The sequence below is a fragment of the Borostomias antarcticus genome, assembly GCF_949987555.1.
Source record: "Borostomias antarcticus genome assembly, chromosome: 16".
Lineage (NCBI taxonomy): Eukaryota > Metazoa > Chordata > Actinopteri > Stomiiformes > Stomiidae > Borostomias > Borostomias antarcticus.
In genome coordinates, this window is record NC_140249.1 from 8,648,401 (window position 1) to 8,792,579 (window position 144,179).

Sequence of the window (144,179 nt, forward strand, 5' to 3'; positions counted from 1 at the left end):
TATAGTCAGCCATGACAATTTTTGATAGTCTCTTTGGAGACTAGTTACTCTGTAGAAAATAAATTAATCCTGTGATTTGCACGGCTTTTATACAACTCTTTAGTCTGAAATCTTAACTATTGAGTAAATGGGTATTTTTAGCCCTTCCTAGGTGGATTTGACTTTCTAGTTCAGTCTGTGGGTCGGGAAACCTCAATAGTTTACAGTGGGCCCACAATGCCTTGTTCGCAGATTTGCATACGTCAGAATTCAACATGTCAAAAGTAAACCAAACCGTATCAGTTCTTTCAATTACAGTGTAGTGCAACCTTTATTTTTTCTAAATGTCATGTAGTTTCACTCACACAAAATCTAACATTATGACAATAATCACAACAGTCTAAAACCGTAGTCTCTGGTGGGTGGTGATGGGCTAGTAGAACTTTGGGGTGGACAGAATGGGGCGTGTCTCAGTGTAGGATGGGCCAGGCTGTGCATGGGGGGTTGCTAGTTGGGCTGAGTCCCTGCACTCGCCGTGGCAAGTTTCGCTGTCCCAAATGATCCCATCAAATTCATCATTTTTATTCGCCATTCTTTCGCAGAGGCAATATCATAGTCTGTGAAGTCCAACTGAGACGTGATTATTGCTGGTTGAAAACTTAACCCAATACCCCGTCGGGATGACTTGAAATATAGTCAGCCATGACAATTTTTGATAGTCTCTTTGGAGACTAGTTACTCTGTAGAAAATAAATTAATCCTGTGATTTGCACGGCTTTTATACAACTCTTTAGTCTGAAATCTTAACTATTGAGTAAATGGGTATTTTTAGCCCTTCCTAGGTGGATTTGACTTTCTAGTTCAGTCTGTGGGTCGGGAAACCTCAATAGTTTACAGTGGGCCCACAATGCCTTGTTCGCAGATTTGCATACGTCAGAATTCAACATGTCAAAAGTAAACCAAACCGTATCAGTTCTTTCAATTACAGTGTAGTGCAACCTTTATTTTTTCTAAATGTCATGTAGTTTCACTCACACAAAATCTAACATTATGACAATAATCACAACAGTCTAAAACCGTAGTCTCTGGTGGGTGGTGATGGGCTAGTAGAACTTTGGGGTGGACAGAATGGGGCGTGTCTCAGTGTAGGATGGGCCAGGCTGTGCATGGGGGGTTGCTAGTTGGGCTGAGTCCCTGCACTCGCCGTGGCAAGTTTCGCTGTCCCAAATGATCCCATCAAATTCATCATTTTTCTTCGCCATTCTTTCGCAGAGGCAATATCATAGTCTGTGAAGTCCAACTGAGACGTGATTATTGCTGGTTGAAAACTTAACCCAATACCCCGTCGGGATGACTTGAAATATAGTCAGCCATGACAATTTTTGATAGTCTCTTTGGAGACTAGTTACTCTGTAGAAAATAAATTAATCCTGTGATTTGCACGGCTTTTATACAACTCTTTAGTCTGAAATCTTAACTATTGAGTAAATGGGTATTTTTAGCCCTTCCTAGGTGGATTTGACTTTCTAGTTCAGTCTGTGGGTCGGGAAACCTCAATAGTTTACAGTGGGCCCACAATGCCTTGTTCGCAGATTTGCATACGTCAGAATTCAACATGTCAAAAGTAAACCAAACCGTATCAGTTCTTTCAATTACAGTGTAGTGCAACCTTTATTTTTTCTAAATGTCATGTAGTTTCACTCACACAAAATCTAACATTATGACAATAATCACAACAGTCTAAAACCGTAGTCTCTGGTGGGTGGTGATGGGCTAGTAGAACTTTGGGGTGGACAGAATGGGGCGTGTCTCAGTGTAGGATGGGCCAGGCTGTGCATGGGGGGTTGCTAGTTGGGCTGAGTCCCTGCACTCGCCGTGGCAAGTTTCGCTGTCCCAAATGATCCCATCAAATTCATCATTTTTATTGGCCATTCTTTCGCAGAGGCAATATCATAGTCTGTGAAGTCCAACTGAGACGTGATTATTGCTGGTTGAAAACTTAACCCAATACCCCGTCGGGATGACTTGAAATATAGTCAGCCATGACAATTTTTGATAGTCTCTTTGGAGACTAGTTACTCTGTAGAAAATAAATTAATCCTGTGATTTGCACGGCTTTTATACAACTCTTTAGTCTGAAATCTTAACTATTGAGTAAATGGGTATTTTTAGCCCTTCCTAGGTGGATTTGACTTTCTAGTTCAGTCTGTGGGTCGGGAAACCTCAATAGTTTACAGTGGGCCCACAATGCCTTGTTCGCAGATTTGCATACGTCAGAATTCAACATGTCAAAAGTAAACCAAACCGTATCAGTTCTTTCAATTACAGTGTAGTGCAACCTTTATTTTTTCTAAATGTCATGTAGTTTCACTCACACAAAATCTAACATTATGACAATAATCACAACAGTCTAAAACCGTAGTCTCTGGTGGGTGGTGATGGGCTAGTAGAACTTTGGGGTGGACAGAATGGGGCGTGTCTCAGTGTAGGATGGGCCAGGCTGTGCATGGGGGGTTGCTAGTTGGGCTGAGTCCCTGCACTCGCCGTGGCAAGTTTCGCTGTCCCAAATGATCCCATCAAATTCATCATTTTTATTTGCCATTCTTTCGCAGAGGCAATATCCTAGTCTGTGAAGTCCAACTGAGACGTGATTATTGCTGGTTGAAAACTTAACCCAATACCCCGTCGGGATGACTTGAAATATAGTCAGCCATGACAATTTTTGATAGTCTCTTTGGAGACTAGTTACTCTGTAGAAAATAAATTAATCCTGTGATTTGCACGGCTTTTATACAACTCTTTAGTCTGAAATCTTAACTATTGAGTAAATGGGTATTTTTAGCCCTTCCTAGGTGGATTTGACTTTCTAGTTCAGTCTGTGGGTCGGGAAACCTCAATAGTTTACAGTGGGCCCACAATGCCTTGTTCGCAGATTTGCATACGTCAGAATTCAACATGTCAAAAGTAAACCAAACCGTATCAGTTCTTTCAATTACAGTGTAGTGCAACCTTTATTTTTTCTAAATGTCATGTAGTTTCACTCACACAAAATCTAACATTATGACAATAATCCCAACAGTCTAAAACCGTAGTCTCTGGTGGGTGGTGATGGGCTAGTAGAACTTTGGGGTGGACAGAATGGGGCGTGTCTCAGTGTAGGATGGGCCAGGCTGTGCATGGGGGGTTGCTAGTTGGGCTGAGTCCCTGCACTCGCCGTGGCAAGTTTCGCTGTCCCAAATGATCACATCAAATTCATCATTTTTATTCGCCATTCTTTCGCAGAGGCAATATCATAGTCTGTGAAGTCCAACTGAGACGTGATTATTGCTGGTTGAAAACTTAACCCAATACCCCGTCGGGATGACTTGAAATATAGTCAGCCATGACAATTTTTGATAGTCTCTTTGGAGACTAGTTACTCTGTAGAAAATAAATTAATCCTGTGATTTGCACGGCTTTTATACAACTCTTTAGTCTGAAATCTTAACTATTGAGTAAATGGGTATTTTTAGCCCTTCCTAGGTGGATTTGACTTTCTAGTTCAGTCTGTGGGTCGGGAAACCTCAATAGTTTACAGTGGGCCCACAATGCCTTGTTCGCAGATTTGCATACGTCAGAATTCAACATGTCAAAAGTAAACCAAACCGTATCAGTTCTTTCAATTACAGTGTAGTGCAACCTTTATTTTTTCTAAATGTCATGTAGTTTCACTCACACAAAATCTAACATTATGACAATAATCACAACAGTCTAAAACCGTAGTCTCTGGTGGGTGGTGATGGGCTAGTAGAACTTTGGGGTGGACAGAATGGGGCGTGTCTCAGTGTAGGATGGGCCAGGCTGTGCATGGGGGGTTGCTAGTTGGGCTGAGTCCCTGCACTCGCCGTGGCAAGTTTCGCTGTCCCAAATGATCCCATCAAATTCATCATTTTTATTCGCCATTCTTTCGCAGAGGCAATATCATAGTCTGTGAAGTCCAACTGAGACGTGATTATTGCTGGTTGAAAACTTAACCCAATACCCCGTCGGGATGACTTGAAATATAGTCAGCCATGACAATTTTTGATAGTCTCTTTGGAGACTAGTTACTCTGTAGAAAATAAATTAATCCTGTGATTTGCACGGCTTTTATACAACTCTTTAGTCTGAAATCTTAACTATTGAGTAAATGGGTATTTTTAGCCCTTCCTAGGTGGATTTGACTTTCTAGTTCAGTCTGTGGGTCGGGAAACCTCAATAGTTTACAGTGGGCCCACAATGCCTTGTTCGCAGATTTGCATACGTCAGAATTCAACATGTCAAAAGTAAACCAAACCGTATCAGTTCTTTCAATTACAGTGTAGTGCAACCTTTATTTTTTCTAAATGTCATGTAGTTTCACTCACACAAAATCTAACATTATGACAATAATCACAACAGTCTAAAACCGTAGTCTCTGGTGGGTGGTGATGGGCTAGTAGAACTTTGGGGTGGACAGAATGGGGCGTGTCTCAGTGTAGGATGGGCCAGGCTGTGCATGGGGGGTTGCTAGTTGGGCTGAGTCCCTGCACTCGCCGTGGCAAGTTTCGCTGTCCCAAATGATCCCATCAAATTCATCATTTTTATTCGCCATTCTTTCGCAGAGGCAATATCATAGTCTGTGAAGTCCAACTGAGACGTGATTATTGCTGGTTGAAAACTTAACCCAATACCCTGTCGGGATGACTTGAAATATAGTCAGCCATGACAATTTTTGATAGTCTCTTTGGAGACTAGTTACTCTGTAGAAAATAAATTAATCCTGTGATTTGCACGGCTTTTATACAACTCTTTAGTCTGAAATCTTAACTATTGAGTAAATGGGTATTTTTAGCCCTTCCTAGGTGGATTTGACTTTCTAGTTCAGTCTGTGGGTCGGGAAACCTCAATAGTTTACAGTGGGCCCACAATGCCTTGTTCGCAGATTTGCATACGTCAGAATTCAACATGTCAAAAGTAAACCAAACCGTATCAGTTCTTTCAATTACAGTGTAGTGCAACCTTTATTTTTTCTAAATGTCATATAGTTTCACTCACACAAAATCTAACATTATGACAATAATCACAACAGTCTAAAACCGTAGTCTCTGGTGGGTGGTGATGGGCTAGTAGAACTTTGGGGTGGACAGAATGGGGCGTGTCTCAGTGTAGGATGGGCCAGGCTGTGCATGGGGGGTTGCTAGTTGGGCTGAGTCCCTGCACTCGCCGTGGCAAGTTTCGCTGTCCCAAATGATCCCATCAAATTCATCATTTTTATTCGCCATTCTTTCGCAGAGGCAATATCATAGTCTGTGAAGTCCAACTGAGACGTGATTATTGCTGGTTGAAAACTTAACCCAATACCCCGTCGGGATGACTTGAAATATAGTCAGCCATGACAATTTTTGATAGTCTCTTTGGAGACTAGTTACTCTGTAGAAAATAAACTAATCCTGTGATTTGCACGGCTTTTATACAACTCTTTAGTCTGAAATCTTAACTATTGAGTAAATGGGTATTTTTAGCCCTTCCTAGGTGGATTTGACTTTCTAGTTCAGTCTGTGGGTCGGGAAACCTCAATAGTTTACAGTGGGCCCACAATGCCTTGTTCGCAGATTTGCATACGTCAGAATTCAACATGTCAAAAGTAAACCAAACCGTATCAGTTCTTTCAATTACAGTGTAGTGCAACCTTTATTTTTTCTAAATGTCATGTAGTTTCACTCACACAAAATCTAACATTATGACAATAATCACAACAGTCTAAAACCGTAGTCTCTGGTGGGTGGTGATGGGCTAGTAGAACTTTGGGGTGGACAGAATGGGGCGTGTCTCAGTGTAGGATGGGCCAGGCTGTGCATGGGGGGTTGCTAGTTGGGCTGAGTCCCTGCACTCGCCGTGGCAAGTTTCGCTGTCCCAAATGATCCCATCAAATTCATCATTTTTATTCGCCATTCTTTCGCAGAGGCAATATCATAGTCTGTGAAGTCCAACTGAGACGTGATTATTGCTGGTTGAAAACTTAACCCAATACCCCGTCGGGATGACTTGAAATATAGTCAGCCATGACAATTTTTGATAGTCTCTTTGGAGACTAGTTACTCTGTAGAAAATAAATTAATCCTGTGATTTGCACGGCTTTTATACAACTCTTTAGTCTGAAATCTTAACTATTGAGTAAATGGGTATTTTTAGCCCTTCCTAGGTGGATTTGACTTTCTAGTTCAGTCTGTGGGTCGGGAAACCTCAATAGTTTACAGTGGGCCCACAATGCCTTGTTCGCAGATTTGCATACGTCAGAATTCAACATGTCAAAAGTAAACCAAACCGTATCAGTTCTTTCAATTACAGTGTAGTGCAACCTTTATTTTTTCTAAATGTCATGTAGTTTCACTCACACAAAATCTAACATTATGACAATAATCACAACAGTCTAAAACCGTAGTCTCTGGTGGGTGGTGATGGGCTAGTAGAACTTTGGGGTGGACAGAATGGGGCGTGTCTCAGTGTAGGATGGGCCAGGCTGTGCATGGGGGGTTGCTAGTTGGGCTGAGTCCCTGCACTCGCCGTGGCAAGTTTCGCTGTCCCAAATGATCCCATCAAATTCATCATTTTTATTCGCCATTCTTTCGCAGAGGCAATATCATAGTCTGTGAAGTCCAACTGAGACGTGATTATTGCTGGTTGAAAACTTAACCCAATACCCCGTCGGGATGACTTGAAATATAGTCAGCCATGACAATTTTTGATAGTCTCTTTGGAGACTAGTTACTCTGTAGAAAATAAATTAATCCTGTGATTTGCACGGCTTTTATACAACTCTTTAGTCTGAAATCTTAACTATTGAGTAAATGGGTATTTTTAGCCCTTCCTAGGTGGATTTGACTTTCTAGTTCAGTCTGTGGGTCGGGAAACCTCAATAGTTTACAGTGGGCCCACAATGCCTTGTTCGCAGATTTGCATACGTCAGAATTCAACATGTCAAAAGTAAACCAAACCGTATCAGTTCTTTCAATTACAGTGTAGTGCAACCTTTATTTTTTCTAAATGTCATGTAGTTTCACTCACACAAAATCTAACATTATGACAATAATCACAACAGTCTAAAACCGTAGTCTCTGGTGGGTGGTGATGGGCTAGTAGAACTTTGGGGTGGACAGAATGGGGCGTGTCTCAGTGTAGGATGGGCCAGGCTGTGCATGGGGGGTTGCTAGTTGGGCTGAGTCCCTGCACTCGCCGTGGCAAGTTTCGCTGTCCCAAATGATCCCATCAAATTCATCATTTTTATTCGCCATTCTTTCGCAGAGGCAATATCATAGTCTGTGAAGTCCAACTGAGACGTGATTATTGCTGGTTGAAAACTTAACCCAATACCCCGTCGGGATGACTTGAAATATAGTCAGCCATGACAATTTTTGATAGTCTCTTTGGAGACTAGTTACTCTGTAGAAAATAAATTAATCCTGTGATTTGCACGGCTTTTATACAACTCTTTAGTCTGAAATCTTAACTATTGAGTAAATGGGTATTTTTAGCCCTTCCTAGGTGGATTTGACTTTCTAGTTCAGTCTGTGGGTCGGGAAACCTCAATAGTTTACAGTGGGCCCACAATGCCTTGTTCGCAGATTTGCATACGTCAGAATTCAACATGTCAAAAGTAAACCAAACCGTATCAGTTCTTTCAATTACAGTGTAGTGCAACCTTTATTTTTTCTAAATGTCATGTAGTTTCACTCACACAAAATCTAACATTATGACAATAATCACAACAGTCTAAAACCGTAGTCTCTGGTGGGTGGTGATGGGTGTTGGGCAAGTAAAGATGCGGAGAGAAATCTCCATCTGTTCAATCAATAAAATTATTCGGATCTGTATCCTTATTGGGATAGAATGTGGAAGTGGGTGTGGTTTATACCGGAAGTTGTGTCAAATCGTATTTTCTAACTTAACATTTCTTGGCAATGCAATTTTTAAGCATTCAAAGCATCAAATGTATTTAATATTGGCATATAATTTGTTATGAAATATAGTTCCACATCCTCATACTTTACTTTAAGTGTGACTCCAGAGACGAGACATGATGAGTTCTCATCTGTCTGTCGTTCTGTCTCTCTCCCTCTCTCTCGTCTCTCATCAGCCTCCTCTAAATATTGATTCTGTAGTCCTGTAGGGGTGTTATCAGTTAACCATTTAACCGATAACCAAATAATAATCCTAGAATTCACGTGCATAGCCCCTAAACTGTAGCCTGGGCCCAGACCTTTGAATCCGCCCACTAAAAGTTTGCTGATTCTAAATTGAAGTTCTCAATGGAGTGTAACGAGTTGACAATTCTGTCTCATTCTAAGGCATTATCTGTGCCTTTACGAATAACATCTGTACTCGGACACTCTTATGGGCTAGCAGAGCGTTTGGGGTGGACAGAATGGGGCGTCTCAGTGTAGGATGGGCGGGGCTGTGCATGGGGGGTTGCTAGTTGGGCTGAGTCCCAGCACTCGCCGTGGCAGTGGGATTTACAACTAAGAAGTGTAAAACGGCGGGCTAATAATGTTGTGAACGCCATTAGATCTGAATGATGCCTAGAAAACTCAGTGTTGTTAGGGACAACCCGAAATATTGCGATGGCAGGGTCAGGGTCCACCTCTTTTTCACAAATGTAGGAAAATGTGTTAAAAATCTCTGACCAGAATGTGTGCAATTTCGGGCACAACCAAAACATGTGTCCTAAGGTACCAGGGGCCTGAAGGCATCTGGGACAGTGTGGGTCTGAGCCCGGGAATATACGCGCCAATTTGGCTCTACAGTAATGTAAGCGATTGACCCCTTTAAACTGGATCAATCCATGTCTCACACATATTGAAGACTTATGTATCCTTTCCATAGCCCATTGCCAGGTTGTCTCAGAGAGCTCCGTGCCCAAGTCCCACTGTGCTTTTAGGTGTTCTTAAGAGCAGCCTTCCATTTCCTGAATCCTACTATATAAATTGGACACACAGCCTGGTTGGTACGGCTTCATATTAAAACATTCATCAAATGGGCTGGTTGGTGGTGTGGATGGGAAGGATGAGAATTGTGCACGAGTAAAATCACGGATCTGTAAATACCTGAAAAAATGGGACCTTGGTAAGTTGTACTTTATTACCAGTTGTTCAAAGGAGCCAAACACCCCGTCTATGAAGAGGTCTCCCACACAATGTAATCCCTTTCTGAACCAAATTTGAAAGGTTGTATCCAACAGGGAAGGTCTAAACAAAGGGTTAGAGCTAAGAGGCATAGACACCAACGACTGATTATAGCCAAAGTGTTTGCAGAATTGGGTCCATATGCGTAGGGTGCCTCTTACGAGCGGATTATCTGTATGGGCCCCCACATCCACCGGTAGAGGAGCGCACATCATGGACACTGGGGAGGCAGGTGAACATGACTGCTGTTCCATAAGGGACCAGTGTGGGCCTTCTCCCTTCATAAAGGTATCATACCAAATATTTAGTTTGTGTATGTTTGCTGCCCAGTAATAATATAAAAAATTTGGCAATGCCAGACCACCATTCGCCTTACGCCTCTCCAGTATAGCCTTGCGTACACGGGGTATAGTTTTGTTCCAAATAAAAGTGCTAATACATTTATCTAGGTCCTTAAAAAATGATTTGGGCAAGAAAATTGGGACCGTCTGAAATGGGTATAGAAACTTAAGGAGAACCATCTTGACCGAATGAATGCGACCTGCCAGGGATAATGGGAGAGCGGACCAGCGTGTAAGGTCCTTCTTAGTTTTGTCCATGATTGGTTTAAAGTTATGTTTAAACAACTTTGTAACCCCTCCTTACCTCGACTCCCAGATATGTCAGAGCCCCAGTTGTTACTCGGAAAGGGTACGAATCAAAGCACATTGCCAGTGCCTTCCTGTTAATTGGGAGTATCACACTCTGTCAGGTTGATTTTGTAACCTGAGGCTGCACCAAACTGTGAGATGGTCTCCAGGCACTCCGGAATTGTAACCTCAGGGTCAGACAGAAACAGCAAGAGATCATCAGCGTATAGCGTCACCTTGCGGACCTCAGCCCCCCTGGTAATACCCCTTATCCCACCGTGTTGTCGTAAAGCTATAGCCAGTGGTTCGATAGCTAGATCAAAAAGGAGAGGGGACAGGGAACAGCCCTGTCTCGTGCCCCTTTGCAGAGTAAAATAAGCAGAGTCGGTATTGTTAGTCCTCACTGATAGACATAATTTATAACGCTTACAATTAGCTGGTAATCATATTAAAATCATACTAAGTGTTGTTTTCCATGGTGTGACATAAGTGAAAAAATTGACAATTGTGTGAATCAGGGTAATATACATTTTCTGCAAATAATAGCTTGCTTTTTGATCAATATACCATGGCACACATATCTTTGCTTTGTCTAGTTGAACATCCTGAGGAAGAGCCATTCATCATTACAAACTTTCCTAATATGTTAAATAATACATAATATATCAATTGGTTACAGGAACCCGCATAATTAATATAGGAAATGCAAATAACCATTATCTTTTTAATGTAATCTATAAAACACTACTTGATCATTATGTTTTATTCAAAACAATAACAGGCAAACATATTAACTTAGTTGGTTTAGAGTTGAGCGGTTGAGGGGTTACCAGTGTATAATTTGTTTCCAGCCTGCTTCCCCATCTACTGTAATACAGAAGGGTGCATCTTAATTCATTTTAATCTTATTTTCAGAATTGTGTTTGTCAAATTGAGAACTGTGCATTTTATTCTGACAGCGTACAGTAGAGATACACATTGCCACATAACAATGCCCTGTTATCTGGAAGGGACAGAAGGAGAATCGATGGACTTCACAAGGCACTGCCCTCCAATGAGCAGAATGCATAAGCTTCCTGTAGCATGAGCATTCATGAGGCATTTCCTCAGCAACTCCATGAAGCAGGAGGAGCAGTCTGGAAGGGCTTTTACAAAGCTGCACAGGAGTTCAGGCCCTCAATGAAGCTACTCTAAATTGAAGAAGGATACTCTCAATTCACTTGTTGAATTGACTGAACTAGGGCTGCAATTGATGCCAATCTAACACGAGGAAGAAGTCATGGGCGACTCGAAATCAAGGGGTTGCGGTAGAAGTCCCTTTTCCCGCCTGTCTTGCTCACCAGTTTGATGTCAGTGATGGTGATGTCATGGCTGACTGCTTTGCACATGTCATAGAGGGTCAGCGCTGCCACGGAAACAGCCGTAAGCGCCTCCATCTCTACACCTGTGCGGCCCGTGGTGCAGCAGGTTGCTGTGACCAAGGCCGCACACTGGCCGTGGTCGAGGTCAAAGGTGACAGAGGCATGGTCTAAGGGGAGCGGGTGACAGAGCGGAATGAGTCCGGCGGTCTGCTTGGCCCCCATGATGCCGGCTAGCTGTGCCACGGCTAGCGCGTCGCCCTTGGCTAGCTGATTGTCGCAAAGCAAGCGGAAAGCCGTGGGCCCCAGATTAACGGTGGCGGAGGCAGTGGCGATGCGCCGTGTGGGGGCTTTCCTGCCCGTGTCCACCATGGAGGCTCGGCCCTGGGCGTCTGTGTGCGTCAGCTGGGCTGTGGACATATGGTCCATCTTGGGGGCGTCCTGGACGTTGGTGTCCGCCTCCGGGAGCTCCTGCGTCAGCTGTTGGACTTTGTCTTTGGGGTGGTCTTTGAAGGCCTTCCCGTGGCACTGCCTGATACTAGCGACCAGGGAGGGGACCAGGGTTGTGCAAAGAGCGTGAATCCCAGGGGTCCTTGTTAAGTGATTCTTTCTTAAGTGAGGACACCTGGCTTGTGTGTATCTGAGGCAGTCATTGTCTTTGTGACTCAAGACATTTGTGCATGTGATGAGGTCAGCGGTCTTAGTTTGAGAAGAGGGGATGGAGAGTTTGTCGTCACTCGCATATTCCCAGAGGGGGGCTGTTCTATAGACACTGCCACCCTCGAAAACACGACTTCTTTTTACAATATGGGACCTCTGAGGGGATCCTGGGCGGCTGGGATCAGGGGCTCCTGCTGAAACAAGGCAGTGTGAAAGGCACGGTGGGTCCTTGCTGTGCTGGACACCCTTACCACCAGAGTGGTACAGTCCAGTGGCCATCAGTGTAGTGAGGACTGCAGTATCTGGGTGATAGGAGGAGGGGGGGGATAGGACGTGGCTGTCACGGGCAGTGGGGAGGAACAGCGGCATCTGACATGTGGTGCCTGCAAGATGGGAAGAATGAGAGCTAAGACAACCAAGGAGGTGGGCAAAGCTTTTTTAAAATTTTAACTCAAAACAGCCCCAAGCATGCACTGTATGATCAAGCCTTAGTTCAAGGGGACTCGAGGCGATTTCATGAAATATAATTTTTAAAAACGCATTTTGTCATTTACAAACGTATCAGCATCAAAGGAGGAGCTGAGAGTGCACAACACCGAGAGGGGGTGAGACGAGGAGGAGAAAGGGTGAGAGGAGGAGAGGGGTGAGAGGAGGTGGAGAGGGGGTGAGAGGAGATGGAGAAAGGGTGAGAGGAGATGGAGGAGAGAGGGTGAGAGGAGGAGAGGGGGTGAAAGGAGGAGGAGAGAGGGTGAGAGGAGGAGGAGAGAGGGTGAGAGGAGGAGGAGAGAGGGTGAAAGGAGGAGGAGAGGGGGTGAGAGGAGGAGAGGGGGTGAGAGGAGGAGGAGGGAGGGTGAGAGGAGGAGGAGGAGGAGAGAGGGTGAGAGGAGGAGGAGAGAGGGTGAGAGGAGGTGGAGAGGGGGTGAGGAGGAGGAGAGAGGGTGAGAGGAGGAGGAGAGAGGGTGAGAGGAGGAGGAGGAGAGAGGGTGAGGAGGAGAGAGGGTGAGAGGAGGAGGAGAGAGGGTGAGGAGGAGAGAGGGTGAGAGGAGAAGAGAGGGTGAGAGGAGGAGGAGAGAGGGTGAGAGGAGGAGAGGGGGTGAGAGGAGGAGAGAGGGGAGGGTGAGAGGAGGTGGAGAGAGGGTGAGAGGTGGAGAGAGGGTGAGAGGAGGTTGAGAGAGGGTGAGAGGAGATGGAGAGAGGGTGAGAGGAGGAGAGGGGGGGAGAGGAGGAGAGAGGGTGAGAGGAGGTGGAGAGAGGGTGAGAGGAGGTGGAGAGAGGGTGAGAGGAGGAGGAGAGAGGGTGAGAGGAGGAGGAGAGAGGGTGAGAGGAGGAGGAGGACAGAGGGTGATAGGAGGAGGAGGAGAGAGGGTGAGAGGAGGTGGAGAGGGGGTGAGAGGAGGAGAGAGGGTGAGAGGAGGAGGTGGAAAGAGGGTGAGAGGAGGAGGAGAGAGGGCGATGGGAGGAGAGAGGGTGAGAGGAGGAGGAGGGAGGTGAGAGGAGGAGGAGGGAGGTGAGAGGAGGAGGGGAGAGGGTGAGAGGAGGAGGAGAGGGGGTGAGAGGAGGAGGAGGAGAGAGGGTGATAGGAGGAGGAGGAGAGAGGGTGATAGGAGGAGGAGAGAGGGTAAGAGGAGGAGAGGGTGAGAGGAGGAGGAGAGGGGGTGAGAGGAGGAGGAGAGAGGGTGATAGGAGGAGGAGGAGTGGGGGTGAGAGGAGGAGGATAGAGGGTGAGAGGAGGAGGAGAGGGGGTGAGAGGAGGAGGAGAGGGGGTGAGAGGAGGAGGAGAGAGGGTGAGAGGAGGAGGATGAGAGGGGGTGAGAGGAGGAGGATAGAGGGTGAGAGGAGGAGGAGAGGGGGTGAGAGGAGGAGGAGAGGGGGTGAGAGGAGGAGGAGAGGGGGTGAGAAGAGGAGGATGAGAGGGGGTGAGAGGAGAAGGAGAGAGGGTGAGAGGAGGAGGAGAGGGGGTGAGAGGAGGAGGAGAGGGGGTGAGAGGAGGAGGAGAGAGGGTGAGAGGAGGATGATGAGAGGGGGTGAGAGGAGGAGGAGGAGAGAGGGTGAGAGGAGGAGGATGAGAGGAGGAGGAGGGGGTGAGAGGAGGAGGAGGAGGGGGTGAGAGGAGGAGGATGAGAGGGGGTGAGAGGAGGAGGAGGGGGTGAGTGAGTGTTACGTACAGCCGTGTCACCCACCGATGAGGATCATGGGTCTGTTCTTCATCTGGGAGATGCTGAACATGCCTGTGGAGAGAGGGAGAGAGAGGAGGTGGAGAGAGGGAGAGGGAGAGAGAGGAGGTGGAGAGAGGGAGAGAGATTACTTTTGAAACAGGGGGCACAATCTTATGTGTTGTGTTCTGTGTAATTGTATGCTGCATGTTATGTTATATTTGCGTTGTGATGCTTCAATGTGTGCTGTCTTAACTGTTTTTTTTAACTGTCCTGCGTGTTTGCTGAAGAGTTTGTGGTGGTGATGCTTAGTTGTATGCTGTATGCTCCATAGGTATTGTGATGCTTCCATGTATGCTGTCTTTAACTGTCTTTTAACTGTCTTGCATGTTTGCTAACGAGGTCAGCCCTGCGCCCCCCTCCAGAGCTGGCCCAGGTAACGAGGTCAGCCCTGCGCCCCCCTCCAGAGCCGGCCCAGGTAACGAGATCAGGCGCTCCACCTGCGTGTTGCTTCTTCTTCCGGCCCACCGCGGCCCCAATGACTTCCAGCAGCTCCTGGTCAGAAGCCCCTGAGCGTAGACAGTCCCTCAGAGACACCTCCGAGCTCCCGAACAAACACGCCTGCGGAGGAGAGGAGGAATGAGAACAGATACGCTCTGAAAACACTTCATGATCTAATGAGAGTATGTGAGAGAAAGCTTTTTAAAGGACAGGTTCGGAATTTAGCGTTATAAGCCATGTTCTCAGGTTATTTACTATCATATACATCGGCCGATATCAAAGTTTCAGCAAACGGTGCACTCTCGAGATATAGCCCATCGCCGCTAACACACTCAATGGATCCATAGGTGCATGGACAAAATCCCTCAAAAACACCATGAACTCTCGTTTTCAAAGACAGGAAACTCCCAGAGTGGTCACTGGTGTCCGTTGATGCTCTGGCAAAAAAAATGCAGCTGCAAAGCAATCCTAGGCTTCTCAACTTGTTGTTGTTGTTGTTGTTGTTTTGTAAACCTGTGACACGGATGCAGCTCTTCTTCTTCTATTGCAGCTTCCAAACTCAGTCAAAACCTCTCAAAGCTCAAGTGGAAGTTAACAAATGTATGTACTGCAAGTTAAAATAGTTCCATGCTAAATGATCAATAAAACCCGATCGGAAGCATACTTTGTGGCGATTTTGTTTGGCAGAACATCAACGGACACCAGTGACCACTCAGTGAGTTTCCTGTCTTTGAAAACGAGAGTTTATAGTGTTTGTGAGGGATTCTGTCTATGCACCTATGGATCCATTGACTGTGTTCGCGGTGACGGGCTAGATCTCCAGAGTGCACCGTTTGATGAAACTTTGATATCAGCCGTTGTATATGATTGTAAATAACCTTTAAACATGGCTTATAACGCTAAATTCCGAACCTGTCCTTTAAGGCGCCACCATTTCGCTTGCTCATTACTAGTTAGCTACTGCCTGGTCAGACCCTCACTGACCTATTGAGCTCTGTACTTTATCATAGTGTGAAAAGAGGTTTTATATGTGCACAGAAATACACATGCATGCGCACAAACACACACACACACACACTCCTTGGACACAGCTGCAGTGTTCACCTTGAGGTTGCCGTCAGCGGTGATGCGTAGTCGGTTGCAGGAGCCACAGAAGTGGTCTGACATGGAGGTGATGAAGCCTATGTGGCCCTGGAAGCCTGGCACTTTGAATGTCTAGAGGAGGTCAAAGACAGAGAGGAGAATCAGAGTCACATTCCGTTCATTGCCAGGGAGTTTACCACATAGTAGGAGTTAGCTTCAGTCAATGGTGCATAACATGGAGACAACATTGGACAGGGTGCAAGGACAAGACGGGACAGTGCAAAACGCAAGAGCAAAATATAAATACAAACAATAATAAAGTCGGAGTCGGATAAGAGAGAGAGAGAGAGAGAGAGAGAGAGAGAGAGAGAGAGAGAGAGAGAAAAAGGTATATGGACCAGACTCACATGTAAGACCATGGTATAAAGACCGTCATGTTAGCACCCCACCAAAACCTGGCCAGGGTTTCATGATATGCGCCTCTATACATTTAAAATTCCCACCTACTGCAATCAATTCTTGCAGCTATGAGAATCTCATTACTTATGCACAGCCAAGTGATTGTCTCACTGATAGATGAACAGAGGCAACCAATCACACAGCAGGGCACAATTGACTAAATTAAATACACACCTTATTATCTGCAGAAGTGGATGACTTATCATAACATAATTGATTCTTAGTATGGATTAATACGATATTAAGATGGACAGATGGGAGGGGCCTGACCTTGGTATTAAGATGGGGAAGGACAGGTGGGAGGGGCCTTTACCTTGGTATTAATGGTGCGTTCCAGGCAACCCGTAACTCGTGTTTTTCCAACCTCCTACACGTGAAAATGCTCTGGAATGGCAGTCAAACCCGTAACTTCCCACCCGGCAACTGGGAGTACATCGATCTGTACGAGTTCACAGGTGGGAAGTTACGGGTTTGACTGCCATTCCAGAGCATTTTCACGTGTAGGAGGTCGGAAAAACACGAGTTACGGGTTGCCTGGAACGCGCCATAAGATGGGGAAGGACAGTTGGGAGGGGCCTGGCCTTGGTATTAAGATGGGGAAGGACAGGTGGGAGGGGCCTGACCTTGGTATTAAGATGGGGAAGGACAGGTGGGAGGGGCCTGACCTTGGTATTAAGATGGGGTAGGACAGGTGGGAGGGGCCTGACCTTGGCTGTTTCCGTGTGGCCGATGGGAAGCTGTTCCAGGGAGGGCCACTGCTGCCTGATGCGGTCCAGCATCTCCTGATAGCTCACCATCTTCTTGAAGTTCCACTTGTTACCTGCAGGGGGCAAATACAGTCGATCTAATGTCAGGTGCATTCATGGTGGGTTGGGCTTCACAAAGAACAGATGCGATAATGATATTTCAAACAAAAAACAGTTTGAGAACGTTCTTTTGTAGAACTTAATACGTTTTATTAGAAGATCAAGCGAAGGCCAAACTGTTAGCTTCTCACTTGGCTCAACAAGAACATGACCTTCCCTTGATGTCCATGGTTGTGAGTTCAAGCCCCGGGTAATGCAGAATAAACATGCTAATGCCTACTCAGGCATTGTACTGTTTGGATTTCAGATACATGGTCTTAAAGATATTTTTTAATTTAAGAATGTTTAAATAATTAGGGTCTGGGCAGAGACCCTCATGTATGTTTGTCATTTGTCTCCTTCTTCCTCCGCAAAACGCAATAATCATTTTTGCATAATATCAGCTGCTTTAAAAGTTGCCCGAGTTAACGTTTTTTCTTGACTAAAACCATATTATGAAAAATACTGTGTTACCTTAATAACCTTAAGATCCACGATCATGTATCAATAAACTGTATGGTTCATAAGAGTCATAAAAGATGGATTAATTTATGAGCATTGTATTTTCTGCTTAGTGATTGGACAACAGAACCAGAATGACACCAATCAAAGATCCTATTTTATTGGTCAATCATTAGATAGCATTCTATATGGAATAATAGTTAGATGTGGTCTATGTAAAGGATATATTTCAGTTTCTTATTCTTAGTCTTAGAAAGGAATTTGCCTATGTCCAGTGGATATAATTTCTACTGTGTGATTAGCCTACATATTTTCAGTTTTTAGACCTTTGTGGAATCACTTCCTGTATTTGAGTTAACGGGACCTTTATTTTGAAATGCGTGTGTAGTTGCAATCGTGCGCTGAGTTCAGCTAGAGAGAAGTATGAGAAAAAAGGATGAATGATTGCGCTCGTGTGTGAACGAGAAATCCTCTTCATATATAGTTTAGCACCCCCCGAAGAAGCATAAAGGTCAGTATTTATGGTGATATTGTGTGAATGTAGGCTACCGTGATGTTGTATATCATTTCAGTGATTGATTGTTTAGCTAGTTAGCTCTGTGTGTATGCAAGCCTGTTTTAGCTTATGTTTCGGTCGCTAGCTCACGTGTGTATGCGAATGTGTAGTATGCAAGCTAATACTTTCTTTTCTGTAATCATTACAGTTCTTACGGTGGTTTTCGTTGATTACTACGCAAAATAAATCCGTGATCATCAGTCAAGACTATTAATTCATTCGAGGGACTGCTACAGTAAGAACTTTAGTAAGAACTTTAGTAAGACCTTTAGCAAGAACTTTGCCTTCACCTGCCACAACTTGCTGCCTAAAGATGACGGCACGGATCAAAGCAGTGAGTCGCAGCATTCAACGGTGATGGTCAACAGAGCTGGTAAGACGCAGCAACACTCAAAATGGAGGGCGACAAGGAAAGGAAAGATAGCCAACAAAAGGAAATGAAAGAAAGTACAGACTTACCAAATCAAACTGAATGTGAGGAAAAATATCTTGCTGAATCTCAACAAAAAATGGATCACCCTGGATTATCATTACCACGTCATTCTGAACGTACTAGTGTGCCCACGGAGAAAATGCTAGCCTACCAAAGTGAAGAACTAAAGAAAAAGGAAAAAGGACTGCTTAGACTGTATGCTCATTGGAAAGTTGTAATCAGAACAACCAAGGACAACTTAAAGAATGACATACCAGAAAGTGAGTTGGTTAAATTAGCAGATATCATTGAAAAGGAAAGGGAAGATGTCATGAGTGTACAGTGAAATAAGGGAACGTACAGCACCAACTACTGAAATGAGGCGCAGAATCGATGCATGTGAGGCAGTATCTAAAGACATTCTGAAAATAGTCTATGATCGCATGGCAGAAGTAGATGGTGACTTTGATGCAGAGCGTGAAAGGAAACGCCTCCGTCAGCTACAAGCCCATGACTATGCCCACTCCATATACGGCACTGCCTCTCAATCTAATGCAAGCCATCATTCTGAAACACTGAGCATATCAGCAAAGAGGGCTGATGCAGCTGCAGAGCTCGCCGCTAGGAAAGCTCAATACAAACTAATGGAAGAAGAAATAGAGCAAAAAGAGAAAATAAGACAAATGGAAGGTAAGCTAGACATGCAGAGGTCTGAACTAGAGCGACTAAAGGTAAAAAGGGACCTGGAGACTGCTCGTGTCAAACTAGAGACCTATGACAGAGAAATCACAGATCAGCGATGAGCAGTTCACGGAACAAAATGACATTCAGAACACACGTGCTGTCTTTTCAGCTCGCATTCATAATTCCACCAGTCCAACTCAACAGAACATATGCGCTGTCACATCAGCGCCATCGCCATCTAGTGACATGTCCTGTTTGGCCCAAGCGATCCAAGACAGTATAGCCATAAATAGACTACCAACGCCTAACCCAGCAGTGTTTAGTGGAGACCCACTGCTTTACATAGAATGGAAGGCCGCATTCATGTCACTTGTAGACCGTAAGGGCATCCCTTCAGCAGATAAACTGTTTTACCTAAAACAATATGTCAGTGGCCCTGCTCAAAAATGCCTTGAAGGCACATTCTATCGAAGTGATGATGAGGCATACAGAGATGCGTGGGAAAAGCTCAACAAGCGCTACGGTCAGCCATTCATTGTCCAGATAGCTTTTAGGGACAAACTATCAAAATGGCCAAAAATACAGCCCAAGGATGCTGAGGGTTTAAGAGCATACTCTGACTTCCTCAATGCCTGTCTCCAAGCCATGCCTCACGTGAAAGGACTAGAAATCCTGAGTGACTGTGAAGAAAACCAGAAACTCATACAGAAAGTTCCTGATTGGCTTGCATCCCGTTGGAACCGACAGGTGACAAAGGCCCTCTTGGAAGGTAAGGACTTTCCCACTTTCAAAGAGTTTTCTGACTTTGTGTCAATAGAAGCAGAGATATCATGCAACCCAGTCACCTCCCTATATGCTCTCCACTCAAATACCGCAACTCATGAAAAAGGAAATTCAAAGGAAAGAAAGGGAAATAAAGCTAACGTCCTCAGTACTCAAACTGCTGTAAACAACGGTGCACAAGAACAGGGGAAGGGAAAGACCCCGTGCATGTGGTGTAAAGAGGAAAGCCATAGACTCCCAAAGTGCTCAGGCTTCAAGGAAAGGTCTCTGGAGGAACGGCGAGCGTATGTAAAGGACAATAAGCTGTGTTACGGATGTCTGAAACCGGGTCACAGCGCCAAGGATTGCCGCCACCGCCACGCCTGTGACACATGCAAAGGAAGGCACCCCACCTGTCTCCATAATGAGAATTACAGGAGACGTGAAGATAGAGAACGGCCTGCAGCTACTGAGGACACGGCTGCGGCTGTGAATACAGCCAATGAAACTACAACAGCCATCACACACAACGTCACCATAGGAGGCCAGTCAGGCAGCACTTCCATGATCGTACCTGTCTGGGTGTCCTCGGCCAGAAATCCATCGAAGGAACATCTTGTCAACGCATTACTAGACACTCAAAGAGACAGCACCTTCATTGACAGCGAAGTAAGCAGCAAATTACAAGTCAAAGCCTGTCCTGTCAAACTGAAACTTACCACCATGCTCGGAGAGAGTGTGATCACGAAAAGTGAAAGAGTAACTGGACTCCGTGTGAGAGGCTATCATTCCAGCGCTCACATTGATCTTCCTCCTTCGTACACAAAGAACTGTATTCCTGTGAACCGTGACCACATACCTACTCATGGGACAGCAAAACGATGGCCTCACCTGGAACCAATCGCCGACGAAATGCCGCCTCTTCTCAGCTGCGAGGTAGGACTCCTGATTGGATACAACTGTCCCAGAGCGCTAACACCAAGAAAGGTGCTAGCAGGAAAAGACAATGAGTCCTACGCCATCCTCACAGACTTAGGATGGAGCGTTGTTGGCTGCTCATCACCCTACCACGATGAAACAGAACGCAGCCTGTGTCACAGAGTCACGGTCAAGGAACTCCCTCCTGCAACGCCGAGGGATGTGATAAGCGCCTTGGAGTCAGATTTCAAGGACACCAAAGGAGATGACAAGACGGTCTCACAAGAGGATCTCATGTTCCTGAGCAAACTCAAAGAAGGAATAAGGAAAAATGACCAAGGACACTATGAGATGCCCCTCCCCTTTAAGCAACGGCCACTCCTGCCTGATAACAGGAAACTCGCTGAAATCAGGCTCAGTCATCTACAACGGAAGCTCAGCAGAGATGAAAGGTATAAGAAGGACTACACAGCATACATGGCAGAAGTCATAGAGAGAGGTGATGTCGAAGAAGTACACGACAATGGTACTTACGGTGAACGATGGTACATTCCCCATCATGGCATCTACCACTCCAAAAAGCCTGGAAAACTGCGTGTAGTGTTCGACTGCTCCGCAAGGTACAGCGGCACTAGCCTTAACGAACATCTCTCAGGACCAGACATGATGAACAACCTGACAGGCATCCTAATACGGTTCAGACAACATCCTATCGCTCTTATGTGTGACATAGAGAAAATGTTCCACCAGTTCCACGTCCAAGAGGATGACCGCAACTACCTTCGGTTCCTTTGGTGGAAGGATGGAAATACAAGCACACCACCACAGGACTATCGGATGAAGGTACATCTTTTCGGTGCGGCGTCATCCCCAGGCTGCGGGAACTATGGACTGAAATACCTGGCAAAGGAAAGCAGTCAGTCATATACAGCAGGATCCCAGTTCATTGCCAGAGATTTCTATGTGGACGATGGAGTCACAAGCACGGACACAGTGGAAAGGGCCATTCAGCTGGCACACGAGGCAAAGGATATATGCGCCAAAGGAGGTCTCCGCCTTCACAAGTTTGTATCAAACAGTCCTGCTGTCCTACAGAGTATACCCTCATCAGAGTGTGCGATAGACACAAAGACGAAGAATCTGACCTTCCAGGACACGCCACTGGAACGAGCGCTAGGGATACACTGGAACATAGTGGAAGACAGCTTCAGATTCAACAACACCTTGAAAGACCAGCCAGCGACACGTAGAGGCATACTATCCACAGTGGCCTCCATATTTGACCCTCTCGGCTTCCTTGTGCCCTACGTGCTCAATGGAAAAAGGATACTACAAGAAATGTGTCACCAAGGTACTGGGTGGGATGAACCCCTGCCAGAGGTACTGAAACCACGGTGGGAGAGCTGGCGACGTGACTTGACCAACCTAGAGAAAATCAACATCGCTCGAGTTTACGTCCCTTCCAACTTTGGAGAGGTCGTAGAAACGGAACTGCATCACTTCTCTGATGCGAGCACCAGTGGCTACGGTCAATGCTCGTACCTGAGAGTCAAGAACCAAGGAGGAGAGATTCACTGCTCTCTAGTGATAGGGAAGGCCCGTGTTTCTCCAACAAAGTTGACTACGATCCCAAGGCTTGAACTAACGGCAGCGGTGGTCTCGGTGACCATCAGCAACATGCTTAGAGAGGAGCTTGGCTATGGTGTGAGCAACGAATACTTCTGGACAGACTCTAAGGTGGTCTTGGGCTACATAAATAACGATGCATGGCACTTTCACACCTTTGTCGCCAACCGCATCCAGAAGATCCGCCAAAGCACAAACCCCCAGCAATGGCACTATGTCCCCACGGATGATAATCCAGCGGATGGAGCATCTCGTGGAAAAACAGTGAACGAACTTCTTGGATCAGACTGGTTCACGGGACCCCGCTTCCTCTGGGAAAAGGATATACCTACTCCACAAAACACAACACCAAACCTGTCCATAGGAGATCCGGAAGTCAAAAAGGCACAGACCCTACAAACGGAGACCACGGAACCGATAAGTCTCGCCGACCGTCTGTCCAAGTTCTCATCATGGTCGCGAGCCGTCAAGGCTGTGGCCCGCCTTCTGCGACGGGCTAAGAAAATCAAATCATCTGCTCTATCATCTGCTCTTTCTACAGTGTGTGAGCAGGAAAGTGCAGAATGTGTCATAATCCAAGATCTGCAAAGACAAGCATACGAGAAGGAAATCAAGATGGGGGGCAAGGGAAGTCAGCTACAACATAACAACAAACTGTACCACCTTGATGTCTTCCTAGACACAGGCGGCATCCTGAAGGTGGGAGGAAGACTCCAGCACTCGTCCCTCGCTGACTCATTCAAGCGTCCAATCGTCATCCCCAAGGAGCACCATGTGACGAGACTCATAATAGCTCACAACCACGAAAAGACAAACCATCAGGGAAAAGGCTTCACCACGAACGAAATCAGATCCAGTGGCTATTGGATACCTGGTATGAGTAGAGCAGTTGCCTCATACATCCGTCAGTGTGTGACCTGTCGTAGGCACAGAAGACCTACAGAGAACCAAAGGATGAGTGACTTACCTACAGAACGTGTAGAGCCCTCTCCGCCATTCACGTACTGTGGCATGGACTGTTTTGGTCCTTTTGTCACTACAGAGGGAAGGAAACAGCACAAACGATATGGTCTGCTCTTTACCTGTTTCAGCTCACGGGCCATTCACATCGAGATGTTAGAGGATATGTCCACCGACGCCTTCATCAACGGCCTGCGTTGCTTCATTGCTGTCCGAGGCGCAGTCCGTCAGATCCAGTGTGACCAGTGCACTAACTTTGTTGGTGCGAGGAACGAGTTCAAAGCTGCTCTACAAGAGCTCGACACACGGAGACTCAGTACGTTCCTGTCACAAAAACAGTGTGACTTTGTCATGAACGCACCTCACTCCAGTCATGCAGGAGGCGTGTGGGAACGTCAAATAAGAACCGTCCGAAGTGTCCTAAACTCCACCTTGTCACTCGCCCCTGGCCGACTCAACGATGCCTCACTAAGGACTCTACTCTATGAAGCCATGGCCATAGTAAACAGTCGACCCCTCACTGCTGAAACAGTCCTGACAGCATGGAACCTCTGACCCCCAATCATCTGATCCACATGAAGTCCAGAACTGCACTGCCTCCGCCTGGCACATTCCTAAGGGAGGACTTGTATGCAGCCAAGAGATGGCACCGTGTGCAGTATCTGGCAGAGCAGTTCTGGAGTCGCTGGAAACGAGAGTATCTCCTCAACATCATCGCAAGGCAGCGTTGGCACTCGCCAATGAGAAATCTACAAGTAGGTGATGTTGTGATGGACTCAGATGGACTGTCACCTAGAGGTGAATGGAGACTTGCAAGAGTCATAGAGACACACAGTGGTAAAGATGGACTTGTGAGGAGAGTCAAGATCTCAGTAGGAGATAAGTGTTTGAGTAAGAAAGGTGAACGGTTCAGTAAACCTTCCATATTAGAGCGTCCTGTGCAGAAGTTAGTTCTGCTATTAGAGGCTTCTTAGGCCTATAGTTGTAAAGGGGCATTGTTATTACTAATGTGAAAATTATTCTGTTATTCATTGATTGAAACTCATAATTTTGGTGGGAGTGTAAAGGATATATTTCAGTTTCTTATTCTTAGTCTTAGAAAGGAATTTGCCTATGTCCAGTGGATATAATTTCTACTGTGTGATTAGCCTACATATTTTCCGTTTTTAGACCTTTGTGGAATCACTTCCTGTATTTGAGTTAACGGGACCTTTATTTTGAAATGCGTGTGTAGTTGCAATCGCGCGCTGAGTTCAGCTAGAGAGAAGTATGAGAAAAAAGGATGAATGATTGCGCTCGTGTGTGAACGAGAAATCCTCTTCATATATAGTTTAGCACCCCCCGAAGAAGCATAAAGGTCAGTATTTATGGTGATATTGTGTGAATGTAGGCTACCGTGATGTTGTATATCATTTCAGTGATTGATTGTTTAGCTAGTTAGCTCTGTGTGTATGCAAGCCTGTTTTAGCTTATGTTTCGGTCGCTAGCTCACGTGTGTGTATGCGAATGTGTAGTATGCAAGCTAATACTTTCTTTTCTGTAATCATTACAGTTCTTACGGTGGTTTTCGTTGATTACTACGCAAAATAAATCCGTGATCATCAGTCAAGACTATTAATTCATTCGAGGGACTGCTACAGTCTACTTACCGTCAAAGGGCATGTACTCAATGAAGCGTACTTCTAGAGGTTTCTTTTCTGTGAGGGCCACAAAGTCCAGTAGTTCCTCCTCATTGAGACCCCGCATCACCACACAGTTCACCTGCAGGGGGCAGTAAGGAGCAGGCTCAAGGCTCAAGAGAGATTCTGCTATAAGTGCACTAATTCTGTGTTTTAGCACTACATGGGTCACCACAGCATAGATTTATGGGTGTCTTGGGTGAAAAATTGTTTTTAATATGTCTCGACATGAAGGTAGCATAGATTTATGGGTGTCTTAAGGTGAAAAAAAGTCCAAGATTGCACGTAATGCGCATGGAACCATGAGGTAGGCCAGCTAAGCCATCCATGCAGAACATGTGCAACAGCGCCCCCTACTGTCACACAATTTTCAGACCGCTGCTGTGGAGTTTCAAGTCCACCGTTTTTTCAAAACCCTGCGGAAGAACGCTGCCAAATGACATGACATGACCTTGTTAGTGTGTGGTCAAATCTCTGAAAAAGTGACTTTGTATGGTTGAAAAAGCAGTTGCAGCTGTGAAAAAGGAAAACTCAAATACAAAACAAAGTTTTCAGAGATTCTAATTTTATTTTCAACCTATCAAAACATTGTGCAAGCCTTCAAAACTTATTTTCAGTCTTGCAAAACCGTGTTCAAGCATTCAAACACTGACTTACAACCTTTCACATCGTTTTTTTATCAGTTTCGAATTATGGCATGATTCTAATCCCATATAAAGGCACAAGCAATTTTGAGTGTGGTGAAATGGATGTCGTTACCTTGACAGGGTTGTAGCCCATTTCGATGGCTTTGTCAATGCCCTCCATGACCTTGTGGAACCCTGATAAGAGGAAGGCAATTCATCTCACTCATTTCCCTCCAGGCTCCTCTGAGCTCCTCCATCCACCTGCACCTCCCTCCCTCCCAGGCTCCTCTGAGCTCCTCCATCCATCTGCACCTCCCTCCCTCTCAGGCTCTTGCCCCTCTGAGCTCCTCCATCCACCTGCACCTCCCTCCCTCCCTCCCTCCCAGGCTCCTCTGAGCTCCTCCATCCATCTGCACCTCCCTCCCTCCCTCCCTCCCTCCCTCCCTCCCTCCCTCCCTCCCTCCCTCCCTCCCTCCCAGGCTCCTCTGAGCTGCTCCATCCATCTGCACCTCCCTCCCTCCCAGGCTCTTGCCCCTCTGAGCTCCTCCATCCACCTGCACAAGAGGAACTTGAGGAACTACTTTTGAGTAATAGTGTTTTGTCATCATCTTTATCCCTAAATTATTCCATTTGGGGCTGTAACCCAACCTGATTATTATAAGTAATACAATTAAAATATAACAAATTAATACACTAATGGTCCATTTTCTGTATAGCTTAAGCCAGTCTTTATTGCACCTATACTGTGTACCTACCTTTCCGTCTGACGATGAACTCAAACTTAGCTGGCACCAGAGAGTCCAGACTGATGTTGAGCAGGTCCAGGCCAGCGTCTCTCAGTCTGGGCAGCTGCCTGGCCAGGTTCAGCCCATTGGTGGTCACAGCTATGGTCTTCAGACCCTGCAACTTCCTCAGCTCAGCTGGACAGTCACACACACACACACACACACACACACACACAGATACGACAGACGTTAAGGGAGACAAGCACAGGGAGCGAGAGAGAGAGAGAGGAGAGAGAGAGAAGAGAGAGAGAGGGAGAGAGAAGAGAGAGGGAGGAAGAAATAATCAGACAGTTTGCCATGGTACAATAAACAGCAGTAGGTGTTCTTCACACCTTCACTGACTGACATCAAGTAGACTTTTGTGATTTGTTTTAATCACAGATTAGTAATGAAGGTCTTTGAGCGCCTTCTTCTGCTGCACCTCAAATCCATCACGGACCCTCTCCTGGACCCCCTGCAGTTCACCTACAGAGCAAACAGGTCAGACAGTAAACATGGCCCTCCACTACATTCTACAGCATCTGGATCACGCAGGCACCTACGCCAGGATCCTGTTTGTGGATTTCAGCTCTGCTTGCAACACCATCCTCGGGTGTTGGACGGACCGCACTCACATCACGCCAAACACATGTACACATACACACACTCACACATTACACTCTGCAGACTCACTGTATAAACAGACTGCACTACCTTTTGAACATTGCTCTTCTCTTTAGCTTAACCTTTATTTGCACTAGCGTTTTGTTTTGTACTTGCCCTTTGCACTGTCCTGTCTCGTGCTGCACCCTGTCCAATGCTGTCTCGGCCGAAAGCAAATTCCTACGTTGCAAAACTGCATGGCAATAAACCGATTCTGATTCTGATTATCCCATGTCCACAAACAAGAAAAGAGAGCATTCCAAGCTTGACCTTGTTTAGTTCCACTCTACACCCATTAAGACCGCTACTTTAATGGCCTGCTTTAACATGAATGATTAGTGCCCACAGGGAAGTCAGGTGATTGCAAAGCAGGAGTGGTGGTCATTGGTATTGGTCACATGACCAGTGGTGATGCTGTGGCCATATGGATATCTTCTTCCTGCCAGAACATTGGCTTTAGACACACTGGACTGGGCAACATAGGCCCATTTCCACTGATTCTGTAAAAGTAGAAACATACTCAACCATTTCCGTTTATGAAACACTTGACAGACATAGTTCAATATATTAAATTCCATTGCCCTGTGTGGCCAGGCCCTACACACCATCTCAGCACATTAAAAATAAATCAATAATTATATTAACTGTATATTGTTAGATTTCTGATTGCATTTAATGCTCAAGCACGCTGAATTGAAGTGAACTGAATTTAGAGAAGGACAAAGAGATGGTTGGATCACAGGATCCGACATGCAGTTGAGGCGTTAAGAATTCATTCCCCCTGAAGGCATGCATGGAGACGGAGACTGCTGCACGCTTTGTTCCTCCTGAGCCACCGTAGCTCACTGGGCCTCTCAGGATATTTGTCGTCATCCGTGTCTTGCTAGTGAAATGATATTGAGAAAGTCGTCTTAAACTACTAATTCTGTCAGCATTGATGTGTGGCAATAGCTAACAAGCTTCACACCCTTTGGGCAACCATGTCATATCATTCATTTCAAAATCAAGCTGGGCTTACATGACATGTTGGGAGCCAGTGTGTGTCATCAAGGAGCAGAGAGGGAACTAGAACTCCCCAGAGCTGTTTCCCCAGCTAAAGGGGAAGAATAACAAGGCAGCACCAAGAGACGGGTTTGCCTGTCAGAACTCATCACAAGCACCAGAACAAGACTCCAACACATCCACACAAACCAATATGTTCACACACTCACATAAGCTTTGCATCAAATATTCATTGAAAAGATAAGTGGAAGAGGTGTCCTTAAGTAGTGCTTGAATACAATGCAATAAAATAGGACAGTCACAGTAGATCTCTCTCTCACACACACACCAGAACCCCCCACCCACACCCACACCCACACCCACCCACCCACACACACACACACCCACCCACACACCCACACACACACACACACACACCCACACACCAGAACCCCCCCCCCCCCCCAGGAAATAAATATGCCTGTAGAATTTCAGGAAGTAGTGGAGCTTGTGCAAAGAGCCTATTGGCTAGGTTTTCATTCACATCTCATTAAAGTCATTGGCCTATCTTAAAAGAATCATATTGCTGAAAACATATTTTAAAAAAAAATAACAATATTAAGGGTAGTGTTTCAATATCAAAGAATACATTTATTAATCAAACTGCCAATTACTTCACACTGGAGGTGGAACATTAACTTTGTTGTATATTTGCCTTGCACAATCTTACCAGGTAACAGTTATCTTAGTGGTCAGAACAGAGTCTTTAGCCTTCTTAAATGACTCAATCACACAGCACAATATACTCTGCTGACTTGCACTGAATGGATCAGCTAGGGTTGCATAATCCTGACTTTTTGATTGATTGATCATTGATTGATTTTTGATTGATTGAGGAGTTTTTGATTGATTTTGCTAGGTTACTAATCAGCCCTCTAGTTTACCATTATACACAATACACTGTATAAAACTGAATTGGAAGTGGTTAATTTATTGATGTAGAACGCTTATTTGAAAGTGAAAGTAAATTCGGGACTTAAACAGCACATACAAGCCTCTGATGATCAGCCCACACATGATTCAATCATGAAAACTGTCACACGTGTAAATCTACAAACTATCAAGAGGCAAACGTTGCTCATTTGGTCAAGGGAGGTGACACTGACTGCAATTTGCGTCATCAAGTCGCTTTTTTTAATGGCTGGAGATCTACCAGCATTGCCTCTGTGATCTACTGCTCGATCACGGTCGAGGTATTGGGCACCCCGGCAATAGATGCTACAAGCATCATGCAGAAGCACTATTGGCCTACATTTTAACATTTTATTAATTCTTACCATCCTGCAAACATGACCTGGAAGAGTGTGGGTTTGGATACAGCTGTCACAGCGTGTGCTTAGAGCCTGTGACCTTTTACAATACTCCACACGCACAGACAGTCAGATAATATTCGAGTGGCTGTCCTGATCAGACCACAACATGAGGGGCAAGGGATGGATGGATGGATGGATGGATGGATGAGAGAACCATTATTGTACAGCACCTTAGTGCAGCCTCCTTCATTCTCTCCATTCTCCACCTGCTTCACACTGTCCTTCACATCTCCTCCTCCTCCTCCAACTCCTCACCCTCTACTCACCTCCTCCTCCTCCTCCTGACCCCCTACTCACCTCCTCCTCCTCCTGACCCTCTACTCACCTCCTCCTCCTGACCCCCTACTCACCTCCTCCTCCTCCTGACCCCCTACTCACCTCCTCCTCCTCCTGACCCTCTACTCACCTCCTCCTCCTGACCCCCTACTCACCTCCTCCTCCTCCTGACCCCCTACTCACCTCCTCCTGACCCTCTCCTCACCTCCTCCTCCTGACCCCCTACTCACCACCTCCTCCTACGACCCCACCACTACGCTCCCCTCCCTGCTCCTCCTCCTCCTACTACGACCCCACCACTATGCTCCCTCCCTGCTCCTCCTCCTCCTACTACGACCCCACCTCTATGCTCCCTCCCTACTCCTCCTCCTCCTACTACGACCTCACCACTATGCTCCCTCCCTACTCCTCCTCCTACTACGACCCCACCACTATGCTCCCTCCCTACTCCTCCTCCTGACCCCCTACTCACCTCCTCCTCCCCCAACTCCTTGACCCCCTACTCACCTCCTCCTCCTACGACCCCACCACTATGCTCCCTCCCTACTCCTCCTCCTCCTGACCCCATACTCACCATTTCCTCCTCCTCCTGACCCCCTACTCACCTCCTCATCCTGACCCCCTACTCCTCCTCCTCCTCCTGACCCCCTACTCACCTCCTCCTCCTCCTGACCCCCTACTCACCTCCTCCTCCTCCTGACCCTCTACTCACCTCCTCCTCCTCCTGACCCCCTACTCACCTCCTCATCCTGACCCACAACTCACCATTTCCTCCTCCTCCTGACCCTCTACTCACCTCCTCCTCCTCCTGACCCCCTACTCACCTCCTCCTCCTCCCCCAACTCCTGACCCCCTACTTACCTCCTCCTCCTCTCCCAACTCTTGACCCCCTACTTACCTCCTCCTCCTACGACCCCACCTCTATGCTCCCTCCCTGCTCCTCCTCCTACGACCCCACCACTATGCTCCCTCCCTGCTCTTCCTCCTCCTCCTACGACCCCACCTCTATGCTCCCTCCCTGCTCTTCCTCCTCCTCCTACGACCCCACCTCTATGCTCCCTCCCTGCTCTTCCTCCTCCTCCTACGACCCCACCTCTATGCTCCCTCCCTGCTCCTCCTCCTCCTACGACCCCACCTCTATGCTCCCTCCCTGCTCCTCCCCCCTCTCACCGATGATGTCCACGACGTCGGGGCGGATGAGGGGCTCTCCCCCGGTGAGGCGGATCTTGTTCACCCCCTCCTGGACGAACAGGCGGGCCAGGGTCAGCACCTCCGGGGTGGACAGCAGCTGCCCCCGCGGGCTGAGCTTCACCCCCTCCTCGGGCATGCAGTACTGGCCTGGGGGGACAGGGACACATGGACACTCAACAAACAAGCAAACCACTCTCCTTTACTATTTAGTTATTTAGCGGACACTTTTATCCAAAGTGACTCACAACGTTTTGAGCTATTGAATGTTTTGAGTTAAGATTAAGATAAGACTTTATTGATCCCCCCAGGGGGAAATTTGTTGTTTTAGCAGCTGAAAATTCTAGAAAGGTTGGAAAGAAGAGAAACAGAGTAAAAAAAAAAAAAAAAAAAGAAGCATTGGGTACCATTTTCATAGTCACAATTTTCAATTTTCTTTGGTGTGACTCGGCCGGGGATCGAACCCCCAACCTCCCAATCTCAGGGCGGACACTCTAACCACAAGGCCACTGAGCTGGTCTAACAATATAAATGAATGAAAAAAAGCTCTCAAGCCTTGCCTGGACGCAGGACATCACAACCATTTGCTTCTTCTGAAGCAGCTGGCTTGTCATGAAATTCCGGATCCTGACCGACTGCGTAGCTCATACTGGCATCCCCTTCGTCTCGCAAGGATGTAGAAAAGCTTTGTGGACGTGCATTTAAGCTAGTTAATGTAGCTTGGCTACTAGTGACCGGTTGCCTCAGAAAATGTAACTTACGCTAGTAAATCAATATTAGTCTGTTTTGCAACCCTGTTTTAAATGTTGTCAGGTATACCACATGTTTAAAATCATATTACAGGGGATATTAATAGGGTTGAATAGCCAGTTGTAGTAAGTGTTGTGCTGTGGTAATGCAGTGAGCTCGTTTATACACCTCCCTTTCCCTCACGTGAGCGGAACTTACAGCGCAGGTTGCATTTCTCAGTGAGGGAGATGCGCAGGTAGCTGTGCCATCGACCGAAGCCATCCGTCAGGAAGGCAGAGAAGGGCAAGACGTCATCGTTCAACCTTTGCCTTCCACCTCCTTGGACAGGAAGCTCCTGGATGTGAACAATACAGAGGGAAAGACATGAGGAAGTCTGCTCAAAAAGACTGATCTACTGTAGGTCAATCAGAATCAGTTCTCTTGCCAGCTAGTTTTTCACAGACTAGGAGTTTGTTCTGGTCAGTTGGTGCATAACATTGATGGGTAAACAACTGTGCACGCGCCACTATGGCGGTCCCGGTGTTTTGGTCCAAGTTTTGTTCGTTTTTTGTGTAATTTTGTGTTTTGTGATAAAACTGTCAGTTCCTTCGCCAGAGAGGAACTTATGAACATAAGGGAATCAACCCCTGCAGATTTAATAGCCAATTTTCCTACCCTACCGCGGAAATATTGAATTGATAGGATATTGATCCTATGATGTTTTTAGTCCTTCTTACTCTGAAAATGTAATTTAATGTAATGTATTGCTTTATAAATGTTCTTAGCCGGTAGACAAACATACTCCAGGAGCTTGCTCGATCGCCTCGTTGAGAGGGGTCAGGGAAGAATTTTTACAGCTCACTTTTCTGGCCCGTGTTTTTTTTCGCGTCCCTCTGGAATATGTAGGGGTGGGACCTATGCCCACCTCCCTTGTTCTCTTTAAAGCGCATTGTGTTGCCTCTGTGTATGAAATGCGCTATACAAATAAAGCTTTGATTGATTTTATTGATTGATTGAAGGTCAGGGGTTCAAGCCCTGGTGGGGAAGATTTTTTTTGTCACTGGATGTTATAGAAGCTATGTAAAAATGTGGTTACCTGGTGGTGCTATGTCAGTTATTGAATTCATGTGCAGTAATTGGAACATTTGAAATACTCCTGTTTTGAAATTATACCTACAGTATAGGTGAGTCTCTCAACACCATTTAAGATGTAATGCATCATCCCCAACATGGGCGGCAGCAGTGAGTAGGCTAAACAAAGCGAAGAGTGCCGAATCGCCGTAGAAGAAGGCAGTCGATGCACTGTGGATATTAGCCATTTAAGTGTACAAATTTGCCTTTTAGTTGAAAGGTGGGGGGACTGCAAACTGTAGCCACCTTGGAGAAAAGGCTTTCATCTTTCTAACGATGTTTTTACTTTGGTGAGTAACGAAACGGTTTTGTCTGTAGACTTGGACGAGCGGGCCGAGGAAGCGCATTCATAGGTAAATTGCATTGATTGTAACAGGGAGTTATCTGTAGGATATCGCCCAGGACCAGGTCTAGAAGCTGCTGCTAGTTGTTGTGAGCTCATGAGCTAACTGGCTATACCGCTCTTATTGTGCTGGATTAGCATTGGAAGCATTGGAACTGATGTGTCCAGGTGACAAGACCCATCTTAATTTATCAGACATTATTTCATGTCATTTCAATTCACAGCTATTTCAGTGGCATGACTAGTTTCCGTCCTACCAGTCCTGAACAGAAACAAGCCAGCCACTCACAGAAGCCAGGCTTGACCTGGCCTGGTTAGCATAAGTCACTTGCTGTAGCTAGCTACATAAGTAATACAGCCACATTTTAGTCCATGTCTTCTGATGTTAGTAGTTACTGTTAACTGTTGTTAACCCAGCCCTTAACCCCAGTTACTACCCCCCTTCCAAAGACACATTATCAGACACCCTCATACCTGCTTGGCATGCAGTGGATCACATCACAAGAAACATCATAGCTGCCAATGTGTCAAAAGTATCCATAACCAGCGATGGTTGGACAAGTATCACACAGGATCACTATATTACAGTGAGTCAACTATGTAAATGAGGGCCAACTGTAGAGTAACGATACCGTCATTTGCGTGTCATTTTGACTGCTTATTCTTTCCTTTCTGAAAAAGACAACTTTGAATGTGTCAAAAGGCACGTGTCCTCGCATGTTAAATGGTAGCTGTAAGAGACGGACCACAGCAATGAATCTTGAACATTGGTAACCGCACTTTGTCATAGAAATGCCATACAAAATTAGCCTACCTGTAAGACGTTAGCTTCTGTTTTCGTTGTTGCGACGTTGAAGTTAGCTGCACTTGGATCTGCATGTGATAAGACTTCAAGTTCATTCTCCTTCTGCGTAGCACTGGAATAACATCGCCGCATCCTCGCTGCTGCTGTGTTTCGTGCGATTAGTTTACCAAGCTGAATTGACAAGGCCATGCAATCTCTATGTCTCTCAATAAGGTGACGGCCGCACCTGCTGCTGTGAAAAGCCATGGCGTAAATACTTCTACAAAGTCTTATCTGTGTTTACAGTAAGACACTTGGCAGCGAATAACAACTCTGGATAGATAGCATTAGCCTACGCTTTTATGCTACAGGATGCACACTGAAGGGGAGTGGGCCTATTCAGCCAATCATCTGCGACTGCGATTTAGCCTCGCGTCACCAGTCTCTCCTCGGGGCAATAGTGATCAGCTTGGTGCATTGAAGCCACCATGGGCTTTCAGGCCAGGCTCGGTATTGCAAGTCACGTGACGGCATTTGAGTGCGAGGGGCCCCTCTATTAATACATCCATGGAGGGGCCGCAAGGGTGGTTTGCGCACTCAGATTGGGATTTAGCTAATGAGTGAGCTGAACTTGCTTACTTGTCAACACAATAATTCCCCAAATGACCAGAAAAAGTAGCTAGATTTGTCGCTATTCATGAAATAAGTCGCCAGGGGGGTCTAGAAAGTTGCTAAATCTATAAGTTGGTATCACACACATTGCATTGCATTGCATGTGGTTGTCTAGAATCTTGACTGGGGATCCTGCCGTCATCAGTTATTACACAACGCAAGAGAAGTCTGTTACACGGACACATTTTAAATGAGCAGTAGATGGTCATACCATTGTCCTTTTCTTTCTTTCTTTCTTTCTCTTAAACATTGTCATTTTCATTAGCCTACATATTTTTGTCCTTGAGATATTGACGCCGAGATCGACAGGTCTTTAGACATTTTGGCAAGTTGTATGTATGCTGATGTAAGTATTATGATTGGATGAGCACAATAAAAGGATCAGGGTTAGGCGAAACAGGGAGGAATTTCATGTTAAAGTCATCGTTGAATAGGTGAACACTATGACCAATTATGTGAACCAAAATGGGACAGAATGCTTTTTTCATTTCATTGCGACTTTAAGTCAGTTTTCATCAGAAAGAGACTGCGTTTCGCCGATTGCCACAATACATCTTCGCTGTCCCAACCAACTATAGCCATTCTGTCCCAACCAACTATAGCCATTCTGTCCCAACCAACTATAGCCATTCTGTCCCAACCAATGGCAGAGATCGGTTATGCGGTGTCTCCTGCGTTGGAGCACGAGGGCCGCGCGACATAATCTTTATTGTATAATTTCCTGAGGGGTGACTAAACTGAATAGCCCTCGCCCCTTATCCGACACACACAGAACCAAGTCATTTAGCTAACTTATCTAACTGTACCTCAAACCTATTGATCTCTGTCGCAACAGCCCCGCACGAAGGTAGCCCAGACACCACCTGCGATCTGCTGAGGGAACTTTCCCGACAAGGGCTAACGTTATCCAGTGCTAAGTGCTAACGGTAACTCCATGAACTACATGCTAACGTTAGACATAGCAATTAAAAATTAAAGGTAAGTATTACATATATTTGCCAGCTTAGCTATTCTTAAACTGCTAGCTATCAATTTAATTTAGTTGAAATTGTATGACATTTTTCATTTTAAGCGGCATTTTAAACGAAGCTATCTAAGTTAGCTAGCTAGCTACTAGCACCGAATCTTGTCACCCAATCCCATAGTTCATGTACATGTAACGTAATTTAGCTATCTGGCTAATTTGTTAGCTACCTAGTTCCCAGTCTGCCAGCTAACGGTCAAACAGTATTGATGTATTGTTGTTTATTTATTGTATGCAAGATGAATAACATTTATTTTGTCACGACAGCATGATGAAACACACACACAGATGGTGCCAGACTCCCCCGTCCGTCACAGTACGAATCAAAGCCAGCACTGTGCACACCCTTCAGATCAAGAGAGGTCTGCGACTGAAGAGACCCAACGTTCATGAAGCCCAGGGGCCGTCAGGTAAGAGTCAATCCAACCTGCGACAAGATGAGGTCTGTCCCGGGAAGTTGTCTTGGGGCCCGACACTTGTGATTCAGCGGGAGGAGATGTCAGCCTTCTTTAGAATTTTTGGTGAGTCAAAATAATCAGACATCAACAACAGTGATTGTGGTTTAGTTTTCAATCTTCAGACACATAAAGTAAAACATGGTGTGATCCAAGTTTCTACCCGCTCTGTTGACAGATGACGATTTGATACAAGACTTTCTGTGGATGGATTGCTGTTGTAAAATCACAGACAAGGTAAATCTGTAGTGGAGTGGACATGGATACGTTATAATTTATGATGCACCACATTCTAACAATGCGTCATTCACACATACATCTCTCACTCTCTAGTACCTGCTAGCTATGACTTTTATCTACTTCAAACGGGCTGGCTTCAGCATCAGTGAACACAACCGAACAAACTTTTTCATCGCACTGTAAGTCATTGGGAGAAATTGAAGTCTTAATGTTGCACTGTTTTCTGTGCTCATCCTTGCTATCATAAAACATAAATTGTCCTGAACTGAGCTAGTTTCCAATCAGTGATATCCACATCTTTGTAATGTATATAAATTATAAACAAAAATCTCCTAACATAGATCTGTTCTCCTCCCTAGTTACCTTGCAAACACGATGGAGGAGGACGAGGAGGAGAGCAAGTACGAGATCTTCCCTTGGGCCCTGGGGAAGAGCTGGAGGAAGCACTTCACTCGCTTCCTCAGGCAGAGGGATAAGCTGTGGGCACGGATCGAGTACAGGGCAGCTGTCAGCCGCCGCTGCTGTGAGGAGGTGGGCTGAACAGAGGCTCTGCTAGTGGGAGGAGGGTCTGCTAGTGTGAGGGGGGTCTGCTAGTGTGAGGAGGGTCTGCTAGTGTGAGGAGGGTCTGCTAGTGTGAGGAGGGTCTGCTAGTGTGAGGAGGTGGGCTAGTGTGAGGAGGGTCTGCTAGTGTGAGGAGGGTCTGCTAGTGTGAGGAGGTGGGCTAGTGTGAGGAGGGTCTGCTAGTGTGAGGAGGGTCTGCTAGTGAGGAGGGTCTGCTAGTGTGAGGAGGTGGGGTCGTGTGAGGGGGGTCTGCTAGTGTGAGGAGGGTCTGCTAGTGTGAGGAGGGTCTGCTAGTGTGAGGAGGTGGGCTCGTGTGAGGGGGGTCTGCTAGTGTGAGGAGGTGGGCTAGTGTGAGGAGGGTCTGCTAGTGTGAGGAGGGTCTGCTAGTGTGAGGAGGGTCTGCTAGTGTGAGGAGGTGGGCTAGTGTGAGGAGGGTCTGCTAGTGTGAGGGGGGTCTGCTAGTGTGAGGAAGGTCTGCTAGTGTGAGGGGGGTCTGCTAGTGTGAGGGGGGTCTGCTAGTGTGAGGGGGGTCTGCTAGTGTGAGGAGGGTCTGCTAGTGTGAGGAGCCGGGCTAGTGTGAGGAGGGTCTGCTAGTGTGAGGAGGGTCTGCTAGTGTGAGGAGGGTATGCTAGTGAGGAGGTGGGCTAGTGTGAGGAGGTGGGCTAGTGTGAGGAGGGTCTGCTAGTGTGAGGAGGTGGGCTGGTGTGAGGAGGTGGGCTGGTCTGCTAGTGTGAGTAGGTGGGAGGTGGGCTAGTGTGAGGAGGTGGGCTGGTCTGCTAGTGTGAGGAGGTGGGCTGATCTGCTAGTGTGAGGAGGTGGGCTGGTGTGAGGAGGTGGGCTGGTGTGAGGAGGTGGGCTGGTCTGCTAGTGTGAGGAGGTGGGCTGGTCTGCTAGTGTGAGGAGCTGGCTGAACTGTGGCTCTGTGAGCAGAATTTCCTGGGAACTGTACCTCACAGGTCTGTGCTGACTTGTTAGTCGGGACATAACGCTACTTATTCATTTACTGATAAGCCTCATCATTAGGCTGTATTCCTGCTATTGATGTGCAGAGAATGCACTATGGACTCGAGCATTTGATTAAGTATGGGAATGCACCGATGCATCGGCCGATGTTGGCCTTGGTGACTGCCATCGGCAAATAAAATTATATTCACCGATGGTAGTGGCCTATGTTATGTCGCAACAATTGCGGCTTTTTTTGTTGCAAAACGTAGCCTACCCAGCTGCAGATTCGGAGAAGATCCGTGACGTAACGCCGCAAACGCACGTGTAGTTTGCTTTCAAATTAAAGTGAAATAAAAATCGGCGTTTTGGAACCAAACACTTAATTTCTTTGTTTCCCTGGCACAAAAGGTGGAATAAAAATAAAATAAAATAAGCATCGGCCATCGGCATCGGCCGGATTGTTATTTTAAACATCGGCATTGGCCCAGAATTTCTCAATCGGTGTATCCCTAATTAAATACTCAGGAATGTGTTTTTGTGTGTGTGTTACTCAAGGTCATGGCCATCGTTCCCACCCATTTCCTCTGGCAGCGCGAGCGGGCCGAGCATCACAGCGGCGCCCAGCGGCAGTACTGCGAGCAGGAGGAGGTGCACGTGCCCCGGGGCCCTGCGGCCCCCCCTGCCCCCTGCGCCCTCTGTGCCCCCGCCTCCAGCCTGGGCCCCTCCTCTTCCTCCTCTGCTCCAGGGACCACCTCCCCACTGCCCTTCACACTCGCTCTGGCCCTGGAGACCACCCCGCCCAGGGCCCAGGCTGCTGGTCGCAGGGCCCTGGAGACCATCCCGCCCAGGGCCCAGGCTGCTGGTCGCAGGGCCCTGGAGACCATCCCGCCCAGGGCCCAGGCTGCTGGTCGCAGGGCCCTGGAGACCACCCCGCCCAGGGCCCAGGCTGCTGGTCGCAGGGCGGGCCGGAAGACCAGGGCCCCGCGGCCCTGCTGCTCTGCTGATAAAGGCCCAGGTAAGTGTTGCGGTGGTCACAGGCCTGCTGTTGTAGAGGCTGCAGTCCCATAGTTCTCATGGTCTTCTGGGCATAGGTTTGTTAGCAGCCGTTCAAACAACTATCTTCAATACAGAAATCTCCAGAAATATTGGTAGATCGAGATCTCCGATTGTCTGGTGTCGCAATACTATTGCCTGCCTACCATACTTACTAGCTGGCTGGAATGCCACCCTGGGATGGCATAGTTCCAGACACCAAACTGTCCACCTGTAAAGGCTTGTTGGAATGTTGATGCCCCTTCGACGCATCCATTGGCCACCCAGAGTGAAAAGCAAGGATGGTTCGACTTAGTCTCAGCGCCAGACCCATGAGAGTTCTTTCACTGATGCGCTACGTAAGCTATGCTAACTACATTACTGCATGCTGCAGATCTCTCTATGGGTCTGGGACACTCCATGCAAAAATCTGGTGCTCAAATCCTGGTAATTAATTGGTTTCGTAGGAATCTGTGACACCAATCAGTAGCTACTTTCGCAATCAGGCATTGCCACCCATAGATATGCCCCACCCATCTAACCTGGGCTTGCTGCTACAACCTGTCACTCTTTCAACTCAATAACCTTTATTTAAACTTGAAGGACATTGTATCATAAGGGGAGTTTTGTGACATGACAAGAAGGTTTTGGCCAAGCTACTTTTAAAATCCTATACATACTTGTTCGTGTGTATGGGGTGGAGGGGTGTATGTGATAAACAATTCACTATATTTTTCATTGTCCTGTATTCAATTATTAGTGATATCCAAATATTCTTAATTTAAAATTGATATATATTTTAATTGATTGCTATCAAATTGTTCACAGCTTTATTTACGCAGGAATTTTACTTCTCCAGGATGAGTTTGGACATAATGCAGTTTGTATTGTTTCTGAATTCTTTATTGTGAAGCTCCTGTCTTTTAGTCATTTACCCCATGAAATAACAATGCCAATACAATAAATATAATAAAATACAGGAAAGAAGCATCATTATATTGAACAGAATGCTTCGCTATCTGCTCTCTCAACAATATATTAGATTATGTTCTTTGGTCAATATTTTCTTGAGCCTAATTATTTTGCAGGCATTTCATGTAAGCTCTATTTTAAATAGTGTCCATGCAAAGCAGGTGAATTATAGTGAGGCATATAGTTTAACAGAAGAAACAGTATCACATTCAGAAAGTGAGACATTGCCCCCTGAATGAATCAACATTTATGTTAATGAAACACCTCTGATCTTGAACAGCTGTCACGGCCCCTGGCGCAGCCTGGATGTGTTGTTGCAGCAAGAGGCTACTCCTCATTTGTATAGGCTACTCCTGATTGGTCTAAATCTCATGCCTCGAATGGACACAGACAGACACAAGTGTCACATATTTTAGTGGCTGCACCATTTAAAAACCAGTAGGCTATACATGTTCGCTATTCCAACCCAGAGACATGGCTAGCACTCTGATTTAACTGCACATGGTCGGACCTTCCACAAATACAGGAACAGCAGAACTGCATCTGATTGGCGTTTCCACGGCAAGCAAAAAATGCACATTGCATCTTTGCCAGGCTAATGAGGACAGTCATTTGTGCATTTTTCTGGAATTGAAAGACGTGTTCAAGGGCCTTCTACTTCTCACACAGTTTAGAGCTCCAGGAGTTAAATACTATGCATGTTAAATGAATAACTTTCATATATTCATAGTTGTGAATAAAATATCACGTTTCCACTCCATAACCACAAAGGAACATTCATCCTGGGTGGGGGACATGTTTACTGCTGCATCAGGCTTGTTTTACTTGAGGCAGCAGGGGAGGGTTGGGCAACACTGACACCTACTGTCAACCAGATTTAACTTCTAATTCTGAATTTGAACAGAGAAAACTCAAAAAGGTTGAACAGGTTTTGAGGGGACAGGGGAGAACCATTTTCTGGACAGAGAGTTAATGAGCATGCGGGCACTCAAGCTTGCTTTCATAACTCGTCTGTATTGCCCTTAGCACAAGTAACTCATTTCCTCTGCCCACCAGAGTCTGATGATGGGTCCCGCCATGATGCATCCATGGACTGGATCAATCAGGAGGAGTAGAAATCAGCCACCACAAATACCCAGCCTTGGAACTACATTCCCCACTTCTGCTCAAGTGATATGCTGACATTTCTGGCATCCTTTTCAGCACCGTGTTAATTTAGCTTTGATGTGTGTAAAAAGTACACTTGTATTTCTCAAGTTTGTATTTTTCACTGCAAAGAAAATGACTCTCAACTCATCCTCTGCTCACACCGAGTACACAAGCTATTTCTGGACATGTACTCTTTCTTTTACAACAGCCAGTATGATTTTGGAATGAAATCTGGTAGCTGTATGAAATGTTTTGTCTGTGAATAGTGTAGCACAGTAATGATTAAGTATTGTTATCGGAGAAAGGGCACATTTCTAATGTATTATTTAGGTGCACATCATTGGATTTGTACACCTTGAGTTAACACTTTGTATTTATCTATTTATTCATTTACTGAGCCACTTCCGTCTTGCACAGTTTGTATTGGCCATATTTTATTTAACAAAAAACACAAGATTATTTCCATGTCTGAATGATCTGTGTACCACTTCCTAAGCCGACAGGAAATGAGCCAAGGATGGACAGGAAGTACAAGAGTAACAACACAGACTGGCTAATGGGTTCCATGTGGTGTGTTCTATGAGAGCGTTGAGCAGTGCCTGTAAGAAGAGTTATAGAAGAGTTATAATAAAGGCTAAATATGACCACCCTATTTATTGCTGCTGACTCCATGGATTTATTGCTAATAGAACCTGTGTATAAGTGTTTTTTTTTATTGTTTGTACAATATGTCCATATCTGTGGATATAGAAGATACAGTGCAACAAAACCATTAAATATAGGTCTTACCACAAAGCATAGTTGACATACAAGTACAAGATTTATTGATCAATATACAAAACCATTTTGTCTGCAAGTTCTCCACTGAGGCAGTCCTAAAATGCAGAATTGCTACCTCACACACTTCCTGAGTTTCACCAGGAATGCTGAAAGCACAAAAGATAATGGTTAACACAGAAACCCATGAGTCATACGGACCACTAAAGAGGTGATGTTAATGCCACATTCACTGACCTGTGTGGCCAAGTTGCTCTGGGTGAGGTCGGGCAATGTAAGGGATACTCCCAAATGGTGGATGTTGCACACCAACCATCTCTGAAAGATGGTCAAACAAGTTAGTTCACTGACAATTTAACATACATATCAGTATATGAGAAGCAGTTAAAATATAAGACACTTTTATAATTAAAGTCGCAATGAAATGAAAAAAGCATTCTGTCCCATTTTGGTTCACATAATTGGTCATAGTGTTCACCTATTCAACGATGTATGCATCACATCGAATCTGTCCAAAGTTCTTAAAACCCGTCCACTTGTCAATGTTCCAATCAAATTCCTCTAAACATATGTCCCACCCTCATAGCTTGTTTGCGTCGGAAATACGTCAAACTACGGAAGTTAGATGATCTCAAACGTCCGTTTCAGTGCGACTTTAAAAAGTATATTTTACTTTTTAAATTCACTTTGCATGAATGAAATGACCTTGTTTCCCCTCCTGGTCTGATTTCTCCCCTTCCTCCTCATGGCCTCCTTCAAAGGGAGGCGCGCTCCTTGTGCAGAACATCCCATCTTTCTGCAAAGCCGGTGCCAACAGCCAATCCCTGAGCTGCACCTCGATGATGCGTTCACACAGGAGAGGGAGGGCGGAGCATCTTAATCCCTCCAGCAGGTCAATGACCTGTGTTATACTAAGTTAAACATCAAAATGGTAGAGGAAGAGACAATATCAAAAGAGTCGCTATGAAATATTTGGACACAAACAAATTACTTCCAAGTATGACTGACTTAATTTAAGTGCTCGTGTCCTATAAGTGTCATTGACGAATGTCCTCCATCTTGTTGGGTTTGGGGAAATGCTGATCGTATACCTTGTGTCTGGACTTACTTAGCCAGGTAGACCGCGCACACCGCCCCTGGATGGAGGTGGGGAGTCACCGTGGGTAGAACCATGTGGGGACTAATCATATCCAGAGCAATCTGCAAGACACAAACTCAACTTTTAAATCACGTTTTAAAGAAAGTATGTTTTGTCCATTACACCTAATTGAGTGCCTTCTAGACTTACAGAATGGAAGCCCCGCCCAGTCAGAAGGGAGGCGGCTGTCTGGAGGTCGGTGTGGTGGAACTGGACGTTATCTGGCCACTCCTCCCCTCTCCTGAGGCCCCAGGCTGAGCGCCAGCGTTGGAAGTTGAGCACGGCTCTCCTGTGGTGGTCCTCCCTGACCTCCACACTCACCACACGGCCCTGGGAGCCCACTGAGGGGAGACACACAGAGAGACCACACTGAGAGACACACAGGGAGACCACACTGAGGAGAGAGCACAGACACACCACACTGAGGAGAGACAGAGAGACACCACACTGAGGAGAGACACACAGAGACACCACACTGAGGAGAGACACAGAGACACCACACTGAGCCCACTGAGGAGAGACAGAGAGACACCACACTGAGGAGAGACACAGAGACACCACACTGAGCCCACTGAGGAGAGACAGAGAGACACCACACTGAGCCCACTGAGGAGAGACAGAGAGACACCACACTGAGGAAAGACACACAGAGACACCACACTGAGGAGAGACACTAGAGATACTACACTTAGGAGAGACACACAGAGACCCCACAATGAGGAGAGACACACATACATCACACAGCCCTCTGAGCCCACTGAGGAGAGACACAGAGAGACCAGGACATACTATAGGAGAAAGGACACACCCGAGGACGGACTTCTGTCTAGGTGTTCTATTGGTCAGGACCGGTCACATGGGCGACTGAGGTATGCAGATGCAGAACTCATAACTGAGGTTTTGCTTGCGAGACGATGCCTAGATCAATCAATCAATCACCAACGCTACAAATCCACGTTCATAAATGCATTCTCCATTCCAAGGGGCAACGCTACAAACCTGCTCTGGACAGGAAGAGAGACATGGCCCCAGATCCGGAGCCTGACTCCAGCACACAGTCTCCCTCTGTGATGTCCATCATCATCAGCATGGTGCTGGCATCCTGGAGAGGGGAGAAGGAGAGAGAGAGAGAGAAGGGTAGGGCGAGAGAGGCCATTGAGGCACTAATCATTTGCCCTGTCAAGTCGCCCTACATGTAAAATCAAAGGACATCGGATGACTCGTGGTCAGTACAAACTAAACGAAAATGGACAAAGGCACGCACATCCAGCATGTTTAAAACTGGGTCAGGGACTCATCAGGGAAAGTAGAGTATGCACACCAGAAATATGCTCCCAGTATTTTTTATTGACACCGAGGTGACGTTTCGGGCTATAAGCCCTTCAGACACTGTGTCTGAAGAAGGGCTCAGTGTCAATAAAAAATCCTGGGAGCATATTTCTGGTGTGCAGACTACTTTCCCTGATCAGTATAAACCATGGGTTCCCAAACTCCATCAATGTGGGCCTCCCTTCTGAAAACAGTGACACACCCGCGCCCCCCCCCCAACCCCCCAAATTTGTCCATTTTGCAAGGCAGCATTAGCTAGCCCATAACGTTACACAGCTACGTTAGCTCGGTGGCACCTGCTGCTAGTTAACGTTATGACGTTTTCACACAATACATTCATGCCTGCGGGGGAGGCTCTCTCTGCACTATCCACAAATTTAGGATACATCTCTCCCATTATTTATTTTGATCTTCTGACCTTTAAAATCACATTTCATTCATAAAAACCATAGACATTTTAAAAATAAAAAAACATGTTTTTCCTTCTTTTTTTCTAACCATCCCTCCGCATCTCCCCTGAATTTCTTTGGGGCCCCCCAGGGGAGGCCCGCCTCACAGTTTGGGAACCCATGGTATAAACTAAACCCCTAAGGCGTCCTCTCTGAGGGGACTTGACTGGTCTACGTGATGTACTGTATTAATAAAGTGTCTATCACCTTTGGGTAGGCAATAGCAGGCCCTCTCTTCATATACAGCACATACTCCTCCAGACTCGGCCGGCGTACGAAGATAGGCATCCCCCGGGTGGTGCGCATGTACACCCCAGAGGGACGCCCCATGATGTCACTGTGCCCGATGGTGCCCCAGCTGCTCTGAAGACGCTCGCCTTCCTGTAGCTGGAACATCTTCCTGTACTCCACACGCCTTTTCCTGCGACACTCTGCCAGGATCAGCTCCCCGAAAGCCAGCAAGCGTTCCCCGGGAAGAGTTGGGGTCACGCACCCCAGCTCCTGCGCAAGCAGCCCAACGCCTTGAGCGTCAGAGCTTGGTTCTGCTACAGTGTCTGGTTCCTCCTCTCTCGTTGCTACCGGGCTGTGCTCAACATGAGTCTTCATACTCTGGGCAGCTGTGACTGAGACATCTAAGGTGTTGTGATCTTTCAGAGGATGCTTTCCAACGTGCTCTTCCTCATCCTGGCTCTGGTCTCTCAGCTGCACAACCTCAGGGCTCAGGGAATCCTGGGGCAACAGCTGGCTTATCCTCTCCAGGGGTGACAGAGGCCTCCTACCTAACTGTGACCCTTGCCTACGGGTCAGCCAATGATTGGGGGGAGAGGGGTCATGCATATCTGTGTTGCCCCCATTCTCATTTTCCCCCTTGGGACCAGTTCCGAATAATCTTATATTCAATTTAAAGAGGGGATGTAGTTGATTGATTGTGCATGTCCGCAACAGTCTTTGCATTAGGAGAGATCCTCCCATTGGCAGTTGTATGGGTGGTGTACCGTTAGCTTAGCTAACACAGAGTACACAACAATAAATGGCGGTGAGATGTAGCAAAGAATGCTCAGCCGGTTTTCCGCTACTTATTAGGCTATGCTAGCACGTTTGTCAATAAGGAATGCTGCCGCACAGCAAGTGTGGCTGTGAAGATCCAAGCGTGTTGTCATTCCGGAAGGTCAACATCACATCTCGATATTGTTGAAATTGCAGCCAATGGAATAGATGACAACACCGTATAAAATGTCACCTACTTATCTCAAACAGTGAACTCTTCAAGTCCTCGGTTTATGCGCCTGGTAATGACAAAGAGTATGGAATACTCTCTTGTAATGATCCGTCCACCTCACCTGTACGCCGCCATGCTGGAAACACGTTTTACAACGTCATAAATGAGCGACAGCTGCAGGAAAAACAGTGTTTACAAATGGCCAGTCTCGGATATTTTCTCGATACTTCGGGCTTTAAACATTATTTTGGGTTTAAACATTTCCCCAAACTCGGACCAATATGAAGATACATATGTTTAATCTCGCTCTTGTGCTACTATGAAAAAGTCACGACCAAGTGAAGTGTCCGTCTCATGGATGTATTGGGTCCGTCTACATCTTCATCTCACCATTATAACCAATAAAGATGCAAATTGACTCTCAAAATCCATCAGTCCATACTGGGTTGCATTAGCTGTTTTTTAACACTATCAGCAAAGATCGAGAACATTTTCAGAACTTTCTGTCTTATATGTTATGACTGTTCCGTGTTTAACGTATAGCCCCGCCCATTTGTCTTAACATTAGCCAATAAAAAAGTATATGAAACCGACATGCCAGTCGACTCGTGTGCTCCGTAGATGACAACACGTGGTTCTTCTCCACGCACGCAGACGCAAGTCCTGCTTCAATCATGGCGGCCGATGGTGGTAGCTCTTCGTCGGGGCTACCCTGCGTTTTCTCACCAAAATCACGACAGTTTCTGGCTTTGTGTGCCCAGGATGGCAGACTTCGTATTTGGAACACAGATAGTAAAACACTTCACCAAGAATACGTGCCTTCAGCCCATCTGAGTGCCACTTGTACGTGCATAGCTTGGGGACCATGCCGAACGGCCAAGGTATGTCGTAGGAGCAATGGAGTTAGCTAGCTAGCTACGTAGGCCTGACCAAGCCTGCTGCGAATCAACTTTATGAGAACTCTGTAAAGCGGTTTTTAACCTAGACGTTTGTAACAAATAATGGATATAATAAGTATGATTATTATCTCCCGAGTGTTAAGCCATGGTGGTTGTTTCGTTCTAACTAGCCAGCGCAACTAGATAGTATCATGGACGCACATGTTTGTCGCACATGGTCCTAGAAGAAAAACCACGAGTCTCTTTTGCATGGTAACGTTAGCGAAGCTGCACGTGTCTTGGGAATTAATGTTATAAGTGATCAGTCGTATTCTAGCTAGTACTTAAACTGCATATCAAACACTTGTTTTTTTCTGAAAATTTGAAAAACTTGAATAGCTAAACTATGCTATGCTAATTTAGCTGACAACGTTATTCCAGAACGGAATGACGCACGTTCTCCTGTTATAAACTTCCACTGATTTGTAGACTTTAGATTGAGATTGTTAGGTTCCATAACGACGCATATGACTAAGTTACCCACTCACTCATGAGTTTGAATTGCATATTGCAGATATCTGAGTTAACATTAGTTACCGTTCAACGGTATAACGTTAGCTAGCTAAATTGGCTAGTGCTATTTGCTACTTTCGTTGGCTGATGATGGTGCATTAAAAAAACATGTGGGAGTCTGATACAACAGGACAGCAATTAAGCCCAAAGTCGGCACAGCGTTGCAACTTAACGTGAACCCTTTCTTCCCTTTAAGAATTCCCCTTCTCGTGTAACCTTAGCTTACTAGGGTAACGTTAGTCAGTTCTGCATAAAATGTCAGATTCAGCTTTGTCAGGTACAAGTATTAGAAGTTAAACCCACATAAAGGTTAACTGTGTGTACCCTAATTTTGAAACTTGTTCTTATGACAATTCAGAACTGCCATGATTTAAAGTATAGGAAATATATCATCCAAGATGGTCCTTCTGTGTGTTTTGAATCAAGGAACATCTGTGTCAGACTGTCAGATCGTTGCTACAGTTTTGCCAAGTGATGTTGATCGGTGTTTGTGATGTCACAGGAGGGGCCTCTGAGGAAGAAGAGGAAATCTGAGGTAGGGCAGGTGGACGAGAAGGCGGACCTGTTGGCATTGGGTACAGCAGCGGGCAGTGTTATCATTTACAGCACAGTGAAAGGTGCCCTGCATTGCACACTGGTAAGTGTTAACCACTCTACACACACTACACACAAAATATTCATTATATTATAGATAAGTTGTACACTAATATAATTCCTATAAACAAGAGTACAATTTCCCCCTAGGGATCAATACAGTACACTACTTCAATTTTATTAGAAACACTGACCTTGTTATAGCATGTGAATTATCAGTTGTAATTACACAGCTCTCTGAAAATACTTGATTCTGATTGGACAATCACACGTTCTACCGTGAATTATTTCTCGATAATTCCCGGCTACGAGCAATTTTCACCGCTGCTAAGGGCAACACATGATGTCTATGAGCGACAGATGAAAGTTGTCTGAAAGTTTGAACATTCTAAACAATAACAGTTTGGCTGTTGTAGCCTAATGTTCAATCTCCGAAAACATCCGTTACCCAGGACCACAGAACCATGTCCCTGGTGAAATAAAACGAGTAGTCTTACTAGTATTAATGTGGTTGGTAAGGAGCCGTGTAATAAGCAGGCTAACACCGTGTCCTAACTGCTTGCGATGCGAGCAACAGAACGCGACATCGCATGCTTGCTGTCCTAACTGAAACCGTTAAATTTCCTGTTCTGTTACGTCATTTGTCTTTATTCCCAACTGAAGACAGTTAAAGAACGAACGCCTGTCAACGCGAGCGACAGGAAGAAAATGGGAACAGGGAGAGCGTCAAAAGGGCAGTTAAAACGTCGCGCTGCATCGCTCGCGTCCAGTTAGGACATAACAATAGAAAACAAAGCAATGAAACGCATTTTGTCGCTGATGCTCGCTCGCGTCGCGTGTAGTTAGGACACAGTGTAACGTACGGCCACCCGGTCACTGTTATCCCTTACTTAGGACCCTAGAGATTTAGCATCTACTTGCTCATTGTTGTTAATGGAGTGTGTGGGGTTCCTAGCTGTCAGGGGATGGTGTTATGATAAACCCAACAAACCTTGAGTTTCACCACCGTGGTTTTCCAGTCATGTATCGTGGTGTTCTTGTCCAGGCCAGTTACTGCAGCGCTGCTCTTCCCCTGCACTTGTTTACCTCTGTGTTGTGTCTCAGGATGGAGGTCACAGTGGAGGGGTGAACTGTGTGCAGTGGCACCCCACAGACGGCCTGCTGTACAGCGGCTCAGATGACACGCACATCGTGGAATGGGAGCTCCAGACTGGAAAGACGCGCTGGTGGGTCTAGAGCTGTGCTTATGTACTTGTGAGGGCGCAACACTCACCAATGATTTTAAAACGAATATATGCATACCTGCAAACTAGTCGCCTTTTGGCTACAATCGCTGTTTATTTTTGTCAATTGGGTCATTCGCATGCATCGTGCAGATCCGGGGTGGGGGGGGGGGGGGAATGACTGCGTTTGATGTTCAGGCTAGAAGAAACCTTATTGGATAATAGTCTACTAACTGGTTAGCTTGGCATATATATAAGTACAAACTTAGATGCTACAAGCTTAATGTTATAGAGTAGTGGGTCAATTCAATTCAGAACATGAAATAGTGACTCTAACCACAGCAGACGAGGGTATAAATACAGATCCTGTTGGATGTAACATTGCTTGTTCTCCAGTTGAATAACGTCATGTCAACAGCGTCCAGCATACATTCCAACTGCGAGTTTTCTCCCAGGATCTCCTCATACAGCGTTTTTTCATACAGCCCAGATATCTCCAAAGCTGCTGCTACTAATCACTTGTTAACGAAATCTCTGATCAGCTGTAGTTTGGATATTTTTGCGGTTTAAAAATAGGATGGAGGACACTACTAGTTGGCACTCAAGCAGAAACAAAACTTATGTCTGGTAGCTTTCTTTCAAGGAATTCCAAAATAAAAGTCACGGAAAAAAATTACACAACAAAAAACACTACTTTTTTTTTTACTCACTTGGCATTGGTCCGAATGGTATACTGTATACTGAAGTATGAAGTCTACTGAATCTGATATATACAGAATAATATTTTGAGGGCCTATTCATCAGTTAATAAGTGATAATAATGGGCAACCTTAATCTAAAAATATGCAAGCAAAGACAGTGTCATTATATCAATACAATAATATGGGTAAGATTCTAAGAGAAGTCGTTTTTTGTGTGTATTATTTTTTATAAATTGGTATCTGTATCGGCCGATCCTGAGGAAAGTGATCGGTATCGGCCCACAAAATTCTGACGGGGCATCCCTAAAAGCTATCATGTCTCCCTGTCTCATTCTTTCCTGCATTTCAGGCAATGGAGGTTGGTTGTCTTTTTTTGAGAGGCAACAGGGAGAATAAAATGTAAAAAAAAAGTAATTGTTTGGTTGCTTAAGTAAATAACCAACTTTTTATGAGATTTGTTCTCACTTTTTAGGGAAAAAGAAACATTGAAATTCGTATTAAACGCTACGGGAAGTCTTTGTATATATGGTGTATAGAAGGAGATCCACTGTAACAAATTAACAAATAAACCACATGTACTCTTCTGGCTGAGACTCTGCTGCCAGTAATTGCTTCAGCGATCACGAACCATGGCTACAGTGGAGTGATGTTTTTATGAAGTTCCAGAGTCTTCAGTGACGCATCAGGCGAGGCCGTGTCCATGTTGGAGGGCTACTGGGTGACCCCAGGGGGCTGTTAGTTCTGTATGAGGCCCATAATGACCCATGTGTCTGTGTGCCCAGTAAGTGGAAGGCGGACCGCATGTCAGTGACCAGTCTGTGTGTGAGTCCCGACGGCAAGCTGCTGCTCTCCGCCGGACAGACCATCAAGATGTGGGACCTCGAGACCAAGGAGCTGTACCGGGTGAGTGAGGGCCTCTGGACTGAATGCAGGGTCTGATAAGGGAGATCAGTTATTTTGTCCCCAAATTCTGTTTAATGTATTCAGGACTCAGGTTTTCAGGTGGGTGAGGACTTAAAGGAGTAGTAAAGGGAAAATGCATGTTTAGCCCTGTTTTAAGGTTACTTATGATCATATACAATGGTTCAGATCAAAACGTTGACAAAACTAGCACTTTTGAGAAAGTCTGAATTGTTCTACCACTGTTTTGGTCATACAATGGATGTGGGTGGGCACCGTGAAAAATCATTAAAAAAAATGTTAAACTCAATTTCAAAGACAAGAAACTCACCGAGGTGTTAGTTGGCGTTCTGACAATTCGCCATAAAGTAAGATTGTAGTTCATCTGGAAAGCCTACTTTAGCATAGAACTATTTAATCGCAGCACATACGTGTGTAAACGTCCGCAAACTAGGTAGCCTAGCAACATAAACAATAACAATAGCTACCGTAAGTAGTTCCGCTTCCTGAATCCCCTCTGCGGATTGATCTACATATCTACAACGGTCGCGTCGCTAAGGTGGAAAAGCGCTATGCAAGTGTAGTCCATTTTACCATAATGGTGAGTAAATGGTAGGGGAAAAAATGTGGATAAGCCTACATTGGACTCAATTTGATGGATGAAATGTATGTAAATGGAAAATGTTAGACCTATAATACTATAGCAGCTGCTATACCAAAACAAAAAAAACGATCGCTATCGGCAGTGTATCGGCAGAGATGGCTCATATCGGGGCATCCCTAGTTGTGTGGGTATATTATCATTTGAAATTTACCTCAAAGTTTGAATCTCCTATTTAGTGTCCAAGATGGCCTCTTACCTGTTGACCTCTCTCCACTCTTCAGAAATTCACTGGTCACTCCACAGCCGTGACAACTCTGTGTTTTGCCACCACGAGGCCCCCCAATAGCAATGGCCTGTACTTCCTGTCGGGGGCGTCCCACGACAGACTTCTTAGTGTCTGGTGAGTGAGAATATATATAAAAATACATTTAAATATGCATGGTAGTGTGTTTATACTGTTAAAATTGTTTATTCTTTTTTTAAAGAGTGTATAAGTGTTTACAGATGCACTGACCTCATTACCTGCTGATTTGGCATTTGTCTGAGAGGATTTGGTATCTGGACTATGAACTGCCTCTTTGTCATCCCCTGATGAAGGCCATGAGAAGCCGAACGTTGTTGGTTGCTTTAATCGTTCTAACATGAACTAGCTGCTTTTTAAAGCTTTTTAATCTATAGAGTGCTTTGGATGTTTTTGTGGATTTGTATATTTCCCATTGACCAAACAGGGTTTTTCCTGCATAGAGGATTTTTTGGCGGCCCCCCAAAGAGATTTTAACCAGAGCCAAAGGAAAATCACCAGTACCAAAATGCAAAAAATTTAGAACAAAAATAGCAATTCAAATTCTCTCCAAATGTGTTTGATAGCTTGTTTCAAGTGCAGCCCATCCCTCTTTCTTACATTGTCCATGGTTTGTACCACTAGTAATCGTGAAAATTAATAGACAGGTTATTGGTATCTTAAACATTTTGGCTTCATATCCATTGTCATATTGGGAGATTTCCCACGACTGAAAAGTGAGCTCAGTCAGAGTGCAAAGAATATAAAACATTGCATGCACATCACCCCCCAAAGACCCCCCTCAGCCAGGAAACCTCTGCCAGAGAGCACCTTCCCACAGCCCCCTCACCCACCTGGCTTCACCTGCCTTTGGAACGCCGTAGTCCTCCTTGTCATTTTTATTTGAGGTCCTGTTTGACCAAGGTCAGGTCAGGGACGTAGTGTTGCATGACCAACTAATAGGCAAATGAACGTTAATGGACAAGATTCATTAGTATGGTAAATTGAGGTAAAACACAAGTTAATAATGCTACTGCACATGTTAATGGCTATTTATGTCCCTGTTTATTCCTCTGAACCCCACCAGGCAAGTCAGAGAGGATGGAAAGGACAAGAACTCAGTGGTGTCCTTCACCTTGACGGACGAGCCCCAGCACATCGACCTCTTCTCCTCCAACAACAAGGAAGAGGTAGAGGCCATTATATCTGGCTCATTATGAGCAGACCGGTGGCTCTTCTGCTATTTGGGCATGATATTAGAAAAATGGAAAGAGAAGACATTTTAGAATTTAAGGGTTGACGATGCATATTAATCTCATTTATTGATGACATGCAAACATGGATATTGGAGGAGAACATGGGTACCTCCTGTCTTCTGATTGGTTGTTTTTTCCCAGGCGGTGAGGCTAGCAGTGGTGTGTAAGGATGGGCAGCTGCATCTGTTTGACCACTTTCTGAATGGGTGAGTCCCCTCCATAATATCCACCCATCACCACCAGAAACCTCACTGCGATCACGTCACGTTTTAGGTGACACATTTCCAATAGTTATCTTCTGCAATTGTTTTAGTTAATATATTTTCTATGTGAAAACAACTGCACAGTGAACATGATTAATGTTTCTGGCTGCATAGCAGTGAATGTGTTTTATTAGCTTTGACTGGCTGCTCTATAGCTCACTTGGTCCACAGAAATTGGATCTGCTTACGTAGTCCCTCCCTGCGAATTTGCGCTTGTTTTTATGAATGAATTAAGACTAATATTAATGATTTGTGTAACGATTACACATTTTACTAGAAGATTAATTGTCTTAGAAATGATCATGATTAACAGTATAATTGTCTGATTTTTTATTTATTTACATTGAGTGGCAGACCTTATTATATATATATATATATATATACCCTAAGTTATATTTTTTGGGTGGGTACAGGGCTGAAATTTAACACCGACCAAATGCAGGTAAATGCAGGTAAAATTTCCAATTGGCGACTAGATTTCGGAAGGCTATCTGAAAAAAATAGCCAAAAAGTTAATTTTCACCCCTCGGTGGGTACACTTGCAAAGCATTCCCCGGCACGAGGTTTCTAGGTACCAGAAGGGCTCTTGAGCAGTGGTGTTTTTATATATATTTAAAACATACAGGGAAACTACAGTAGGCCTATTCTTGCTACTGATGTGTTTTTTTTAACACTTCAACAAAGGCCAATAATTAGTGTATTTTTTTTTTTACACTTCAAAGGCCAATAATTAGAGAGAGAGAGAGAGCTATAACCTGATCAGAGAGGAGGGTTGAGTCCCAGTTCCCAGACCAGAGCCTCTGGGTTGGTTTAGTTACTTGCAGGCTTCGTTAGTTAACTAGCTTGCTTCTTGAATTTATCATACACAACAGACACTGTCTGGAACTGCAACATTATGAAATACTACACTGCTCCGTCTAAACGTAAAAAAGGTTTAACAAACATGATTGCATGAGAAAATCGCAGTTTGACGATTATGTAATAATTGTTACAGGCCTACTACTGGGTACACTCACTACAATGTAGCTGACGTTAGTGCTGGCTCCCCAGATAGATTTACCCCCCTACGCCATGTTCACTGGGTTCCACTCACCCATCTGTGATCTCTTCCCTTAGACCCTGTAAGAAGCCGCTGTCCCCCGTCTGTACGGTGCAGATGTCCGGGGTGGAGGAGTCCCCAGCGCCGGTCCCCCTGCTGGCAGCCGCCCTGGGCACAGACCGGCGGAGTCTGCTTCTGGCCTACGGGAACCACCTGCAGCCTGTTATGGAGAAAGTGGTGAGTAGTGACATGGAATGTGCTACATGTGGCCTTGTGTTGTAGACAGAAAAGAGTGTATGGTGAGAAAAAAAACTTTTTTGCTGTCGTGTTGAAATTAGGGATGAACGGACTGCTCCACTGACCTTCTCCATGCTCATTTTTTTGTAAAAATGTTAAGGTCCAAAATAATTAGCAGCACAAATAACTGTTCTTTCTAAATTGTGCATGAGAATTGGAATGTAGGCAATAGTCCTCAAGGCCTCTTCACAGTCCAGACGTATCGGACACAGACAGGACTCCGCTTCATATGGAATCTTGCTCTGACAATTTCCACCAAGCAATCACATTGAATCCTACAATCACATTCTGGGCTTTAAAATTGTGTTATAATTGAACTGTACAATAGCTGAACGTGTGTCAGCGTTATCAAAATGAGAAAAAGAATGAGAAGGAAAACACCCCTTGCAGCTTTCTAGAAACTTCCTGGGTTTTCATGAGGCGAACGGTGTGCTGGTGTCACTGCCAGTTGCAAACGGGAACTGAAAGTCCGTAAATGGGGAGAATCGAGCTGGTGTAACCCAGGCCTGAGAGACCAGATGAAGGGTCATGGAGGGGTCAAGCTGGTGTAATGCAGGCCTGAGAGACCAGATGAAGGGTCGTGGAGGGGTCAAGCTGGTGTAATGCAGGCCTGAGAGACCAGACGAAGGGTCATGGAGGGGTCAAGCTGGTGTAACCCAGGCCTGAGGGACCAGATGAAGGGTCGTGGAGGGGTCAAGCTGGTGTAATGCAGGCCTGAGAGACCAGATGAAGGGTCGTGGAGGGGTCAAGCTGGTGTAACCCAGGCCTGAGAGACCAGATGAAGGGTCATGGAGGGGTCAAGCTGGTGTAACCCAGGCCTGAGGGACCAGATGAAGGGTCGTGGAGGGGTCAAGCTGGTGTAACCCAGGCCTGAGAGACCATATGAAGGGTCGTGGAGGGGTCAAGCTGGTGTAACCCAGGCCTGAGAGACCATATGAAGGGTCGTGGGGGGGTCAAGCTGGTGTAAACCAGGCCTGAGAGACCATATGAAGGGTCGTGGGGGGGTCAAGCTGGTGTAACCCAGGCCTGAGAGACCATATGAAGGGTCGTGGAGGGGTCAAGCTGGTGTAACCCAGGCCTGAGAGACCATATGAAGGGTCGTGGGGGGGTCAAGCTGGTGTAACCCAGGCCTGAGAGACCATATGAAGGGTCGTGGGGGGGTCAAGCTGGTGTAACCCAGGCCTGAGAGACCAGATGAAGGGTCGGGGAGGGGTCAAGCTGGTGTAACCCAGGCCTGAGACCAGATGAAGGGTCGGGGGGGGGGGGGGGGGGGGGGATCTTATCTGATCAGGGGGTGTCTTTATTGTCAGTCTACTGCAGCTGTTGAGTTTGCTCAGTCAGGAAAGAAGCTGTTGTGGAACCTCTCCTTCGCGGTCCTGATGCTCAGCCATCCTCCGTCTCTCCGGTGAGATGGTGCCTACAGGTGGTAGCTGTTTTTTTATGATGGAGATGGCCTTCCTGTGGCAGCGTTGGTTGTAGAGATCCTCAATGGCTGGAAGCTCCACACCCATAATCTCCTGCTCTGTCCACCACCCTCCGGATGACGTGTCTGTCGTGGGCGGTGGTGTTGCTGTACCAGGCTGTAATGCCTCCAGTCAGGATTCTCTCAATGATGCTGTGGTAGAAGTTCACAAGTGTCTGTGTGCTCATGCCCCACCTCCGCAGGCCCCTCAGAAAGTAGAGGTGTTGTTGTGCCTTCTTAAGGATGGCCTCTGTGTTGTGTGTCCAGGTCAGGTCATCAAAAATCTGCATCCCTAGGAATTTGAAGTGGCTCACCCTCTCCACTTCCTCCCTGTTGATGATGATGGGGGCCGGGGGCGTGGCTTCTTCCTCCTCTCCTGAAGTCCACAATCATCTCCTTTGTCTTGCTAGTGTTCAGGGTCAGCTCGTCTTGACTAGGTCAAAACTAGGTCACTACTAGGTCAAAACGATGGAAATGTTAAAGGAGTAGTAAAGGGAAAATGCATGTTTAGCCCTGTTTTAAGGTTACTTATGATCATATACAATGGTTCAGATAAAACCGATGACAAAACTAGCACTTTTGAGAAAGTCTGATAATTGCTCTACCACTGTTTTGGTCATACAATGGATGTGGCTGGGCACCTTGAAAAATCATTCAAAAACATGTTAAACTCTATTTCTAAGACAAGAAGCTCACCGAGGGGGTAATTGGTGTCCGTTGGTGTTCTGACATCAAATTCGCCGCAAAGTATGAATCCTGTAGGGTTTTATTGATCATTTTATGAAATCCATTGACTTGTATTGAAGCGACCGTTGTAGATGTGTAGATCAATCTGCAGAGGGGATTCAGGAAGCGGAACTACTTACGGTAGTTATTGTTTATGTTGTTAGGCTAGTTTGCGGACGTTTACACATGTGCTGTGACTAAATAGTTCTATGCTAAATATTTAAAAAAGCCTTTCCAGATGAACTAGAATCTTACTATTTGGCGAAATGTTTTTTGAATGATTTTTCACGGTGCCCATCCACATCCATTGTATGACCTAAACGGTGATAGAGCAATTATCAGACTTTCTCAAAAGTGCTAGTTTTGTCAACGTTTTGATCTGAACCATTGTATATGATCATACGTAACTTTAAAGCAGGGCTAAACATGCATTTTCCCTTTACTACTCCTTTAATAGGTCTGACACCTGGAGGAAGGCTGATTCAGATGAGTCATTGGGGGAGATCAGGCCTAGCACAGTGGTGTCGTCCGCAAACTTGATTGGATTACTGCCGTGCTTGTCTGAGCGGTCGTGGGTGTTCAGTAAGAACAGCCTGGGGCTCAGGCAGCAGCCCTGTGGGACACCCGTGCTGGTGTTCAGTGTGGATGAGGTGTTGCTGCCTGTTCTCACCACCTGTGGTCCGTCTGTCGGTTATATGGGTTTGTAGGTTATATGGGTTTTGCAAAGTCTAATTTGCATAATCCTGCAGCAGAATTTTAAATGGATGATTTTGAATATCTGGATACCTGGAAAAATCCTGATATTTGAATAATATTATCTCCCATATCTAGTTTTAAGTTTAAATATTCATCCATAGTGTGGGGTTTGCTAGTGAAGTGTTTGTGTATGACGCATATCTGCATATGTTCAGTCACCTCTGATCATGTCTTTACTCCTGTAGGAGATCAACTCAGCAGAGAGACACATCTGCCTGACTAGGGATATCAAGACCACCCTATCCCTCTCCATGGAAACCATAGTCTCCAAGGTAACACCATTTTAGCATTCTATCCCACTCTTAAACAAAAATAATCAGAGGCACAAATAATCAGAGGTACAAAATGATGTGCGGAATGTCATGGGCTACATAATGAGGCCATTTAACAGCAACATGTCCACACTTCATTCCTTCAAAATCCCTACCTTTCATACCTCCACAGTGACTCTCCCACCCTGCCAAATTAACTTTGGTCATCAGAGATCAGCACTTGTCCTCTGCAAGTGTTATTTTAGACGAGATCATATATGACCAGGTAGCCAAACTACTTCTCTTTCAGGTGAAAACTCCTATTGTTAACGCCAAGAGCAAAGTGCTTGTCCCTGGACTTCCTGGCCACCAAGCACCCCTGAAAGTGGAGGCATCAGAGAAGAGGAAAAAAGGCACAGACACCAAAGAGGTAATGGCATTTACAATGAAGTGTAAATATATTGTTACAATTCCAAAGAGACAGTGTTTATGCAAGTGATTCATTGCAGTTAAAGTCCTAAACCGACCCATAAGCCCCTGCCCTTTATCCAGTTTCATCAACCTGAAGGGATATGACTAGTGTAAGAAATGTGGTTATGTCCTGTGGCTGGCTGGCAAGGCAACCATATCGACTACACCCGTCTGCACATCTGCACAACCATGCACTGTGCGTAGTTACATGTTTGTTGGTTGAATGAAAGAATGTATTGATGGATTAAGACACAACAAGAATCCAAAGGATATGAGAAAGTGTAAACACTTATTTCTGTCATGGTCCTGGAGCTGTTAAGACGCATCAACACGTACATTACATTACATTGACCCAAACACATCAATTTAAAAAGTAGAAAACTACATTTCAGACTAAAACGCTATTCTATTCAATCCTCTACCCTGTAGATGTCCATAGAGGAGCGACTAGGAGAGATCGACCTGACTCACGTGTCTGGTGACAAAGGAGGCACCAAAGGGACACCTTCTCTACGGACGGACAACTTTGCAGTGCTGCTGGTGCAGGGCCTAGAAAGCAAGGATAGCCAAATCCTCAATGTGAGTTTGGTTGACTCTACTTTCTGAAGGACATTGGCCTAACTGCCATTGGTATTGCTGACGTTTTGAAACATTTTCTCCTTCACTTGTCACTTGTGAAGATTTTAATTATTATTTTTCGTCAACCCCTACAGAAAGTTTTCCAGACCCGGAAAGAGGTGTTAATAAAAACAACTGTTGCTCGGTTACCTCTACCTGCTGTCTTGCCATTGGTGGAAGAGGTGAGTGTCTTGGGGATTCTGCAGAAACTACGAAAATAAGTTACTGCTAGGGCTAGCTTGAGTAATTTGAGTATTCCACTATTCCCTCGGTATGTTGGTATTTGGAGATCAGTTTAGTATTCTGAGAAGTCATTTTTTGTCGACTTAAAACTGATACCAACATTGTTACTCTGACCGCATCATTGAAAACACAGGTTAAAAACTGTATTTTATCGTGTAGAAAATAGACCTTTATAAAACCGAATTGGAAGTGGATTTCCAGAGTTTATGGATGTAGCTAGAAGGTGAAAATGAAACCTACTTGTCAGAACAAGAACTGAAACCTAAACTTGGGCAAACTGACAGTCACAAGCCATGATAAAATAAACCCACACATGATTAGATAAGGAACAAATATAATCTAGCAATTTTACAATCTACTAGTAGCAGGAGGTAAAAGTTGGACAACGAGGGAATGACTGTCTGCGTGACTGCGTATTGCTCAGCTTGTCACCGGTAGATATGGACTATGCAATTCTGCCACCTAGGAGTTGAGCACAAATAGTATTCGGTATTCGTTCGTTCACATCAGAGTATTCAAAGCGGTAAAATGGTCTTCGGGACAGCCGTAGTTGCCACTTAACTCAGTATTTTGTCCTTTCTTTCCTAGCTCACCAAGAGACTGCAAGGACATCCTTTTACGTAAGTTCACAACTCTGGTAACTCTTGGATTTCAACTATATTTATGTAACTTGAATCATGGATGAGGGAAATGGTTATGGAATTGTAGAGGAATTGTTTTCCACTGTACCCTCAAGTGACTTGTTCCACTCATACTTGTATACAATCTGTTGTTCTACAGGGCAGTGCTCATGGTGCAGTGGCTGAAGGCTGTCCTCATGCACCACACCTCCTACCTGTCTTCGGTGAGTACTGGGAATTGCTGGCCGTCTATTGGATCCTGAATGTTTGTTTTCTAGATGATAACTAATAACTATAGATAAATACATCAGATTTTACTGATGCAAAGATGTTAGAAAGGATGCATCGCAAGTTCATCTCGTATGTGGTGCTCACTTTTTTTAACGCATCGGCTTGTACTTTTATGCCGGTGCACCTTTGCAAATCGGTGAATCTTACCTGCCCTAATGAATACTGGTTTGTTCCAACAGCTTCCAGATATAGTCTCCCAGTTGGGGATGCTGTACCATATGATTGAAAGCAGGGTGAAGATGTTCCATAAGCTGACCAAGCTGCATGGCAAGCTGTATTTGCTAACGACACAGGTAGGTCTCATCTTACGACATGTCAAGCTGTATTTAACGGCACATCATCTTAGGAGGACATGTCTGTCTTTTCTGTGGTCAGTACAGTATATTAGCTGACATCCTTTTAATTTTCTTCTTTATTCAGCATTAATTTGCTTCAGATCAGACCAAATAAAGGAAATTAAACTAGTTCTAATGTGGGTGCACCGCAATAATATGCAGCCCTGTACTTAATGTGACAATGAAGTCATCAGACAATTTAAAGTGTGGATTCAGCACAGTTTCACACTTGCTCGTGACCACTGAGATTAACAAGCGTCTCCATTTGTTCTCCACCAGGTGGCGACAAGTGACAAGAGCAATGCACTCTCAGAGGTGGACCACACAGCCAAGCTGGTGTATGAAGAGGGTAAATGCAGTTCTCTCTCCCGTTCCTTCCCTTTCTCACAATCTACCGTTTCTCTCCTTGGGTGTCTCTAAAGTTGAGTGCTTCCTGAGTCTTTGATGTTTTAACTGAACCAATTAAAAATCCCAGAATATGTGAGGGCGGGGGGAAAAAAGTTACCAACCAAAGTTACCAAGCTTGGTCTGTCGCCTTGTGCATATTTACTGTTCCTGTTATGGTAACATTTTATCATTATTGTCGTGATTCAACTATTTTAGTAACATTTGTTTCCTGGACATATTTTTGAGTAGGATCAGAAGTCTATGCTGGTAACTTGACTGGTCTTACTACATGCTCAGAATGCCTTGACTGGTCTTATTACATGCTCAGAATGACTTGACTGGTCTTATTACATGTTCAGAATGCCTTGACTGGTCTTATTACATGCTCAGAATGCCTTGACTGGTCTTATTACATGCTCAGAATGACTTGACTGGTCTTTTACATGTTCAGAATCGTTGTAGTGTAGACAAGACTCATGCTGGAGAAACTGCTCCATCATTGAATCTTATTCATTCCAACACTATCAAAAACCGTTTTCTGGGTCACAGCTGCTAGTTAGTTTTTTTTTTTTTCTGTGGTGAAGAATGAAACTGTCCAAAAGAATCCTAAAACTATCCAGCATGATTTATTTTTCGCAAATGTTTGAAGTTAATTGACATCTATAGGCATTGCAGGAATATGAGTTGATGGTTAACTTTCTTTTAATTTTGACACTTAAAAACAACTGCGTATCTTCTTTTCCAAATGTCTGTTCCCTGAGTCGTCCAGATTAACTTTGGCAAATGTTCAGTCTTTTCAGACTTGCTGATACACTGCATGCAAACACCAACACTTGTTGCCTGGCAACAGAAGCAGCAGCGTTTCATCCATCCCATAGCCTCCCTTTTGAGCGAAGCACCAGGCAGGGCACTGTTCTCCCCCATCACCGCCCCCATCACCTCCCTGTACACATGGCTTCAGAGCTCTGTTCTCCCTCATCACCGCCCTGTACACATGGCTTCAGAGCTCTGTTCTCCCTCATCACGGCCCTGTACACATGGCTTCAGAGCGCTGCGTAGAAAATGGGCTTTTATGGTGCGTTCGTTTATAACTGGGAGGTGACAAATTGCGACTTGCTACTAGGAATGATTAAATAAAACGCTGCATGAACTCGCACTTCCTCGTCGCAAATTCAGATGTTTCTCAGCCCCCAGTTGCCGGCTGACGTCAATATCATATCATCATCATATCATTCGCTATAGCTCGAATGCACACAGGTCGGAGGTAGGTATTTTGCCACTTGCGACTTGCCACCTCCGACCAAAAACGAATGCACCATTATTAAATAATTAGGCTTTGATGCGTTCCAATAACCCTGCCAAAGGCTCTAGTAGTGCAGGCTCATGAACAGGTAGTTCATAAAAGACTGCTGTATAATCAATTGAATTTCATTTTATCTATATTTCCTTCGGAAATTGACCCACCCTTTCCACAGATTTGGGGATGTGTGGCGCAGTCCCTTAGACCAGCGCCCCCCTACCTTTTTTGCACCAAGGACCAGTTTCATATTGAGTGTATTTTGGCGGACCTGCTGGAGGGGGGTGGGTCGGGTGTCCATGAGTCACAACACAACCGGAACAGCTTCTTCATAGTTAACATATCAATTAGGCCTCGCCTTATATAGCGTTTAGTATAACCATTCCCACTTCATCAGAACACTTTAATTTAAAGGAGAATGCTCGTTTTTGACAACCTGGTCCTTATTTACGGCATATTATAAGACGTTTCACTCACCGATATAACTTTGGTGTAATTCGGAGGCCTGTAGAATAAATTTAAAATCCAGCGCAAGCCAAGTATATCCATGTAATGGTGACGGACGGGGCACTGAGAATGCAGCTTCTAAAAGTCTGTGTTTCAATTTTACTGCCTTTTCTTTTCAATTAAATTCTCTTGTTCAAACAGAGGCATCATGTCAAGGGAGTCAACTTCAGAACATTAAATAATGGAAATTATATACTGTAGGAACTACACAATCAAGTTCAGATGCGTGCCTCCACACATTGCGTATCAATCAATCAATCAATGATCCACAAAAAGTGTCGCTCTGGAATGAGCTCTTAGGCATATAAGAAAAACAATATCCTAACATTAGAAACGCATCAAACGATTCAATTCCATCAAAACAAACATAACTACAGGCCATTCATACAAAATATAGGCTATAATAATATAATCCAGTGTAGGCTATAATAACCTAATGTAAATGTTTTGTTGCCGTCATTGCAGAAAAAAAACCACTTCGCAGAAATAGATGTTGGAAATGGAAGCAATGTTTTCAGTGCTTTTGTGGCTATCTCACGATACTCGGCCTTGATTTTAATCCAGAAGGTCAGCAGAGGTCAAGTTGTCTCAAACATGCTTTTAATGCCAACGTCATTGCAATGTCAAGGAGTTTCTATTCTTGGGCCTGGATCTGATGTGCCGAAACAGTTTTGAGGGCTTCATTCCCTCACTAGACATTTTACCGTCGCAATGAAGCCATATTTGAGGTAGGACTCATGGTATTTCCTATTGAAAGAGGCTTTCTTTTTGTTCTGGGGCTCAGCTGTCTGCGTCGTCAACATCTGAGGGCCTTTTCTCTCCCCTGGCCTTTCTGAAGAAGCTCTCCAGCGACGTTTGTTTTCAGCCATGCAGCTAGCTACTCGTACAAGACCGAAGTAAACAAACAACAAGCACTACACGCGAAATGTAATCTCCACCTGTTGTGGGTGTGACAGATTAGCCTACCAGGCCAGGTACGCCGAAGTGGGCGGAGTCGTCGTCAGTGTGACGACAGACTGCACTATTTTATCTGAATCCCTCTGGGGCCCGGTGATTGAAGACCACTGCCTCAGACCCTACCTGAGGAGTTGGAACCTACCTGAGGAGTTGGAACCTACCTGAGGAGTTGGAACCTACCTGAGGAGTTGGAACCTACCTGAGGAGTTGGAACCTACCTGAGGAGTTGGAACCTACCTGAGGAGTTGGAACCTACCTGAGGAGTGAGACCCTACCTGGGGAGTGAGACCCTACCTGGGGAGTGGGACCCTACCTGATGGGTTTGTCCTCCTAAGTTGGAGTCAAACCCCTGTTCTATTTTTTCCTACCACTCGAACCCTCCTCCCCTCATCAATTTGATGGAGTAGAAATGGTCCTCACATGACTGTTCCCCCTCAGACCTGGGAGCGTCTGCTGGGACTCGCCAACTGATGGCTGGTTTCTCTCTCTCTCTTTCAGAGTCATCAGATGAGGACGAGGCCTCTGGAGATGAAGGTCTTCCTGATGAAGACTCTGACGTAAGTGCTCATATGAGACTGATGTACTTTCCAAACTGATATGTCCAACATTAATTGCTTTTCTTCATGGAAAGTCCTACCAAGTCTTGATTCAACTTTGTGAAATATGGGAGATTTGTGTTATGTTCAACAATACCATTCTTATACTATACAGAACTGGGAGGAGGAAGACGGCATGGATGAGACGATGGACGAGGACAAGGAAGGAGGAGAGGGGGCGGACGACGCAGGGACAGAATCTAAAGTGAATGGAGATTCGGACATGGAACCAGAGAATGAGAGTGAAGAGGAATGAGAGATGGGAAACAAAGCAAAATACAAATGACAAAAAAAAATAGTGAAACGGACCTGAAAGATTTATATATACTTTCATTTTATTTTCCAGCTTATGATTTTATTGTATCAGAATAAAAATGGTTTCACCAAAACACAAGTCACAGCAGATCGTGGGGCCTCGGACATGCAACGACCTGACCCAGCCCCTACGGCAGCAGTGTCCCAACTCGCACCAAGCTGACAAAACCCACCATTTGGAAGCGTTTTTCCACAGACTCATCCAGGCAGTCTGCTCTTGTTTTCCATCCCAGTCTCGACCCCCTTGGCCCAAGTTGTACACTTGTGCACTTCTCCTTTGTGAAATGGAAATGCCAGGTCTGAGACATTAAAAACCTTATATATTCCAATGCTTTTAATAGGAGTGGGGGAGACGTGTACAAGTGCACTGTTTTGGGGAAAAGGAAGTGAAATCTGGTCAGACGATTGGTCTCAGTGCCCTTTGCTCTAGTGAACAAAATACCCCCCACCCCACTCACTGCTTGTTGTTGAGGTGAGCTTGCCAGACATGGCCATAGAGCATGTCCCCTCGCAATGTAAATCTGTATGTATAGTGCAGTGTTTGTATGATCCTCTACCCCCAGAATCCTCTGGATTAAATGAATTCCTGTAAAGGCTCCCACCTGAACCCTTTGTTGTTGTTTTTTTTCCCCCTTAAATTTACCATTTCATCTTTCCGGTCGTCTTGGCGTCCTTTCACCCTTGTCCGGTCGTGTTGAGCAGTGCGTCGTTTTGTCTGGAACCTTGAACCGACCCATAACTGAGTGAGCCACAATAAAAATTATAACTTTGCTCTATTAGGTGAATAAATGGGTTTTCAAAATGGTTTGTGTCTGATGCACAGGATATGAGTTTTAATTAGAACATCTATTATTTGGCCCTTCTCAACATGGTCTGTGGTGTGTTGCTGCTGTGGCTGGGTGTATTGGCTGGGTGTATTGCATGCATGAAACGTGCAGACCTTGTCCTGTGTACAGATTTTCTAAAATCCCATCTTAGAATTTGTATTTAATATTGGGTAGTAGGAAAGTTGACTATCACACTCATGGGGTAACTGAAGAGCTTGCCAGTTTTGTTGATCCCATGATCACCAGTGTTGGTGCTGCTTGGAGTTATAGCTTTACCATTAGGCTACTTAACAGACAAATGCATTATTTCAGGAAATGGTTCAACTTTGCGATCATTATCGACTCAGTTTTTACTTGATGCCAGGCTCGAAATAAAATGCTTTTTGTTGGCAGAGGTAAAATTGAAATTGATGGCAGCTCTTAAATCTTGCTTGGCAAAAAAATGTATACGAAACCTTTTAACTGCCACGTCTGAACAAAGATGAACTCTTGACATCTTGGCTGCACTGTGAAGCACTGACATGGCTTCTCTTTGTGGTCAGGACAAGTAAAGTAGCTGAAGTGGATGTTCAGTGTGTAAGTTTTGGGATGGAAGCATTTTTTTTTGTCTATAGTCTAGTACTTTGGATTTACAATAATTGAGGTTGAATTGCACAAATGTTTTACTGAATATTTTGTATATGTTCCCCCAAATTTAAGGGTAATGAAAGTATTGGGACAGATTAACATTATGTACAATATGTGACCAAATATAATTTGCATGCAATGACCTTAAGTCTGACTCACTAACATGAGATTGTTGGTATATTGTTAGCCGTTACTCTTCCAAGCTGATATTGCTCAGGAAAGGAAGCCCTTGCAACTATGTATTGCACCTTTGATCGTAGGGTTGGAGTTTTGAATCCCGGTTCCTGTCCACATGTCAGTGTCCTTGGGCAGGACGCTGATCCCCAAATTGCTCCCAATGAGCAGGCTAGCGCCTTGCATGGCAGCTGCCACCATTGGAGTGTGAATGAGAGGCCATTATGAAGTTTTTTTGATTAAAAACAGTATGTAAGTGCAGTCCATTTACCAATGACCTTTGTCAAACTTCTAAATGGGATGCAGTGAGTCTAAAAGGCTATTCAAGCAGACACATTCTTATGGTATGGGTGTACAGAAAATTATTGTATGAGGCTGTTGGCATATCCCCCAAATGAGAAACATTTTGAAAAAAAACGAGGTTGGACAACTTTTGAAAGAATACGTTTGCTGTTGTAAGCACAAACCAACTGTAGAGCAACCTTTCCACGGCGCTTCTAAAGTAATTGGTGCCTTTGCACTTACTATTTTTGAGATGTTCAAGTAACATTCCGAGGTCTCGGGTGAGAATTCTTCTCCATCCATACATCATCACACCTGTCAAAGAAGCTGAGATGAGGCATCATCCTGTCTCAGCTGGGCAAACCGCTGGAGATGGAGGGGCAACTCTGAAAATGTCAACTGTCGTCAAATAATGGCCGGGTCTCCCGATTAAGAACCTTAAGGAACCTTTGTTCCCCGGGTCCTATGTTCCCCCCAAAAAAGGGTTCTATGGTCCCCGGGTCCTATGATCCCCGGGTCCTATGTTACCCATGGAGGTATAATATAACTGGAGACGGCATTGAAAATGGCTGCCTATTCATTTCAATGAAAGTTGCTCACCGGCGCATGAAGCCATTTGACGTAGTGGCCAAAGCCCGGTATTGCAAGTAAAATCAAGGCATGCGGCCCAAGAACCCTTATTTCCCATGTTAGTGGATGATGATAGATAGGGCTAGAAAAGGAAAACAAAATTTTTCTGGGTATCATTCAGCATCAGAGACCAATCTTATCAATATAAACTTTTAGTTTTAGGGGTTTGGGGGTTTTTGAAGCCACCAATACCTGTATTGAGCCATTTAAACATGTGCTGTGCACGAGCCTCGGGGACGCGCTGGTCGCGCGTTCGTGAGTCCTGCGAGCTCGGGAAAGCACGTGACCATAGGAAGACCCGCCCTACTCTGCCTCTGATTGGATAGGAAGTCATGTAATGACGTCGGTTAACATTTGCTATGCTTATGAAGCTTATGATCATGCTAATCATAGATATGAACGTATGTCTATGATGCAAATGATCATGACATGTGGTTACTTTAGGACATCGTTGGAAAAGATCTAGAGGGTAAGTGGGTCAATGTTGAATAACTTAGCTAACATTACCTAATGTTACATTTCTTTATATTAACATCAACTATATTGATAGGCTAGGGAGCTATGCTAACGGTAGCTAATGCTAACGGCTTAGGGTTAACGTTAGTTAGTTAATGCTAACGTTACGTTCGGAGGTCTCAGATGTATTTCAATTTTAACAATGTTGAGCATGATCAATGTGACATTGTTCATACATTGATTACAGTCTGTAATCTTGTCTGGCATTATTTAGCTATAGTGGGCTGATGCTTGCTGCTGCTACTATAGCATTTGCCACATTATACATCAAATTAATCAAGCATAGTGTTATTACCTGAAGGCATTATTACCATTGCAAGTAAGCATGCCATGTATATGCCATGCCTGGAAATCAAATTAATAGTGTAATTATTCCCCATCATAGCTCATTGTACACTGATATAATCATTCTCCTTGCCTTTGCTAATACTCATCTCTTTTATCAAACTTTGTGCTAGGAAAGAAATCTGGCTGTGATTCGTCGCTAGTGCTCATCCAGGCTGTTGTCATCTCCCGCCTGGACTCCTGCAACTCCCTACTTGCTGCCATCCTGCAGCGTTGGCCATCAGACTCCTGGAGAAAGCTGCTGCTGACCTGGTGTTCAACAGCCCCATGCTCTTCCACAAAACTTCCCTACTCTGTTCTCTGCACTGGCTCCCTGCGCTGTCCCATCCAGTTTAGGACTGTGGTTTCGAGCCTACAGGGCAAATGAACAGCTCCCTCCGACCTCCAGGCTGTGGTCAAGCTCTGCTGCCTTGAGGTGATTGGTTCCCCAGTTGCTCCAAGCCCCCCTACGGCAGATTGGCGTGGCCATGGCTTTTTTCTGTCCTGGCCTCACAGTGGTGGAATGAACTGTGCACTGATGTCAGAACAGAGCCAATAATACACACTGTTCATAGTGAGCCTAGTTATTATTGATTAACTTGGACTGTTTCCTCTCTCCTTGTCAGTCATTAAAATATGTTCAGTGTTTCACAATACTGATGTATAACATTTCATTATTTTGTCTCAGACCATTTCTGAAACAATCATCAGTGTCAGTATACATTTCCCTCCAATGTTATTGCTTGCCCATTTTTAACCATTTAACTACTAGACTGTACAAACGAATTGCACAACTATAGTATTTTCTAGGTATAGCCTACTTCTCCACTTTCTCTTAATGTTGGTATGAAATGGCAGTCAAACTATGCAATGATGTTCCACACTGTTTCCACCCAAATTCCCAACAAATGTGGCCACCACACTGTTCAGGACATTCACAGGTCTTGCTCTCAGGGATCGGTAAAAGAAAGGGACATGGTTCCTCCATAATGTGCTAAGGCTCTGCTTAGATCAAAGGCTTGGTCATCAGAAAATATCACAAAGACAGTGATCACAAAACAATTAAAAACATGTCACCAGTGTATGCCTTAACCCTAGTCAAATTTCTAGTATGTGTGAACCATATACATGGCAGTAAACAGATCTTGAGTCATACAAACTGGAGGATGCTTGACCCATACAAACTACTTTAACTCAATTTCAATAAACAACTTCAAAATATGGCAGACAGAAGAGCTGAGCAGACTTGGTAGATGACTGGATGATCTTACAGAGAACCAAGGGAAATTGACTGGTATTAATGCTAAGAGTAATGAGGGATGAGGTGCAGCTGGGCAGAGTGGAGACAGGTGGCAGGTGATGCAGGAGATGGGAAGGTGAGTAGGCAACAACCAAGCATGAACAGGAACTGGACCACTGGCTCCCCTTGACTGTCCAACCCATCCATCAGCGCCAGCAGAGTGGACACGATAGAGCCAGAGAGAGAGAGACAAATGCAACGCAAGGTTAGTTTAGTTCCAATCGCCCATGTGCAACATCAATCAAGTACGCAGCCAAGCTAAAGAACCGAGTTACACCAGAGGCGGAGCTAGGCGGTGGCTCCGTGACAGACAGGCCTCACCTGTGTATCTGGTCCTGTCTGCTGGAGCATACTGGGGACAGCCGGTCTATCTTGTTGAAGAAGATGAAGGAGGGTCTCATTAGGTTGACCTGGGGAGAGACCAACAAACAGCCATCACAAGCTCTCAGTCAACACTGAGGATGATGGTCAGGTGTCCTGTCCAATAATTATACCCCCCTCCCCCAACCGCCACAGTTGCCCCATTGGCTAACCTGGTCAAAGAGAAGGCAGAGCTGATTATGTGTTCTGATTCACCAACCCACTTGCTAAGGCAGTCAGCTCCTTTCCTTATAGACACCTTTGTGTTTCCCTGCCTACACTCGTTAGTCTGCACCCGCGCCACTGGGGTCTTGCCTGTACTTGGGGGACTGTAGATCAGAGCACTACACATCTGTAGGTGGGGGGGGGGTTGGGGGGAGTATGTGAAAAACAGGGACTTCACAAGACAGCTCAAATTAGACAAGACAGCTTAAATACGTCTGGGTCTTCATATGTTTACTGGAGCAACGTACTGTAGTGTGGTCTCACCTAGGAGGTTCTTCTATCAGGTGATCGAACACAGAGGGGTTGCTCTGCTTCCTGTTCAGACTGAAAAAGCAATCACAGTGGGATTTAGTGACATCATTATGCACATCAGGAATTCATTATCTCATCTAGTCAGTCAAAAAATGATTTTGTCCTCACCAATAGGTGGCGCCTCATATCACTGCATTTATCTTTTAAAACAGCAAACACTATGTGTAAATAAGGTTTTAAACTTCACCAACATCATTATAAATAATCAGCCCCTATGGCTGGATACAGGCGCAGCAGAAGTCGAGGGTGACAGTACTAGGTTTTTTAGCTGGCAGGTGCCCATCAGGCTCAGTGAATATCTGGTTGAACTGGTTTAAACTCTGTCCTCAGTATTAGTACTGCCCATGTGCACAATTGATTCGCTAGCTTTTCATTGGGATAGCTGGTGGCAGTGTTCTAGAAAGGTGGGTGCGTTCCTAAGTCAGAGGACCCGGGTTTGAACCCAGTGTGGGCAAGTGTGGTGGAATCAATACACCTGTTACAATCGCAGGAATTTTATGGGAAGGAAGGGGCTTCTTTTTTCTTTTCTTTTTTAAAGGTTTTGTACCTTCAATATTAGACACTTAAGCAAACAGAAAAACACAAAACACAACTATAAAAGGCCTGGCTTGGTTTAAAGCCCACTCACCACGTCAAGGTGCAGGCCAAGAGTGGGGACACGACAATCACTAACAGACAAACCCTGACAAATACACATGTAAAGACATGTAAAGAAACACGTAAAAACATATAGACTATACATATAGAAATAGATATACATATAGAAATAGAACTTTGGGGCAATAACAAACCACAAGCATTTTTTTTATTTTTTAGGAGTATTTTGTTAAACATATATATAATTAAAGAATATTTTTTTGGGGGTTTTATGTTTTTAATTGTTGGCATTTCATTAAACATATACATAAACAATTTTAAACAGCAACATAAGGGCACTCTATTAAAGGGACGGTTCTTGCAGAGGTCACGGGTCGGATACGCTGTTTGGATATTCCTAAGGAGATTCATGTTCAACTAAGCCTTGTGCTCCGTTATGCGAGCTCCAAGACTACAAATGAACAGTCTCTTGTTGAGATTTTTTGCAGTTGCAGTTGCTGTGTAAAAACTTGTGCTCCGTAATGCGAGCTCCAAGTATTACAATGAACACTGTTTTTCTGTTCTTCCAAAAAAGTTGGGTTCCGTTATGCAAACTCCAACAACTTCATTCAGGTACAGATACTGAGTATATTGGCTGGAAGGTGGTTTGGGATGTTGCTCTCCATGTTCATTAACAGTTTTCCACAGTTGAAGATTATGGTTGCTCAAGTGTAAACTACAGTCATGGCATCACACAAATAAAAGACACATTTAAATAAAGACACACAAATATATATCGACAAAAGAAACATAAACAATACAAGACGCACAAGGAAATACACACAAACACACACTTAAAATGGGACGCATGACTAGAAACAACCCTCTCAGTGATGTACACTACTGGTGATGAAAATGGACCAGCTTTGTTAATTTATTCCTCACAATGTCCTTTGTCATCCTCTCCGTTTCTCGTCTCGCCAAATGGTGCATCCTTATTGTGCAGTATATGGAGGATGCCATTTTCACCAGGAGATGTACATGATTGTCTTCAACCGTGGTTTCAAACATGTGGTTGTGCAGCTCTGGGAACAATGTCTTCTCAGCACTGTAATCCAGGACTTGAGCGACGATGGCTGATGCTAAGCCACGTCCCTGGGGAAGCTTGCCGGAGGTTGTTCTCAAAATCCTTTGAAAGCAACGCTCTGACTCTGTGCACACGGCAACTATCCCTGGAGATGGTTTTTGCAAACCTCCACGATTCTTCAAGAGGATGAAGGGATGCTCAATGGACTCACAAGTGAGAGCTTCAGCGCAAGGCATGCAGTTGTGTTTTTCTTTGATCTTCTTCACCACGAAGCCAGCGATGTAGTTGATAGCAGCATCCTTGTATTCGGACACTGCATCAACATCTGGGCAGAGCTGGTAATCATGGTCGACCTCTGCATGCTCCACAGGCTTCAGGTCAAACCTACGCGCGGTGTTTGCTGACGCAGGTGTGGCCTCCATGATGCTGGTATCGTCACGGAGTATGCAATTGCCTGTTCCTGTCTTAACTTGCAACTTCACCAGAAGACGCTTGTAGGCAGCTGTGAACTGTCTTGCTGTGGGATTGTTGTTGAATCCACCACGAGCTCTGATAGAGGAGAAGAACAGTTCCAGGTGATCTTGGCTCAGCTTGTAAGTGAGGAGGTAACGGCATTGGGCATCTGGCTGACAGACTACCTCTTGGAAAATATTCCACACACTTGCACAACTGGCAATGAAGCCAACTATACATGTTTTTCTTCTGCCAGAATGCATTGGGATGCCTTTGTCATTCTTCAGTTCCAAGAGAGACCTTTGGGCCTTCTGCAGGATTTGTTGGACCCGGTCTTTGTTAGATGTCCTCATGGGTGCTTTGTATCCTTTTCCTAAAGGGTTCCTGCTGTTGAGGACATCGAAGGCAGCATCAATGGTTCTCAGGAACTCCACTGTCTCCTCACACCCTCTGAACTGTGGCAGATGCAGCTGTGTATTGCAATATTCCAGAGCATCTGCCACACTGCTGCTGAAAACCTGAGCTGCAAGCTTGACCTTCATCTTCTGTTTCTCCCACCGTATATGAGCCATTTTTAACTTGTTTCCAAGTCGCAGTCCCTCTTTCTCTTGAAGTTTGTTTAGCTCCTGTATGTACTGCCAGCTAATTTTTCCTCTTGGAGTTTGCAGTGTACCTCCTTCAGCCAACGCGTTTCTCAGTAGCTTCAGCATGTGGCACACATCCAGTACCACATGAACCACTTGTGATGGATCTGCAGGATGTGGGAAAGATGATCTCATGTTATGGACATCCAAGTCGGCTCCGAGGGCTCTCAACATGGCGAAGTGGCATGATGGTCCATCGCACGTCAAGGAGACTGTACGAACTCCGATGCCATGGAGTCGCTGAAGGCATTCGTTGATGATATTTGAACGCTCTACTCCAGTCAGTCCATCAATAAGGAAATAGGCTACTGGGATTTTCCAGGATTCGTCGATTGCAACAACCATGAGGACCAGGGCATCTTTGGCTGGTGGTAGGCTATCATCAACAGTGCCACAGCCAAGGTCCACATATCCATGGAATTTTCCAGCAGCATATTCCACGTGCTTCCGTATGGCAACTTCATCCATCATGAGGGCACACAGGGTCTCTTTTCCATCCTTCTTCCTGTCCTTCACATGTGTCTCAATAGCAGAAAAGGCAGGTTTTGTGAATCCAGGGTCTGCTGAGATGTTGCTGTACCAGGTCCGGATGGTGTCGGGATGGGGCAAAAAAAGGTCAAAACTTTCACGCACAAAAGCATAAGCCTTGGCGGAATAGAAGTGCAGAGTCATCGCAAATGAACGCAATTCCTCTGACACTTTTGACTTTTTTCCTTCCGCCACTCTGGTGAGTAGCTCCTTTGACACTCCACTGAAGGAGTTCTCCAGCATCTCTGCACAGCCTGTAGAAATCAGCATTTTCTGCTTGAGCTCATTGATGACCTCAGATAAACTGGACACTCTTTTCTGCAGTCTTCTAGTCTTCTGCTGCTCCAATTTCAGTTTTTTTCTAGAGGTTTCCAGTATGTCCTCGGCTTGACGCTTCAAGGATCTGGGAGATTCCATCACTGCATAGTTGTGGTCATCACTGTTTGATTTTGTGGCTTCAGACACGTGATCATGTACCGCACAGTCCTGTACCTGTAATTCCTCAACTTCAAATTCCACAGCTGTATCATTGTGCTGTGGGACTACAATTGACACTGTGTCATCATGCAGTTCCTCCATCACAAGGATGTCACTACAATCCAATTTTTCAGTGACATTTGCGTCCTCGTTAGCACTAACAAACACAGTGCAGTAACTGTGGTCATTTTGTACAGTGACACTTACCTCTGCACTTACCTTAGGTTCCGGGGATGCTGTGGTGTCTACAGAGAAGTTGAAAATTGTGGGGACAGCTGTTGAAATTAGTTTTTTTCTCCCACTGCTGTTGTCGAAGCACTCCTCTGCAAAATGTTGGGCACATATCCGGGAATTTCTGTTTGGCATCCAATTCTTGCGTCTTACATTATGGACCCACTGACACAGCCGTGCCCGGTCATTGGATGGAAAGCTGTGGAGAAGTTGTGTTGAGTTATAATGGCACACTATCATGCAGAGAACAAACAGTGTGTGGCATGTGTTAATGTAGGCTACTCTTTCTTCCCAACCAAAAGTATTGTTTCCCTTCCTTTCTTAAACCTAAGCCACCCCCCCCCAATATCTGCCCTTACCAAACCACATACATAAAGTATTTACTTAATTGTCATAGAACTTTTTGATGGAATGCCACATTGCATATTATTCCTTATCAACTCGAGCTACATTTTGCTCACCACAGACTGATGTTAATTAGGCCTATGACTTTTCTGAATTACACCAGTTAGTTATTCATTTGTTTGGATGACTTCTACACAAATTAGATAGATATGGACTGTAGACTACAATAATAGATTGGTTAAGATAAATGTAACTTACCTAAGAACAGCATAATTGTGTTACAGTTAGCTATCCTTAAGTTTAAATGGTAGCTAACTAGCTAGGTAACTAGCTAACCAGCTAGGTAACATCATTTAAAATTGACAGACTTTATTCAACTTTGGCTATAATCGTTCACATACCAGTACATAGGTACATCTGATCCTGATCGCTTCACGCAGTTGTAGGCAACACAAGAAGGCATTTTCTCAATGTTTTCTATCACATAAGACTTGCAAAACTATCGGTGTTCTTGTTGCTGAGACGGGCGACTGGGATCAATCTTGAATTTATATAACGGTGTTTCGCCCATCCCCCACCACGCGCGTTTTCCACGTTCACATCTGGCCATCACCTGCTGCTCGACCAATCTACAGTTTGGGCGCTTAAAAGGTAAAGTTCAAAGTAATCACTCTATAACATAGTTTACTTTCCTTTATTAATAGACATGCACACGTAAAAGCTTTTGATTGAGAGCTAAATTATGGTACTATTGATTTAATGTCATGCCGGTGTCGTGGATGCTGACCATGCTAATGTTAGCTAGCTAGCTAGTTTACTTGATTTTTACTTTTTAATGTTCTATGATTATAGATAACCGTGCTACTCAAAATGTCTCAAAGACACTTTTACTTATTACACGTGCTGCCTATGTGGAATAATTATCTGCGAACAATACATATAGTCAATAGAATATTTGACTAATTCTAGACTGCAAAGAAGTATTGCTGTAGCTAGCATTGTTGATTAGAATATGGTAGAAAGGAAAACAGTATTGTCCACTCCCATTGTCTTCATTTCTTTTTAATCATATTTTACAGTGAGATTGCAGCGAGGACTATGGCCGGGCTGGCAGCAGTACCTGGACAGAGTGAGTGTAGTGTACAGTATATAATACCTCCATGGTCGAACTGAATTAATCACAATATGTCCAAAGTAAATAATTGTATTGTATTGTTTATGTGCCCCTTCATATCAAAGAGAATAGGCCTACACATACTATTCATGAAGTAGCAATGTGATATGTATCTTTAGTTTTCTAATTATTGCCATCAAAACTAGCAGAAATGAATGTCAATATCACTTCTATAGAATGTTGTCTTTAGGATAGTGACTGTGGTGAGTTGAAGTGGTGATAAGAACCTGTATAAGTCAATATGTCTGTAGAACAACACAAATAAAGTTCTACTCACACTGTGTATTACATAGAATGTATTTTATTTATTTGAACCCTTAGGCAAAACAGTGTGGATCATTGGGGACAGCTACGTCCGACGTGCTGAGGAGAGAGCCAGGCACGAACGGAGAGGGAACCTCGGACTCGATGCGCGGGTCTGGTGGTTTGGCTGGGGTGGCCTGAGATGGAGGAACCTTGTCCCTTTCTTCCACCAGTCCCTGAGAGGAAGAACAGCCCCGGATGTCCTGCTCATCAACTGTGGCGGCAATGACCTCGGCAACATCACGGGAGTGGACCTTGTCGCCGCGATGAAGCAGGACCTGCAGCACCTCCACCGCCGCTTCCCCAGGATGAAGATAATCTTCTCCTGCATCACTGAGAGACGCCAGTGGAGGGCTGCAAATCCGGGGGGCATTAACAGAGCCAGAAAATGGGTGAACAGTGTGATGACCACATTTGTTCGGCGTTTGGGTGGCAACAGTGTTGGGCATCCTCGCATACGTTTTAACTGCCCTGGTTTATTTCTGACGGATGGAGTTCATTTCACCACTTTGGGAAATGACATTTTTTTAAATAGCATCTCGCAGTCCCTTGAAGCTACAATCCAGAGTGGGTGAAGCTGCCAACTTGTGATGGTGATTGCAGTGTTCAGTCCAAGTATGGCCTTCTCCAACTCTGGATTGTAACTTCAAATATATTTTTCCTGCAGAAAACTGTCATTAACAAACCAGAGCGTTATTCTTTATGTGATGATACACTTCCTGTTGTCATTTTCAAATGTATATGGTCATCACACTGTTCACTCATTTTACTGTTCTTCCTCTTTCCTTTCCCTCATTAACTTCTCCTCCCTTGGCCCCCTTCCCTCCTCCCCTTCCACTCTTCCTCCCGTCCCTCCTCCCCCTCCACTCTTCCTCCCCAGCCTTACCACCCCGTGGTGTTCTGGTCTCTCTCCTCTCCATGTTGGACGTAGCTGTCCCAATCAATGTCAAATCATTGGGGGGAAGTCACCCCCCCCCCCCCCCCCAAAAAGCTAATTCAAGCGGGACTTGTTTTGTTTGAATGTTGTTGTTTTTTTTTTCAAATCCTTTATATATTTATCCGTAAATAAAATCCCCAAAGTGAAAACCATCTCCTGGTCTCTATGTGCTGCTGCCAAGCTAAGGTCCTAGCTGGACTACACTCCCACTAGGGATGTCACAACTATTAGAAATGTTTAATTTTACTTTAATGCAAACAATGTTAGAGTGGGTAGCCTATCATTTTTAATTTCACTGTACAGTGTTGTATATACACTGTATGGACAAAAGAATTGGGACATTACACCTACAGGAGGTTTTATGACATCCCATTCTAAATTCATAGGCATTAATATGGAGTTGGTCCCCGTTTGCAGCTATAACAGCTCCCACTCTTCTAGGAGGCCTTTCTATAAGATGTTGGAGTGTGTCTGTGGGAATTTTTGCCCATTCATCCAGAAGAGCATTTGTAAGGTCACACTGCTGTTGGACTAGAGGGCCTAGCTGACAATCTCCGTTCTTCATGTAGTTCATCCCAAAAGTGTTCGCTTCGCTGGGGTTGAGGTCAGGGCTCTGTGCGGGCCAGTCAAGTTCTTCCACACCAACCTCACCCAACCATGCCTTTATGGACCATTGTAGGTTCAGTAATATGTAGGTGTCCCAATACTTTTGTCCATTTAGTGTAAATGAAAGTCACTTCTTTAGACCAACTGTAGGCCCAGCCGATATGAATGTTTTGTACATTAATACTCCATCACTTAAAACAGGTATCAAATCTTAAACACTTGACATGTTTTATGACTGAAGGAGAGGAAACAGTCCAAGTTAATTGAAAATAAACTAAAGTTAATGTGAGCTCGTAGTTTTCCAAGAGTACATCCTTAGAACAGACTAATGAATTCCACGGTGGACAGGAGATCTCCAGAAAACAGCATTACATTAGTCATTTATCAGACAATTATAAAAAGCAACTTTCATTAAGTGCATTTAACATACTGTAGGTATGCAAGAGTACTGTAATGAACCTTGGTCTAGGTGTGGGTATTAACTGTAGGCAAAGGGGCTGCCACCACCTTTAGTCCCTGGTATAGTCCGGTGTTAAGAGAGCTGAGAACAACAACAGCACACTAGACAACAACCTAAGAAAACATGTCATTTATTGCACCAACTCATGAAACAGCAGGTTCTTTGTGGGCCTGATGGGAGTCTGGCCAATCGGTGACACCTCTCCCTCAGACAGGTCTGTCCATCCAGTATCAGAATAGCCACACCCAGCATCACAGCAATTCACCCCACGTAGGTGGGCACTCGGTATGGCACTCAACGTTTACACAAACACACACACACGCGCACACAAACAGTAAATTCCACACTGGATCACCCTGTATAGGCAGGCACACTCAATTGCAAACAAACTAGATATCACCCTGAGTCGGCACACTGGTACATGGGCGCATAGTTTAAGCTGGGCTAGACAGGCATGTTATCCTCTCCCGTGAGTGCAAGTTAACAATTGCTTCGTCAGACTAGTTGCCCTGAGGGAGATGAAGCTCCGCTCCCCAGACTGCCCGACTGGCTCTGCTTTCTTAGTCCACCCCTCAGCAATCAAGTCCAGCTGAGGGTGATCAGAGCCTCTGTCAGCGTCCGCAGTTCAGGTGCACCCCATTAGTCTTTCATTAGTGACACTGCAGCTTCACTACAGTACCACTGCTCGCTAGAACTCATAAGTGCATCTCCTTTCTAAACAAGCGTCTAAGAGCTTAACCTGTTGCTAAAGACAAAGTACAAGAACAAATAAAATAGGTGTTAAAAGGAAGGGTCCAGGGCACATCTTGAACAGGTGAATTTTCAGCATGCGGCGAAAGATGGGCAGCGACTCTGCTGTACTGACATCAGTGGACAGTTCCCACCATTGTGAGGCCAGGACAGAAAAAAGCCATGGCCACGCCAATCTGCCGTAGGGGGGCTTGGAGCAACTGGGGAACCAATCACCTCAAGGCAGCAGAGCTTGACCACAGCCTGGAGGTCGGAGGGAGCTGTTCATTTGCCCTGTAGGCTCGAAACCACAGTCCTAAACTGGATGGGACAGCGCAGGGAGCCAGTGCAGAGAACAGAGTAGGGAAGTTTTGTGGAAGAGCATGGGGCTGTTGAACACCAGGTCAGCAGCAGCTTTCTCCAGGAGTCTGATGGCCAACGCTGCAGGATGGCAGCAAGTAGGGAGTTGCAGGAGTCCAGGCGGGAGATGACAACAGCCTGGATGAGCACTAGCGACGAATCACAGCCAGATTTCTTTCCTAGCACAAAGTTTGATAAAAGAGATGAGTATTAGCAAAGGCAAGGAGAATGATTATATCAGTGTACAATGAGCTATGATGGGGAATAATTACACTATTAATTTGATTTCCAGGCATGGCATATACATGGCATGCTTACTTGCAATGGTAATAATGCCTTCAGGTAATAACACTATGCTTGATTAATTTGATGTATAATGTGGCAAATGCTATAGTAGCAGCAGCAAGCATCAGCCCACTATAGCTAAATAATGCCAGACAAGATTACAGACTGTAATCAATGTATGAACAATGTCACATTGATCATGCTCAACATTGTTAAAATTGAAATACATCTGAGACCTCCGAACGTAACGTTAGCATTAACTAACTAACGTTAACCCTAAGCCGTTAGCATTAGCTACCGTTAGCATAGCTCCCTAGCCTATCAATATAGTTGATGTTAATATAAAGAAATGTAACATTAGGTAATGTTAGCTAAGTTATTCAACATTGACCCACTTACCCTCTAGATCTTTTCCAACGATGTCCTAAAGTAACCACATGTCATGATCATTTGCATCATAGACATACGTTCATATCTATGATTAGCATGATCATAAGCTTCATAAGCATAGCAAATGTTAACCGACGTCATTACATGACTTCCTATCCAATCAGAGGCAGAGTAGGGCGGGTCTTCCTATGGTCACGTGCTTTCCCGAGCTCGCAGGACTCACGAACGCGCGACCAGCGCGTCCCCGAGGCTCGTGCACAGCACATGTTTAAATGGCTCAATACAGGTATTGGTGGCTTCAAAAACCCCCAAACCCCTAAAACTAAAAGTTTATATTGATAAGATTGGTCTCTGATGCTGAATGATACCCAGAAAAATTTTGTTTTCCTTTTCTAGCCCTATCTATCATCATCCACTAACATGGGAAATAAGGGTTCTTGGGCCGCATGCCTTGATTTTACTTGCAATACCGGGCTTGGCCTGAAAGCCCATGGTGGCTTCAATGCGCCAAGCTGATCCTGGGGGCTTGGGATGTTACCCCCGAAACGCTAAAGAAATACGTGATTATGCCATCGCATGTAATGCCAAAAGGGGCAGATTATGCACCTATTTTAGAAAGGTTGCATTTTCAGCACAATAATCGCAGAATTCCATGAAAAATATGCGAGGCTTGCATGATTTCATGCCCACATTATTTTACATCAAATGTAAGCCTCAGTAGGCTACCCAAAGCAGCTCTGACTATAATGTAGGCTATTCTAGATTGTAAGGCTAGCCTACTATTGGTTTTATGTCAATGAATGGAGAAGCTGCTTGATGCCTTGGTGAAGTTGACAGTGTCCCAGTCCTAACCCATCCTGCTGTGAGTTGGGATATGGCTCATGAGAGGCGCAAATCCGTTGGGGGAAAAATCTCCGTGGAGAGAGGATCCACTCGCAGTATAAAGGATAGTCACTCACCCACTATGCGCTTGAAATAACTGGAGTTTAATAAATAGGCCACCACACACATAGGCCTATGAAAACATATAGACAACAGTTATCTTATTTGGTGATAGGCTCACTTCAGAAAATAAAAAAGAACTAAAACATTCAACCCCGCATATTCCATTGCATAATCATTGCATTTTTAGTGTGTAAGAAAACAAGAAACGGCACACTCGGCCTCCAGTAGAGTAGCCTACTGAGGCGATACGCGTTGCGCATCATAGGCTAGGCTACGTCTGATCCATTTCAAGTTTATGCACCATTTTTGAAACTTGATGTGAAAACATTTGCACAAAATATTTTTCCCTTTTGGCATTAAATCATGCGATGGCATAATCACATTTATCTTTCGCGTTTCGCGTGGAACATAGGACCCGGGGAACATAGAACCCTTTTTTTGGGGAAACATAGGACCCGGGGAACATAGGACCCTTCTTTGGGGGGAACATAGGACCCGGGGAACATAGGACCCGGGGAATATAGGGATGACCCCTTCATGAGCAACCCTTTGCATGGGAGTTAAGAAGTACTTTGGAGTTAAGTGCTTCTTAACTCGTTCGGGAAACCCGGCCAATGTCATTCTTCACATTACTTCTCAAAATACCCTAAAAGTAAAGGGATGGCACGCTTTAAAATAAAAAGAAGAGGCTTTTGTGTTGTAGAAGTATCCTGTTTTGAAAGAATAGTACAACTAGATGAAGATGAGCTTTGATCTTGGAAGCTGCCGTCGTTCCCTCGGGCTAGAAGAAGCGAGGGAGGGAGGGAGCGAGCGTCTGGCAGCAGGCTTCAACTCTTGGGCCATGGAGCTGATGAGGGTGGGCAGTGAGGGACCAGACCCATGCCCGGCCTGCCCCCTTACCCTCCCTGCTCCTCCCTCCGGACCAAGGCCCTGGTGGGGAAGCTGGTGTTTGAATCAGGGGAGAGGTTCAAGGTGAGGAAGACCGGGGGAGCTGAGGCCTCGTCACCGGGGTCTCGCAGGCCCACAGGGGAGCCCCCCCAACTCCCCGCCTGACCCCCTCCATGCCCCTCGGGGTCCCCAGGCCACCCTGGCCAGCCCCACCGCATCTGTACACGAGTTGGTGGTCACCGCAGACCAGACCTCTCAGCAGCCCGCCTCCCCTCCCCCAGGACCAGACTCTCTGACCCGGACGCGAGATTACTTTTCGCAACCCAGTTTAGCAAGAACACCATAGAGTTTAGGGTTAAGGTTAGGGTGAGGGTCAGGTTTAGGTTTAGGGTTAAGGTTAGGGGTTAGGATCTTCCTTAACCCTAAACTCAATGGTGTTATCGCTAAACTGGGTTGCGAAACGCGCAGACGCGACCCGGACCCCCAGGACCAGACTCTCTGAGCGGACCCCCCTCCCCCAGGACCAGACTCTGACCCGGACCCCCCTCCCCCAGGACCAGACTCTGACCGGACCCCCCTCCCCCAGGATCAGACTCTCTGACCGGACCCCCAGGACCAGACTCTCTGACCCGGACCCCCCTCCCCCAGGACCAGACTCTCTCTGACCGGACTCCCAGGACCAGACTCACTCTGACCGGACCCCCCTCCCCCAGGAACAGACACTGACCCCCCTCCCCCAGGAACAGACACTGACCCGGACCCCCCTCCCCCAGGACCAGACTCTCTGACCCGGACCCCCCTCCCCCAGGACCAGACACTGACCCGGACCCCCCTCCCCCAGGACCAGACTCTCTGACCCTCACCCTAACCTTAACCCTAAACTCAATGGTGTTATCACTAAACTGGGGTGCGAAACGCGTAGACGCGACCCGGACCCCCAGGACCAGACTCTCTGACCGGACCCCCCTCCCCCAGGACCAGACTCTGACCCGGACCCCCCTCCCCCAGGACCAGACTCTGACCGGACCCCCCTCCCCCAGGATCAGACTCTCTGACCGGACCCCCAGGACCAGACTCTCTGACCCGGACCCCCCTCCCCCAGGACCAGACTCTCTCTGACCGGACTCCCAGGACCAGACTCTCTCTGACACTGACCCGGACCCCCCTCCCCCAGGACCAGACACTGACCCGGACCCCCCTCCCCCAGGACCAGACTCTCTGACCCTCACCCTAACCTTAACCCTAAACTCAATGGTGTTATCACTAAACTGGGGTGCGAAACACGTAGACGCGACCCGGACCCCCAGGACCAGACTCTCTGACCGGACCCCCCTCCCCCACGACCAGACTCTGACCCGGACCCCCCTCCCCCAGGACCAGACACTGACCCGGACCCCCCTCCCCCAGGACCAGACTCTCTCTGACCGGACTCCCAGGACCAGACTCTCTCTGACACTGACCCGGACCCCCCTCCCCCAGGACCAGACACTGACCCGGACCCCCCTCCCCCAGGAACAGACACTGACCCGGACCCCCCTCCCCCAGGAACAGACACTGACCCGGACCCCCCTCCCCCAGGACCAGACACTGACCCGGACCCCCCTCCCCCAGGACCAGACTCTCTGACCCGGACCCCCCTCCCCCAGGACCAGACTCTCTCTGACCGGACTCCCAGGACCAGACTCTCTCTGACCGGACCCCCCTCCCCCAGGAACAGACACTGACACGGACCCCCCTCCCCCAGGACCAGACACTGACCCGGACCCCCCTCCCCCAGGACCAGACTCTCTGACCGGACCCCCCTCCCCCAGGACCAGACACTGACCCGGACCCCCAGGACCAGACACTGACCCGGATCAACCAGGCCATGGCAGGGAGAAAGGAGGGAGCAAAGAAGGAGAGGACCGTTTCTGTCTTTTGTCCCTCCAAGTTTTAGTCATATATGAACCCTTTTAGTCGTATATGAACCCTACAATACAGTTTACCTTAAATCCTTAGTTGGCTTTTCCCATGTTAGGTTTAGTAGTGTAGATATGACACATGATACGATATACAATTGCGTCCAGGATTCACCAAAGTCATTCTTGGTCTCATTGCCAAATCCAGCCAAACCCATTCCTCGCCCTTTTGAAAACCATAAGAGCTGAGGTGAGGCCATTGATGTTTGTTTCCTAAACGTCCACACGGTGTCACTGTTGTTAAGGTTGGTTTTACATGAGGATAATAACAGACCAACAAGTTTTAACATCTGAAATGTGAACTGACTTAAAACAGGTCCTTGTATTTCAGGCAACTGTAGAATAAGACAATGTCCTAACATAACCCACCACGTCAAGTCACCTGATATTTGCCTCGGAATGATGTTCTCATCTATGTAGCCTGACCTGATTATGACGGCTTCATTAAAATGTTGTAGCCTAGGCCTACTGATTAGTTAATGTTTGAACTAAACAGCATTTGCCAATCCCAATAAAAACTAATTGAGATTGCAGACTGCGTGTTTATATCCTTCACATTCTATTATGGCCTAAGTGGCATGGAGAAAATGTGAGCGTAATCACTGATTAAAACTGTCTTTCCACGTGGTAGCCGAGTAGAATTCGGTTGCGGTTTTCTAATCACTCAGTGCCCCATCGCATAGGATTACGGGGATGAACTATTTGCTCCGGATCAAAATTGAGGTAAATCAATTTTCTATTTCCTTTAGGACTCACTTCTATCTGGTGTCGAGCTAATGACAACGCGAGCCACGGGGACAGGAGTAATTCATCAAAGCCGTTTAAAACCAAATGTGGAACGGCATCCCTCACTGCTCATTAGTTCGAGCAAAATTACTTCTGAGAAGAGCTGGCATCACCCGCCACTCGTGGAGAAATAAAATGAAAAAGAAAAATTGCAGAGCCTTCATTTGAAAACAATTATGAGACTTGTGAGCGTTAGTATTGACGGCCCGCTCCAAAGATAAGGGTATAGGCCATGGATGTATTATATAAACTGGATACAGCCACTCCATTCACTGGCCGCTATCAACAATGAAGCCCTATTGAACCGCGCCATCTTGGCAAAATTTGTAGTCATTTGACTATTTCCGGTTACTTTTGACTTGCGCAGTTGTGCTTTTCTGGCCTTCCGGTTACTTTTGACTTGCGCAGTTGAGCTTCTCTGGCCGACGCGCGTCCACGAAAAAGTTCACATTTCTCTGAAATGTAGACGCGCGTTCCCGGCTCTCCCCGCTTTGATTTAGCAATGAAAACCGGCTTGCATATTAACCTGTTTTTGTCAAATATATCAATTGGAGAAATTATTTTTTGATCCTGGCATCTTAGTTTTAACAGGTTAAATATAATTTAACATGTTTTGTTTGCTAGTAGATGGTATTCATTCCGTTCGCGATAACGTTCTTGCAGCCAGGCTAAATTCCTCCAGGGAGCCAGTGACCGGCGAGTTGAAGAGCTTCACTCCCCGCCAGCAGGAGCTCTGGCCGCGGCTACCGCATCTCGGATAACCCGCTGAGTTCGTGGCTGCTATTTCACATTCGCCCTTGATCAATCCCAATACCGATCCATGGTAATAATGAATCAATCGTTCAGATCAGATCGGCAGTGCTGCATGCATGTTACAACATCATTGTTAGCTTTATTAACATAACCATAGCCTACATTTATCTCTCTAACGTTAGGCTATCCATCACACCAGTCGGCCATTCGATAGCTGGAAGCGGTGAACGCCAACGTTGACTGAAAACACCCAAACTCAGTGTATCGTTTCATCTTCATGCTACACATCAACTCCTTTACATTGTATGTGAATAAATTCCTGTTATTCTAAAAATATCCCATTTCTGTCCATTCTTGGAAAAGGCTAATAATTGCTGTCAAAAGATCACTCCAGTTTATCACCGTATCCCACTACCATTTCAACTATGCACAGGAGGTTGTCTTGTGGTCATTTTCATTAAAAAATGATTAGCCTGATCAGTTTGTTGTATGTATTAAGCCCTTTTTGAGCGTTTTGTGTGTGTGCATTGTTAAGTGTAAGCTTATGCAGCCTACTCCAAACTTTAATGGTTACAGCAGTCTGAAACTGTGAAAGTCTTCATGTAGGCCTAGTTGTTATTTCCAAGTCTCCAATAGTTTAAGAAAATTTGGTCTTATATTTAGATGTTGTGTATATTCCTCGATTATTTGTATGCTGTGTTGTCCCGTCTGAGTTTGTCCTGTTCGTGATTGGTCTCGTGTTCCCACTCGATAGGCTTGCACCTTGACGTTGGTGAGTGGGCTTTAAACCAAGACGGGCCTTTGGATGTGTATGTGTGTATGTATGTGGTTTGTGTTTTGTGTGTCATATTCTATTATTGAAATGTAATAACAGAAACAGTGTGCCTCCTCTTATCCTCACAGCTCAAGCCATTTTTAGGAGACCAGTTCACACCTCAACCAGACCTGCTGCTGTTTAGGACCTGCTTTAAGCCCTTTTTTGTGGTGTCCGTTTTCTGTGTTCTGTGTCAAGTAAGCCAACCCACCTTCAATGCAGTGTAGCCTCCACATTTGAATGGTTACAGCAGTCTTGTCGTCTACAAGCAACAGTCTCTGGCTTTGCATGGCAATTTATGTAGTATCATCCGAGTTCTACAAATGCTGTACTTTTTTGTACTGTAAGTAACCCCTCAATTATTCAATTTTACTGGGGAGCAGTGACCATAGCCTACTTGCCAACCCTCCTGACTTCCGCGGGAGATTCATAAATTTGAACTAGGTTGTGTAGTAGATAGGCTACAATAAATTAGGACAGATGCACATTTACTGAACAGCACAGACAAAAGTCGGACATTAAAAACAATTGCTCCATACACACATATATATATATATATAATGTTTCACATTTCGTTTTAATGCTTTTAATGTCTAATTTGTAATGCTTTTAATGCCCCCCCCCCCTAAGCTATTAATACAAGCATACCGCTCAAAAGGGCTTAATACATACAACAAACTGATCAGGCTAATCATTTTTTAATGAAAATGACCACAAGACAACCTCCTGTGCATAGTTGAAATGGTAGTGGGATACGGTGATAAACTGGAGTGATCATTTGACAGCAATTATTAGCCTTTTCCAGGAATGGACAGAAATGGGATATTTTTAGAATAACAGGAATTTATTCACATACAATGTAAAGGAGTTGATGTGTAGCATGAAGATGAAACGATACACTGAGTTTGGGTGTTTTCAGTCAACGTTGGCGTTCACCGCTTCCAGCTATCGAATGGCCGACTGGTGTGATGGATAGCCTAACGTTAGAGAGATAAATGTAGGCTATGGTTATGTTAATAAAGCTAACAATGATGTTGTAACATGCATGCAGCACTGCCGATCTGATCTGAACGATTGATTCATTATTACCATGGATCGGTATTGGGATTGATCAAGGGCGAATGTGAAATAGCAGCCACGAACTCAGCGGGTTTTCCGAGATGCGGTAGCCGCGGCCAGAGCTCCTGCTGGCGGGGAGTGAAGCTCTTCAACTCGCCTGTCACTTGCTCCCTGGAGGAATTTAGCCTGGCTGCAATAACGTTATCGCGAACGGAATGAATACCATCTACCAGCAAACAAAACATGTTCAATTATATTTAACTTGTTAAAACTAAGATGCCAGGATCAAAAAATAATTTCTCCAATTGATATATTTGACAAAAACAGGTCAATATGCAAGCCGGTTTTCATTGCTAAATCAAAGCGGGGAGAGCCGGGAACGCGCGTCTACATTTCAGAGAAATGTGAACTTTTTCGTGGACGCGCGTCGGCCAGAGAAGCTCAACTGCGCAAGTCAAAAGTAACCGGAAATAGCCAAGTGACTACAAATCTAGCCAAGATGGCGCGGTTCAATAGGCCTTCACTTTAGATTTCGATTCCTGGGGGCTTGGTATAGGCCCACTCTTAGCATACGCTTGGTCATGCGCTGTGACTGAGGCACATTTTTGAAGAGAATAGGCCTACTCAGTTTGGCCACACTTTGTTGACATTTTAGTGGGGTGTATACCAGCTACGACATACTAGCGTACTTGTACATCAAGCTGCCTCACGCTACTGAAACAGGAGATAGGCTCCTGCCCTATGGCTCCTGCCCTATGGCCCTATGGCTAGGCCCGAGAAACCAAAGACCTTGCACAAACCCTGTTCATTCATAAATAATAAAGACAGGCCTATTTTAGGAGCACAATGTTGTAAAACAGACTGGATTATCAACCCTATTGAGAGCTGACGCGCGCGCAGTAGAATGCCCGGAGACACGCTGGTATAAAACCAGGCCAGGCCCAGCCTGGCTTATGTGCATGGCCTTGTCCGAATGTCCATACTATGTATGCAGTACATACTACAGTATATAGCAGGCTAGCCCTTCTCAGTCCTGTTGTCGCATGGTCGCTCATGCCAGACAACAGTCCTTTCCCGCTCCATTCACTTCCCCGTGAAAATAAATAGGCGTCGGCCTATTTAGGAGAGGCGCTCATATTTACAATTGTCAGATAAACATGAAACTTCACTAACCTAAGCAAAAGGGTCTATTTAAACAAATGCTGGGTTTTGAAGCCTCGGCGCTAACATTAAATTACTTATTTTGACGCGCTCTGTCCGAGTGAATTTATTTTTCCGAGGTAGTCTTCTTTTGTGGTGGTGGCGGTGCTTTGAAGCCTCAAAGAGACCGCCACCACCACAGAAGAAAACTACCTCGGATAAATAAATTCACTCGGACAGAACGCGTCTAAATAAGTTATTTAAAGGAGAATGCTCATTTTTGACATCCTGGACCTTATTTACGGCATATTATAAGACGTTTGACTCACAAGATAACTTTGGTGTAATTCGGAGGCCTGTAGAAGAAATCTAAAATCCAGCGCAAGCCAAGTATATCCATGTAATGGCGGTGGACGGAGCACTGAGAATGCAGCTTCTAAAAAATCTATTTTCTGCCGCGAAACGGTTGGAGTCAGGTAGGTGGCCCGGAGAGGGGTACACTGTCCCCGACTGACTCTGACATTTTCTCCAGGAAATGTACTTTCTAGTTATTATTACTATTCTTTGGTTGCAATAAACCCCATTCCTGGTTGTTGCCTTTTACCCGGTTGTCAGTCGTCCCTGGGTTAGTTATATTGTATTGTTTGTGCAGCTACCTCCACACCGGCTCTTGGTAGCCTACACACGGGCACTGCTTGTTGCGTGGTCCCCTCCTCTCTATCCCTAGACCTACCATCTGGGAGGGGTCCGTAACATGAATGGGGGCTCGTCCGGGAGAATTAGTGCCAATAGACCTCAGTCCTTTTCCAAAAGATCCAGATCTTTTGACAATGCACATGTACAGTATAATTCTCACATTCTTCTCTCCTCCAATGGATGCAGCTATTTGTTTTAGATGAAGATGTATCTAGTTGTTAGATATCACTCTTACATTTGGGGGACAGGCTGACTAGCCTCGTGAGACCATCCTGATCTCGCAAGCTCACATCCTGTTTCACTCGTGTCAGGTTAGCTGATGTGTGCTCACTGGACATTGTGCTTTGATGAATGAAAGCTTGATGAAAACTTTGAACATTTGCATGCAAATGTGGCAAATTTTCCAAGGATGCTGAGGATTCAATGGCTCAAACAATCTGTATTTCATGCTCTTTAATAATGGATTAATTTACTAACTTGCTGTCCACCTCTGCTCCACTTACTGAGACACATAAGTTTACCAAGAGAGGATAAGAAGATACGAATATGGAAAATAGACAGTTCATTGAGATTGGATACATGTATCCAAGTATGATCTACACAAATAAATATGTTATAAAAGGTATAATTCAGAACTGCATAGCCAACAGTTTAATTCTCATTCTGTCATTGTTGTCTTCTATGAGTTGTAAATGAGAGAATATTCTGTCTACCAAGTTAAATTCATTCTGCTTCAATCTCCCGGTTTGTGGGTTTGGGTAGCTATAAGGCCATAGAAGAATGGCACGTACTGCTGATTGGATCTCCGCTCGCTCACACGCTCTGTACCAGGTGTGGCCATGCTGGTCTTAAGCAACACCAAATTATAATAATAATAATAATTTATGTAGTGGAGTCAAACAGCAGTCTACGAAAGTGTGCTTTTCACAGAGGAGGTCAATCATCCACCCCTCTAGATTTATCATAGCGATTAGGGCTGGGCTGATTCCGATTCACAAGGTTCAGAATCGATTATCACGATTCAATTTGATTCGATTTGATTCAATATCGATTCAGTTAGTGTTACTAAAACCTCCAAACATGAATGAATGAATGAATCATTGAATAAATTAATTAACTATTCATTCTTTCATTTATTCATTCATTCATTAAATAAAAGATCGATTTTGGGATTCATGATTCGATTCTGAATCATCAATTAATTGATTTTTTTAAACCCAGCCCTAATAGCGATATAGCAATATTTTTCATGTAAAATCTTACTAACATCGTCCTTATTACAGCTTTAAAGCCCAGTATCCAAAAGGAAGAAGTTGGCTAACAGAGAAACAACCAGCAATATTGCATGTGTGGGCAAGTGCTTCCTGCAATGCAAGCTCTCCACACCCCTGTGTCATTGATCAAGCATGACAGGCAGAGATGTGGCCAAATGGCTAGGTGTCAGTTTCTGAAGTACCATGTAAATCTAATTACAGGATGATATAACTAAATTAAGTTATGTAACAGTGGCTAATGGACTCACAAATTTCTTTTAATTCTGTGTGAGGAGATTTTTATGACAGCTTTGAGGAAAAACTGGCCCAGAAAGTGTATGCGGCAAGGCCAAGAATATAAGTGGATGGACTTCCTCAGGGCGTGACCTCGGTGACTTGGTTATTAGCATTTTTTGCAGATTTGCTATAAGCATGTAACTTAAATAAATCATAAAGATTTGATCCACAATGTGAGACAAACATCAGTACCAGAGGGAGGAATATACATTTTACAAAGCGTTTTTTATAAGTGAGTGTCATGGGGGTAGGAGCATTAGTGAGAAATTGTGTGTGTGTGTGTGTGTGTGTGTGTGTGTGTGTGTGTGTGTGTGTGTGTGTGTGTGTGTGTGTGTGAGTGTGAGAGAGAGAGAAAGAGGGAGAGAAAGAGAGAGAGAAAGAGGGAGAGAGAGCAATAAAATCATATGCTTCACATTAGGGGGAGTAAGATGAGGTGCTGGAAAAAAGGAAATAGGATTATGAAACTGGCCCTCCAGGTAAATGAACATCTTTAAGAGGCAATGTCTGCTCAAGAAATCTACTCCACCCCACCTAAAACTGAACATATTACATTTCTCGTAGCGAAAGCATCAACAATGAGCTTTTTTTCCTTCTCATCCAATCGCTATTCTTTTTTTTGTAATTCTGCCATTTAGAACCTCTTGCCCACTCCTACTTTTTTGAATTTCTAAGACTCTTTGAAATGCACAACCACAGCACACAGGGAGAGAGAGAGAGAGAGAGAGAGGGGAGGAAGAGAGAGAGAGAGAGAGGGGAGGGAGGGAGGGTGGAGACATAAAAAGAGTGAGAGCTTGGGGAAGATACAGGGAGGGCTGCCTCCACGTCTGCTCTCTCTTGATGTCTGACTGCTGTTGCGCATGCTAACAAGGACCTCTGGCTTAAACCACCAAGGCTGCCTTAGGAGGATGTTCAAAAGCCTGCTAGAGAAAACGGGGAAAGGGGAGTGAGGCGGAGAGCAATCAACATTGGACCAGGGTCATCTGTTTAGACTGGCAATTTGGAGCTGCATGAATCCAGATACAAGAAGGTCCCATTGCAAACCCATTTCCCCTATTGGCTGCCTGCAGATCCCCTAAGCATTATTCACCATAGTAGACGCGGCGGGTGTTTCTACTCACGTGTGTAGCACGCTGAGCGTCTGTGCAGTAGCATGCTGAGCGTCTGTGCAGTAGCATGCTGAGCGTCTGTGCAGTAGCATGCTGAGCGTCTGTGCAGTAGCATACTGAACGTCTGTGCAGTAGCATGCTGAGTGCCTGCAGTAGCATGCTGACCTGAACTGTAGCGACCTCGGAGAAAAGGCTTTCATCTTTCTAACAATGTTTTTACTTTGGTAACGAAACGGTTTTATTCTGTAGACTCAGACGAGCGGGCCGAGGAAGCGCATTCATAGGTAAATTGCATTGAGAGTAACAGGGCGTTATCTGTAGGATATCGCCCTGGACCAGGTCTAGCACACCCCCACACCATTGAAAACGTGACCTCTGGTCCTGAGCTGTGGATGTGGCTGAGGTAATAAACTGCTGTGCTGTATCTATTCCCCAGCAGCCAATACATGTCCCACAACCTCACTCCCAGGGAGAGGGAGAGAGAGATACTACATGTGATAAGCACTCTGGGACGGTGATCACAAGCAGATAAGGATTGTAAAGATTTGCCAATGAGGTGCTGTACCATCATTTTACATGATAAGTGTTCCATGCAACAAAATCTTACTGATAGACCAGCAGTGAATATTATGATGATGCCTGTATGTGCTAACACATGGCTGAAATGCCCAACTGTGCCAGCTTGTGCTGTGGCTGTGTGCTTTCAGTTGTCCCCACAAACTAATCTGATATTTTGTTACCATTCCAGGATGCCCCCTAGTATAGTAATGTTTCAATTGCATCTGATGCATTTACGTTAGACTGGTAGTAGTTTCTGTTGTCTCTGTCTGCATGCTGCCGAATACTGTGTCTGGCTTTGCTTACTGTGCACCAAACTGCAAAATTAGTTAGGGGAGAATGTCACAATATCACAAATCTTTACCTAGAAGTCTGTAAAATAACTAGCTACAGTAACCGTCATTCACAGCAAGCAAGCTAGTTGAGTTACTCCAGACTCGGTGACTTAAGTCTCTTAGCTCTCTGCTCTCCTTGGGGTAACAGAGTCTGATTTCCATTCACTAGCAGTCAGATACTGTCCAGAGCCCGCATACTCCAAAGCTGGATCCAGTTCTTTGCAACCAGTTTTGTATTAGGCTGCATCCTGTTTTGTATTAAAGGTGTCCTATTATGCTAATTTTCAACCATTTAAAAGTCTTTCGGGTCCCCAAAACATGTTTTTGAGTATTATTGCTGATAATACTACTCAGATTAAGCGTTCTAGCATGCCTCTATACCCCTCCGTTGAGCGCTTTTTCCAAATATGCAAATGAGCTCAGCTAAGAGCAAGTGGGCAGGCTAGAGAACGAGGGCTGTTGACGGCGCTATGCGACCTCAAATAGCCTTAGACCTGCCTTAGAGCGGATCTAAAGAGCACTGTGAATGATCCTGTGCTCTGGTGCCCACGACCGCAGCACAGACGTTCCAATATTCAAGACATAGCACGGCTTTTAGTGTGCTCTTGCTTAATTGACGTTCACAAGCATGAACTATAATGCTTCAGATAGACACACAGACAGAGAGGCAGAGAGGGAAAGAGGTAGAGAGACAGGGAGGGAGAGAAACAGACAGAAGACCCTACTAAATCCAAACCTAGCAGTCATGGTGATTTACCCCTTCCTTGTCAGAGAGCTCATATGAGGCTTGCTCTGCATCACTTTCCTGTCTCCGCCTTGTGTCATTTACAACTCTGCCTCCTGCTGGGAGATGGGCTCTTATTGACAACAGAGCTGTGAAAAATAACTCCCCTAACGGAGTCCTCTCCCTCTCCCCTCCCTTCCTCCTCTCCCCTAACTGAATTCTCTCCCTCCCCCATCCCTTTCTCCTCTCCCCTAACGGAGTTCTCTTCCTCTCCCATCCCTTTCTCCTCTCCTCTTCTCCCCTAGGAGTTCTCTCCCTCCCCCATCCCTTTCTCCTCTCCCCTAACGGAGTTCTCTCCCTCCCCCATCCCTTTCTCCTCTCCCCTAACGGAGTTCTCTCCCTCCCCCATCCCTTTCTCCTCTCCCCTAACGGAGTTCTCTCCCTCTCCCATCCCTTTCTCCTCTCCTTCGGAGAAGCCTGATCCACTCAGGAGATGTAATTGCCGTGCGAGCCTGCCGTACAGCTCCGGCTCTGATCCTAGAGTGTGAATCCATCAATGGTTGCGTTAAATGTCGCGTGGGAACGGCATATTACGTGCTGGCAGGTCGATGTATAACTAATCGAGGGGCCATTTGGTGATGTCTATCTGCCCCCTGCATCCAATTGGAGAAAGCATGATCGCAAGAGTGTGCTCAGGCAACATCCCTAACTGCTTTTATTGGTGATCACCATGCGATGTTCAAGTCACTAGAAGATTAATAATAATTAATAATGATTAATAAATTTGATCTGACATCAATGCTATTAATATCTTTCAATCAATCAGTCATTTGCCCCCCTGTACTAGTAGAGGCTCTCCCTATGCATGACATGGGGATATTTAAACAACGCGCTGGTATCTCTACAGTTGAGCTCAAGTCATATCAGGTAAACCTGTGCTTTCACCGAGGCTAAAGGGTCTTGATCCACCATGCGTCCATAGTTGGGTCTTTTCAACAAGCTCAATACACAGCTAGTGACTAGTACTGTAGTGAACTTATCGGCAGTTAGAATAGTAGTTGTCAGCAAGTGTTCAAAGGCCATATTTTATCGACAGCAGGATAAGTGAGGATTTTGATTTTTGATTTTACTAGGATCTCTTTTAGCCATCGGCTAGTCTTCCAAGAGTCCTTAATTAAAACATAATTAAAGGAGATAACTGCATTCACAAACTTTAAACATATTAACGATAATCCATTTGATGGGCTGCGGGCGTCTCATCATCAACAGTGTGGGGAAATGCGTGTGAGTGTGTGTTCTTGTTCAGGAACCGGGTTCCAACCAGCAGCTGTGGAAGTCCTTCTCTTCAGGCTGTGGGGGGTGCCGCGGTTGTAGAAATTCATTTTCAGAACTAGATGGATTTCTTTGGAAGTAGTCAGCTTGTCAATTTTTAAACATTTTCAATAATGCTGGAGATGAGGGGGAACAAGAGCTGGGAATGAATTCCTCATGGTGTCCAGCCGAGAGGAGGAGTGTGGTCATCACCCATGCTTTCACATCTCTACATGGAGCAGGAAGAAGGGATCTGGATCGGGTTAAAGGAGCCATATTACTACAGTTATTGACTAATGACTATAGTAACTTTCATAATTTTAACTTCACATGACAATGAGAACCAGTAGTATCCCTGCATAAATACTGTAAACATATTTTAAAGCTTTCAACTTTCAATGATTGTATGATATTTTAGTAGGCCTGAATATGACAAATGGGATTTGATCCCACAGCCTTTGTGTCTGAGAAAGCTAGCGCTAGCCCACATCATCTTACAACTGCTCACATCATCGGCAAAGGATATGACATTTGGCAGGGAAAAATGCATTCTGAGCCAAGACTTTTCCCACACATACTGAGAAACTCTGAAAACTGTATAAGCATTCCCCGTTAGCATGATTCCCTGTGGTTGTCATAATAGCCTGCTGCCTGCCATCAGCAATTCTGCTGCCTTCTGTTAGCACACTCCTAGCCTGAGTTATTGCCATGTTTCTGCTGGCCAGACACATTCCGGCAGAGGGACAGCAGATCCACCTTGGACCTAGACCCTCATCAGACTGGTAAAATGCAAAGCGATTGGCCCCAGACTAGAAACAGGAAATGACATTGGGTTCTGTCTAATCACAAACAAGTGTTTTTCCCCTGTAATGCCCCCGTTTTGCGAAATGTCGTGTTTTGTGGAAATGTCATGTTTTGTGAAATGTTGTTGTGTTTCGTGAAGTCGTGTTTTGCGAAATGTCGCGTTTTGCGAAATGTTGTTTTGTTTTCTGAAATGTCATCACGTTTGGCTTTTCAGAGCCACCGTAATGTAGGAACATGGTGGGCTCCGTGGAAGAGGACCCTCTCTCTACGTAGATCTACAGGGCTCATTCTAAGGTAACCAAAACAGGATTCTTATTGAAACACACTTATGAATATTATATTCCATTTCTGCCAAGTCCATTCCGTTAGACGCCACTACATTCTACACAGTGCACCTTTAAAGACAGAATATGTAATTTACACACTACCTGCTGGCTGCAGAAGTAAATTCAGTCAGCTTGAGGGTTACGGTTTGAGGGTTTGGGTACAGTATGTCACACTCCAAATAAGGCTAGAGTAGAGCTCCCTGTGTTGCAGATTGAATCTCAGCACACGCTCAGGTTAAGCCAGGTGTGGCCAAGTGCCTGTAAGAGAGGAGGCGCTCTCACATTGTTTTTCTCTTCAAGCTCCGGTCAACAAAGACACTGTTTTCACAGAGGTCCTAATTGACTGATCCCTCTTGATTTATCATGCAATATAGAAATATTTAAATGCTTAAAATCCTACATAATATATAATAATATGATTATAGGTTTAATGTACCTGACAGCAGTCCTTTTAGAAGTAATATCTCAGGACGAAGAGACGCATCGGGAGTATGATGCTAATGTGCTCATGTGTGACGTTGTGTCACTAAGACACTGAGGACGTCAGATTCCCATCCAGGTGCACGGTGATTAACACTAATACAGGCGGCGCGGCTACGCAGAGGACTCAGCGGGGCCAAGATAAAGGCTGTCATTTATCAAGTGCACTACCCGGGGAACCGTCACTTACCAAAGTTCACAGCAGCGCCTGCGAGTGCAGGGTACCAGATGACCACTGTGGCCACTTATTACAGCCGCTGATGGGGGAAACTCTCCCGTGCCTCAGCGCCTCAGCCCAGCAGATGGATTCCCTTCCTCTGTCTGTCTCTTTCTCTCTCCTGGGTTCGCTGGAATATGATTCATGAAACGAAGAGAAAGAAAGCATGGAGGAGGAGTGCTGAGACCAGGAGCCGGGTCAGCCCTGGCAGATGGATGCATGGCGCGAGCGCGCAGGGCTCCTCAATCACACCCTACAGGTGCCGCAAGTAAAAGAGGTTGGAGGAGGAGGAGGAGGGGAACAGAGGGAGGGAGCGAGGAGGAGAAGGGGGGGCTGTGCTCTCCAGGGAGAACACGAGGCTCCTCTGGAATCAAACATCCATCTCTTGCCCCCGTGGTTTAGAGAACAGCAGCGGCTAAACCCACTGAAGACAAAACACAAGACAGACTGGGAAGGGAAATGGGGGCTGGGGTTAGTGTGTGTATGTGTGTGTGTGTGTGTGTGTATGTGTGTGCGCGTGTGCGTGTATGTGTGTGTGTGTGTGTGCGTGTATGTGCGTGTGTGTGTGTGTGTGTGTGTATGTGTGCGTGCGTGTGTGCGTGTGTATGTGTATGTGTGTGTGTTTGCATGTGTGTGTATGTGTGCGTGTGTGTGTGTGCGTGTGTGTGCATGTGTGTGTATGTGTGCGTGTGTGCGTGGGTGCGTGTGTGTGTGTGTGTGTGTGGAGGGCTGTAAAGTACTGATTTATGGTCTGTATCACATGTCATGAAGGTTTTTTTCCCGGTTATAACACATCTAACTGCAATTTATCAACCCTATCTCACCTCCTCATCTGCTCTCTCTGTCTCTGTCTGAGGGGCCGAGTACAGTACCAGGGCACTCCTGACGGGTCACAGATAAAAATGCCCCCACAACGACATCTGGAAGAGCACAGAGGTTTCCAGAAACAGAAGGATTCATGGGTAATGGATGACAGGGGCTTTTTTTCTGCTTTCACACTATTGGAAAAGAAAAGGAGTGAAATGCAATCAATCAAAATGTGTAGTTAATTTCCCTACAACAGTCCTGCAAATGGGGCTCAAAGCACATAGCGTACAGTAGTTTCAGTTAAAACTTTCCCACTGTAGATTAAAACAACAACAATCAGAGATGCATTCGCACACATTCATTCGCATGAAAACATGCATAGAAGTATGTGCTGCTCATTAAAAATCTATGTAATGTAAAGAAGGGAACTTTGTGGGTTTTGTATGCCTGACCTGTTATTTTGCGCCACTTAAAAATCCATTCGACTGAACTTCAAGCTAATCTCTTTTTAATACCCCTGACTCCTCACACGTCCTGACAGCGATGAATGATGATACTGTTTAAGCATACACTGCAGCTGATTGGCCTGCACGGCCAACTCTGAATAAACAGTCCAATGCAAAGGCAATTACCCATTGGATACCCAAGTATTGATGCACAATTGATCATGTATGATGGGGTTCCAGGGAAGAGACTCAATTCTGAAGTGCTGTGTGTGAATACAGCATGGACAATTGGATATTGAATGCCCCCCCCCCCCCACACACACACAGTACCTGTCTCCTCATCTTTGTGATTCTTCAGCATTTGAATGTGAATGAAATAGCTTGTCTCCAGTATTATTCATTGAGCCCAGACACTGGAAAAATACACTGTACAGAGAAAAGAGAGAAACTCAGAAGGGGATGTGCTGATTTTGATTTCTTGACCCTGCTACAAAGGTACAAGCACCACAGGCAGAACAAGCACATGTTTTTTGATAAAAGTGAACAGGTGCTGTGTGTGTGTGTCTGTGTGTGTGTTTCTGTGTGTGTGTGTGTGTGTATATCTGTGTGTGTGTGTGTGTGTGTGTGTGTGTGTGTGTATGTGTGCTGCAAACACAGGCCTGGCTTGCGGACCACATTATGGAGAGCTCTCTCATAATCTGTTTCTGGGTTTGATATGGTGAAAACAGCTTTCAAACACACGTGCACGCAGGCTCACACACACACACACGCACACACACACAAACAATCAAATCAGCATTGCCCTTTTAAGCTGTTTTGTGTGGCATTGTGCTTTGCACTCTCGCCTCACAGCAAGAAGGTTGTGGGTTCGATTCCCGCAACACTGTTGGCACTGGGGGGCATGTTCTCTCCAGGGTTGTCAGGCACTCAGGTGGGGTATCTCCCAGGGTTATCAGGTACTCAGGGGGGGTATCTCCCAGGGTTATCAGGTACTCAGGGGGGGTATCTCCCCAGGGTGGTCAGGTACTCAGGTGGGGTAACTCCCAGGGTGGTCAGGTACTCAGGTGGGGTATCTCTCAGGGTAGTCAGGTACTCAGGGGGGGTATCTCCCAGGGTGGTCAGGTACTCAGGTGGGGTATCTCTCAGGGTGGTCAGGTACTCAGGGGGGGTATCTCCTAGGGTGGTCAGGTACTCAGGGGGGGTATCTCCCAGGGTGGTCAGGTACTCAGGGGGGGTATCTCCCAGGGTAGTCAGGTACTCAGGTGGGGTAACTCCCAGGGTAGTCAGGTACTCAGGTGGGATATCTCCCCAGGGTGGTCAGTTACTCAGGGGGGGTATCTCCTAGGGTGGTCAGGTACTCAGGTGGGGTAACTCCCAGGGTGGTCAGGTACTCAGGTGGGGTATCTCCCAGGGTAGTCAGGTACTCAGGTGGGGTATCTCCCCAGGGTAGTCAGGTACCCAGGTGAGATATCTCCCGCTTGTTTGTGTATAGAGTTTGCATGTTCTCCGTCTGTTCACAAGGGTTTCCTCACAATAACCCCAATATAAAACCATGCTGAAGAAGCAATCGCTCTCCTGTGTGTCCCTGAGCAGGACTGGACAGAGACTTGGACTGGTCCCCTGCAGATGACCACTGCTCCTGGCTGCTCTTGGAGGGACAGTACAGATGGGTTAAAAGCAGGGATGCATTTCACCTGTGACCCTAATGTGTGAGTGAGTGTGTGTGTGTTTGTGTGTGCGTGCGTTTGTGTGCGTGTGTGTGTGCGTGTGTGTTTGTGTGTGCGCATGCATGTGTGTGTGTGTGTGTGTGTGTGTGTTTGTGTGTGCGTGCGTGTGTGTGTGCGTGTGTGTGTGTTCCCATGTATCGCCCATTGCGAGCGTGTGGTGAATGTATAGTGCTGTATGACCAATAAAGACTTGTTCTTCTTCCTCATTGGATGGATTGAAGAGCAAAGTCCGATAAAGAGAAAGGTGGAATATATGAAGTCCTTCAACCTGCCAAGCAACGACACTCCCTACAATCCCACCTCAACCCTCCCTACAATCCCACCTCAACACTCCCTACAAACCCACCTCAACCCTCCCTACAATCCCACCTCAACCCTCCCTACAATCCCACCTCAACCCTCCCTACAATCCCACCTCAACCCTCCCTACAATCCCACCTCAACCCTCCCTACAATCCCACCTCAACCCTCCCTACAATCCCACCTCAACACTCCCTACAATCCCACCTCAACCCTCCCTACAATCCCACCTCAACACTCCCTACAATCCCACCTCAACCCTCCCTATAATCCCATCTCAACACTCCCTACAATCCCACCTCAACCCTCCCTATAATCCCACCTCAACCCTCCCTACAATCCGCCCTCAACACTCCCTATAATCCCACCTCAACCCTCCCTACAACCCCACCTCAACACTCCCTACAAACCCACCTCAACCCCCGAAGGAAAATACCGGTCCCTGAGGGTTCCGATCCAATGCCCTGCAGAAGCAGCTCTCACTCTAGAACCCATAGGGGGGAGGAGAAATGGATCAGATACCGAGAGTAAGAGACAGTTCTGCACATCAGAGTCACTCTTTGAAGTTCACCTGTGAATGATAAAGCCTTTCTAGCCCCTTTAAATACGTCAGTGACGTACAGTAACGTCACACAAAGGTGCACATGCATTATAAGTGAAGTAGAGGAAAGGATAAAAAGACAGTTTCATAACTGAAGGTACGGTTTTCCAGATCCACATCCATGTACAATCCATTTCTCCAATGCATATCAGCATCCAATATTATTAACATTCATTTCTAAAAAACATGCAAGATAAAATCACAAACATAATCCAAACCACAAAGGGGGCACAGGAAGTGAGGGAGCCCAGGAGACAGGTACCAGGAGACAGGTACCAGACAGGTACCAGGAGACAGGTACCAATGTTCTGGTCTCCAAACAAACCATTCAGGGTTCCACTCAGCACATTTGGACCTGAAATGGATTATATCTGGAACCTTTTAAGTAGATCTTTTAATCTACTGTTGCTAATGGTTCTACATACAGGTAGCACTCTTTTTGTGTACATTGTTGAAGCAATGTTATCAGTTGTTTTCAAAAAGTATGCAGCTGGTTTCTGCTCCCCCAAACCTCCAGTTCAATGATCTGTTTTGCTCTCCATCTGCTCTGTTATACTCTATGATTCCCTGCTGTTGGAATACAGCAAGCATTAACATATTGATGGAACTGAAACTTGACAATCACCCAAAAAGATTTGGCTTCCGATAAACAAATCTGATTTGGGTGAAGTCAAGGTTTCAGGAGATCAAGTTTCAAGACAGCTGCCATATTGCAAAGCATCACATCCATTTATTTTACAGTTAGCTGGGCTGTCACTTGTCAACTGAATACAAAAGGCTATATACAATGAACAATTAATATCTTCATTTACAGGAGTGATGACACTTTAATTGTGCATTAATGGATATGTCATAGTCAAAGATGATAAAATTACATTTTAATGTATAACAGCGCCATCTAGTGTCTATTAATGTGAATCAGTAATTTTATTTCTCCGTACTTATCATTACTGTGGATGCATGTTAAACACGTTCAAATTGAGGATAGACCGAAAGGAGATACATAATACGCCTCAGTGTCAATAGGCCTACATGGCACTGTGGAAAGAGAGAGAGAAAGAGGGAGAGAGCGGGAGAGAGAGAGAAGTGAGGGAGCTCGTTTCATTAGAGCTCCCTTCGGAGACCCCCCTCTCTCTCTCTCTTCCCACAGTGCCATGTAGGTCTGAGAGTATGCTATTTTGGCTATTTCCCCTATATTTTTCCGTTTCAGAAAGGCGGCAGCCTAAAGTAGCCTAATGTTTGAGCAACCTCTTAAAGCCAAAGGCCTCAGCTTGCTACAAGAATCACCAATGACAAATGAGTTCCCTGATTTTGAGATCATACCATATCTGTTCTACATAATGCGGCGAGGCAGCCTATGGATCAAAAACAACGTGTGGTTATATTTTGAGAGGCAACTAAACAAATTCCCATGCATGATTCACTGAAATGCATTAAGGACGGAGGGGGCATTGTCGCTGTGCCTCAATATTGGTATGCCTCATTTCAATGAGATGCAGGTGTCGTAACGAGCGCTGACAGTGGGCCGAAGATGTGCCGTTGCTCCACGTCATGGAGGGTAGCCTACACACGGGCACTGGACGGGCGAAGACGCATTCAGTGACCATTCAGGCTAGACTCGCGCGTCAGGCAACCATACATGTGGCTCGGTCGTATTCCGTTACTGGCGTCAAAAGCATGTAAGTAAGTTGGGCACGTGCATGCATGGAGCGGAGAGGTGACGCACACACGCGCGGTAAAAACCCATCGAACACCACATCTCTTGCATTAATTAGTTGAATTGTGAGAGGCCATAGTTGACTAAGCTACCAAAGCCATCAACTCGGAAGAGAGACGACGACTAATACTTCTTTAACTCTGAGGTAATCTATTTTTGTTGCATTTTAAAGTTCCACTTTTACGCTTGACATCTCCAAACACATGAAATGAAATTGATCGAGCGACGACGGTAAATAACAAGGCTGGCTACATTGGTCTATGATCGGTTGACTATCTACTGCCATTTGTCAGATAGCCTACACTTGCGGAATACAGACATGGTTAGTGAAGAGTTATGAAGAAAGGGAGCGACACTGCATATCTTTGCTGACAAAACGGCTACTTGTACCTCCGCAACTGAGAAACACAAGGAGGCTTTGAAAGCCACGGATCAGACCCGAGTGGCATATCAATCAGCGCCTCAGAGAGCGAGTCGTTAGGACATACCCGTGCCAAAGGACATTATCTAGGGGGAAAGGATGACACTTTTCCACGTAAAGAAAGGAGGATAGCAACAGTCACCACTACCACCAATGTGAGGTAAATCCCCCTCATTTTGCCGCGGGTGCGCACAAGCGAGCCTCAGAACCCGCATGATCATCGATTCACTGTTTGATTCTGTGCGTTGTCCGTGAAAAAGGGGAACAGCGGCAAAGGAAGAAGTAGCCTCAACAAGGAAAAATACGATTTCTAAGCATGACGACCGGAATATGGTACTTGTTCGTTTGGTCTGCGGCATTCCTCGCGGAGCTGCAGTGCGCCTCGCAAAGAACCACCACGGGGCTTGCGCTTCCTACCGCGGGTCACGGCAACAGCAGCGGGGATGCCATGGGCAAAAAAGACACGAACCAAACATATAATTCCAGACTGAAAAGGAAAAATCTCGCGGTGGATTTCGCTGTCCCTTCTCTTTTGAGGTATTACCTGGCGGAGTTTATAAAACGGCCACTCAACGGCGATTGTCAGACTTTTAATGGTTGCTACACGGTGCGCGCCAACTTGAGGATGCACTGCATACCATTACAAAAAATCATATCTACTTTTCTCGACCCAAAGTTGGCAGCAACCGATAGCACTATGGCGTACAAAGGCAATTCGTCTACTGCTGGACAGCTCCCCTCGCTTTTTACGCGGCCGCTGTCCAAAGTTCTGAATTTAGGCTTGACGAAAGCCAGTAGAAAATCGAATCAAGTCGTTGTAGAAATTGGGGAGGATATGGTCAGAACGGGATGCGGGGGCCTGGCTGTCTACGAAGAAGCACCTGTATTTTTCCTGGAAATGGACCTAACACGTATTTTGGAGTGGTGGTTAGGTGCTGAAGGGGGGCGTCTCAGAGTCCGCCTCATGCCCGAAAGGAAAGCTCAGGTACCCGGGACAGAGGACAAGTACACCGCTGCAATACGAGCGGCAGATCCCCGCCTCGTCCTTCAGATAGCATCCCGAGGTAAGATTTCAGCACCATCTCCTCTTCCTCCTACTCCTACTCCTCCTCTTCCTCCTACTCTCTCTCTCTCTCTCTCTCTCTCTCTCTCTCTCTCTCTCTCTCTCTCACGCACATACACGCACGCCCATACAAACAGAGATCCATCAATGGGTAACTGTAATTTCTTCAATTACTTGGGAAGTTGGTTTGTTAGCTGTTCTGTTTGGTGAAGTTTGTTTGATGTGCTGGATTTGGGCTTCATGGCTTCTTGCAAATGAATCTGATTGTACAGGTAAATTGTTTACGCATTGGTGGCACTGTAGTATAGATTTGAAATTGATGAATGCTTAGCCTACAACAGATTTGAGCCCTGAATCATTAAAATAAATTTGCTCTTTGAAAGATAGAAACGTGAATAAAAGCTACAATGGTTTGGTAGGGCTAGTACCCTCAGCAATGGCTGCTCTGCTGTATCTGTCCATTTAAAGAAATACAATCCACAGTATAAGGTCTCACATTATTTATTCTGCATGTGCAATGTACAGCAATCTCTCCATGTATACTGTATCTTTTCAGCAAGGAGGGTGTGTTATGGTTAAATAGTCAAGTTAGAAAAGCCCCAATCCAAATAATTGTCTCAGCGAATAGACACACTTACAGTACCAATAAAGTCATGGATTAGAGAAAACCAGCCTTTATTTTGATCACGCACAACTGAAGCCTTTATCTCCCTGGATGCTTGGTGTTCCATACTCAGGGGTGCTTCCCTGTTTCTTCAGTGCTGCATAATCAGCGTAATTGCTTAATCGCTTTGATGAGAGAGGCTGGCTTCGAAAATGCAATGGAACCTGTCAGATAAGCAAGACGAGCTGGCTTGGGCAAAGCCTGGCAGCACCCCACTCTTCCCATGGCATGGTTGGGTCTATTCCATACAGCCTTAGCTATCTTGCTTGAATATATTTTGTCTCTTGTGTTTATTAGAAAGCCAACCAAGCCAAACCAAACCACAGTCTTCCAGCCCCCCCTTACTTTGGTGTCTTGCCCCCTGAATTGATTGGAAGTCTCCTGATTGGCCTCATTTCTGTGACGTGCACATCTTACTATACCCCTAAGGGAGGTGCTGGTTATACGGTTGCAATATGATGAATGTAAGATTGTGGATGATGACTGATTATTTCAGTATTTCAGGACTCAAGGCTTAATCAAAGTGCATCGGAGGGAAGGCCCGTGGCAGTTCTGCCTCTAACAACACCTCCAGCAAGATTAACCAACTATTTCATCCAAAATCTATGCTCTAATTTGAAAGCCAATTTGATTTCTTTTTTCTTTGAAAGCCAATTCAATTTCTTTCTTTCTGTCCTGTCACATGTGATATGGTGATCATAGGACTATGCCTGCAGAGTTATATCTCAGTTAAAGGACAATGCTCGTTTTTGACAACCTGGACCTTATTTACGACATATTATAAGACGTTTGACTCACCGAGATCACTTTGGTGTAGTTCGGAGGCATGTAGAAGAAATTTAAAATCCAGCGCGAGCCAGTATATCCATGTAATGGCGGTGGTCGGGGCACTTAGAATGCAGTTTCTAAAAATCTATTTTCTGCCTCGAAACGGTTGTTTTCATCAATCTGTCTTGATGATCGCTAGTTGTGCTTACATAGAGCATAGGCCTGTTGTGGTTTTCACATGCCATGATCTTAAGAAACGTCTTTCGAAACGAAATAGCTTCCTCACTTGCTCCAGCACAGCGCACAATCGTTGCTCCAGCAAGCTGTGCGCATGGTTTATTTGCATCAAAGTTTAGTCTGAGGTCGCTGATTATTTTAGTAAGAGCAGTTTCAGTGCTGTGGTGTGTCCTAAAGCCTGATTGAAGTTCCTCCAGGATGTTATTGTCTTTGAGAAAGGAGTTTATTTGTACTGAGACTATCTTTTCAAGTATCTTACTAATGAATGGGAGGTTGGATATCAGCCTGTAGTTGTTCAGTGCATTAACATCTAGGCTGGGTTTCTTTAGTAGCTGTTTTGAAGGCATCTGGGAAGATGCCTGTTTGAAGAGACATGTTTATGATCTTCAGGGCATGATTTGAAACAATGTTGAACAGCAGCATAAAGAATTCTGTAGGTACAGGCTCACAACATGAGGTAGAGGAGTTACACTCAGGTACAATCTTACAAAGCTCTGGTAATGTGATACATGTTAATTTGCCCATGATTACATCTTTTTTCACAGGGTTTGCTGAGGTCGTCTGTGTTTATATCAGAGGTAATAGTGGCTCTAATTGATGTCTAATTGATGAACAGTGTGAGTTTTTCACATGTTGGTGCTGAGAGCTGTGGAGGAGGGGGGCAGTGGTGATTAACTGGTCTATAGTGGAGAATAATACTCTAGAGTTTCCAGCTCTGTAATAATCTTGGAAAAGTAATCCCTTCTTGCAAGGCGTGTTGCTTTGTCTTAGGCAGCCATGGTTTCTTTGTATATATTACAGTGAACTGTAGTTTTCCTCCATTTTCTTTCAGCTGCCCGACATTGCCTCTTAATTTCATTAACACTGCTATTATTCAACCATGGGGAGATTCTGCCAGCTGACCTCTTTTTATGCGTGGCTGTAAGCCAGCACATCTAGTATAGCGTTTGTCTGGTTATCACTCCCTCCATCCCTCCGTTGAATGTTGACCTGCATTTCTATGTTGGCACCACAAGAGGCAGTAGTCCCAGCACACCAAAATAAAGAAGGACACCAAAATCAACTTGTTGATCTCCACTGCACAAGTAGAGTAGCGGTGAAAGCAATTGACTCCCACATGGGAGATTGGGGTTCAAGGCCTCGGTGGGGATGACTTTATGGGGCTATACCCCAAACCTCCACACGTTCATCCTTTCACTCCAATCTTTTTATCCCTTACCGTTGTCCAGAAACAGAAGTTGAACCAATTTCAGCAAAATAGCTAACGTTACAGGAATCATCAGTGTAACTGCTTTAGCCAGTTATGGAAGCTGCTGCTAGTTGTTGTGAGCTCATGAGCTAACTGGCTATCCCGCTCTTATTGTGCTGGATTAGCATTGGAAGCATTGGAACTGATGTGTCCAGGCGACAACACCTATCTTAATATATCAGACATGAATGTCATTTCAATTCACAGTTATTTCAGTGGCATGACTAGCGTCCGTTCTACCAGTCCTGAACAGAAACAAGCCAGCCACGCACATAAGCCAGGCTGAACCTGGCCTGGTTAACATTTAGTGGAGCAATGGTATCTGAAGCAGTTGACAAGGTGCTGTGGAAGTTTTGGACCATCTCATTTAAAGAGCATCATAGCTGCATGGCTCAAATGATCTCATAATATTAGAGAACTGTGCTTCAGCCTTGCCTTGTCTAGGAATCCCTTTTGAACCAAGGTTTCTCTTTGGGTCTTTGTTAAGATTAGGTTGGTATCAAAAAATACACAGTGATGGTCAGAAAATTCTGAGCATTGATACATTATCAATGTTTAGCCCTGTTGTTATTACTAGGTCCAGAGTACTACCATGCTGATGAGTGGTTTCGTTTACATGTTGGGTAAGTTCAAAGCTGTCCAGTAGATTCAGAAGCTCCATGGTTTTGGGGTCATTCTTCTCATTAATATGAATGTTCAGGTCTCCATTCAATATTAATCTATCATATCTAGTGATACCAGTTGAAATCAGCTCTGAGAATTCCTGTAGAAATACTGATGAATATCTTGGTGGCCGATATAATGTTATGAGGAGCACTGATAATTCTGCTTTAAGCTTATGAGCAAGATATTCAAACGATGTAGTTTCACCTAGGTCAATGTCCTTACAAACAAACTGAGTAGAGAAAATGGCTGCAACCCCTCGTCCTTCCTGGTTTTGTCTGAATGACGGCCGAGCTACACCAAACCTTTTCACGCGCGTCTCGTGTGTGGAACTCGCGCGTGCGTACTTCGCGTTTGGAAAGATTCAATTGATGTCAACGATACCGGCTACACCGTGTGTTATAGTGATTTTATAACAGCTAGGGGGGTTTTATGTTTTCTAACAACGCCCCCTAGTTGTTATAAAATCACTATAACACACAGCCTCTCGTGGTTTATTGCTTAAATAATTAGCCTAACTCAGAGTACAAATGGAACCTAATAAGAACCACACTGGTCTAATATCTGTTAGACCCTCAAACTATCAACACACTACAACTCTGATAGACCCTCAAACTATCAACACACCACTCTGATAGACCCTCAAACTATCAACACACCACTCTGATAGACCCTCAAACTATCAACACACCACTCTGATAGACCCTCAAACTATCAACACACTACAACTCTGATAGACCCTCAAACTATCAACACACCACTCTGATAGACCCTCAAACTATCAACACACTACAACTCTGATAGACCCTCAAACTATCAACACACCACTCTGATAGACCCTCAAACTATCAACACACTACAACTCTGATAGACCCTCAAACTATCAACACACCACTCTGATAGACCCTCAAACTATCAACACACTACAACTCTGATAGACCCTCAAACTATCAACACACCACTCTGATAGACCCTCAAACTATCAACACACCACTCTGATAGACCCTCAAACTATCAACACACCACTCTGATAGACCCTCAAACTATCAACACACCACTCTGATAGACCCTCAAACTATCAACACACCACTCTGATAGACCCTCAAACTATCAACACACCACTCTGATAGACCCTCAAACTATCAACACACCACTCTGATAGACCCTCAAACTATCAACACACCACTCTGATAGACCCTCAAACTATCAACACACTACAACTCTGATAGACCCTCAAACTATCAACACACTACAACTCTGATAGACCCTCAAACTATCAACACACTACAACTCTGTTGATATGATGCTGCTGGTTGGGTTGCAGTTAGGATAGTCTGGTTTAACATCAAATTCTACTGGTGACTTCATACTGTAGATGCTGTACATACTGCTTATTTGAAAATGGACCTACCTAGGTGGAAAGCTGCAAACCCACATGGAAGTGAAGTGATACATCCCACGGGACTCTTGGTCTAATCAATAACCACTTGACATTTGGAGCTCGCATCAATCAGACTAATGAGGAAATCAATGATGGGTCAAAATGACATCAGTTCATTTATGTATTTCTATGATCAATGGACCCAGCATCACTCCCAGTCTGTCCCCAGAAAAGTTCACAGTCACTAATCAATGTTTTACATTGAGAAAGACACCTTTCTCTGTTAATTTGGCTTTTAGTCATTGAGTGTTAAAAAGAAGGCAACTCTTTAGAATAACTACCCATTATAAATAGTTGATTGTAGATTGTCCATTATTAGTTACAGTAACTGTTAGATCCATCCAAACTGTTAGTTAACAAGTTAGTAATGACATGTTAAACATTTGTTAATAGTCAATTAATTATCTACAACTATCCCTTAAGTATTAATAGATCATCAACAAACTGTTAGTTATTAATAGTTATTACATGTTTGTTAATAATTGGTTAATGATTTAAAACTATGACTTAAATAGTTAATAGATCATGAATAAGTGATTAGTAAACTACTAACCACTAAGTATTTGTTAATAGTTGATCTACCTACAGTTGGCCCCATCAGGCCTTCCATCAGTGAACCTAAATCTGAATCTAAACAAAAATTAATAAATGTTTAGAAGTAAGTAACAAATCATTATGTAAAGGTCAGTAAATATATTTGTTAAGATGTTGTCAATAGCTTATAGATTGGGACCTTATTCTAATGAGGAATAGTTGCAACTCATGAACATGGCATTATCAAATATATTAACTGAGCTTTAACAAATGAGCTGATAATAATTACTTACCAATTTAATAATATAAAATAACATTTGTAAACATTAGCAAATGAGGAATACTTGCAACGTCCCTATAAGGTCTATAAACTATTGACATGGTCTTAACAAATATATTTATGAACCTTTACATAGCCTAATGATAATTAACCAATTTTCAACAAACATTTAACACATCATTAATAACTCATTAACAGTTTGTGAATGATCTATTAACTATTAGTGTTACTGAAGTAATTGTAATCTATTTCTGAAATGTTTGGAATTTGACAATGGGACATCGCTTACAAATGTATGGCTCTGTTTATGGGCACCAGTATTGCTGTACGCTACTGTACCTGGCTTCAACAAGTAAGCACCTTGAGAGCTTTTGACATTTTGTGTGCTTGGAAAAGCAGTGTTGCTTGACGGACTTCAAATGAACCATAACAAAATAGTCAGTTGATGTAATTATAGTCATTCACAGTCAATATTGGTTTTTCAAAGCTGTATTGTGCCCATATAGGCTGGAATTTAAAATGATGCAGATTCAACATTCATCTATTCAGAGTTACAAATCAAGAAATAGGTGATTTACATTCTGTTGACTCGGAAGGATGGAAATAATTACATGTAAATGAGATGCCCCTTGAACCACGGTCAGTTTTTCTGTGATTCTCACATTAAGCCATGCTGACATTGCAATTGAATGGTCCATTCCTCTCAACAAAAAAACGAGAAATAACTAAATCATGTTGCTCCCTGGTGTTCCAAAAAAAAGAATAAAACATAACCTTTCATCCATTGATCATATTCATTGGCTGTGGCTCAGCACGGGAACTATTGGGAATTCTGGCCTAGGAACGATGCAAATGCATGTTGTTCCGCTCTTATAACCAGCCTTGCAGGGAAATACTGTGTTGTGAAGCAGAATGGAGAGATATGGACAGATGAACATCTAATGCATCTAATGATGTTTAATCACCCAGGCGGGCGCTTTCTACTTCTTGCTGTTTGTTGTTCAAAGAAAATTCAAGGTGACTTTGTTGTAGTTGGAGCACTTGGTGTGGCCAGTGTCTGCTTCCTCTCACTTCCCTGATGCTTTAGCTATTTATGTCACTGTTTGTTTTTTCAAAAACTCAATGGCTTTTTGTGATTAATGGCGATGTGGATGTGAGGCAGGGGCGGCAGGGTTTAGCTCAAAGCTAGTTTACGGAGAGGCATGGATGGGCTCCTCTTTTCATAGATGCTCCACTTCTGCCCTGCTTAGGGAATAGGGAATGTGCATGGTGGAATGTGAGGGAGTTGTGTGTGCGTCTGTGAGTGTGAGACAGAGACTGTGCAGGTTTGTCTATGCGGGCAGAAAGAGCCTGTGTGTGTGTTTGTGTGTGTGTGTGTGTGTGTGGGGGGGGGGGTTGTAGTTGGATGCCATGACACAAGCACAGACCTAGTTTTCCTATGTTCTGCCAAAGTGTGAGTAATGTGACATTTGCTGCATATCTTCTGGAGAGAGGAGTGTGCTTGTGCTTGGAAAGGAATCAGCATATATTCAAGATGAGGCTATATTGCATATTGCTACATTGCATCTTGTGTGAAAAGTTTTTCATTACTGCAATGATGAAGTTGCAGTACATCAAGCACTCTATACATGACAGCAAATACTAGTAAGGTTAAGGTAAGGCTTCTCATACAAGAATACAACTAGAAATGGTGCTCAGAGAGCACAGACCTCCACCCATGAACGCACCTGTGTGTGAGCAGGAAATGTTTGGTATTGCTGCATTCGTTAGGTCGAGAGCTTTATGCCAGTCCAAACCCTGTCTTTGGGACCTTCCAATGTCAAAATATGGCCATTTTAATTCGACCTATTGACAATTAATGAATTCTGCACCCCTCCACGAGTTTCATGACAATAAGTTTGATAGTCTAAAAAATTAATGGAGTTGAATGGCTGGCCATGTTTGGGCAGCTCGTGGACCCGACTGTGATTCGGATCTGCTCCAAAATTTAATGGGCTCTAAGTTGGACCATGCTACACGCTTCCACCGAGTTTCATGAAGATGGTTCTGGCAATTTGTGCATAATCCTGCTAACAATCAAACAAACAAACAAACCATCTAAGAAACGGCTCATGGGACCGCCCCATCTAAATCTGCAGCTTTATGACCTCATTTAGACCCTAAGCTTGCCCACACACCCTCGCCCCCCAAAAAAGAGGGAGGAGTGCTTTCAGACTCTTAATGTTCCCTTAATAGAATTGTCGAGGGAGACGGCATCATCATCACAGGACAAAAACCCACTTAACACCATGAAATGGCGAGTAGCTGCATTCTCCATCCACTAGGCGTACCTTACCTTCAGGACGGGCTGTATAGATCGGCCATCACTCCACCAGGGTCTTTGATTTGCGGAACACGTTGGTCAATAAACAGTGGAGTGGAGAGGTGGGGTGTTTTTTTTATTAGGGAGTGGAGAGGGGGAGGTGGGGGGGAGGTTTATGCCCAATATTAGAGATGCCGAAGTAGGTGAGTTATGGTAGCTAGGGGTTTCGGGCTTATCTGAACAGGGGGGTACCAATCGCAATGACCAATCGCATACCTTAGTATGGATATTTGGACACGGCCTTGCTCCAAGCTCCGTCCACTGCATTTTACACAAGAGGAGCAATATTATAGAAATATGAACTATACACAGTCGCTACTGCCAAAGACAGGAAGGAAAGATGGAAAAATACTGCCAACTGCCTACATTTTATCATTATCCTCATGAACATGAGTAGGCTAGATCATTGGGCTATGCCTATTTTTATGGCCTGTAAAGCAATTGTAGCCTATATCAATATATCTTATTCTTTCAGCTGCAACCCTGGGAGACTGGCAAGGGATACTTAAATAAAGCAAATGTAGCCTATAGTTTTAATAGTTTCAGGTTGGAGTAGACAATGTTATGTCTCTATACAGTACAAGAGGAACTAGAGATAAAACAGGCTATTAAGATGGAAAAAGTGAAGCTCTTTTCTCAAAAAAGTGGCCTATTTCAGTAGGCCTATAACGTCATTGATTGTCAGGCATTGGTGCTGTCACAATTCAATTTAAATGTAGCCAACTTCTCTTTGTTCCTAGGAAGTCTAAAAAGTCAACATTAAAGACTTGAAAATTTAATAAAAAAATTTTGTTTTTACTTGGTTCTCCGCATCACCTACAGCCTACACTAAACTGCAGGTAGGCAAATAAAACGCAAGCCAGTGCATATAGCCTACAATCTACGGTACTGTAAATGCACAAGGCAAAATATGGCTTTGTAAAATGTCTTAAAATAACCTCTCACTGTTCGCGCACTGCAGATTATTTTTTAATTCGCACACTGAAGTTCCATATAGAATCTTGACATCCATATACCTTTTTCCAAGTGAATTGATCAGTCAGCGGGCAGTGCTTCATACGTTTTACATTACATTACATTACAGTCATTTAGCAGACGCTTTTATCCAAAGCGACTAACAATAATTGCATTTAACGTAGGAAGAGCCAATGTACTACTACTTGCCAGAACTCACAAGTGCATTTTCTTTCTAAAACAAACAAGTGACTAAGAGCATAATCTAGTGCTGAAGGCAAAGTGCAAGAATCACAATCTAAAGTACAGTGCAATATAATATAATAAGTGCTTAGGTGGGAGGATTGTTGTAGTACTTCTTGAAGAGATGAGTTTTGAGCCTGCGACGAAAGATGGGCAGCGACTCTGCTGTCCTGACATCAGTGGGCAGCTCATTCCACCACTGCGGGGCCAGGACAGAGAAGAGCCGTGACCGTGTCGATCGACCGCAGTTTTGATCCATAATCTGGAACTTAACCTGCCCCGGAGCAGGTTAGCTCGGCAGCATAAATTACCATGGCGATATAGCATGCTGAAAAGTGAACCACCTTCATAGTACGGATAAACCAGGCTTGAACCTGAAGTTATCGCGCTAACCCCATAATCCTGTTTCATAGTACAGGGCCCTGGTGTTTATTTGTTTCAATATTTGTTTACTATCCATTTTAGTTGTTGCGGTGGGGAGAATTGATTAGTTTTAGATGGATATATTTGTTTACTTCTTGGTTTATTGTTTTATTGTTTTAATTACAGATTAATCAGCAGACATTGAAGACCCCCCTTTCACTAAAGCCACAATAAAATGTATGAGAGTATATCAGCAGATCAGGACAAACCCTCTTGTTCAATACATGCATCTAATTACCACAATCACAAGATGTCCTCTGTTATACACCAACCAAGTCACCCATTCATTAAATAAGCCATCTATCCAAACATTTCAACTGCTTTAAGCCTTCAATGACTAATTGATATGTGAGGTTTTTGAAATGAGAAGGTGAGTGTGTGTGTCCACTAGGGAGCACTGGGGTGCTTTGAGGCAGCTGGACACCTTCCTGCCATTGGTTGCTCCTGCTGGGACAGGAGATCTGGACCAGGCAACCACATCAGCAGTGCAACATGGGAGAATTCAACAGCACCGCTATTTTGTCCATTGCCAGCTGGATGACTTTGTGGGTGACCTTGCTTGCTTGCACTAAGTCCATGAAATCGGCCCCGGCCATGGTCCCAGCCCCCTCGAACCCCCCCCCCACACACACACACACTCCCTTCCCATCATATACTGTAGTCTGACCTTGCTGATTTTTCCTCTTGTACTAATGGGGAAAAGGGAAAGGAAGGACTTGTGTAACACGTTGGCAGTCTGACAGAGCGGAGAACACATTCATCCATTGGACAGTGTTGTCGTCGATCGCCATGAAGGATTTTGCGAATGTTAAATGTGCTGACCCCTGATGCGCTGGAGAGATATGTCTTTGTATCTTGCTGGGATTCGATCTGTTCTGGTCAGACTAGAACAGAGCGGACAGTTTGGCATACCTGCTGTTCTTAATAGAGCACAAAGCAGAATTCCAGCAGACACAGATGGGTGGAATAACCTGTGTTATTCAGTATAGAGATTATAGTAAAATACCGCTGTGAAAACTCAGATTTTTTATATGAAACTTCAGGCTTCAATTTTCAAATTCATGTATACAATATCATTGGTAACATAGTTGTTGGTGTTCTGTACTGTACAGTAACTAAAACTCATAATCATAACTATAACATTATAACTATTACAAACTATTACTTACTTACTTACTATAACATGACAACCATATGATGAACTGCTTCTTGCTGCCGTTGTCTTGACCAGGTCTCCTTTGTAAAATAGATCACATTTCAACAGAACTACCTGGTTAAATAAAGGTAAAAAGAAGAAGTCTGTGTAAAGTTGTTTTAAATTCCATAGTCAACATATTATCAGAAAAAAATAATCTCTATGACTATTTTCAATCAGAATGGCTAAAAGGACCATAAAATAAAAGTTATTCCCAACCATAGTGTGTTATTTTTAGGAGTGAGGGGATGTGTGTCTACAGATGGTCTAGCTTTGATTGACAGGTCCCCTCAGGGACCTAATCTCGCTCCATTCTCAGCCGGCTGTATCTTCTACTATGGACTGTTGTTTCAAATTGGCAGCTTCTCCTATTCTAAGGCCACAGTAGCTACTCACCAATGATTTCGAAGGCAGTTTTGCAGTTATAAATTCCCTTTAATCTTTTCTATATGTCTACAATGCTACAGTACAGCCAGCCCACCTACTCCTGGAGAGCCCCCACACTTAAGCAACCTATGCTGCTAAAAAGTAAATCACCCATGTAATAATAACATGTAATTACATAGCAGATCCTATTGTTACAACAGATATTGCAATACAGTAGTTACAAAATACTGTAGCAGTTCATGGCAACTTAGTCTCTATCAGACTTTAGATGATGACGAGGGCCTTGGTGGTGCAGGCCAGGTGCTCAGTGACGGTGTTCAGCTGCAGAATTCTGGGTTGGGAGCCGGCTGCCCTCCCCGCCTGTGGCAGCCGAACACCAGCCCGGGTGGTGGCCCTCAGTTGGAAGACTTTGCTTCGCTCACGGTGGTGAATCACAGCTACTGACGGGCGGCCCCACAAGAAGGTGTCTGCCTCGGCCCCCCCCCACGCTTCCGCTCATCGATGCACAGATGGGGCGTGCGAGTGTGGCGCCAAGGAACAAATCGCAGACCACGTCATCCAGGACTGTCCGATATATCGGACACCCAATGGAATGCGTGGCCTGACGATTGTGTATGGCGAAACGGTGACGTGGCTCCTGGAGGTGTGCCCGGATATATAGCCCGGGTGACCCCTCACCCAGGCTCAGGGTGGTAAAAAGATAGCCCCCTCGGCCCCGACACAACATCGAAACCCACACGAAGAAGAAGACTAGAGATCTCTGCCTCCAAAAGTCTGGAGAGATCGGCATTGAAAATTGTTGCTAGAAAAGTGCCAAAAACCGACATTACCAATCAGAGCCACTTCCTACATCTCCAATAGGGTGAAGGACCTGCCTTTCCACAAACAAACTGGAGTGGAGGATCAAACCATTGAAAACATGACCGTCCTATTAGGAAGGACTGCCCTAAAGACCTTGGATTTGTTCTGCAATGCAATTTTTTTCAGTCTCTCAAATTGTTTCCACCCACCTTTAGCAACGAAACCTGGATGAATGTCCTCAATCTCTAGTTGAGCACAGCATTTAGAGATTGACTTGTGAGTCTAATGGCAACTTAATGTGAAGTGTTACCCAATGCCCCCCCCCACCCCCGCCCCCCCCCCCCTCCCCGTCTTGGACTATTAGTGGTTCACCAATCCAACAGTGAACACTGATCCAATGTCCTTATCTCACCTTGAATGGAAAATGCCAACGGCCCAATAGTGAGCCTTTCTGAATCCCTGCATGTACGCACTGCAGCTTTGGACATGAACAGTCCCTGATCTAGAATTCTTAATTCACATCCATTGGCATTTGTAATGGTACAACATCATGCCTTAACAGTAGAAGGGGAACTGTAACATGAATTCGTTATGATGATTGAAAATGGTCACGCCAGTATACGTGCAGGTACTTGTGTGCACCCTTGTCAAACGACAGATGTGAGGGGGCTGTTTTGAGTTGGGGGGGCTATGAAACGGCCGGCCGGCCACGGCTCATTCATCGCTCCCCCCTTCCTGCTCTAGTATTGAGCAGGGCTCAATCAGGCTTGTGATGGATGCCAGCCGGCTGCCTGAGCAGCAATAAGAAAACAAACAAATGAACAGGAGAGGCCAAATGAATGTCTGGGAGTCGGGCCCAGGCTCTTATTCTGATTAAACAGAGGCCATCAAAGGGGAAGAGGCCATTAGAGATTGATTGATTGTATTGACTATGTGGAGAATCCCTCTTCGAAAGAAAAGACATGATAGCCGGCAAGTGGGAAGATCTCCCTGTTTTTCAATACCAAAGATGTGGCCAGTCGAGTGAAAGTTGTGTTGTCGAGGCTTTGATCGTGAGGAGAATTTGCCACCATTGAGTGCCAAAGGCAGTTTGGCGCTTCTGTACAGCATGGGTCTGAGTTAATAGAGCATTTGTGGAGATTGCTGTACAAATGGCTGAAGGAACACATTTTGTTTGATAACATCGGGTAATAAGATACATCTCTCTATATATACTGTATATATATGTATTATTTATTTTATTATAGATAAGTCTTAAAGGATACATACCTGTCTTTTTAAAAAGCAAAATATGTTATTCTCAGTGGCAAGTTGATAGAACACACTCTTTAATGTCAACCTGGTACACAATGAGCATCATCATCAGAGTGGTAGCAGTCATGATCCTACTGCAATCTTACCAGATGTTGTACCTTACCTAGTCATTAGAAATGAGAGAGCCAGGCCATCATAGCCTATAGTGAAGAGTCTAGCTTAGAGCAATAGCTGCACGCACTATCCTGGGGCCTATTCATTTCGCAATTGTTATCCCGGTCTTAGCTGATATAAAGATATTGGGCTGACATCCACTACCTACGATGTGAGTAGCTTGCTAATCTAAAAATGAAAAAAATTTAGTTAAATCCATTTACAGCCCAAAAAAAGCCTATCACACCGACAAAATGGTGAAACAAGATGCGATGCGTTTGGAAAGAAAATCACGATGTGGACTTCATCAGGACATGACACCAGCGCAGGTACATTACGATAGAATGTTAATTTCCATACTGTAGTAGGTACATTGTAATTCTTGACATCACTTACAGTGTCTTATCAGCACTAATCAGTTCATCATTCCAGTCCTAGGTACGCAGCTAGACATTAAAGGTTCCCAAACTGGCAATTTACTATCTGTAGTCTTGCAGTCTAGCAGAATCATCCTCATCTACTTATCCCATTCCATTATGGATGTGAGGTTTTGTGTTGAGTTGGAAACCTGGTGACTAGGGCTGGGTATCGATTAGAATTTCAAGAATCGATTCGATTCCGATTCACAAGGTTCAGAATCGATTATCACGATTCAATTCGATTCGATATCGATTCGGTTAGTGTTACTACAACCTGTTTTTTTTTTTTTTTTGCTGTAACCTTAATTACATGACTGCCAAGTTATGCAACACATCAATACTAGGGCTGGGTATCGATACTGATTTCCAAAAATGAATGAATGAATGAATCGGGAAGCAGGATGTTGGTTCTGCTCACAGGAGCAATTTATTACAGTACAAGAGGATAATCCAAGAGAGTGGTGGGAAACAGGCAGGGGTCAGGCGATGGGCTGTGGGGTCAGTGTCCATGCCCAGGTCAGTGCCCATGTCCAGAATCATATCCGTGTCCACGCAGGAGGGTCAGGGGAGCCGTGGCAATGGCGGACTGGCCATCGGCGATGGGCCGGTCCTCAAGTGGGCCGGTGTGGGCTGCACCCCCCCCCCACTCAACAAATCGGAACGTTGCCCGTTCCGACTGGGGAAATTTACGTTGCCCGACCTCAATTATTTCCCCAGTCCACCCCTGAGCCGTGGTATCAGTCCGTGGAGGGGCTGGCAAAGCGGGTCCAGTAACCGGCGCTGGGAGCAAAGGGAAACAAAATTAGGGATCAACTCGGAAGCGAAACAACTGTTTTACACAAGCATCTAAACTGACTACTTGCCACCATGAGGCAAACAAAGATCTGGTGAAGAATGACTGGAGAACTGGAGGTTTTGTAGGGTTGGTAATTGGAGTCAGCTGTGGAGGACGTGCCGAGCCATCAGGGTGATTTCTGTCAGCTGCGACGGGCGAGTTCGCGTCGGGCGAGTTCGCGTCGGGCACGTGCAGAGGTGGAAGGCTGCACCGGTGACGGCGAGCGGAAACGCCCACTGGTACCAGCGGAGACCAGAGGGTATTCTGGAGATGCAGAGCGCTGGAGAGGTGTCCGGGGGCGGAGCCACGTGTAATTGCGCGGTGGGTGCACAGACGCCAGAGCTGTAACAACGGATGACTGGGTCCATGATGTAGGCAGTACAATTAAATAACAATCAAGTATACAGTTGTGCTAAGTCAGTTGTCACGTCTATTGTATAGGCAAGAATCAATTGTTAATGTCTATCCTATAGGCAAGGTGTTAAATTCCACCTCTGGAAGTCGTGGCAATGATAATTTAACTTAATTTAAACTGCCTGGGTGTCTATATTACATTACATTACAGTCATTTAGCTGAGCCTTTTATCCAAAGCGACTTACAATAATTGCATTTGACGTAGGAAAAGCCAATGTACTACTACTTGCCAGAACTCACAAGTGCATATCCTTTCTGAAACAAGTGCACAGTAAACATGTTGTCCCCCACCCATGATGAATATTCCTTTGTGGCAATGATGGAGTGGAAAGATGTAATTTATTTTTTAATTAATATGATACACTACTAATCTATGAGACCCCTAACATGTAAAACAGTGAGTCAGCTTTTATCTAAACTCTTCTATACTTTTATTGAAATACATAGCATACTAGTTTCAGTCTTCAAATCTAAATCTACTGGCAATAGGAAAAACAACTTATGACGAGTACTACTATGTGAGCTTTAACCAGCTCATGTGGTTGAGCTAAAGCTAAAAAGGCCCCTGGTTAGAATGGACTGTCCCTACACTGAGACACTTACAGCTTTTTTTATGTAGAAAGCAACGATGGATGAGAACCGTTTTAATAGCCAGCAAGTCCATGCAGCTGTATGGTCAAAAGTCCCATAATGGATGTTGAAATATAGACATATCTAGCTCTACTAAAGACCTCATGCTCTACTCTCTGAGGATGTAGAAAGTACATGGTTTCCCGAGTAAACTTGTCTGAGACTATACTGAGACACCAAGCATAGTTGCAAATGATGCAAAAATCGAAATGTACTTGTCAATGGAAAAATGCATTGGAAAGGCACCCCTTTTGTGGTGGATTCTGGTACTACGGGGAGGACTGACAGACTCACTCACGACGTGACACCGGCCAACCTAAAATCTCCCCCCTTCGGCTGTCGCCGATAGGATAGGCTCTCACAATAGGTGCTTAAAGTTGCACAGCAACGGACGTTTGAGATCATCTAACTTCCGTAGTTTGACGTATTTCCGATGCAAACAAGCTATGAGCGTGGGACATAATGTTTAGAGGAATTTGATTGGAACATTGACAAGTGGACGGGTTTTAAGAACTTTAAACAGATTCGATAGAAGGATAGCGTTGATTGACGGGTGGATGTCGTGAGATTATTGGCCTAAAATCTAAGATACCTGTTGTCGTCATTGCATGTGACCTACCGTTTTCCAGGAAGTAAGAAATTATATACTTTGATATAAGATTACAACAAAGGTTGAGCATACATCGTTGAATAGGTTAACACTGTGACCAATTATGTGAACCAAAATGGGACAGAATGCTTTTTTCATTTCTGTGCGACTTTAAGAGGGAGGGTCGTGGTAGTACTTCTTGAAGAGGTGAGTTTTGAGCCTGTGGCGAAAGATGGACAGCGACTGAGCGAGGCAAGCACACATCATGTTGTGCCACTAAGGTTGATGCCCTTGTGAGACGGTGCCTGGTGCGCCCCCGGCAGTGCACATGACCAAGACGCCCACGAGGAGGGTATTTACCGCAAGTCCCTGTCACCGTCCAGTGTTGACAGTTTCAATTTGCCAACAGGCCTCCTTCAACACCCTAGAGAAACAATGTAGGAGGCTGTTGAGGCGTGAGATCCACCAGGGACTTGGTGCTTGACACAGACATTTAGGAGAGATTGTAGAGATTTGTGCATTGATCTAAGCGCTGTCTTTTCCAGTGGTAGAGGCTATTTGAATAAAGAGAGGGTATTTTGAAGGGCTGTACAGGCCCATCATAGGGGTTGTGGATGCCACAGGGGATAGACAATGGTCAGGGTGGGTGTACTGTATCTGTATGATCCTGACAGAACAAATTTTTGCCTAATAGTACACTCATTGCAATAATTGATTTATTAAGCATATATGCAAATTGAAGCAATCAGCGGTTGTAGGGCACAACCCTCGGGTGCCCAGGCCAAATGTTACTGTTATATCTATCTACCCCAATAGAGACACCTCAATTGGCAGGGAGGTAAGGGGCCAGTACATCAGCCAAAATCCTCAAAATATCTTTGTTCATATATGTTCGATGTGACCTGCATGCACTATACACTGTAGAAGAACTCTATCCGACCTCTGACTTTACTGCCTAGAAGGAGCCGCTTAAAATACAGTTCAGGTAACATTAGAGAGTTCTTTCTCTTTCGCTCTCTCATAAATATGCTGCAGACCAAGGCGAGCCTCTTATCATAAAAGGTCATAAACCCGCTCTAGTGGGCTGCTAAGCCTGTCCTCTCACTCTCCATGCCAATCTTCCTATGCTGTGCCAACACATTGAGAACTTCATCTAACAGGGAAAAAGTCCAGAATCTGTAGCATCTCAGCATGCACATGTCACAATGCCCATTCGGCCACTCTGGAGAGAAAATGACTCTTGGTGTCAATAATGTCTCATGATAACACTACTTTACGGAATGTGTAACTCCCCATTGATGAGAGTAAAACACTTTACAGCATCGTTAAAGTGAGTTATGGCCTCACTTCCTGTGTCTTCTACATTTTTGTTTAGTGTTAGAAAGAATGGATCCATTCCTTGACTCTTTGGCAACCCAGTGATTAATGGTGTCCCAGCCTGCGTTATCTCTCATCTGGCAGGATTAGTAATCACCCCAGGATGAACGACTTTTTAAACTGCTGCCGTTTCATCTGAGGTCAGGTCTTATTGTTGTAAAATGAAAATGGACATGGCTGTCAGCGCTAGTTGGAATAATTACCTCAGGAAAGAGTTATTACAGTTAAAGCTTTCCCTAAATTGTGGTGATCGTTTTCTTCCCCAGCTGTGGTTAACCGTGTCGGTTAGACTACGGTTCAACCGTTACACGGCATTATGCCACCTCAATATGAGACGTCAGAGATCCATATCTTCATATCAATGGATGGATTAAACATTAAACAGCCATATCATGTACATGGTCAAATGGATTTTAATGTAGCATACAGTCTATTGGATATTTTCCCTTTACCAGATACTGTCCTCATGATCTCTACTTGTTTTATTTTATTTTGATGAGCACAGGGAAAACAAAATGTCCTCATGGAAAAAAGGTTAAAACATATTTTTCGTCAATATTTTTGTTAAAGGATTAACATGGTAATTCAATATAACACTTTCCAGATATCTTTAGGCAACAACAAAACAAATGTGTTTAACTATTTCAGAATTCATCCATAAAAATTATTTTAAAATATGTTTTTATAGGTCTGAATCTGCCACTCAAAAAGTTCACTCACTCAAAACTGGGCGTGATTCATTACAACTGATTGACAGTTCTCTGAGCAAATGACCAACTGGAATCATTATGATTGACAGACGTGTGCCCCGTTACCATAGCTACCACCGCTCCGAGCTAGACAACACGAGCTAGATCGCACAACAGCCAGATCAATAGCCATTTTTCTAGCTGCTAACTAGGGGCATTTACAAAGTCCTTAATATTATATTAACCCCCAAACATTATAAAGATACACGCTACCTAACAGGCTGTATCCTCGAATTTGCATTAGGCCTATTTGGGAAAAGTACGATAAAAGTATAACGACGACACGTCTCCCCCACGACACAGAGGAAAAAGCACCTGCAGCCGGCCACGCAAGCTTGGAGGCTTGGGCTATTAGACTAACGTTATAGTTTTCAGCCAGCTACGAACAGTACCTATTTAGTCAAATAATTGCAATTGTGGGTCTTGCCAGAAGACAGATCATTTGCGCTGTGAAACCGACATAACATCCGCATTGTTCACCAGTCTAACTTTATTTATCTTAGTAGGTGTCCAACAAAGCCAGTTGAACATTGAAACGTTACTGTTCTGGGTTCAACATCTGTCAGTTGTGGCGATGTAAGGAATCGAGCGGAATACCACTGCAATAACTGATTATTAGATAAATTAAATCATTATAGCTCATTTCACATACAAAGGCAACACAATACATTTTGCAGAAAGGGGCTGGGGATGTAGCCTACATATAGGCTAGCCTACTGATCCTACTAATATGTGGCAGACTGCATGCGTAGCGCAGCGATTCAACATAATCGATGAGTTTGGAGACAGAGGGCCGTGCGACTCCGTGAGCGCAGCGGTCAAGGGGTATAGCCTACTCCGGAGTCTGGAGACTAACAGGTCATGCAGTCAATAGATCTCGTTTTGAATGTTATTGTAATGCCCTCTGGTTATAATAGAATATCGCTACTGGAGCTGTTTAATCCCAAAATGCGCAATGCTTCCTGAAGTTGGGTCGGATCGAGGTGCTGGGATGATCAACATTATGTGGAGCAGATGCCACAGTGATGATAAGCCTTACACAACTTTCAGAATGTTTTGCAGAATTACAATTATTTGGAGTTGTAAATTATGAAAGGAACATAACTTGACTTAATATCTTCACCTCCACCCACCCTGAAATGTAGTCATAATTTTAGCACAGTAGCCTCTATATGCGCATCACAACGCTGCAATACAAGACCTTAGGACAAACGATTCAGTACACAGCAGGTGTGTTTGATCAAGTTAAGATCTCAATGTGAGAATAAATAAATGACAAAAACCCGCACGGGTAGGACTACGTCTTTATTTTCCGAGGTAATTGTTGCGCATACAACATGACATTAAATTAAGACATAGGCTACTTTCTCATAAAACAGGGCGGTGTTGTAACATTTATAATATCATTAGGTGACATTGGCTGCAACCTGTCCTCCAGGACCTGCACACCTCCAGAGCCCTGAAGCGCGGGACCTGGACCTCCCGAGTCCCAGTATTGGAAATGTAGTGATCTGGCTACAAGAAAAGGGGGCAAATTATAAAAGCGATTAGTAATAGCATCGTTATTTTGCATATGCAAAACAGCATAAATTACAACAATAGGCTATTTATCAGTAAGTCTACATTATATCGAATTAAGTTTGAGCGAGAGATAATCGGGAGATTCTTGTGGAGACAAACTGACTTATATCCAACTTTGACTTCGTAACGTTGCCTATTGTATTGGCCTATACAACAAAGCACGCTCACAACAGTTCTGGTAGGATATCGCTCCGGAAACCTTACAGCACAGTTTGCACCTGGTGCAAGTAGATTTGATGCCAGGGAAGAGTACAGTATGGTGCGCTGTGTTTCTGCCATTGCACAAGAGGGCTAACGTTACCAAAAGCAAATGCATTGAGAGCTAACGTTAGCATGCTAGGATAATTAACACAGCTAGCTGACATTCCAAACATTAGGCTAGCTAATGTCAACACGCTGGATAAAGACAAATAGCTAGCTGGATCAGACAGCTTTTTAAAAACTGTTGCCAATTACAGCTAACGTTATGGTTCGTTTATCTAACATTAGCTAGGTTGGCTACTCAGACACGGAGATCATGGTGAAAACTTCCCAATATGTATGACAACCACAAATACAATTAGGCCTATAAAACGTACAAATTATATAAAATTAAGAGACTGCAACTATTCAATTATTCTCAAGATGAGAAAGGGTTCAGAGCTGCCTTACCATGTTGGATAGATGGTGAAAAGGCGCAAAGACAGCAGGTGCGGGAGGCAGACAGATTTTTGTTGGAGGCGGTGCAGGGGAGTGGAGGCGGGATTTTCAAACTTTAGGGTGACGTCAACAAAGGGAAAAACGTCACGAATTCAGAGTATTTTTACCCCGAGTCAAATTGGACTGAAAATGTTACGCTTCCAGTTTCTCAAAAACGACAAAACGGATATATTTAATGTTTTTATTGTGTTTCTTCAATGTCCTATTGTGCAAATAGCATGTTCAAACTCAAAAAAAGTGAAAATTACCATGTTAATCCTTTAACAAAATGAACACTGGAATGGGCTGGTTTGTCTGGTTTGTTGGTTCATTTATCAGCATGTAAAGTGGCTGTCAAGTGTGCCTCTAACAAACACACACACACTAACTCACACACACACACACTCTCACCCACACTCCTCTCATGAAAATCTGTCTGGTAGTTTTTGCATAATCCTGCTAACAAATAAACCAACCAATAAACACACCACTGAAAACATGACCTCTCACCCCGCGCTGTCGCTGGGTTCACATGCCTCAGTCACATGCCCCCCCCCCACACACACACATAACATAATTTACACTCTTTGCACGTGTTCATATCCATGCAAGCATAACATACAGCCTTTTATCAGCACAAGAGAGGCACTTCATCAAAATAGGGCAGCTTCCATTTTATAAACATGCCTTGAATGCGATAGAAAGCAACAGCATCCAAGGCAGAGCATACATACGCACAAAATTGTCAGTTTGATTCAACGGACACTCTCGCCACGTTCAAATCCCACCTCAAAACCCACCTGTTCAAACTAGCCTACTCGTTGTAATTGCACCACACTGTTATGTTTCTTTCCAATTTGTCTGTTCTACATCCCCCCTCCTATACGTCCGTCTCCCTAGGCCCTCTGTCCTGTACTGTCTTTGTTTTTAATGGCTTTTACTGTTGTTGTACTTTTTACTGTTATATATAATATATATTATCCTGCTTTGTACGATGACCTTGAGTGTCCTGAAAGGTGTCTTTAAATAAAATGTATTATTATTATTATTATTATTACAATTCAACACACACACAAGAGCACATGAGGGCCTATACACACCTGGAGAAGCCACGCAGCATGAGAACCATGTTCTTTGACTTCTCCAGCGCATTCAATACTGTGGCTGAGAAACTATCAGCAGCGTGTGTGGAGGTCTCCCCAGTGGCCGGGACCCACGACTACCTCACTGACAGAGCAATTATTCAGACTGCAGGGCTGGCAGTCAGAGGGGGTAGTGTGGCACACCGATGCCACCTACCGAACCCTTTTGTCACCTTACTTCACCCTTTACACCTCTGACTTTCAATTCAATTCCGACAAAGTGCCACCTGCAGAGGTTCTCAGACGACTCCTCCATCATCGGTGACGTCACCAGTGACAGAGAGGAGGATGACAGAGCCCTGCCCTGGCGGAGAGCCTGGTGGGATGGTGTGACACCAGACATCTCCAGATCAACACCAGCAAAGCCAAGGAGATGGTGGTGGACTACCGGCACAACAAGAGGACCCCAACCCCTATTACCCTCCGGGGGGTGGCAGTGGAGATGGTAGGCTCTACCTGGGAGTCCAAATGAACAGCGAACTGGACTGGACCGTCAACACTGAGGCTCTCTTCAAGAAGTGGCAGAACAGACTGTTTTTCCTGAGGAGGTTAAGGTGATTTCATGTCTGTAGCAGGCGAGGGATGCCTGAACACGCTGGTTAGGAAGGCTAGCTCTGTAGTGGGAGCCCACCTGGACAGTCTGGAGCAGAGGATGCTGAGCTGAATGCTATCCTGGATACCCCTCACAGATCTGCTGAGGTGGAGCTGATAGGCTGAGTCCCAGGGACTCTACGGACTCACATGGACTGATTGATCAAATATGTATTCCTTTTTTATGCTCTTAATTATTGCATATCCTTTTCTATGCTTTTTTGTTGCTGTTTTGAATCCTGAATTTCCCCACAGGGACAAAAAAGGTTTTCAATTCAACACACACACACACACACACACACACACACACACACACACACACACACACACACACACACACACACACACACACACACTCTCTGTCTCTCTCTCTCTCTCTCTCTCTCTCTCTCTCACTCACCACCCTTCTGTACCTGGCTGATTCAGATAATATCGGGTTAAGACATTTTGAAGAAAGCTAATTTGTAGAACTTGAGATGAACTACATTGCAATCTTGTTCACTTCGTTCAATTTGTCTCACTCCATGAGCCCAAAATCCAGTTAAGCGCCAACCACAGCAATTAGCGTTACCCAATTAGCATTTTTCAATCAGCATTAGTAAATGAGCGCTTTGATGCACAAGAGGAAACACGTCTGTGCTGAGAAAATTCTCAATCCATGGCATTTGCATATGTAAAAAGAACCAGTATGATAGTATGCTAATGAAGGGACATGCTAAATGGATTAGTTCTCATTACTCAGTCAGAGTAAGGGGGGATAGAGCCTTTTCAGTCGCTGCTCCCAAGCTATGGAACGACCTACCCCTGCACATTCGACATGCTTCATCACTGTCCATTTTTAAAACTAGTCTTAAAACCCATTTTTATTCCTTGGCTTTCAACCTGGCATGAGACTTTGCTCCTGTTTTAATTGCCCTGCTGTCTTTTATTGGGGGCCAAGCAGCAAAGCTGCGTAGGCCACCATTAAGTTTCTACCTTTTCTTATTCTTCTGCCATTGGAGTCTATGGCAGCCCATAGAAGCATATGGTAGAAAGTTATGAAAATTGGCACACTCATTCAGGACAGTCGCCTGAGTCTCCTCACCAAGACTCATGTCCACAGCTTGAACCCTCTAGCGCCACCAACGTGTCAAAGTTGGCAATGCTTTTATGCATGCAACTTTTGACCTGTAAGTCTGATTTAGAAAAACGAGGAACCTTTGGAATCCTTGGTTCAAGCCGAGTTGAACGCACCTCATTAAACCGTCTGCGTCATTCCGCACCACCACTCGCACGCCCATAGAGGGAGAAGTAATACTACTCATTGACCCATTGCTTTAGCCTTGTCTGGCACATTAGATGAGCTTACCTTGTTCTCAAACTCCTTGTTCTCTGTCTGGTTGTAATTTAATTATTACGAACATAGCCTATCTATCTACAGTATCTATCTCTGTAACTGACGTTGGGCCTATGTCTGTTAACTCATGGAACAAGGTATCGGGACAACTAGCTAGCTACAGTAGCAGAGTGTTCGGATATTGAACATGGCATCAGGATGAGTAAGCTAGCTAACGGAGCTGACTAGAGATGTGTTCGAAATGGTTCACTCACTCCCTATTCCCTATGTAGTGTTCCCCATAAAGTGAACTGCATAGGGAATTATTTAACAGTTTTCGGACATTACAGGGAACGTCATTGCGTCTAATATTCATGGACGTAGGCAAGCCCAGTATCATGTAAACAACCCAATCACTGATGGCATCAGGTTGAAATATCAGGTAGTATTCAGTTTCCATGTTCAGTTGAATGATAAATCCCAAATAAATGGTTGGAATTCTAATGATGCGCAAAGGTGGTTTTATCAACTTTAGTGCTGTCTGCTAATAGCAAGCTATGAAGGTGCACAATAAGACTGTGATAGCAAGTTAGCTCACGAAAAAGCAGTTAGCTAACGTTACAATGATTATTCCTGTTGCTGTTATAATCTAAATGAGACACAACTTAAGGTAAACATTAAATACCAATACAACAAGCCGTTCTGAGTGTACTATTCCTGGTACATAAACTAATATGACTCCAGTCTTTTTACGACATGGAAGTAAATCTCTTTCCTGTGAAGGGTCTGGTTTTGTGACCAACAGCACGTTCCAGTCCTAATCGACTGAAACAGGCAGTGAGCATTGGGAAAACATAGTCGTAAACGCAAGGTCCCTATAGTACAACAATGTTGTCTTGGAGTTACAACGGTCATTAAAAGAGCCCAACTTAATGAACTGGTGATGTGTTGGTGGCTCATGATGCAGGTTTGTCTTTAAACAACGCCCCCCTGACATCGATAACAGTCCTGGGAGGCCATGTCAGGAACAGAATGAACATGCTTTAAAAATATATTTAAAAGAAATACTGAACTTTCTCTCTTTCTCTTTCTCTTTCTCTCTCTCTCTCTCTCTCTCTCTCTCTCTCACACACACTTTTTTCCACATAATACTGAAATGTTCACACACAGATACTGAAACACTCAAACTATTTTCTGCCTAGCATTGCAGTGATGCGTGCGAGCCTATACATTATTGTGTGAGCTGAAAAACTAGTGTGTGTGTGTGTGTGTGTGTGTCTGTACGTATGAGAGAGATTTCAGTAGAAAGAGAAGCAGCTCAGTTGAAATGGAAGGCAGTTGGAATCTCATGTCCTGATTGGCTCAGCCATGCAACGACACTCTGTCACTCAGAGCAGTCACCCAGACATCAGGGAGAGAATGATGTGAGCTTGTGGTGTGCGAGGTCAAAGGTCATCTCACAGAAGTAAGCGATGGTGACTCGAGAATAGGGGGCTGTCTAGGGGGCCTCAAACTGATGAAACTAGAATTATTCGGGGGACAATAACTCTAGCTAGCTTCTGTTAGTTAAAATCAAATCAAAACTATGTGTGTGAGCATTTCTCGTGAAAAGGAAGTATGCATGTGTGACCATTTCATTAAAATGTGAAAAAATTATGTGTTGACCATTTCAGTATTATATGAAAAAAATGTGAGGTAAATGCGGATTATGGCATATACGTACGGCATCTCCTAGATCTGCCTCTCTGTTGATCACCCAATCACACACGCACACACACACACACACACACACACACACACACACACTCTCTCTCTCTCCCTCTCTCTTCCCACTGTAGCCACCACTCATGGCTCTGTCTGTCTTAAGAGCTGGTAGGGATTCTGGACATGTACTCTCTCTGTGTGATACTCTCACTGGCTGAGAGGCCTTCAAGGTGCTCCTCCTTGGTTGTTTACCATTAGTCAAATTCTAATTAACGCCGAACAGAAAGCCATCAACACAGTGGAAAGTTGCACTGCTCGTGTCGTGTCGGGCTTGTGAGAATGCTCTGGGAAAACACACACACACACACACACACACACACACACACACACACACACACACACACACACACACACACACACACAATGTATCTTTTCAGAGGAGTACAAATATCCAGGGTCATGTTTCTGAGAGGAGAGGGCATCCCCTGCAGCTTGTGTTGACACATGCTGGTGTGAATGTTTTATAACTATGAGTGTGTTTTAGTGTGTGTGAGATGGAGGATAGCGAGACAGAATCCTGGCGCTAGTCAAGAGAATTGTTTCCCTCTCTGGAGGGTCTGAGGACGACATCAAGTAACCGCAAATATGGTTTGTATGGGTATCAAGGGTATCAATTTAGACCTTCTCTGAGTGAAAAGGCTCATGTGTGTGTGTGTGTGTGTGTTATGTTATTTTTATTTATAATGTGCCCCCCAACCAACTGTTACATCAGCCCGGGGCGCAGTGTGTGTGTGTGCGTGTGTGCATGCCTGAGTGCGTGTGTGATGTGCATGTGAGCATGTAGAGTACATCTGGGTATGTGTTTCTGTGAGTGTGTGTGTTCGTACTATATTTGTCTCCACATGCCTGATGGTGGTCTCAAACTGAAACAATGACACTTCAAAGGTCAAACCAGCGGTCATACTGCAGAGACGTCCATCGATCGCTTTCTTGCAGGAGAAAACAAGGTGGTTGCGTGATGACCCGACCCCAGAGTGCCGACGTATAGCAGCGGACACACAGCCACACCATATGGAACTGTTTTAGTTCTTTAACTTAATTTCAGAGGATAGGAATATCTTTACCAGCCAATCCAATAGGAAATGGCCTATAGTAATATTCATAGAGTAAACATACATATTGATCGCCTGGGGAGACAAACAACTTAGTCTCCCTAGACGAGTCAATAATTTAAGTTATTGCTTCTCTAACAGATAAGCACAGGGCAGCGCTCCGGCCGGGAATAAAACAATTAATTTTTTTATTGACAACTATAGCTGTGCGGGTAGCATGTGGCCAGCAGGGTGAGCTCAGACTCTGCTGTGTTTGATTAAGACAGATATGATGTGAGAGCCGAGTCAGAATATGCCCACTAGTCTAGTATGCTTGTGTTGCAGGTCCTTATTTATGCATTAATAAATGGTGGTTTGGCCATGTCTTTGACGAGAAAACTTGGCAGAGAAACCTTTGTTTTGAATGTTGTGTAAAATAGTGTGACTCTTAAAGATCATCATACTGTTCCTGTAAACCTTCATGTTACCAAAACTTGCTCCACTTATTCACTATTTACTTGTACTCTTAAACAAGTTTTGACATTTCAGTTGATCTAGACCAGGGGTGTCAAACTCAAATTGGCTTGGGGCCACTGCTGGTATTGTCCTCTCATAGGAGGGCCACTTATGGTTACTACTGTACTGTAACCATAAGAAAGTGCAATATTTCGGAAAATTACATTTTTTATTTTAGTAACTAGACTCACAAGTCAGTCGCTAAATGTTGCGAAACTATTCCATAACTAACATTTTCATCATAATTCAAACGGTTTCTATACTGTACATTTTTATATATTTTAACAGTTAGTGCTACCATCAGACACCTCAGGGAAAGTGGGGGACCATCCAAGCTGTGTACAGCAAGGAAGGGACACTACTGACCTCAACTGAGGAGGTTGTTGAGCATTGGAAGGAGCACTTTGAGGAACTCCTGAACCCAACTAATCCACCCCCTACGATCGAGGCAGAGCCGGAAGATGATGGGGGGTCATCGTCAATTTCCCTGGAGGAGGTCACTGAGGTAGTCTCCCAGGGAAAGTGTACTCCAAGGTGCTGGAAAGGAGGGTCCGGCCGATAGTCGAACCTCAGATCAAAGAAGAACAATGTGGATTTTGTCCTGGTCGTGGAACCACCGACCAGCTCTTCACTCTCGCGAGGATCTTGGAGGGGGCTTGGGAGTTTGGCCAACCTGTCTACATGTGTTTTGTGGACTTGGAGAAGGCTTACGACCGGGTCCCTCGAGAGGTCTTGTGGAGGGTTATGCGGGAGTATGGGGTGAGGGGGTCCCTACTTAGGACCATCCAATCCCTGTACACCCAGAGCGAGAGCTGTGTCTGTGTCCTCGTCTTCCTTTCAGGTGGGGGTTGGCCTCCGCCAGGGCTGCGCTTTGTCACCAATCCTGTTTGTGATTTTTATGGACAGGATATCGAGGCGTAGCCGTGAGGAGGTGGGTTTGCAGTTCGCTGAGCTGAGGATCGCGTCGCTGCTATTTGCAGATGATGTAGTCCTGATGGCATCATCTGCCTGCGACCTCCAGCACTCTCTGGATAGGATGGCAACTGAGTGTGAAGCGGCTGGGATGAGAATCAGCACTTCTAAATCTGAAAAGGAAATGAGTTCTTACCCCAAGTGAAGGAGTTCAAGTAACTGGGGGTCTTGTTCAGGAGTGAGGGAACCATGGAGAGGGAGCTTGGCCGGAGAATCGGAGCAGCTGGTGCGGTTCTGCAGTCGCTTTACCGCACTGTTGTGACGAAAAGAGAGCTGAGCCAAAAGGCAAAGCTCTCGATCTACCGGTCTATCTTTGTCCCCACCCTCACCTATGGTCATGAAGGATGGGTCATGACCGAAAGAATGAGATCACGGATACAAGCGGCTGAAATGAGTTTTCTCCGGAGGGTGGCTGGGGTCTCCCTGAGAGATTGGGTGAGAAGTTCAGTCATCCGGGAGAGACTCGGAGTAGAGCCGCTGCTCTTTTGCGTCGAAAGGAGCCATTTGAGGTTGTTTGGGCATCTGGTGAGGATGCCTCCTGGGCGCCTCCTTCCCCTCCCTTTGCTGGTGTGCAACAATATTAGCCACTCCTGATTGGTCTAAATCTCATACTATAAATTGACACATGGAAACACGTCACGTAGAGAAGTGGCTGCACTGCTTTAAAACAGATGCTCAAACAGCTTGGGGTGCTGGATTGGCTCTTAGTCCTCTCCCAGTTAGAGTCTGGCAGGGATAGAATAGGGTGGGACGATCAGCCGAGCACTGGTCTGGAGAGTGCTGTTCATTATTAGTCTATTGGGGACTGGAGCACCAGGGTTCTTCTCCTGCTCGCAGCTTGGCGGGGGGGCGGGGATATGACAGTTTGCCTGATGGCCTCCCCTCCCACGGTGCCTCTGCATGCTGCTGTGCACTCTGGGAGACGTGGTCACGTAGAGGGTCTTTTGCCAGCTGGTGCCACATGCACGCGCGCAAACACACACACATACACAAACATTGGAGTTATGGAGATACTACTATTAAAGAAAAAAAAATTCCTTGCATTTACTTTGCAAGGTGCTCAAGGGACATTAAGAGAGAAGAGACATATATATACTGTGCTCCAAAGACACTAAAAGGCCCGACTTGGTATTTGAAACCAATCCTATGGGGTCCTTGATATCTGGGTAGCAAGACAGAAGGCCATGAGCATGATTCATCACCCCCTCCGTCCAAGCAAGAGGGGGTCACCGAGGGACAGTGTTGGTGTGTGCATGGGCGAGTGTGGAGTTGTAGGGCTCTGCCTGTCTGCATAAACTGACACCATAGTGCCTCTTCTCTCTCTGGAGAGGGCAAGCGGGGTTGGAAAATTGCAGGCCACACACACACACACACACACACACACACACATACTTATTTTCTCTGCAGTTTTGGGCCATACATCACAGCGATTACAGCTGTCCTCTGTAGCAGCAGCAGCAGCAGTAAACTGATGCTAATGCAATTAGCTCTGTCGCCTTCGTTCCACAACAGAGTGGGAGGAGTTTGTGAGAGGGTTTTAGTGTGTATAGTATGTGTGTGTGTGTGTGTGTGTGTGTGTGTGAATGAGGGATAAACATCTCTGATCTAATTAGGGAAAAGCTATTTACAGGAAATTGTTTTGGAACACTGTACAATCTCCCCTATTTCAAGACTGACCCATATGTTTTGATTTGATTTGGCACATGTTTAAAACAACAACAACAATACCAATGTTACATTTCATAGAACATTTGAATAAAAAAGACATGCCAGGGAAACCCAAAAACCCTCAAGGGGCTTGCTGAGTGGGGCTCCCTAATGTATTAGTAGACATACATAAATACAAAAATACAGTCACATACCATTCATCATTTTTTTTTAAATCAGTCATTTATCATTAGTTTTCATTCACATGACTATTGTAACACCCAAGATCCGGTATGGCATGTGTGATACATATTAATGTATTATAAACATAGTCAAGAGTATTAATGCTGTTGGTATAAATACCTTGAGTCAATGATACCATCTCCATATGTCCAGAGTGTGTTATACACAGAGCAATGTACTGTATGTAGATTTGAATACTGTTATGATTAGTAATCTGTACAGCCTGCGTTTATGTAAAGCGAGACTGTTCCCTGCAGGTAATTGCCCACAATGAAACCAACCACTTGAATCAGGATCAGAATATGAAAACACCGAAAAGTGCAGTGCAACAAGGGTGTAGGAATCCTCTGTGATTGATGTCAGAAAAAAAGAAAAGAAAAGAAAAAAGTCTTTGATTATACGGTTGCAAATGGTTTGCCAGTTGGAACATTTCAAAGAAAGCTGAACTGACATATACTGTCAATGTGTTGTAACATTTTCATAACTGCCCAAAGCGTTTAGGTAGGTTGAACATGTCAAAGGCCAGAGTTTATGAATGCAGCTTTTCCACGGCTGGATAAACACTTCATAGTCAACCCACTGCTCTGCAGGTCTAATAACGATAATAGCCCAGTGGAAAATGGCTTCTGATTCAAACAGATGGGCAGGCGGAAGTTACGGTTATCAATCACTACTTGCTTCCCTGACAGTCCAATACATGCTCTTGATATGTAATAGCATAGCAATAGTCAGCAAGTAAATGGCAGAACTTCACACCATTGCAGTTAACATCTGATATTGCTACATTAAATGTACTTACTGAATAACTTAGCAAGCAATTCATGAAAAATTATCAACTATCTTTTCAAGATGATGCCAAAGGTGCTCCTATCACTGCTGAGTCACATTCTCACATCTTCCTTCCTGCTCAAAGATAAAACGCTTAACAATCCTCTTTTAGCTACTCGGGACTGCACTTGCCAGAAGGAAGAGAAAAGTGAATCCATAATTTGTAGAGAGGATCTGAAAATTGCGCGCTTAATGGCGAAAATGAAAGATACTGGGGCATCTGTTGAGGTGACGGCTTCATAAGGCTAGTGTTTGATTAAAATGGCTGCTGTTTTGTTAGTCACTCATATCCTGAGCTAGTCTTAATTAGTTTGCGTTAAGAGGCCGTTTCTTTCACCCCCCTTGCGATTATTCCACTACTTAAACATACACACAAGCAGGACAAGAGACTTTATTTGGACGTGTGCCTGGTCTTCCTTAGCTAAGCTCTATGGAAGCGGTGTTAAGGGAAATAAAGACCCAACCATACATGGCGACAGAAACCTTGCTGTGTGTTCTGCTGGGGTCTGCCAGCTCAATCTCTCTCTTCCTCCATATCAACATCCTCACTGTGGCTGGAAACAGAAGTGCTGTCTCATCTACGAGACATCACACACATGTGAGCGATGGGGCTGTTTGTGTTACCGTGTTAGGACGTGTGATAAGTGTGTGGTTGCGCATTTAGCAGTGTGTGTGTGTGTGTATCCGTGTGAGACTCAGCATGTGTGAGGCCATGTTTGTTATCTGTGCATGAGTTTGTGTTTGTGACGTGTGTGCAATATAGGCTATGTGTGAGGAGCTGTGTGTGTCCACAACTGTGTACCGGTGTGTGTGTGTGTTTTAGACAAGTATGTCTTTTGATAAGAGGAAAAGGGATTATGTGTGAAAGTAGAGGGTGGGTGGGGTAACACCAGTGTGTCTCAGCACCTCCCTGTGGACTGGCTCATCCCTGTCACACATCCACTATGATAAACAGACCCAGAGGCAAAGGAAATGAAATTAACTAAGCCACACTGGGCAGAGGGACTGAGAGAAACAAGTCTATTCATTTGGGAGACTTGGAGTGTATTTCTGTCTGTCTCTCTGTCTGTCTGTCTGTCTGTCTGTCTGTCGCACCATTTCTCTGTTGATCTGCGTCTTCTGGTCTGGCTGCATGTCCAAGAGGGAAAGTAATGGAAGAGTAGGGTTGTGCACTTGTGATAAATGCTGCTAATTGATGTTTGCTTTAAGTCAAGGAGACTCATTTGTGTGATCTGTGATTTGCTGTATTATGCCAATATTTCAAATGGAATGAATGTGATCGAGTGTTTGGGGACATGCTGTGATCGAGTGAGTCTGATTCTGTTGCTTAAGTTGAAAAGTGCACAAGGTCTGTGAATTACTCCTTACTGTAGGCCTATCATACTGTTGGCCAATTGAAGACATTAAAGGAGTAGTAAAGGGAAAATGCATGTTTAGCCCTGTTTTAAGGTTACTTATGATCATATACAATGGTTCAGATCAAAACGTTGACAAAACTAGCACTTTTGAGAAAGTCTGATTATTGCTCTACCACCGTTTTGGTCATATAATGGATATGGATGGGCATCTTGAATCATTCAAAAACATGTTAAACTCGATTTCAAAGACAAGAAGCTCACCGAGGGTGTAATTGGTGTCCGTTGGTGTTCTGACATAAATTTTGCCGCAACGTATGAATCCTGTAGGGTTTTATTGATCATTTTATGAAATCCATTGACTTGTATTGACGCCACCGTAGATGTGTAGATCAATCTGTAGAGGGGATTCAGGAAGCGGAACTACTTACGGTAGCTATTGTTTATGTTAGCTAGACTATCTAGTTTGCTCACTGCTCACGCTACTCTTTCGCTCACAGACAAGGAAGCCCTAGGCTACAGTTCAGTAAATTATCAAAATGGCTGATCTAGAAGAGTATGAATTTGATCGCGAGGAATTAGACTTTGACGGCAGCGCTTATCGTTTCGAGCCTGAATATAGTGAGGAGGAACTACAGCAAATGGAAGAGATGGAGGCTCGCCGAACCGCAGAGCCAGAGACGGTCGATGAAGCTGTCGCTATACCACGAACCACGGGTGTTTGGTGGTGTGCTTGCAGACATTGCTGACATGCCCACCGAAGAGGAAAGTTTGTGCTGTACCGAGTGGGACCTGTTGCTAACAGCTGACATGGCAAACCTTTCGGTCCATGAGTCTGACTCCTTGCCTGTTGAAAGTGAGTCCTGCTTTTACCACTAGTATTTATGTCGGAGCGAATAAATCTACAGTTTTGATAATTTCATGCTGTAAGACCACTTCTTACAATTCTATTTTTCTAAAGTTAGTCTTAGCAAAGGGATTATTATTATTATTATGCTTCAACACACACACACACGGGCGCACACACAGCTGGCAATAAGAACTTACCCCAAGTTCTTCCACTCGTTCATCTTCTGTCGTTCCTCTATGTAAAGTCGGAACAGCATCACGTTTGAGGAAGACCCTTTTGGGAGATTTCTTCGAGAATAGCCTAGGCTTATAACATTTGTCCTCAAAATGCAAAGCGCACACACGGTGATCTAAGACCCGAAGAATATCCACGGGTGTGTTTACGTCCAAGTAAAGAAATTCCAGCCACAACTTCAATCTTGCGGGATCGTTGTACGGAAGTCTATGACAAGTTACAGATCAACGGATTTTGCCACAATTGGCAACGGCACAATAGCGTGTCATTGTTGAGATCCCAAACAAATGCTTCGCACGAGCCTGTCTTGTTGTTGCGGCTAGCTTTTCAAGGAAGGGAGCTGAGCCGGAATCCACGGACGTCGCCTACCGCAAGATCAAGGCATTGCGCGAGATCGGAATCAGTTAAAGCGGAAGTTTATGTATGTGCTGTGACTAAATAGTTTGATGCTAAACTAGTCCTAGTCACGCCCCTTCCCCAAATCACAGCAAGCCACTGTGAAAATAGAGCGCTCTTGGATTGTCATACCTGACGAAGGTCACACGACCAAAACATATTTTTTTCTCTTATAAGTTAAGTAGGTTTTGAGCAAGTGAGACAGTGTGCAGGTGCTCCTACTTTTTCTCAACTATTCCTCTAGTCTTCAAATGTGAGCTTGACTTTTTTTAGTCTTGCGATGCCAGATTTTGGAGATCTCCGTATCTGAAAGTCTGGAGACATCTCCACTGATAATCGTCACTTACACCTCCAAACAAACTGGATAGAGAATCAAAACAAAACAGGACCGCCCTGAAGACGTTGGATTGGTTCATGCAATGCAGGTCTCTCATTGTTTCCACTCACTTTTAGTGACGAAATCTGGACAAATGTGTTGAGTGCAGCATTCAGAGACTGACTCATGAGTCTAGACTGTCTTTAGTTCAACAACTGTTTAACCAGCCATTGTAATATGGTCGTATTGTGATGGTGAGATAGGCGTGCACCTTTTGAATACCTCAGCATCTGAGACACTCACTTTTCAGTCTTTTAATTAGGAAAAACCAATGTGCTGGAATGCATTTTTCATGAGTTTTCCCAGGAGCTGAGAATTCATCAGCACGCATTGGCGGTGTTCTTGACACAGATATATCAATAAATAATATATGGCAATGTCAGTGAATAGCAGGTCAATGTATGTTGCTGTGATGCATATTATGAACATATATTAAAGTATATTAACTTGATTATGATTCTGGTGGTATCAGCTAGTGACCCAACCAACCCAATATCATGCAGTCCCAGACAATTATTCTCAGTTACAGCCATTGGAGGCAGGAGAATTAGGATTCCTAATGTTTAACGCCTCAAGCTGGAAGCTGGTGATAAACAGTAACGGGAAAGAAAAGCCACCTGTCACAGTGACTAGGGGAGCATCATTTGTCATTCATGATGATATAGTCTCTGGTATCTGGGTTAGCACATTCTGGAAACCTGCTGCTTATCACCAAGTGGATTAAGATGCCCTGTTATTGATTAGTGTGGTGAACCCCAATTGATTTTTCTCTCTCCATAGTGATTGTTGGAAGTCAGTTCCTTACCCTAGTCTTATTACTATGAAAGTGTGATTCTATATTGAGGATACTTGTTATTACTCTTTGATTGGCCTCTACTCTTCCTCTCTCCATCGAGCTAGTCCGAGGCAGTCCTAAATAACTAATTTGATGGACAACATTCCAATTTATATAAGAGTAACAAAACCTCAGCAAGGTTTTTCCCTCCTGCCATGTTGTGTAGCAACTTGGCAGTGCCTGCTGTGATTTGGGGAAGGGGCGTGACTAGGACTGCCACTTAAGCCCTGGTCACTAAAGTGCCAACCCTGTGCTCTGCAAGAATTCAGTGCAGAGCTGGCTCGACTTCAGATGTTGCTCTAACCCTCTGAGGCAACATGGAGAGTTGAGGCCCATACTGTACCTCAATCTCCTAACTTTGTGATGCACTTCCTCTCTAAGCATCATTGCACCCCCAACCTAACCCCCACTCCTCTTCCCCTTTTTATTTCAACTTGAGTGAATAATTCATGTGAGATCATGTAGTCAAACTCACGCAAGTAACGTGAGGTCAAGGGCGTATTTTCATGCAAGATGGACAAACTCATAACTCTCATTATAATTTTTGTTTTACTTTTTTACTCTTATTTGACATTTCGTTTCATTTTATTTTTCACATGCACAATGACAGTAGGCTAAATGTTGCTTTCAGGAGTTTCAAGAGTCCATAGAACGTAACCGGTTCACAGCGGCTTCTAATCAGACTACCGATTAGGTCATTGACAAACCAGCTGGAACCCTAAGCACTAAAGTGGGCCAAAGTCATTTTGGCGGAACAGGGGGGCGAGAGCAGGTAACAAAAGCAATTGCCAGCATGATTAAAAAGAAAAAGATTGCTAGAACAAGAAGAGGGAGGACGAGGAGATGAAGACGTGAGTAGGCTACGGAGATGGTGAGATGGGGGAATTTATAGTGATATTCTGTAGCCTGGCATCACCAGCCTAATCTCGCGAGCTGAACCGTTTATCCAATATGGGGCAGGTTTAATAAGATGATGGAACAGAAGAGCGCCGTAGAGGCATTTTCGCTGATTGGTTGTAGGTCTATCCAATTGCGTCCAGAGGCTTTTTGATCTACGCCCGTTGGTAACGCCCCTTGGGAATCGGAAGGCAACTGTGAGTTTCCAGACCCTTCTCATTTTTGTGAATTGGGTCTGGTGAAGCCAGGCTTGATATTCTGGGCCAGACCATGATGTGCCTTGATCTGCCTCCTTTAAGGCTCTCACTGATTGGTCCATGTTTGCTGGGTAGTATTAGACTGCAGCCTTTGAAGCTACTCTCCCCTCTGACTGGTCCACAGCTCCTGGTCCTTTTTAATATGTAGGGGCTCTGGGACAGAGAGCTGCTGGAGTTATGGGGGAAAAAGGAAGCACAACTAGCGATTCATCAAGACAGATTGATGAAAACAACCGTTTCGCGGCAGAAAATGAAACTAGATAGAGTTAACTAATTAACTAATATAGATAACTAATTAGAAACTGCATTCTCAGTGCCCCCACCACCGCCATTACATGGATATACTGGCTCGCGCTGGATTTTACATTTCTTCTACATGCCTCCGAACTACACCAAAGTGATCTCGGTGAGTCAAACGTCTTATAATATGTCGTAAATAAGGTCCAGGTTGTCAAAAACGAGCATTGTCCTTTAACGCACCCTGTGGCTTTGTTCCCTGAGCACAAAAGCCTCTGTAAATCATGTTGATTTAAAAACTTTGTTTCACAGTCAAATATAGTTCAGGCACACACAATCATATCCTTCTTTCCTGGTGCAAACTATCTCAACTCTTTCCTCAGATATTAAGCCTCACAGATGGAAATGCTCCTCTGAGATTGAAACTTGAAGTGTCCATTGCTTTAATTTCTTTTTTAATTGCTTTACCCATTCAATGCTTGCCTCCTTATGAATCCCACCCTGCAACGCAATACTTAGGCTACTGCGGTCTGCAACATTAACTATTATGCCTATAGAGTTTTTGAGAGATGATTTGAATCCGTAAAGTGTGTGTGTGTGTGTGTGGGTAACAAACCTTGTTATTGTATTCTGTACCTACTGTAGAGTTTTTCATGTATAAATTATCACTTGAATAATAGGGCTGTATTTTGTCAGTTGAAGACTTAAAAAAAACGCCTATGCTTGTTGCTACAGTAACTGTGCATCATCTAGCCCACATTGTCCATTTATTTCCGATGCCCCCATGTTTTTATGCAGTCTTTCCCAGAACCTACATCGGGGTTGGGTGATGGGACAAATCTGCCTCCTCAACTGTGCATGTGAATGCATGAGAGAATAGGCTGCGTTGGGCAGTAGTCAACAAGGGCCATTTTGGGACAAGCACACATTTGTGGACGTTAGAGCTCATCTGTCTATGGGAAAAATATATCTTCTTAGTTAATACAAGAATGATGTAGGAAAGCAGTTTTGTATTGTGTATTTATTCTGTTTGGGAAATGCACACAGTTGCTGACACATAGCAGGAGGAGAGTGATCCAGTCTCTTTTTCCTTCACAACAGATAGTTACGGTAATAGTTATGTCTGAAATTAATGACTGGCTTGTCCTACATCAATCACCAGGCAGATGATTGATGACAGTTCTTGAACCCACTTGCACATTTTGTCAGTGGAGCAAAAAAAAACGACTGCTCGATTAGAGGGTCTCCAACTGACGATCTGACGCGTCGCCCTTCAGGGGTCACCCCTAACAAAGAGTAGATTTTTATTTGGTACAGGTGTAGGCTTTTTTGTTCACTATCTGACTGCTTTGTTCTGTCAGTAATTTCTACCGGTCTGCTAAGTGAATGTTGCCTCATTGTTTCTCGCAGTTAATACATCCTCCTGTAAAAGTCTTCCCAGCAGTCTCAGTTAATACATCCTCCTGTAAAAGTCTTCCCAGCAGTCTCAGTTAATACATCCTCCTGTAAAAGTCTTCCCAGCAGTCTCAGTTAATACATCCTCCTGTAAAAGTCTTCCCAGCATTCTCAGTTAATACATCCTCCTGTAAAAGTCTTCCCAGCAGTCTCAGTTAATACATCCTCCTGTAAAAGTCTTCCCAGCAGTCTCAGTTAATACATCCTCCTGCAAAAGTCTTCCCAGCAGTCTCAGTTAATACATCCTCCTGCAAAAGTATTCCCAGCAGTCTCAATTTGGGAAAATCACATTCATTGTGGTTCAGAGGCAGACTGGAGAAAAAATAAAGACTCTGATTGGTGACGTGGAAACGAGTTTGCAATGATTGAGACCCTCGCTGAGCTCACTGATTGGCATCGCAGCTCCCCTGATGCAAGAACAGACGTGTAATGATTACCTGATTCACCTCATTACCTGAGATGAAGCGTGTACAGAGGCAAATGAAGGAGAGGCTGACGGAGGGAAAGAACAGAGGAAGATGGAGGATGAACGTCAGCAGAATGGATGGAGTGGATGAAGCTGGGGTGAGCATGAGAGGGATCCCTGGGTAAAGCAGGCTGAACAGACTGTGGCGGGGAGGGAAGACTGGGCCGGCAGGTTTGACATGGGGTCCCCAGCCCAGACATGACCCACAATGCACCCCACCACTACAGAGCACTCCCGTACATCAGACTGTTCAATGCTTCCCCTGACTGGCTGGACACCATGGACCTGAGTCTGCTTGAAGTGATACTACATTGAGTGATACTAAGTTGTGCATAGGAATTAAATGTCATAGCCGTGGTATATGTTAAATATACCATGGCTATGAACCACTCAGATTGCTTGATTTGAGCTAGCCGTTTAATAAATATTTTTTTGCAATAGCTAGTGCAGACCAAGTAATTTGATTGGACAAGAGGCATTCCATAAGTGCTGATATTCAGTATAACTGAATTTGGACTTTAATAATTAGGTGGGCTAGCTTGCAAAAGCTAGCCCAACTTGTGATATTCCCACTATTTCTTTCTTTCTTTCTTTCTTTCTTTCTTTCTTTCTTTCTTTCTTTCTTTCTTTCTTTCTTTCTTTCTTTCTTTCTTAGGTGGGCTAGCTTGCAGAAGCTAGCCCAACTTGTGATATTCCCACTATTTCTTTCTTTCTTTCTTTCTTTCTTTCTTTCTTTCTTTCTTTCTTTCTTTCTTTCTTATTATTCTCCCCACTTTTTTGAACCTTAACTAGTTCTTCATACTTTGTCCTAGAAACTTCATTCAAACTTTAAAATGTTCATAATGTTTAGCTCTTGAACGGATCCATTCAGATTTTTGATATTTTTTATAGTTTTTTAGAAATTTAACTTTTAAAACTATTTTTTGTCCCATTGAAACTGCTTGAAACTGTTTTTGGAATGTTCAGAAACTTTATGTTTTTAGAGTGGTGGCAGCAGTTGCTTTGAAAATATTCACACATTATGTAAACTGCTGGCACTCCTACAGTTTTGAAAGCTCACACACATATTATACATCAAAACATTCACACAACTGTGCTGATTCGTACAATGTAAGTATCTAAGCAGTGTGACTTATATTTTTCGCTGTATGACGATTTGTTCGGCAACTGCGCTCCTCATTGAAACGTATGGCAACGCGCTCTAGCTTTTGAGCTGCTAATTTTGCATTTTTACTCTTTTTCTAACTTGTCGCTATGCCTACAGTTTTAACAGCTCATACACATATTATATATCGAAACGTTCCCATAACTGTGCTGATTCGTACAATGTAAGTATCTAAGCCGTGTGACTTATAGTTTTCGCTGTATGACGATTTGTTCGGCAACTGCGCTCTCCATTGAAACGTATGGGCCCACACTCTACCTTTTGAGCTGCTAATTTAGCATTTTTACCCTTTGTCTAACTCGTCGCCATGCCTACAGTTTTTTTTTTTTTAACACTTTATTTTTCTTGTTTTATCAGTAACATACAAATACACACATACACAAAGAAAAGTAAATACAAAAGAACCAGGGTTTGGATTGCCTTCTCCACAAAAAAGTCATATTATGTACATTGATCAAAAGGTATCTGTAACTGGTCGTTGACATGTGATTCTTAACATGAGAAAGTCTGACTAGTCCCGTAGTTTCATATTCCGTATTTGAACTCTGTCCACTTCATCCACTGTCCTTCACATCGCTCCTCCTGTGTTCTTATCCTGTGAGTCAACAGTTCCATGCCATATATTTCGTCCACAATCCTCACCCATTCTTCAAGTGTAGGAGAGTCTGTGTTGTGCCATCTCCTAGTAATAGCCTTCTTACAGGCTGCCAAGAGGATTTTCAACAGGTATCTGTCTTCCTTCCTCACAGTATCCTCAGTCATCTTCCCAAAATACAACACTTTACAGGACATTGGTATACCATATCTCAGAACTTTTACAATTGTTTCATGAACGTTCCTCCAAAATTGTACAATTTCAGGACAGAGCCAGAATACATGAGAGTGATCTACATTCATCGTCCCACATAGTCTCCAACATGGTTGTGTTCTAGATAAGCATTTGCTCTTAATTTTGGGAGTAATAAAGAATCTTATTACATTTTTCCAACAGTGTTCTCTCCATGTACGTGAGGATGTTGTAGATTGTTGGGTTTCCCAGATATCCAACCATTCATCATCTGCAATACTAATATCTAGTTCCTTTTCCCATTTACACTTAACATATAATGTTGAAACACCTCTTCTCTCCATTAACTGTTGGTATAGTGTAGATATTATTCTGTGTTTCTTTGATTTGTAAACCTCAGTTATGACCTTAATTACTCCATTCCCATCCAGATTCATGTTGTGTCGTATTTCCTTATCATAATAATCCCTAAGTTGGAGATATCTAAAGAAGTCCTGATTGGTCAATGAGAAGTTCTCTTTCAGCTCCTGAAAACTCATTATTCCCCCGTCCTTTAGTACCGTACTCAGTGCTGTTATACCACAAGTAATCCAATGTTTGAACCTCTGATCAAGAATGCTCGGTGTAAACCGTCTGTCATAGGCTATCCATCTAAGAAGTCTGAGTTCTTTCCCCATCTTATATTTTTCTACTAGATGAAACCATAATTTTAATGTGAATCGAGTCACAGCATCTACCTTTTCAAAAAGATCTTTCGCCACCTCCCTGTCTCCTATAATGCTTTGAATCTCCCTTCCCTCTACATAACTCTCAAACATTTTCCATTTCGCCTCACAGTCTGTAGCACACCAATAAATGACTGGTCTAATCTGTGCTGCATGGTAATACTCCCTAAGGTTGGGCAGCGCCATACCTCCTTGATGTTTACCAATCTGTAATGTTTCGAACCTAACTCTCGGTCTCTGACCATTCCAAACAAACCTTGAAATCAATTTATTCCAGGTTCTAAACTGTTTCTCAGGGATCTCAACTGGTAGTGCTTGGAATAAGTAGAGCAGACGAGGAAGTATGTTCATCTTT

The 144,179-nt window shown here is 44.7% G+C and overlaps 5 protein-coding genes across 7 annotated transcripts in view; 3 read left to right on the top strand and 2 right to left on the bottom strand.

Annotated features, from left to right (window-relative positions):
• Window positions 1–9,237: 9,237 nt before the first annotated feature.
• On the bottom strand, window positions 9,238–34,128 carry mocs1 (molybdenum cofactor synthesis 1). 3 transcript variants are annotated; one of them, XM_084450795.1, is made up of 11 exons: window positions 33,794–34,128; window positions 31,725–31,860; window positions 30,759–30,926; window positions 26,287–26,451; window positions 25,665–25,726; window positions 24,876–24,987; window positions 16,709–16,821; window positions 15,564–15,674; window positions 14,459–14,579; window positions 13,986–14,033; window positions 9,242–12,188 (listed from the first exon to the last, which is right to left on the bottom strand). In XM_084450795.1, exons 1-11 carry the CDS (start codon window positions 34,028–34,030, stop codon window positions 11,065–11,067), a joined length of 2,397 nt encoding a protein of 798 aa, XP_084306921.1. In that variant the 5' UTR covers window positions 34,031–34,128; the 3' UTR covers window positions 9,242–11,064. The 3 variants fall into 3 exon arrangements, with proteins under 3 accessions (XP_084306922.1, XP_084306921.1, XP_084306923.1); XM_084450797.1 differs by having other exon boundaries at window positions 12,048–12,188; window positions 13,971–14,033; XM_084450796.1 differs by lacking the exons at window positions 31,725–31,860; window positions 33,794–34,128 and adding an exon at window positions 26,649–26,781 and having other exon boundaries at window positions 9,238–12,188; window positions 30,759–30,887.
• A 1,599-nt stretch (window positions 34,129–35,727) lies between these two features.
• spdya (speedy/RINGO cell cycle regulator family member A) lies at window positions 35,728–40,779 on the top strand (the record flags this gene model as incomplete). Its single annotated transcript, XM_084451092.1, has 6 exons — window positions 35,728–35,980; window positions 36,093–36,151; window positions 36,248–36,333; window positions 36,514–36,685; window positions 38,216–38,675; window positions 40,721–40,779. The coding sequence occupies 6 exons, from the start codon at window positions 35,728–35,730 to the stop codon at window positions 40,777–40,779; spliced, it is 1,089 nt and encodes a 362-aa protein (XP_084307218.1).
• Window positions 40,780–41,602: 823 nt separating this feature from the next.
• On the bottom strand, window positions 41,603–45,936 carry trmt61b (tRNA methyltransferase 61B). The gene is made up of 7 exons (XM_084451214.1): window positions 44,714–45,936; window positions 43,728–43,830; window positions 42,879–43,069; window positions 42,699–42,790; window positions 42,296–42,501; window positions 41,828–41,908; window positions 41,603–41,739 (listed from the first exon to the last, which is right to left on the bottom strand). The coding sequence occupies exons 1-7, from the start codon at window positions 45,476–45,478 to the stop codon at window positions 41,705–41,707; spliced, it is 1,473 nt and encodes a 490-aa protein (XP_084307340.1). The 5' UTR covers window positions 45,479–45,936; the 3' UTR covers window positions 41,603–41,704.
• Window positions 45,937–46,391: 455 nt separating this feature from the next.
• On the top strand, window positions 46,392–64,819 carry wdr43 (WD repeat domain 43). The gene is made up of 18 exons (XM_084451199.1): window positions 46,392–46,606; window positions 47,679–47,813; window positions 48,875–48,996; window positions 50,477–50,597; window positions 51,480–51,598; window positions 52,566–52,668; window positions 52,876–52,940; window positions 54,114–54,273; window positions 57,463–57,549; window positions 57,839–57,958; window positions 58,429–58,578; window positions 58,713–58,799; window positions 59,449–59,480; window positions 59,641–59,704; window positions 59,951–60,064; window positions 60,386–60,455; window positions 63,753–63,811; window positions 63,966–64,819. Exons 1-18 carry the CDS (start codon window positions 46,400–46,402, stop codon window positions 64,104–64,106), a joined length of 1,956 nt encoding a protein of 651 aa, XP_084307325.1. The 5' UTR covers window positions 46,392–46,399; the 3' UTR covers window positions 64,107–64,819.
• A 37,293-nt stretch (window positions 64,820–102,112) lies between these two features.
• Window positions 102,113–144,179, top strand: part of alk (ALK receptor tyrosine kinase) — a gene marked incomplete at both ends in the record, with an annotated part of 479,282 nt that continues 437,215 nt past the window's right edge. The window contains one exon of the mRNA XM_084451093.1: window positions 102,113–102,860. Coding sequence (XP_084307219.1) covers window positions 102,113–102,860 — 748 coding nt within the window. The remainder of the gene's footprint in view (window positions 102,861–144,179) is intronic.

Coding starts and splice junctions, on each gene's coding strand:
- mocs1 (XM_084450795.1), bottom strand. CDS start 34,030: ATGGCTTTTCACAGCAGCAGGTGCGGCCGTCACCTTATTGAGAGACAT. Junction 26,452..30,758: donor CGACGTCGTGGACATCATCG/GTGAGAGGGGGG, acceptor GTGACTGTCCAG/CTGAGCTGAGGAAGTTGCAG. Junction 12,189..13,985: donor CAGACCCATGATCCTCATCG/GTGGGTGACACG, acceptor CCCATCTTGCAG/GCACCACATGTCAGATGCCG.
- trmt61b (XM_084451214.1), bottom strand. CDS start 45,478: ATGGGAGGATCTCTCCTAATGCAAAGACTGTTGCGGACATGCACAATC. Junction 43,831..44,713: donor CTGCTATTGCCTACCCAAAG/GTGATAGACACT, acceptor TCCCCTCTCCAG/GATGCCAGCACCATGCTGAT. Junction 42,791..42,878: donor CTGGGCGGGGCTTCCATTCT/GTAAGTCTAGAA, acceptor TGTGTCTTGCAG/ATTGCTCTGGATATGATTAG.
- wdr43 (XM_084451199.1), top strand. CDS start 46,400: ATGGCGGCCGATGGTGGTAGCTCTTCGTCGGGGCTACCCTGCGTTTTC. Junction 52,941..54,113: donor TTTGACCACTTTCTGAATGG/GTGAGTCCCCTC, acceptor CTCTTCCCTTAG/ACCCTGTAAGAAGCCGCTGT. Junction 57,959..58,428: donor AAGGCACAGACACCAAAGAG/GTAATGGCATTT, acceptor TCTACCCTGTAG/ATGTCCATAGAGGAGCGACT.